This window comes from Condylostylus longicornis, unplaced genomic scaffold, assembly GCF_029603195.1.
Source record: "Condylostylus longicornis isolate FDR11 unplaced genomic scaffold, ASM2960319v2 ptg000013l, whole genome shotgun sequence".
Lineage (NCBI taxonomy): Eukaryota > Metazoa > Arthropoda > Insecta > Diptera > Dolichopodidae > Condylostylus > Condylostylus longicornis.
The window spans coordinates 791,912-900,079 of record NW_026577982.1 but is presented as its reverse complement, the minus strand read 5'-3'; the positions used below and the strand labels follow the sequence as shown (position 1 = coordinate 900,079).

The 108,168-nt window shown below is 23.3% G+C and overlaps 8 protein-coding genes across 12 annotated transcripts; 5 read left to right on the top strand and 3 right to left on the bottom strand.

Moving 5' to 3' along the window:
• Positions 1–50,708: 50,708 nt before the first annotated feature.
• Positions 50,709–52,367, bottom strand: LOC129605243 (putative nuclease HARBI1). The gene is made up of 5 exons (XM_055514878.1): positions 52,174–52,367; positions 51,901–52,120; positions 51,528–51,752; positions 51,327–51,471; positions 50,709–51,246 (listed from the first exon to the last, which is right to left on the bottom strand). Exons 1-5 carry the CDS (start codon positions 52,284–52,286, stop codon positions 50,837–50,839), a joined length of 1,113 nt encoding a protein of 370 aa, XP_055370853.1. The 5' UTR covers positions 52,287–52,367; the 3' UTR covers positions 50,709–50,836.
• Positions 52,368–52,916: 549 nt separating this feature from the next.
• LOC129605245 (NADH dehydrogenase [ubiquinone] iron-sulfur protein 3, mitochondrial) lies at positions 52,917–53,814 on the top strand. The gene has a single exon (XM_055514881.1). It carries the CDS (start codon positions 52,996–52,998, stop codon positions 53,743–53,745), a length of 750 nt encoding a protein of 249 aa, XP_055370856.1. The 5' UTR covers positions 52,917–52,995; the 3' UTR covers positions 53,746–53,814.
• Positions 53,755–54,625, bottom strand: LOC129605246 (uncharacterized). The gene has a single exon (XM_055514882.1). The coding sequence runs from the start codon at positions 54,505–54,507 to the stop codon at positions 53,860–53,862; it is 648 nt and encodes a 215-aa protein (XP_055370857.1). The 5' UTR covers positions 54,508–54,625; the 3' UTR covers positions 53,755–53,859.
• A 538-nt stretch (positions 54,626–55,163) lies between these two features.
• LOC129605244 (membrane-associated progesterone receptor component 1-like) lies at positions 55,164–73,093 on the top strand. The gene is made up of 3 exons (XM_055514880.1): positions 55,164–56,112; positions 72,296–72,448; positions 72,773–73,093. Exons 1-3 carry the CDS (start codon positions 55,749–55,751, stop codon positions 73,003–73,005), a joined length of 750 nt encoding a protein of 249 aa, XP_055370855.1. The 5' UTR covers positions 55,164–55,748; the 3' UTR covers positions 73,006–73,093.
• Positions 73,094–77,853: 4,760 nt separating this feature from the next.
• LOC129605348 (ATP synthase subunit gamma, mitochondrial) lies at positions 77,854–79,249 on the top strand. Its single transcript, XM_055515041.1, has 2 exons — positions 77,854–77,989; positions 78,115–79,249. The coding sequence occupies exon 2, from the start codon at positions 78,142–78,144 to the stop codon at positions 79,057–79,059; it is 918 nt and encodes a 305-aa protein (XP_055371016.1). The 5' UTR covers positions 77,854–77,989; positions 78,115–78,141; the 3' UTR covers positions 79,060–79,249.
• A 215-nt stretch (positions 79,250–79,464) lies between these two features.
• On the bottom strand, positions 79,465–80,444 carry LOC129605498 (NADH-quinone oxidoreductase subunit B 2-like). The gene is made up of 2 exons (XM_055515286.1): positions 80,325–80,444; positions 79,465–80,269 (listed from the first exon to the last, which is right to left on the bottom strand). The coding sequence occupies exon 2, from the start codon at positions 80,266–80,268 to the stop codon at positions 79,600–79,602; it is 669 nt and encodes a 222-aa protein (XP_055371261.1). The 5' UTR covers position 80,269; positions 80,325–80,444; the 3' UTR covers positions 79,465–79,599.
• Positions 80,445–80,789: 345 nt separating this feature from the next.
• On the top strand, positions 80,790–84,316 carry LOC129605375 (uncharacterized protein DDB_G0284459). Of its 2 annotated transcripts, XM_055515091.1 has the most exons (6): positions 80,790–80,961; positions 81,193–81,683; positions 81,748–82,041; positions 82,288–82,438; positions 82,503–83,264; positions 83,405–84,316. In XM_055515091.1, exons 1-6 carry the CDS (start codon positions 80,931–80,933, stop codon positions 83,461–83,463), a joined length of 1,788 nt encoding a protein of 595 aa, XP_055371066.1. In that variant the 5' UTR covers positions 80,790–80,930; the 3' UTR covers positions 83,464–84,316. The 2 variants fall into 2 exon arrangements, with proteins under 2 accessions (XP_055371066.1, XP_055371065.1); XM_055515090.1 differs by having other exon boundaries at positions 81,748–82,438.
• Positions 84,317–87,479: 3,163 nt separating this feature from the next.
• Positions 87,480–98,035, top strand: LOC129605386 (brain tumor protein). Of its 4 annotated transcripts, XM_055515116.1 has the most exons (10): positions 87,480–87,618; positions 92,201–92,598; positions 92,719–93,887; positions 93,957–94,101; positions 94,168–95,415; positions 95,480–95,939; positions 96,072–96,603; positions 96,662–96,825; positions 96,881–97,113; positions 97,605–98,035. In XM_055515116.1, exons 3-10 carry the CDS (start codon positions 92,983–92,985, stop codon positions 97,707–97,709), a joined length of 3,792 nt encoding a protein of 1,263 aa, XP_055371091.1. In that variant the 5' UTR covers positions 87,480–87,618; positions 92,201–92,598; positions 92,719–92,982; the 3' UTR covers positions 97,710–98,035. The 4 variants fall into 4 exon arrangements, with proteins under 4 accessions (XP_055371091.1, XP_055371090.1, XP_055371094.1 ...); XM_055515115.1 differs by having other exon boundaries at positions 92,201–93,887; XM_055515119.1 differs by having other exon boundaries at positions 92,201–93,887; positions 96,090–96,603; positions 97,605–98,034.
• Positions 98,036–108,168: the final 10,133 nt, after the last annotated feature.

Here is a 108,168-nt window from a genome sequence, read left to right as displayed (position 1 = left end):
CTTAAACTTAAAATCAGAAAGTTTATTGTGTACGAGTATTTTTCTCAACTCACAATGATTTTCTTCGTTGTGTGTGCATAAGTAAAATAGAAAATTAATGCAAATATACATATATAGGCAAATATACATATATATAGTTTACAGATATACTGCCGCACATCCACTCAATGAATAATTAAAACTCGTTATAAAAGAAAGAACATATTTTCTACACCCTTGCAGTTTTATTTGTTCGTGCTCAAAAACAATTTTTTTAAGAGAAAACCGAAAAACAAAACATTTATTATTTTTTTTACAATCATAACATAACGTTACTAAATTTACAATAGTAATAAATACTTGCATGCTAATAACGCTACGGTTTTTTTTTTAAACCGTATGTACATTAGCATCAATATACAGCAATTGTGTTTTATATGAAAAACCATAGAGTTTTTTAAGTCTATAGTTTTGGTTTATATAGTTATCGCCTTGTAATGGATATGACATTTGAATCAAAACACTAAAATTGAAAAAAAAAAAATATCTAAGGATAAATAAACAAACAATGGATAGCTTGCGGTAAAATATTCACATATTATGTAGTGTACATGTACCGCAATTATTCCCGGGATTATAAATTATTTTAAGATGAAATTATCATATTCACAATAAAGTTTATAATACCAATTGAAGCAAAATAAAATTTTATTTGCTGGCAAGTAAATTTTTATTAGAAAAAGTTCGGCTTCGATTGCAACTCTATTTTAAATTTTCAAAAATTCCCCGTATTCCGAATCCAACAATTGAAATATCCTAAGCAGTATTTTCTTTCAGATTATCGATACTGGCATTTGAACCTTGGTTCTATATGAGTTAATGGAGTGCAATTCATTTCTAATGCAATAGGCTGATTTCAGCCTAAAACTATACAATTTTCGAAATTAATAATTTTTAAATAAAAGTAAAATTGTAATTAGTTTAATAATATTTTATATTCTATGAAATTTTTTTAACCTTTCAATCAAAATATTATAAAAATACCTTTTGTACGGATGTACTTACGTATATGGTATGTACCTAAAAATTAGGTTTCATCTTCAATGTGATATCCTATAGCTCTTATTAATATATTAAAAATTTTAATGTTGAATTTTTGTTATTATTATGCTATTCTTATTTTGAACATTATATGCACGATATCGAATAACAACACCTTCAGCATTATAGGTTCATATACATATATGTGTTTTGTTTACAAATGAAAATTGTATTGTTTAAATATTTTCTATCTCTTTTCCTTCCTCAACATCCGTATTATGATATTTTAATTGAAAAATAGTTTTACATAAAAGCCTTGAAGCCTTATATATTTTCAACTTATATAATTATTCTCATTTCCAATTTTCTTTTTCAATTCTGTTTTAGCACATTCTCTACTTCTATACTTCTACTACTTACGTGTAAAATAAAAAGCACCCCATTTCAACAAAAAAGAAAAAATTCTTTCTTTGTTAATCCAATTAATTTTTATTCCCAAGCTATTAATTTCGGCGCTTAAAGAGAACACAGGCGCATTCAAACAAATTATTCTTCATAACATTGTGAAAATTGTGAATATTGTTGGAAATTTTTTTTTAAATTTGAAACCACATAATTTTTTTCTTTAGATTTAACAGGTTTCTTTTCTCTTCTGTTTGTTTTTTGTATTATATTATTACTGAAAATGCATTGTTATCGCACATAAAAGATATTTGGTTAAAAAAAAAAAACATAACTGAAAAATGGAATGAAAAAAAAATTGGCAAATTTGTAAACTCTCCAAGGGTCATTTTCATAAGATATGAACGGTGAACGACGTAACAGTGATCTTAAAATTTTTATTGATTGTTTAGCACGTTTCTAACAATATTTTAAAATATACGCTTATTTGTTTTAATACATCCGCCAGTTTAATGTTACTATTCATACTTTAAGATTGAAAGCTGCAATTTCAAGTTCAGAACTGTAAAAAAGCCATTTTTCCAACATGACAACTGAAAGGTATAAAAGAAAGTGATGAAATTCTTCTGTTGTGAAATATCATAAAAAATGCATTTTCCTTTGCAACGATAGTTTTTAGAAATCCCAAATTCTAAATGTCTATATGGGAGTAATAAATACATACTCGTAAGTAGTTTATTTTTCCATCAATTTTCAAGAAATTACCACTTCGAGACTGTAACCTGTCTTCTAAAATCGAAAATTTGACAGTAAATACCTTTCAGTTGAACAATATTACTGTTTATCTTGTCTAGAAAACAAGTACTAGTCTAAATCGACCCCTAGATGCATTGACATCTTTTAATTCTCGTCCTCATCCTAACAGTATGTAATCAGAGCTACATGTACTTATACACCTTAAAAGAAGAGTGTAAATAAAACATACTAGTTACACTACAGAAAAAAACAAGTGCAATTACACTACACTAAACTTGTTCCTTTAGTAAAAAACAAAACGGTTTCGCTAATTTTAATTCCGAAGGAAATGTGATATTTTACAAACCATTAATTTGATCCGAATTTATTTTTTCACTTACACATTTCATTCAATTCTTTCTTTTTGTTTTTTTGCAAACAAGTGAAACTTATGCTTTATAAAGCGGAAAATTTTTGTAACTTTTTTATTTTCTCTATTTGACATATTGATATTTGAAAACAAATTTTAAAATTGACATTATCTTTTGTACTGTACATGCGAGGCCAAATAGTTTTTAAAAAATGTTTTTAATGTTTATTTTTATTTGATAGCCTTTTTTATAATAAAACACATATAAGAGGCACATAATATACGCTGCTATGTCCAATTCATTCAAGGATAATGATAGCAACAATATGCTTTCAACAAATATTTTTTTTGATATAAAATTAGAGATTGTTAGTTAAAGGAAAATTCACTTGAACTTGGTAAACATTTACTTAAAATATGTCTTTAAAGATTGCATATACGATTAATACACATACATATGGGTAGGGTATCAGTAAAAATATTTGAATAAATTTGTAAATTTCAAAAGTTTAAAGCATTTAATTTAACATTTATGCAAAATATATGCAAATTTGTTTAAAGTTTCCACCATGGGTATGTTGAATATATGGGATATGTGCATATTATGACGCCTACTTAATATTCATTATGATTTTATTAAATTTTAAATTGATTTGTGGAAGTAATGAATTTAAAAGATATTTGATATAATAATAATTTAAAACTTTAATATTAAATTTAAAGGTATTTAGAGTGGAACTATAATTGATTTAAAATATATTCCTTAAGAATTCGGTTAATATCTCACAAATACCAAAAATATAAGGTAAAATGTAAAAAACTGCGATGTTTTCAAAAATTAAAACCCACATTCTGCAGTATCTAGCTTTTTAGTCACTACTAAGCGGTTTCTTTTCGCTGTGACTAAATTTCCATACTTAATATTCTGCGAAATTTCGGTATAGTAGTCCAAAAAGTCCTTAAGGGTAAAAATAAAATTGCATTCATTCGGACTCTTATGATCTTTTAATAAATAGCCCTTTTTGGATATTTTGAAATAATAGTCATATTACCATTACTTTTCTGTGAGGAAATTCATTATAGCCGTAGGTTCTGTGGTTTCCGTATTAAAAAGAATCGATTGCATTCAAATTAACAATTCCATCAAGTTCCTAAACTTCTTTAACCCTCATAACTTACCAATTCGAAAAGAAAAAATTTTAAAAGTAAAATTTTTTATTTTTAGCAAATTTTTTTATTACTCAAATAAAGTTTTATTGCAATTAAATTATAAAATAAAAAAAAATGTTTACATTCTCTTGACTTGCATAAAAACAAAAAAATATTTTCGCAATTTCTAATTACATAACGTGTTTCCACATTGTGCCAACATGCTCTCTAACTAAATAATTTTTAAGTTATATACTTTTTTTTTATTACTATTTAATTATAATCTTTTAAAAAGTTGTTAAAATCATAGAGTATTTTAATGCTTACTATACTTATAGGTCATGTATAATTCATTATGATACGTAAAGTATTTATGAAATAATAAAACCGCACATTTTTTAAAGACCACATAATAATTATGCACTTTTGATTGTTTATATACGTATATGTACGTAAGGTGTGAGATAAAAAAATAAAACAATTTTCTTGTGGCTGTAAAAATACTTAAGAGTTTAACGTTTTAGCCTATAATTATTTAAAATATTCAAATTACATAATATAAAGATAACCATTTTTTTTTTTTAAAATGCATTCACTATAATTTATCTACTTATATTATGACATCTTTAATTCATTAAAGTTAAGATTTCTGTCATACCATAAAATAACGTGAATATATTGGTCAGTCATCAGTGGAATATTTGAACGTGATAGAGCATTCTATAAATATAAATGTGCAAGCAATTTGCTGTTTGTTGTATTTATTAAAACTTTTCAAAATACATATTGTATAATGTGAGCGCAATAATGTTAGATGGCGTTTAATTTTTTTTTAATTTCTCAAAATAAGAAATGACATTTAAATGACAGCCAAATATGTAAATTACATAATATTTGGAATGAATCTTTTTTTTTACAATTTTTTATTTATGTTTTTAAGCTGAGATTTTCTATTTTAATATGCTGAGAATAATTACAAAACTTTTATGATTTTTATTTTTTTTTAATTCACAAATATTATAAATAATTTGCGTAATTTTGTTTTATAATTGCATATTAAATGAAATGAAATTTATATTTAATGCTTTCAAAATTTATAATGTCATTTACGAAAAAATGACATTTACTCGTATGCATTTTATGTACTTGGATTTAAATACAAAATTATTAAATTTAACTATAAAATTTATTTGAGGATTATGAGAGATTTAATAAAAAGCGAATTTAATATTTGAATTAATTATTACATATTTTCTCATTATTTAATGCAATAAAACATAAAATAATTCACATGCAAAAAAAAATGTAATCTGAACAGCATCTAATCGACAGTACTCATAAAATGATCCTACTCTCATTTGTTTTAAGAGAAAGTTATAATTACAAGTAGGTTTCTGCTATAAATCATAAAAAAAATATAATTGTCGATATTTAAGTAACTATCAAAACTTTAAATCGCACACATACCAGTAGCAATCTACCAATTTTACCTCAAGATTTAGATTTAGAAGAGTGTGGTAAGCTCTTTTTTTTATTAATAGATACTCGTAATCTAAAATAAATAGTGTCTTATAAACTTTTTTGTGTCAAATCTGTATGTACTCAAATGTGGATTTTTAAAAAAACTGCTATTATTCCCCGTATGCAAACTTAACATTTTTAACTAAAATTTTCCAAAAAGTAAGATTGATAAATTTTTATATCACCTAATCGTGAACAGTTTTATTTCAATTAATTTTTCACAATAAATATTCTTTTAAATTAAAATATTTATATTTTATGACATAAACATGCTGTTTAATTGTCATTAATAATATTTCTTGTAACTTAATAATTTTTCTCTTTATAATTACGTTTCTTGTTTTATTTTTCTTCGTTTAATACTTAACACATACCATTTTTTTCATATTTTCGTACATGCGTACAAATTGAGTAAAAATTTTTGACATAATATCAACATGTCAAACCGGAATTAAAGATAACATATTATATACATTAAAATGTAAATAAAAATAAAATAAACCCTATAGGCGTTTGTTCACAATTAAATACAAATAATATTTAAAGAAATATTTTTCAATATTATATGCTATAAGTACAATAAAACTGGAAAAACATATTATTTAATTGAATTCGCGCCTCAAGATTGTATTCATATTTATCTTTTTATCATAGTTTGTTTCGAGATTTTTTGTATTTCGTTTTACACAATTTTGTGTCAATTGTTTTTAAAATATAATAAAATAAATAAATAAATTGAGTAATAATAATTATGTCATAACTTTTTGCAAGTTCTTATTTACATTCAAAATATAATACATCTCGATACATATATAATTTATCGTCAGCCGATTGCTTCAGCAATGTATTAAAGGGTAGATATAGAATATCATCTAATCACAAATGACAAATTCAGTTACTCCAAGGCCTATCCCTAAATGCGTGCCGCAAACTATATAGTCTAAAAACAGTTTAGTAGAACATCCAATAATATTATGATTGTATAATTATGTGTTTTAAATACATATTTTTTCAAAATTGCGTCTGAATTTACTACATTTCTAAAGTAAATAAATATTTAAAAAAAATTTTAACTCTAGAGTACCAAAAATTAATAGCAATATCGGACTCCACAAACATGGCTTCGAACTGAATTCCTACAAATTTTTTATTATTTTAGGTAAATAAATTTTTGTGTAAACTTTCAATTAAAACTGTTCACCCAAGCATTTTTGAACAAACCAAAATCTTATTCATTTACAAAACCAGTTTGCTTTCCAGTAAAAGAAATCATTTATTTCAAATTCCAATTCTCTAACAAACATCTTCAATTTAAATGAGAGGTTAAGCAACAGACGGTCAGTAATCAGAGTTTTGCCCTACATTGCTCTAAAATTTTAAACTAGACGTGTATAATTGTATGTGTACTTTATGAAGTTATAAGTATATGTCCTTTTTTCGTATGTATTTAGGCCTTTTTTACAAATTTAGTATAAATTATATTAATTATCGAATCAAGAAATCGAGTATAAAAAAAAAGTATTAGTACTCCAGGGTTAAAACCTTAAGAATTTATGTATACAACATTAAAAATTTTAATTACACTAAATTTTATCTTTAAATTGCAGTTGTTGTCTCTTAATTCTTTTTGACTGCTCTCATATTAATCCAATATATATCAACACTATTGTATTAAGTACAATTTCTATAATGATTTCGTATTTGTAGGGTTAATCTAATGATAGTTACACACATCTATGTCTACAATAATAATTTCCTATGTTAATCCTATACACATATTTAATTTTTCTTTGCAGAAAAATTAAAATTTATTGCACTGATTCTACTTGTTTTTTTTATTATTTTCTTTAAAAAACATATGACTTCGGAAATTTCCGGAAAATGAAGCTGTAAATGAATTTTTTACCGCTTCAAGGATTTTTTCTTTTTTAATATTTTTTTTGACCAACAACTTTGGTTTTTAATGATTTTTTTCACAAAATTTTTTAGGAATTTTATTTTTTTTTAATTATTGTTATGGACACTAATTTGAATTTAAAATTTAATTTACAATTTATTTAATAAACTTTGACGATTTTTACATTTTATTTCGATTTAATAAAATTGATTTATTTCTAAAACTTGTTTTTAATATTTTAACTTAATTTTTTATGAAAAAATTTCACACCTTCATAATCGCCATTGCAATTTATGCTCAGTGTCAAATGGGAGTGATAAAAAAAATTCGAAATTTTCCACTTTAATTTTAAAATTTCAATGTTAAAATTATTTTTAATTAAAATTTAATTATTTTTTTTCTTTTAGTTAATATTTTTCTTAAAATTAATATTAAATTTTTTAATTTATTTAAAAATATTTTCTTTTGAGAGAAAATTAAATTTTAAAATAATTTCCTTTTGTTTCTTGTCTCTCACTTTGTACCGTAGTGCTAGTAACTGCTGCCGACAAATATGTACTAAATTGGCAATAAAAACAAAAAAATCGAGAGAATATAGAAAATATCAACAAAAAAAAATTTTTTTTTTTGACAGAAAAAGGGTGGCTTTTAAAGGGAAGAATTCACCACATACAAAATCATTCACATACAATTATACAAACTCCTTTGAATACAACTACATATAGATTCGCACATGAACTTTCAGTACACGCAAATTAAATAATTTAGTTAGAACATAAAATTAAGGGACGATGACATAATAAACCTGTGTTAAAGATTCACAATATTTACAGTTATTTAGTATACAAGTGTTTTATTCTAGTCTGATTCTCTCACAACATAACAGTAATATTTTATGTATTTACTGGTATTTTATATTGGCCATAAACACAAATTTATATACGCATATGTATATGTGCATGTATTTTATTGACATTTTAGCACAATAACAATTTTTTGCGCATGTCATGCGCTTTTAATAATTTTCAATAATATTTTTTTGTTTAGTGTTTATGTGTATGTATGCACGTTTGCATAAATTTAAATTGCAAGGGAATATAATTTACCCTTTGTTACAATTCTACAATACTTTTATAAAAATTTTTTTTGTGTATTTGTAGGGAAAAAAAATCAGAAAATGCACTTATAAAAACCCAATATTTTAGGGTGACCATATTCAGTTATTAGTTATGGTACTAAAATTCTAGGTTTTAAATTAATTTTGTTTTCTTGTTAAAAGTTTTAATTGATTTTGAGTAAAATGGCATTTACTATAATGTCATTTTTCATTATTGAAAAAATTAAAGTTTTACACACAGTAATTGTTTTAGTAATTGTTTTACACACAATTCGAGCCACACAGTTTCGGAATTAAAACATATGCGTATATATTCAAATTTTTTCCAGAATTTTCTTAAAGCAATGTTAACCCGAGAAGATATCGAATAACGGGAACTTTTTATTGATTTTTTTTAATGATAAAGAAATTCTATACTCATTCAGATATACGCACACTATTAAAAATATTATAATAAATATTTTTAAAAGTGTGTACAAAAATATCTTTTTCAGGTAATTGCGATTTGCAATTTCATTCAAGAACTGCAAATGGATTTGTTTCTTTTTAGAATGTGTTGGTAAGTTGTTTTGAAACTGTAATTAATATGCCTTTTTTTTTAAAGTATTCAACTCCATCATGTGTTTGGTAGTGTGACCTCTATATACGTTAATCTGCATGTGTATGCTGTTGAATTTATAATCAGCTGCTTTCATAAATAAAAGTGATTTTGTTTTTTTTTTTTTCTTCTTCTTTTTAATAAAAGAATCCTTATTATAAATTGTTTGCTTGTAATAAAATGTTTATTGTAAAAACCCATATTTTTTTATAAATTTTAATGTATAATTTGTGTATGGAATAATTCTAAACCAAAATAGCAATATAACTCACATACGTGAGGGTATGGCGATAATCAGATCAAAATAAAATTTTATGAACATAAGAAAAATGTTGGAAATATTTAGAAGAAATATAGTTGATAGTCGTCTAGATAAGACAATGCCTTGAGGGTAAACATATAACTACGTTGAAACTGGTTTTCAATACAACATGTCGCAGTTTTCGGAAGATACATATAAAAGAATTTAAATTTCACTATTTCTGCGAATGTTCATAGCTCTATATGAAGTTAGAATGCTTCTTTTAGATGGGGTGAACGTGTTGAAACTAGTCCGAATTACAAATTAATTTGGGGAATATGTTAGGAGCGCCCAGTTTTGGCAAAAGTTTAGTTTAGACGAATGCCTTCTTTGTTTGTTGATTGTTGACAGTTTTGTTTTGCTGAATTATTTGTTTTCAAAACTGTGTGAGCTATTTTTCTCAACCAACCAATTAATTTCACGAAAAAAGTTCTTCAATTTAAAAACTCAAAACTTAACTGAATTTAAAATAAAATGAAGGTCATTTCCCATAAAATTTTTTTCCATTCTCATAAAATTTTTCTCACATATTTTTTTCATATAGAAGAGATACACTCGCGCTAAATTTTATAATCTCAAACGACCATATATGGTACGTGTACCTTTTGAACCAAATAATACAAAAACTGGAAACAGGTGTCGCTTAACTTACATTTGCGATTTATTTTATCGATTATTTTTTAAAATGGTATGTAATAAAAATCAATTTAATGAAAATAACAATTTTTATTTTATTTATTTTTAAATTTAACAACTTTTGATTTCATTTTCCGAATTTTCACTTTCAATTCTAAAGGAAAACGACAAGTTAAAAAAAAAAAACAATAACAAAAGTAGTAAAAAATAAAAGAGAGAGAAAAAAAAATTTATAACAAAATTTTTTTTTTAAAAAAATCACAGAATAAAAATCTGTAAGACCAAAAACAAAAAAAACAACAAATCCTAATTCCTATGTACATTAAAATTCCAATTAATTGCAAATTAAAAAAAGAGCCGAACCCGAAAACGTGCAATTCCACCCCAAAAAGTAAATGAAAATGAGAAAAATGTTTTTCTTTTTATTCCACCTTTGGGCAAAATCGATTTCCCACAATAAAAAAAAATTTTTAGCCTGTTTTTCTTTTTCTATATTTTTTTATCCCGTGTTGTTTTTGGATTCATTTTTTTTTTTTTTTTTGAGATCTAAATCTTCTTCAATTTTTTCTAGTGTTTTTTTTCTTAATTCTTGTTTTCTTGAATTTTCTGCTTTACGTTTATTTCATAAAAGTGATAGGATTGTAAAAATTTGAAAATATTTTGGTATTGAAAAGTTTAAATAACTCAACTCCTATTAAACGGAACTAATCCCTTATATAATTTTGTGAAAAGGAGAGAGATAAAGAGATAGAAAGACACATTAGAGTTCGTGTTAATCTGGTTAGCGGTTCACTGAATGAACACAAATATTATTGCTAATTCTTAAACAGTGGCAACGTATAGCATCGCAATGCACTGCAGAAAAAATAGTAGAGGGGTCAGTCAGCAGGAGTTGTAGTAAGCAGCTCAAACATTTAAATAGCTCCCTTCATTAGGAAAAGAAAATTTAATATGATGCGATAGATTTGGTTTTTTTTTTGGCAGAAAATCAGTTTTTGGACATGTTTCTAAAAGTAAATTTGCCTTAGACCTCTGCATGGAGTATAATACTCTTATGTGAGAGGAGAGGAGGTAATGACAGCAATGAAAGTTTTAAGCTTAGAGACGGTACACATAGAGACGGGGTCCCAAATAAAAGCTGTATGGACATATTCGGCTATTATAGTGATAACTATGATTTAGATTACTGCAATGCGTTTGACTAAAGGAGGCTCAGTCATGTGTGACTGCGAATTTGCCCATTCATTAATAACTAAAGTACAATACGGATGCAAGAAATACAATATCTTTTCTTTAAAAGAAAATGTTTAGAACAACTGCATCTTATTTCTTTTCTAATTTATATTTTTCTTTGGTTCCAATATTTTTCTGTTTCCATTAATTCAATAGATTAAATCGGTTGTTTTCAGTTGGACAAAACAACCGCAACACTAATAATAATAAGGAATCGGTTTTACTCGTATATACTAAACAATTAAGATTTTTTTCTTTTTCAAAATACCTTAAAGCATTTTTTAAAATTATAAAAACCTTTGAACAAAATCAAATAAATAAATAAAAATTTAAGAGAAAACCATAATTTTTCATATAACATTTTATAGCCTAAAGGCGCTTGTGTGTGTCTTCAATCAATATGAACTTGTCACGCATAAGATGATTCGGTGTAACAAAATACTTAGCAGTGCAATGTACACATGTCATATATCAATGGATAACCATAAGGATTTATCACTTATTGTAAACATGCAATTACCGAAATAGTTTAAAACAATGCATAAATAAAAAAATCTTTGAATGAATTGTGATTGAATGAAAATGATATTTTTTTGTTTCTAAATGTTATTGCGAATAGAGGACACTTCTTGTAATCTGCAAAATAAATAAAACATGTATATATGGCAGTATGGCAGTAAAATTTATGTAATAATTGATGGCGTAATGGATATGCTGACATGATTAACGCATTTTAAAGTGGTTAATTTTTGCAAAGTGTGCTTATTACCTGATTCACTTCTATACATAATTAACAAAAAAAATGAAGACATCATGATATTGCTATAAATGTCAATCATTTGACAGTGCTGTTCATAAATTACTCGCAATTTAAAAAAATAGAATGAAGATTTCATAAAGAGAAAGACAAAAAATAAAACTACAATTTGGTTTTTAATTTCTTTTCAATGTTTTCTGTGATTTGCATTTTAAAGTAAAATTCATAATTTAAGTAAATATTGCATAATTTAAGGCAATTACGTATTACTTTAAGTTTGCAAATTTCTTTCCATATTTTTTAACTAAAATTGTTAGAATTGAAATTCTAATAGTGTTTGTGTTTACATATCGTCGGTATTATGGATAAGTCACGAAACTGCTCTTTTGGTATTTCGAGAAAAACGTATTTGAAAATATACACACTAATGTTAATTTGCAAATATGTGTAAAATTTACAACGTTATTTTTTCGAAAATACTAACGTTAGAAAATTCTGAATTTTTCTGTATATAAATAAAACTCTTAACTCTAAAAACTCTCCAAAAAGCAGTCTCGTGACTTATCCATAATGCCAACGGCATGGAATGTTTACTTATATTCAACTGGTTCACCTACCGACAACTAATAAACGCGATAAATAGAAGCGAATAGTGCGAAAAAAACCACTAGCAAAATCCCCTAAACTCATATTTTACCGTTGGTGATTTTCTTTTTGATATCATCTGTTTTTATATGTGTGTGACATTATTTGAACTTCAGAACAGTTAATTTTGCCGTTGCTGTTTACCGTGTTGGCTCTGTTTTTATAATTAAATGGAATGAACATTTTCAATTGTCCAAGAGCAAATTTCAATTATGATTGAAAATTATGTTAGACTACCAGTTAATGTACTAAGGTACCAGTTAATTAAATAAAATAAATTTTTTAAAATATGCAATATTATTAAGCATACAGGTTACAGTTAACAGTTTGGTGGTCGGATTACTAAACTTAAAATTTGAACCTTATAGACTTATGATTCTTAAGATATGAGGAAATAAACTTCTAAACTGTTTTAATCAAGTCCAAATTAAATAATGTGGTAGAAACTACTCTAAAAATTACTGAAAATAGTAAAAATTTTGAAACATAATTTTGTTATTCCAATAATAGGCAGCGACATCTACACCATACTGTCGTCAACCATCGTCAATTAATACAAACAAGTAAAGACTTGGGGCTAATTATACCCAAATCTAAATTTAGTAAACAATTTCTGTGATGTTATTTAAAAAGTATAAATAAGGAAATTAAAACTTCTCTATTGAATTTAATTTTTTTCTATATTTTCATTTATTTTTGATTCTCTATTATAAATTATTAATCTAATTTTGTTTAAAATATTAATTGGAATTTTGAATTGCTCAATAGAGTGTAGGTTTTTGAAAGGCACATTTTTTCGCTCTTTTTTTTATGTTTTATTGTCCGTCAAAATTTTGTTTATTCTTCGCAATAAGTTCATTAACTTTTAAAAATAATTTAAAAATAAAATAGAAATGAAAAAGGAACATGTAACTTCTATTTAACCCTATGAACCCTTGCTAATTTGAGCTTTTTGATTATTTTTTTTACTACAAATTTAATAGAAAACAAAAATAATAATAATAAATTAAATGAAAAATAATAAACCATTTTTATTTTGTTTCTTTGTATTTGTATGCTGGTTGATATTTTATTATTGTAGTTGCTTTTATTGTTGTTTCTTATACTTTCACCTTTCAATTTCTTCTAATGAAGGTCTTTAAAAAAAATCTCATCTCTCCTTTCTTCCCTTCTGTTTCTATATCAAGTGATAAATATTATATTATATTTTTTTTTCTTATTTTTGTCTCTTTCTTTTTCTCTGTGGGATCAATTTTCACCTTCACTTTGAATATTGTGATTTTAGATTATTGAATCAAAAAATCAACTTATTTAGGTACGTACATCTACTAAAATATTAATTTTTTTTTGGATATTAGAAATGTACCAAAAACAAAATTAAAATGTATTTGAAAATTGCACCCTCTAATACTCGTATTAATGACTATAAGCTAATAAATTAAAAAAGCGCCAACAGATCACAGCGCCAGTGTATATTCTTACGTGTAATACAAGAAACATAAAATACATAATCTTATGGAGAGAAAATGTCAGCATAATGAAAAAAAAAAAGAGACAAGTTCGCGCGAAAAATTGCACAAAAAAAAATCTAACATAGATGAATTGTGTATTTTAAATATGTGGGCGGAAAATTATGTATAAAGTTTTCAAAAAAAAAAAATTTCTATTAAATTTTTCGTGTTTTTTTTTTGTTTTGTTGGTCATTTTGTACGTAGGTACAATTTAATGGTGGTTAATTTTTCTTTCAATAATTTTTCTTTTAATGAAATCTTATACATATAAATTTACTTTGCTTGCAATTTCTCTCTTCTATCCATTCGATAATTGCATATAAAATGGTTGACTGATATTTAGTCTATTAGACATTATTTGAGCAGGATTTCTTTCCTAATGTCAGTAAAAGTTCTGTTTATTTCGAACGTTTGTAAGCAAAGGTAGTCTGTGGCCGCTCTGAATTAGTTTTTGTATAAGATATAAAGATTCCGCGACATTAGTTTTTGGCTATAAAGTAGTGATTATTTTATAGACTGTGATAGTCGACGAATGATGAATTTTATAAACGAAGACATTTTGATATCATTCCACGCCCTAGAAAGTTTATGAAATTTAATATTAATAAATCAATTTAACATTAGATGAATTTAGCAGACACTCTCTATCTTTAAAAAACCTTTAAATTTTATTAAAAAAGTAAGTTATTTAAATTTTAATTTAAATGGTTGTCATATTGCATTGTATACGTGACATTTATGCTAATATGACACATTTTAACTAGAACGTCATATTTTACCCAATATCCTTCGGAATACGAGTTAAATATTTTACTATGAGTTTTCAAGACAAGCATAACATTCGAATTCAAATTCAACTTGTCAACGAACTGCTTAATTGAACGGAAACATGTAGTAAAACTAAAATTTTGATATAAGAAGTAGATACTTACAATTTGGATGTCGGTGATGTTATACAATCTTATAATTGGTTATTTACACATTTCATTATCTACCATTGTCCCCCGAAATTTTTTCTTTTATAAAAATATAAAAATGAAAAAATTTGTTGAACTTGGTTTTGAAACCACCAAACCAGATGGCGCGCCCGTATTGTGTCAACATTTTATTATTTTCTTTTTTTTATATATATAAGATTAACATATTAAATGGATGAGATAATTTTACGTTTTAAACTCTTTTATAATTTAAGTGTACGTATAATAAATATAAAGAAAACGAAATTTAAAAATTTGCAAATTTTTTAAAACTTTTTATAATTTTTTAGCCGGAAAGAATAGTGACATGCCTTACTGTGATATACTCGTATCTAAAGGTGTACAGGTATAATAGAAAAATGTATGCTATAATAGAAAATAATAATTGTGAGCCGAATATATCAGTTTAAAAAGTTTTCGCAGTAAACTGCAGGTACACTAAAATTATACAGGTGAAATGATTAATTGTTTATAAATTTTAGAATAAATTTTTTTTTTAGTTATCATCGATAATCATTGTTAAAAGTAAAAGAGCACAAAAATAAAAAGCGAGAGTAAAAAATTTTTAATTTTTAATTTTTTTTCCATAAATATTTTTAGATCATCATGATTTGATAGTTTTGTTTTTTTTTTTGATGATTTTTTTTTTATCAAGGTTTTTCAAAAGAAATTCAATTCATTTCTTTATGAAATAAGAAGAAAATGAATTCCAACTGAGTGAATAATTAGATTTCTATTTCTTTTTCTAATATTTTTGATTTTATTGTAAAATGTTATATAATTTTATGTCATACTACATTATAACATAAAATATGAAAATCAACTTTTTGAATTCCAGAAAAAAATTTTGCAATAGTTCTCCAAATTAGTAATTTTACTCTCTACAAACGTGTTAATTAAAGAAAATTTCTGTTAAAAAATCTTTAAAAATTCTAAAAACTTTTTCTGTCCCCCATAATAATAGTCATTTATTTCTAAAATTATGACTTATGAATAATGGTCATATATTATTTTAATATCTCACTCTAGATGTCACTTAAAATATTAAGAGAACAAGCCGAAAAGGAAAATAAATCTAATATGGGCAGGGCTGACGAAAATTTCAAAAAATATTTTTATTACTCTTGTAGTCAAAAATAATAAGGTAGAAATTCCTATCGAATATGAAATTAAAAAGAAAAAGACAGATAAGCGTAACCGGCACAATGAAATTTCGCTTAAAAAAGCTGCTTTCGCCAAATTTGATAATATGATTTGATTATCTGGAATGTTTAAAATTAAATTTGACATGTTTAAAATTGAATTTCCTTGAAATTGTGAAAAAAAAAATTTAAAACCAACATATCTTTAGAAAATCTATAAGAATATTCGTTACATTCTGATCACACTCAAATATAAGTAAGAAAAAGTAAAAAACTAAAAGAGATATTTTATTTAAAAGATATTTTTGTAAATACTAAATGTATAAATATTTTTGAAAGATCCAAAATTTTCTTCCACCGCTCTTCCCCCATAAAATTTACAAAATGTCAGTTTTCGTCATCTATTAGCTTATATTCGAAATTTGGAATAGCCTTTAATTGAAAAAAATATTTATTTATCTCTAACACACTTATCTAGTCGTCGAATTTGAAAATTATTTTAGCGACTGTTTAAATTAACATTATTGCCCTAAAAGTATGCAATAAATATTTAATTACACTATATATTTTGGTGAAAATTTTATTTTAAGTAGAAAAAAATTTTTACTAACTTAATTTAATTTTTTTACAAAAAGTAGTTTTATTTCTTCTTAGAAACGTGGTACAGTACATACTATGTTGGTTTGTTCCGAATTAACTTATGGACTTTTAGGTTATTACTTTACGATACGAAAGCATCTTTACACTTGTTATACGAGTTTTTGTTTTAGGATTATAGAAATTATATTACATTAAAATTTTTTTTCCTCTAAATATTAAAAGGTTGCTAAGTAGAAATTTAATAAATATTTCTGACATCACAATAATACACTTTTGACATCAAAATATTTTATATACATGAAGAAGTTCGTTATATAGGTGGTTCGTTTTGTTGAAGTCTTACTGTATAATCAAAGGTAATAATTTTTAAATTTTAATAATTTGCCAATTCACATTTCTTATATAATTTAATTTCTAAATAATATGACACAAAATGCTTTTAAATCCCATACCATAAATACAAACTACAAACAGACATTAACTAAACTTTTAAAATATTTATTGTAATTTCATTTTATTTTAATCAATTATAACTTAATTTCACTTAATATTTCTTCTTCCAAAAAAATTTAATACTCTTTATTTTGTAAAAAAAAAAAAGCTGTATAATAATCATGTATGCATACATAATTAATCTTAAAAACTTGTAACATAAATTTCCTAGACGCTTAAAACAAGTAACTAAGTAGTCGATAGCTAGTTAAAATAATTTTTTTCTGAATTTTTCTTTTTTTTTATATATAAATTAACCCACCCTATAATTTATGAAAGTATTAAATCCATATAATCATAAATGAAAGTTAGTAATTTACAAAGTTAATTTAATATGTACATATTATACGAGTATTAAAGTCATTAGTTTAAAAAATAAAAACTAAATGTATATATATACAATCTTATTAGAAAAAATGATTCCAACTTAAATTACAACAGAAATTTGAAATGAATTAAGAAAAGTTACAATTTGCATTATTCCAAAATGCCTGACTTTAAAATTACAGTGAAATTGCATTGGTTTGAAATTTGCAACCCATAAGCTGAATTGGTTATTAAATTACAGCAATTTTGAAGTTAGTTTTTATTTAGAATGATTTTCGCAGCGTGAAAATTTTGACAAATGGAAAATTCTAGCACAATATTGAAAAAAATATTTTATTCCCAAAAATTCCGGCTTTTGTTTTTAAACATAATATTTTTTACAATTTTTTCATGTTTTAAAGATTCAATTTTAAAAAGTTGTAGTTTTAAAATTATATTTGGTAATTTTGAATTTTGATTTTATATTATTAGGTCTTTTTTCTCCTAGACTACTTTAAAATGTATACGAAAAATTCGTGAGATATCTTTTTACATTTTGTTTCCTTTTTTTAAATCGGGATCCAGAAACATTATTATATTAGACAGTTTTGACATCTTTCAGGTCACATTAAGTCATTGCAAATATTTTAAACAAAATATTTAATTTTATTACCTCGAGATAAAATTTTATGATCAAAAAAATTAACTTCAAAATTTGAAATAATTTAAAAGTATCTATTGAAATGGCAAGATGTAGTTTCAATTTTTTTTTTTAATAAAAATTAAATAAAGAATGTTTTAATAATTGTTTCTGATTCGCCATAAAATTTAAATATTTCTAATGTTTAATTCTGGAAGGCTTCTAATCAAAAAAAAATTTGCAATTTTGTTTTTCTGTTATAGATTGTAAATGAAGACTTTGTCATGTCAGTGACAATACCTTTTTAAGTTAATTTTCAAAAAATTAGGTTTTATTATAAATAAACGGGAGCGTTCTAACAAATTAGTGTAAACGCGTAAATTAATTGTAACTGCACTTAACGCGGTCAAATATAATTATACTTTAACAAATTGACAGCTATCACTTTGATTTTAATTTGAATTTAATTTTCTGAATTTTGTGCCTATTAAATAATTGCGAATCAAAAAAAAAATTCCCATATGTTGATCATCAGTTACATAATATTGTTTTTTATCTATAACAAAATTTAAAACAAAACTGCAAAACTATTCAACGGAAGGAAACTTTGCATGAAACGCACAATTAATCCATTGATAAACTAGTTTTAGAAAATTAATTTTTTTTTTTGTTTTTATGTTATGAACTTATGCACAAAATATCAACAAATTAATTTTTATTATTTAATTTATTACAATTCATTTCCTTTTCAATAAGTTCAAAATCTCATTTTCTTATAAACTAACGATTTCTGCTTTAAACGAAATAAAAAATTAAGTTTCTTGAAAATAGAAAAGCAAATGGAAAAAATGGACGGAAATTGTGTTCCCATGACTTAATTTGAAGAAGATGAAAAAGAAATAAAAAAAAAAAATACAAAAATAAAATTAAAACAATTGAGTTAATAAATCGATTATTATGCCATAATCGATCCATTTTTTATTTGACATAATTAAAATCAATTCAAAATGAAAAAAAGAAAATTTGATGAAAATTATGTTAAAAATGCGCGCGTGCGACATTTTTAATCGTAACACAGAGAAAAGAAAAAAAACGGCAACATAAACACAACGTGACGTGATGTGGTATTTCAAATATTTTTCTCGCTCATTCTTTAGTAGTTTCTTGCTTGATGCGATAATGTTGTAAAACAAATGCACGAACTCGTTCAATTACGCTTTCAAAATGCAATTTATTATGATCTTTTTTTTTTTTTTTGCTATTACTTTTTGTGCTTTTATTATTGTTTTCTTTACTAATATTGTGTAGACTTTTATCTATTATCCAACTTATTTTTTGATTGTGTTGTTCTGATTTGAAATAAAAAAAAACAGAAGAGGAAATATTATGACATGACATTTAAACGATTTTTAGGAGCGGTTTTTTTTATTCAATATGAAAAAAAGCATAAAAATAAGATTAAAAAAAAAATAGGAAAAAAAATAAAAATTAAATTTCCTTTTTTTTTTTCTTGTTGAATTTTTTTCTTTTTTAAATCGAAAATGAAAACAGTAAACTTTCGATTTCAATGTAAATGTTTTTGATAAATCTTATGCTGCGCACGAAAATATTTTTCTTCTTGTTCTATGTCTTCTATTTTTTTTTTTTGCCTTCCATTTATTATAAAGCCTAGTTTCCGTTTCGAATGTGAAGAGATGAAAAAATTTTATTTTAACTATACATAATATATTAAAATTAATTTGAGATGTCAAATTATTGAAATTTTAATTCGGGGAAGTTCGTGTAAATAAACGGGAAATTCATCTAAAAACCCAAGTCTACATGAACGATTAAATTTAGTCCATAATAAATAGTATATAAACAATATGAAACAATAACAGACAAAAAAATTGTTAATTTAAAAAATTTCGTTTGATATTTTGACAATTAAATATTATCTAAAAAATATCATTTTCTTAATTTCAGACCTCAATATCAAAAATGTCAAAATTTTTTCATAAACAATATTAGAAAAACGATATTAACGCAGGTTTTAGAATATGTAAATCATTTTAACCTGCAAAATTGAAGACATTTATATTTCATGTAAGAATGTGAAGCCATCTTAAAAAGAAGAAATAAAGGTAAATATACTCTTTCGAATGGTCTGTTGTAGTAAGCAATATTATACGTTTCAAATGTCATACATCTGAAATGTTATATTTGGAGTACTAAATTCTTTAAAAAGTAAGTTTTGAATTACAACTTTAAATGCTAGAAAATTGTGTTTACAGTCAAATTAAGAACATTTTTTTTTATTAATAAGAAATATTTTTACTGTTAAAATTTCCTCTATACACAAAATTTTAAATGAAAATTTCTATTTCACATGACATAAAAATAATGACCTTTTTTTTTTTGCATTACAAAACTAAAAATTTAAAATTCAACGAAAGACGAATTGCAAATCGAAAAAAAATATTAAAATTGTCGATTACTTAAATAAACGATTTTCAATTTACTGCAACGAAATAATAGAAAAAAAAAACAAAAATCGATTTTATGAAAGTGATATTTTAAATATTTTTCATTATGGGAAATTATTAATCCTATCAATACTTATAAATCTTTGCAATAAGACGAAAGACAAAAAACATTGAAAGGAGAAAAAATGTTGGTAAACAATAAGAAATCAATTTAAAAATCAAAAAGTTTTTAAATCGGAAATCAAAAAATTTTTTATTTATTACATTTTCCTATAAAAAGGTAAAAGGTAATTAATAATTCACCTATTGGTCATCGACATTTTAAAATTTAGTGTTAGTATTTATTAAATTTTGTTATGCAATTGATTTGGTCACCTTTTTTTTTTACAATTCCTTGAAATTTTTAAAGTGATTTTTACAGTATTATCAAAGATGAATGTATGATTAAAAAAAAATTAAATATGAAGGAATAAGAGGTCTATAGCGTTTATCGTAGAAATATGAATTTAATTTCAATTTTCGTCCGAACACAACATTGAACACATGAAAGTCACAAGTGAACGAAGCACACAAAAGTATAGCAATCTACTTAACCATCCTATGAGAAATGAGCAAAATATTTATAAACTACGTTGACTTTTACTATACAAGAACCTAAGTATCCCTAATTATTTTTTACGTTTATTCTGGGCTAATTAAAATTTAAGATATTACGAATATCGGTTTTATTTAATCCAAAATTTTGTTAGGAAACTACTTAACATTAATTTTCTTTTGTCACCATTTGTCAAATAACCTTAAAAAAAATTTTAATGCCAACTCAATTGGATTTGCAAATATTTTCACACAATTGCATCTACATGAAATTTTGTCGAAATTATAAGCCTTTTTTCTAATGTCAATTACAAGTACATCCGTTATATGACATATGACATAATGACATAATCATAAACTAATTGATTTCGAAATATAATGAAAGACTATAATATAATAGAATTGGTGCAAATAGTTTACAAACGCGGATTTGTAATGAAATTTTGTTACATATGACAAAAAACCAATACTTTACCAAAGGACGCGAACAATAACATAGTGTTAGTGTTTTTTTGAAGGGTATTCAAAAGGGTATCCAAAAAAATTGATATAGACTTCCAAAAAAATCGGTCAATCGGACCTAATTTCAACAGGTGACTCTCTATAGTAGTTTGTATTCAAAGGAATACATGCAATATTATTATTGTGTCTTTACTAAAATAAGTATATACACATGTATATAAGATTATGATTTTTTAAGATTAATACTCAAATAATTAAACATAAACTGCTATATAATTATAATATTGAACAAATATCCATTAAAATATTTAAAAAGATTAATTGAAAATATTCGTTTATTAAAGAAAATTTTAAAATATTTTTAATAAAGTTAATAAATTTTAATAATTTATTAAGTTAAACATACATGTATTTTTGAATTATAAATCATTATTATTTATTTATATTTTTCCTATTAACAAATACATAAGTGTAATGACAGCACACCACGTATTCATTGTATCTATAATTTTGCACTCAATAAATCATAATCGTTATTTTTATTGAAATCCGTTTACAAATAAACGATGTACGAATGTTTGTTCACATGTTTTTTAATTTAATATACCCACATACTTACAATATTAATAATAAATTTTAAAAAATGAAATTTTTATATTTTTTCCCAGTTTTGAACAAGAATCCATTTGCTAGAGATTAAAGTTTTTCTATAACCGATAATAAGAAAAATCATAATTTCCTTATTTTAATATTAAATGCAAAAAAAAAAAAATTATTGATTCAGGGTTTTCACCCATTTGTTTCTCTTGTAACACTATAAATAATAACGCAGGGTTTTTAATTTTGTTTACTTAATTATGAAAGTGATAATAGGGTTAACTAAAAACAGTATTTGCTAATTTATTAGCTCACAATAGAATAGGTTTGGTGCAAAAAACAAGTTCTTAAAAGCAATAAGTCCATTACTCAATGCAAAAGATGCCAGATAATTGGACATACACAAATATTTTGTTAAAGGGGGGTAAATATAGGCATAAAACATGCCGATAATCGTGCAGAGGTAGAGTAATGAAAAGTAGAATTTTCGAGCCAAATGTATAACTTTCAATAAGACATACAATGCTAGTGTTAGAATAATAATATTATAATGTGTAAAACGTGTCTTTCTTAGTTAAAACAATTATTTTTTTTACATTGTTGGGATATTAACTATGTATACGAGTATGTTATATATGTAGATATTTTACTATTATATTGACCAGCAGTTCGTCTAACAGCATTTTTACCGTTGAGCAAATAAAAGTATTATTAAATATCTACAAAATATTATAATACAAGATTTATTGGTTATGTGATTGCAAATATTTTCTTACATATGCATATGTATATATGTAGAATATATATACATACAAAATATATTGGAACAAAATTAAAATTCATGCTAAAACTACAAATTTACTTTTCTTTTCTTTATTTATTTGCTCGCACAAATTCCTTTATTTTATTTTATTTAATCGAAGAAAAATTGGAAAGAAAAATTGAATAAAAGAATAGTTTAAATCATATTTTTTAAAATTTAAAAACAAAATAAAGTAAAAATAATTGTAAATATAAAAATTAAGTAATAATTGAAAGATGTCATTATAAAATGTTGTCCATAAAAATCAATAAAATACTTGCTCGTAATACAATAATTCTAAAAACAACTTGTTGAATTTTGTAATTTCTAGTTATGAGCAAAGGTATTGGAGCTATGACAAACAGAAATAAATGACCAATTTTATGATTATTTGAGAAAAAAATCTGATGTAGTCAGCACATAACTGCAATGTTTATTGTCTCGTTAAATGAAAGTGTTATAGAAGATTATGAAAATGCTTTTTAAAGGCTTCTTTCCAATTTTTAGGTCGTTAGTAAGCTTTTAGTTAACATACCTAGAAAAATGTAAATTTTGATCTTAGTAGAGTTTCACTTTGTGGCATCCGAATTACCTAAAAAGCTCGATAGTTAGTTTCGGTAACAACCAGAGCTCAAATATCAAATTTCAACAAAGTCCAATAATTTGTTCCATAGATATGGCAAAAAATGTAAAATCGGCCCCCAGTTTAGTTTCCGAACTCCGATCATTCTAAAAAATTTATATGTTTTAACATTCCAATTATAAATATTAAATTTCAAGGAAATTGGTTGATTATTTCTCTTTATATCGGCTAAATTGTAAAATTGGTCCGCAAAAAAGTCCAGTTCTCGAGGCCTGATATATTCCAAAAGTAAATCAATCCGTGATATAGCGAAAACAAATCTACATATAAAATTTCATGAAAATCCCTTCAGTCGAACTTGAGATACACTCGTGCACTCACAGGCAAACAGACAGACAGATCGACAACTCTCTAAAAATAGTTTATTTACGCTTCCCTACTATAAAGAAGTACGTTCCCACTGAAAACTCGATATGTAAAATTTTTTGCCATCCCATAAGCTCCATTATTGTATGCAATGCGGTCGGTAATAATGAATATATGAAAATTTTTCATTTTCATCAGTTATGATGACATAAAAAATTGTGAAGTTTACTTACGAGTATTATTGTTAATCATTTAATATAAAATTAAAAATAAAAATGAAAAGAATCACAACCAGAAAATTCATTTTTTGCAAATTTTGTTAGTCATCTTAATAAAAATCTATTGCGATTGAGAAAAAGTTTTGTAACTCAAAGCTTTTCTATTTGAATACAAAACAAATTAAGGTAATTTGGGTGGTGTGATTAGTATAAGTGAATTGGTACATAAGTCATACAGCTTCTTCAAAAATACTCCGACTTACTTATGGTATGACATTAGACTCGGATTTTTTAATTTTAAAATAATTAAAGTTTTCTTTAATAATTGACCAGTCAGAACTCTTTCACTCAGTTTTTATAACCTTCAACTTTATCTTTAAGTTCAATAGCTGTATTTGCAATAATCCCATTAATGTAACTTTTTTCTCGCAAGATGTCACCGCAAATTTACGAAGACCTGACTCTTTTTCTCGCAGTAAATTCAAATTTTTGACAGATTTAATGACATCGAATGGTAAATATTTTTAAATTTTTTGTTCTTTTATTGTTACATTGAATATTTTTTATAATAACTCGAAAGAAATTTGAAGCCGATTTTAATAGGTTAGGAAATTTGTTAAACGTGGTTTATTTTATCAATGATTGGGCCATCACTAGTGATGATTACAAATTGAAAAAAAAGTAACCAAACAAAAGTTTCCATTAAAAATAAATTATTAAGAATTGCAATGTCATAATAATAAAATTGAATTGCACTCGTCCAAATATAGTGAAATTTATAAAATTTTACAAAAAAAAAAAAGTAAAATTTTTGTAAAAAAAAAAAAGGTAAAAAACAGACTGAACGTTCAACTAAGGGACAGGCGGAATTAAAATTTTTAAAACAGCTTATACACTTTTCACTAAAGAAAAAGGAAATTATCTGATAAGAACAAAAACTGTTTTTTTTTATAGTTCCTGAATTTTACAAGGTGCATGTTATTATTTTAAATAAAATAATTGTGTAATAATAATTTTCCTCAACATCCGTATTGAGTAATCTTCTATCGAAAAAATTTAATTGTTTGAGGACCTTATAAACATTCAAAGTTGTACACTTGCATAATTTTAAAGTCTACTAGGTCAAAATAAGGTTAAAAGCAGTATTTTTTTTTTTTTGTAATTTATTTTTATATTTTGCGTTGTGACGTAAAAAACCGTTTACTTGAAAATATTTTAAGGAAATTCACACTTAACACATATTTTATTTATTGCAAATTTAAGGAATACACAGTTGGTTATTTTTTTTCTTTGTTTTGCAATTTTGCAATCACGTTGCAAATTTTCGTTGAAAAAAAAAAGAAGAAAATCTTCTGCCAAATGTCATAACATTAAATGTATTTAAAATCAGAAAAAAAAAGAAAACATTAAATTTTGAGAGTGTCATAAATTAATTTTTAATTTTTGTAAATTTGTCTTAATAGTTTTGACATTTTATAAAATGTCATCATTTATCATAATATTCCTTTAAGTTAATTATGACATTTGTAAGTATTTAGATAAATTGCAGTAAAAAATTGTAATGTATGTGCATCGTATTCAAGTTTAAAGAAAAAAATATGGGCTATAATTTCATTCTGTCCATTCGTCCGTCAATGCGTCACAATTTTTTGTATATGTATGTAGTGGGTCCAGCGTTTCTTTGCGTCGAAACAATAACTTGTGTAACAATGACTTGTACAACTACTAGAATGCAATTCCATCGACTTTATTTTCGACCTGTTTATACGGCATTATGTAATTCTCATTAGAACAACTCGAGCCGTGTTTTGTGCTTTATGGTATATCTTGTTTGTTTTATGTACATATTTATGTGTTTATCTATACAATTTCTAGATACATCATTTATCAAATAATAATTATTTGATAAATTGCTTAATGTTTTAAATTTTAAATAATTATACGGAAATAAATTACATTTTGGATAAACTCTTACAATTTTATCATATTAAACAAACAAATATGTGTAAGCACTTACAAACCTCCCCAGACACATGAACAAAAGTTCGATTTGATAACAAAAATGTTTCTAATCTTTTTAATCAGGAATAAATTTCAAATTATTAAATTAACAAAAAGAAACCCAAAAAGTTTACATACGTAATTTATAATGAATTTTTCACTCACTTTTATATAAAAAATTTCAAGAAGAAGGGAAAAGAAGGGAACCTTTTAACAACAGCAATAGCCAAACTATTTTGCAGTCATTAACCGCCCAAAATCATCCACAATACTTTTCCTTTTTTATTGTTATATAGAAATTGAAAGTTGTTTTTTCTTGTTTTTTTGTTTAACTAAAGATCGTTTTCAACAAAATTATGATTTTATCAAATTTTTATAATCTAAACAACTGAATTTAAAATGTTTTAGTAATTAAAATTAAATAAAAATCAGTTAAATAATCGTTAAATTATATTATATACATATGTATAAAGATTATTAAATAGAAAGTTTTCTAATTGGATTCAGAAGAAGAAAAAATAACAATCAAGTAGAAAATTAAAAAAATTATGCCTTAAGGAAAACCATATATGAAAGTAAATAAAATTAAAATAATTATTAAAATGTTGACATGACCAAACTACGGGTTACACGTTATTTAAAATTCAGAATTGTTGCCGTAAGTTAGAAAAAAAATATATCAATTATTTTTAATACGTACCTGTAGTTGTGTAGATGTCAAATCTTAATTTAAAATTATTAACAATAAAATTATTAGTATTGTATTTAAATTGGATAAAAATTTACGTGCAATTATTTATGCAAGCGATCGAAACTCCAATTGATTGTGATCATTTCCAAATTAAGTCATGGGAAAAGCACAAATTGGGTAGATTTTGCAAGGCCTTTTTCTCTGAAATTTTTTTTACTTCTCTTTGCATCTTTCACCATGTCATTTCTCTTGTGTCTGTAAGTATAGATTGCAGTTTTGTGAATATTTTCATTAATTACGAAATATTCTATCGTATCCTAAAAGCATCAATTTTAATTTCAATTAGTTGACATTGTGTTTATACTTCTTGCAAGTAAGTTCGTATTTTTGACAAATATGAGCCCTTTTAACAAATTTAAAAGCAATGTGTCTAATATTGACTAAAAAAACCCATATTTTTATATACATATGCATGAGTTTTTTTTAAAAAAAATTAAACTATTTTTTTATTTCCATAAAAATAATAACTTATTAAATTAAAGTTCATCGATTATTTGACATCAAATGGCAAATGGCATACCATTCGACCGCTACATTATTTAAAAAAAATTAATTAGCAAAAAAATTTTTTTCTTCTTCTTGCTCAAAACTTATGAAATTTAAATTAATAATTTTTATTTTGTGGCGGCATTGAATCTATTTAACAAAAACAATAAAATAACAAACAAAAAATAATTTTATTTGCATTTATATTGACATTTGAAGCAGAAAAAATATTTAAACCCATCGATCATCTCACGTGAATTGGTTTTTTTTTATTTTACTTTATTATAGCGCAAATTTTAATTTGAATGGCTCGAATAATCGTCACAACAGTTTCTAGTGTCATTTCTTTTATGTCATATGTCACATCTTTTTCTCAAATGTTTCATCCATTCTCGCTTTAATGTAAGCATGACATTGAATTTAAATAATTCAGTGCACAAACATTTAATATTAATTTTGCAAATTGTTTTCAATTAAAAATTCCATTAAAGATGAGAAATAAAATAATAAAATTTCAAACTGATTTAAAATTTTAATGATTACAGTTATAAAAATGAAAAGCTTTAGACAACGAATTACAAATAAGAAAAGAAGATAAGTGGTTCTGTAGTTGTCTGACATGCAGTTAATAACATTTGAAGACAGTTACAAGCAGCTAATAAGATTTGAAGACAAGAGCGATTTTCCGTGGCGAACTATCAAAATTCATATAGAATACACATATTTAAATATGGGATTGCCCAGAATCAAGCGAAATTACCGCCGGCAGTAAAATAGCCTAACTTCCTATTTTACAGCTTTTTTTTTTTTTTGACATCATCTATTTCCATGTGTGTGTGGTACTATATGCAAAACAAAGGAAATCGTCGGACTTTGCCGTTCACCGCTTTGATTCTGTTTTTGCAATTAAACTTCAGAAGAGGTCTGCAATCGGTCGAAACTTGTACTTAGGAAGAAAATGGTATTTTTGATTATCACTTCTTCTTAGTCACAGAGTTTTGGTCTTTGTCCGATGAATTGCAGTAGGAATAAAAAATCTTTCTCAGTATAATTTAAGGAGGAGGGAAAATTGTTAGAGTAAAAGCCTCTCATTATAATGTAGATATCTAAAGGTTGTTAACACCACAAAAAATATATTTAACATGAGAAAGCGTATGATGGGGCATAATATTTTAATGAATAACTGCATTTACGCCTTGTTCGTTATTCTATCAGTGATGACTTATATAAATTTTAAAAATATTTTAAAATTGTATGTATATTAAATTGAAATTTTTATAAAACAAAAAAAAAAACAATGTAAAGTTTTTTTTTTTGCACTTCTCTCTTTTAAAACCATTAAACATAAAAAAAAGTGACGACATGATGTAGGTGTTCTGTTTTTTTTTTACGTGCAATATAAAATAAAAACAAACACAAACTTAAATACACAAAAAAAAAAATTGGAATGTCATAGCGTGGGAGCGATTGCAATGGTAGTAAATGTTTCGTTTTCAAAAATCAATACCAAAGTGTTGTTGTCCAAGCAATTATTATTGTTATTTTTTTGATTTTACTGCTACTATCGATTCTCTTTTACTATATAATAACAATAACAATAAAAATTATATATTATAACCTGTTACTAGAGTGATCAAGGTGATCTCAATTGTTAAGGTATTTGAATATATATGAAAGAAGAAAGAAAAAAAAGAGAGAGAAAAAATTAAACGCAAAGTTAAATAAAATTTTTTACCGCAATTACAATAACCGTAATTTAAATATTTAAAATATAATAACAAGATCAGAGATCTAAATGGTGATTGGTAAAAGGTAAGTAAGGGAAATAAATTAGAATTACATACAAGTTTGTATCAAGTATTCAAGGTTATGTTTTAAATAAATAGAAATTTTTAAATAAAATTCCATAACAATATTTTATAAAATATTATTTACCATTCGTAGAAAATTAAATTGCGACTACAATATTATTAAAATTAGCTAGACTTATTGTTGATATCGGCTAGTAGGCTTTTTTTTGCCAACAGCTAGCGGGTATAAAAATTTTTTTTGTTAACACATTTACACGTGTTATTCATGTGTAGATCTTACTTATGCATATTGGGAAAATCTCAGATTTCATGTCCTTTAAAAGTATAACAGTTGACAAATTTCGGTTCAATATCATGTAAAATTAATAAACATTTTATTTATTTAATTAAAATATAATAGTTGCACAAATCTCTTATTTTTTTTGTTATACACAAATAGGCCTAATAATTTAATAAAAATCATACTTACTTACATATCTAGTAAAAAATAGTAGAAAAATTATCAAAATTGTTGTGTTTCTGTATTCAACTTCATTAAATTAACATTATTTATCAATTGTAAAATCAAATTTAAAAAAAAAAAACTTCATCCACCCCTCGTCTATTTTTTTTATGTTCTGAAATTTATGAAATTTGAAATAAAATTTTTTTTGTTCTACACAATATGTTGGCATTGAATCAGTAAAATACGAAGTAAATTAGTACTTGTCCAATCTGAATTTTACGGTAAAACTGTATTTTAAGACGAAAATGTGGTCTGTCCGTGATTTTCTTAGATTTAGTTACATTATCATAATAGAAAAGAACTAACAACGAAGGCTTCCTTTTGCATCTCCTATTGTATATTCACCCAATGAGAAGTAAATATTTATGCCCAAAATATACTTATAAGCCAATAAGCTTACTATACAATTTTGCATACTTTTAGGAGAAATTCTAAAATAATAAAATTTCAAAAAAGAATTAGATTTTCATTTAATAGTTAACATTCTCAGAAGAAGACGATTTCTGTTACTTGTGTGCTTTTATAAATGTTTTTTTTATTATGTTAAAAAAGTTGAGAACCAAGGGTTAATACCTGTAATGTTGTAAAATAAATAACCCAAAGTTCTCAACATATACAGATCTGTGCAAAACATTGGATTTTATTATCACCACAATTGGAGAACTATGTATGCAGCAAATTGTTTTACAAACTATCTGAACAGACACATTATAAAATAACAATTATTTTTTTAAAAATTAAAACAACTTAATAGCCACTTAACTAACTATGTAATAACGTGATACATTTATCGATACCGTTTCAAATTCAAACACACAACTTAATAATGAATTCATCCTTAAGGGCTTTTTTTTAAATAATTTAAATAAATAAAAATATTTTTAATCTTAAAAAATGGGCTCTACATAAAACGTTTTGTGGTTCATCTCATTGATATAGATGATACAGAAGAAAAAGAAATTAACAAAAAAAAAAAAAAATGAATTCGTGACCAAAATGATGATAGCCAAAGCCATTCAATTTTAATTTTTTGTTGTTGAATAAATGATTCAAAGTATTATGAAAATAAAGAGATAAAAATTATTTATGAAGTTTTTTGTTTTTTTAATTTTAATCAAGCACAAAATGAGAAACGTTTATTCGTATATATAATAACGGTATAAAACTGTTGTGGTGTAAATGTAATTTGGTAAGGTAAAGAAATTTCATCTACTTTTATTCAATTTTTTTTTTTTTGTAAAAAATAAAAAGCGAAAGCCTCCTTTAAGCGTTTTGAAAAAAAAAAAAAAGTTTTATTACATTGTTAAAATACCTGAATATCACCTTACTCGTAAATATTAAACCATCAACAGCACCTTTTTTATGGATTTTATTTTTATGAAATCATTAAATTTATGGTTCACAATTTTGCCTCCTGCTCTCTTTTCTCTCAATATTTAATGATTGGCATACTAAATTGTTGAAATAGTAAAGTACCGTAGCAATCTCGTCTAATGCTAAAAAATATTTAATTTAAATAAACATCTTATTTATTCTAATCTAAACCCTTTCTAGACCCCTTATGTAGATTAAGATATATTTTTAATTATTTTAATTTTACATTGCTTGTTTCCTATTTTCAGGATGAGAAAACTAAAGCAATGAAGTTATAACAATTAAAATTAATTTTGGGAATCCTTTTAAGCTCTTGTGCGGCAGGAGATTTTTGGAAATTTACTGTGTAAAAAGATTTACTAAAAATTTACTGGAAGCCTAAGGCCCCGAAAGAAAGATTCGGAAAAACAACATGGTAATTATATTTCTATAAACATAGTATATTTAAATTTTTTGTAACTGATACTTAATTGATTTTAGTAAGTTTAAGAAGAAATTCATCTAGAGGCCATTAACAATTACGGAGAGGTAGTAACGTCTCAGGAAATCTAAAATACAAGAACAAAATTTTGGTATAATCATGTGTGGTATCAAGAAGAAAACCGTAACACAATGGTGCAACACATATCAAGAATTTTTAAGAAATCAATAATAAATTGAATTCGCATAAAATTCAAAACATTCTTGAAATTTTTGATATTGAAATTTCATTTCAATTAAAAAGTATGAATGTATCTCAATGTTTAAATAACATACATACATATACATGCATGTGTAAACAATATAATGATGGATTATTTTATTATTGTGAATAATATAATGAATTCAAAGTAATTTAAAAAGAATTAAAAATTACGAGATCTCATGCAGATTTTGTTTAAAGCCAATAAGTTAAATCGTATATTTTAAATAAAAAATTTTCTAACAAAATAATTTTTATAAAAATTTGAATAACAAATTAATGAGATTATAATCATATTGATTATACAAGAATCAAAACTTTTAAAATTAAATTAAAAATATACAAAAAAAAAAAACGAAAATCAAATTTTATAAATTTAAAGAATTTCAATTGAAATATCAAGGAAAATATGAAGATTTTTTCTATACGATAAGAAAATTAAATGCTATCAATTTAAAAAAAAAATATTAGAAAAAAAAATTATAATAGTAATAATTGTTTAATTAAAATTGTTATATTGTATTACAGTTTTGTTGTTTTAAATATAAGAGAATTTCCTTGAAATGTTGATATTTTAACTTAGATAAAAATACAACATTTTTTTTTCTTATTACAAGAAAAAAACATGCCCTTGTTGTTTTTTCTATGTTAAGGTTAATTATGATATACACCATATTATAATTGGATCACTAATTTGCATGTAGGACTTTTATTATTATAATTAAAATTTATTATGCGTACATTTGTGCAGTTTCATGATATTTAAATATTTTAGTATACAATAACACTATCACGACTTTATAGCTCATTGTTATGTGGAATGTTACTTTAATTGCAACAATATAGGCTGTTTGTGCAAATTCCTTTAAAATTAAATTAAAATTGTTGAAATTTCTTTAAATTTCTATTTTTGGCCAAGACACAAAAATCTGAGAAACAATATTTTCATATTATTCTTCAATTTTTCACAAAAATTCTTCATAATTTTGAGATTAAAGTATTATTATAATTGAGTATTGATTATTATAATGAAAGTATTGATAATTAAGGCGCTCAGAACATTACTGGCCTACTTGCAAAAATGTCTGTGATTGAAATATTTAAATATTTAATTTTTAAGAATATATAGAACGGCGCTGAGGGCCTCAATTTAAAGTTGATATTTTAATTTCAAATTTTTTTTTTTTTTACTATAAAAAACGATATAAGAGTTGATTCTGTTCTTAAATGGTACAGAAGCTGAATCCTTATTAATTCGTATTAAATGGTGAGAAACAACTTTTAACATGATTTTTTTGAAGCAAATAAGTGTACTGTTTTGCGGTACAAGCAATTATTACATCTAAAATACCTTCCAAATCACACATATCTGGAACTTAAAGCAGAGTCGCCTTATTCATTTTGTTATTATTGAATATAGCTTCCCTATTCTTTTATCCTTTAATAGTAATAGTACTTTTGTGAAATTTATAGTCGGCTATACGGCTATAAGGGCCTTTATACCGCGGTGCATCATCGCCTCATTCTACAATTTACAATCTATAAGGGTGTTAATTTTATACATGCTTATTCAAGCTATGATCTTTCATATACTTTTCCAAAAATTTCAACTTTGTTAAATTTTTCTATAACCTTTATATTAAATAAAGAGTTTTTCAATTTATACAATTTTGATAAACTCGAATAGTTTTTGAATAATGAAAATTTTTTTTTATTATCAATTCAATAATGATGGAATTATCAATTCAATCAATTTAATATTAAATTACTGTAGCTCACGAAAACGCACATTAAATACATTTTTTGTTTTATTGAAATTTTAATTTGTGTAAAATTTCATCGAATTTAATATGTTCAACAATTTCACTATACCTTAATACATATTAATATAATATGTTCATAATGTAATGCAATTCAAGAGGAGGGTGCACATACATGATTTATAAAAGCAATAGCAATTTAATAGAATCTTTTAACATTTTTTTTACAAGAAATAAGCAAGTGATATTAGTTTATGTTTTTTTTTTCTAAATACAAAAAGTGCATGTCTTTGAATTCACGCAGTCTATAAATTTTATTTTGTTTTAAAATTTAAAACACAAAATTAAAATCAAATGATTTTTTCTTTTCTATTTGTTTTTAGATGAAAAAACAAGACAAAATACTGCAGCGAAAATTCACTAAAATAAAATTATTGTGTCGTGTTATACGCTAACTTTTATGTTATAAGGTGAATTTTTTAAGTATAGAAGAACAAAAAAACATCAGAAGAAAAATCATACGAATTTTTTTTTTTTTGGATAATATTTGCGCTGTTTAAACGCATAATGGTAATAAATAAGAAGAAAATTTTGGGTGATCTATATAAGAAAGATGGAACAATGTGAAAAAAGTGGACAATTGTGGAGGAAAACGGAAATTAAAATTTAGATTGAAATCAAAATTGTGCGGTGCCGGTGTAAAGGTTATACAACTGAAGTGCTTGGAATATATCACCATTGGTATTTAAACTTTATAGGTTCTTCTGAAAACGCATTTTTAACTTAGTACTGGATTGCAGTGTATATGTTTAATAAGAACTGCTTATACTACAAAGCAGTGCTTTTATTATAAGTACTTTTTACAGCTGATTTTTTGAAAACAGCAAACTGCAAGTAAAACATTTCAGAAATTTAACAATAATTTTTTAAAAAATCTACAATTTTTAAAAAAATCTTAAACAATTTTTCAAATGAAATTAATTTTTAAACAAGTTAGTTACCTTTTTATATTTTCTTTGAAGACGACCCGTTATACCCCTTTAACCCCTACAATCTTTAGTGATATTCATTTTAAACTACATAACACGGAAAACATATTATTCCAATAATCATCTTAAATTTTGTTAATTCATTATATTTTTTGAGTGAAATTTTTTGATTGAAAAATATTCTTAAAAAGTTTCTCACTTAAATCTTTTATTTCATTTCCTTTCTTAAAAATAAAGTCTAATGAACAATATTATCAGTCTGCCATATTTTACTCAACACCCTATGTTCTTGTATTGTTGGCGATAGATTATTGACAAAGAAAATTTGAATTGATTTTTCAATATTTTCAATTTTATTAATCTTATAATTCACAATCCTTATATACTAATTTCAACTTGAAAACAAATAAATTTTAAGGATTGCCCAAAATTTTATGCACATATGTAGTAATAGTAAAATTTAGTTGCCATTTTTTTTTGTTTAGTGTTGTTAAAAAAATTTTTTACAGATGAAAAATGTTTACATACACTTCTTTTTATTACTTTCTTTTTTAATTTTATTTATTTACATTTTCCTTTTTAATACATGTAGGACTCTTTTCTCATAGTTCATTGTCTTTGACATTGAATTTTTATATATATATATATATCAGTTGGACTAGCGCTTGTAATTTACATACATAGTGGTACTTTATAAATATTTGAAAAAGATTGCCAAAATCTGTGAATTTAATACTAAAACAATAATTTTTTCCTCCTTTTTATAAATATGCTATAAATAGCCCTATAATATTAGAAACAAATCCATTTTTTTTTATTAATTTCAATTAAACAACAACGTTACTAAAATATTTTTATTAATTTTCCATTTTTATTTTAGTCATTCAACATAAAAAGATGCAAACTAAATTCATTTAGAAAAAGTGGTATTTAAATATGAAAACTCAAATTTTTTAGTAGAAAAACCCGAACAATTCAGTGGAATCTTAACCTTATGCAACAAATAATACAAGCTGAAAGACACGATGAAAAATCTGTTTACTTATAATTAAACATACATTGTGTTGCTGAATTTTTATCGATGTTTATTTATATTTTATTAGTAAGATTATATTTTAATTTTAAGTAACAGTCAATAATTGTTTGCAAAAAGTTCATTTAATTTAAAAATTATGTTGATAAATTTTAACAAATTAATTTAGAGTTAAATTACAAAAATAATTAATTGGCCTTTTTGAAAGTGGAAAATTTCGTAGCTTTGGTAATCCTAATTAGTTATCATTTTACTATAAAAGCAAGTAGAAATATTTTTTTACATTAATTTTGTAAATTGAAAGTGAAACAAAAACGTAAACATTTCTATAAGACATAAATTTGTGTCATGCGATAACTGATTATTTCACTTTGACTATATTTTCTAGTATTCAATTTCATTTTCATTTTATTTCAATTTTTTAGTTTTTTTTTTAACATGATACCTACAATAAAAAAAAATAAATATATTTTCTTTTCGAATTTCTACCGAATTTTCGACATTTAAGGCACGATTTTGTCTCTCTTTAAAACAAAAATAAAATATTTTTATTCTTTACTTTAAAAATTGTTTTTTGATTAAATTTGCGAATGATATATAAGATTCAATTACTTTTAAAATGTGAAATTATTTAATGCAAAAATAAAATAAAATAAAAAAAAGAAAACAGAGTGAATCAAAGAACATAAATTCCAACATTTTTTTCATTTAATTATGTTTTTTTACATGTATTTGATTTGATGCGGGCGTGCATTTTATTTTGAACAGTGTTTTCAAATGGACAACAATAATTATATTTAGTTTAATTCCAATTATATATGCATATTATATTTTTAATACAATAATTGCAATTAAAAAACTATGTAAAATATCCGGCTTGAAATCATCTAATGATAATGATGCTTAAAATATTCAAATATATTACTAATAAAGGAAAATTATAGAAATGTGATAAAAATAAGTGACAGAAATGATTGTCTGTTGTGTTTCTCGAATCATTTTAAAATTTGAAATTTTCCATACCAAAATCTGTTCGTTTTGTAACAAATTTTACAAAATCTCAATTTTATGTTCTAAAATTATAGATTCTCATTTACTAATAATATTAATATGCTTATCACATTAAGGCGTATACATGGTTTTACAATTGCAATTAGAAGACAGTGTAAAATATTATGCATTTATGTTAAAGAAAAAAAGTATTAGAAATGAAGTTAAAAGAATAAGGTTAGATAATTAAACTATTTTATGAAAAATAATTTATGGAAATCTCATCTTGATTTGAATATTAATGTTTAATTGTATAAAAATAATTTGTTAAAATTCAAGTCTATAATAAATTTAATAATTTCAGATTGGTTCTATAAATTATACCAGTATTTTCATTTGTAACTAATAGCTATATAGAAAAATTGCATTGAAACAAAATTAATTATATCCAGCTATTATATAAATATATTAAAATATTTTAAAATAATTATAATTTTAAAATTATCCTACTATTGCAAATGAAAAAATATCGAAAAATTCAAATAACATTTTAAATTTTTATTTGAATTTTATTGAAAATTTACCAATACTACTTAATACATATATAATTTATATAGATGTAGAAACTTTGCGATACAAAGGTCAAATAAATTTTTGCCATCGTTATTAAAGTCTTTATTTTTTTTTTACTCATATAGAGGTGTCATTAGATTTTTGTAAAGTTTTTTTTTCTCTTATAATATAATCTAATTTAGTTTTTAAGTACTATTATTAATATTGGTCTTTTAACTTTGAATTTTTGTTATACAATATAAAAGTAATATGAAAAATATTTCTACAATAAAATTTTAATATTTATATTTTAATGTTAATATTTTTAATATGATGTATTATTTATAAATGTTATAAAAAATTTTAATATTTATTCATAATATCAAATAATATAATTTATATAAGATTTAAAATACAAAAAAAAAATGCAGGTTAAAGAAAAAATCTCAGAGAACTTTTAAAAATTTAATATTTTTTAAAAATTTCAAATAAATTTTAAGTGTGTTTAGAAAAACGTATTAAAAAATAGTTAAAAATTTATTACAATGAAAATTATTTAAATTTGATTAAAATGTAGTAATTAAATACTTTGGACATTTGAGTATGTTAGATGCTATGAGTGTAAAAAATAGTTTCCGAATAGTAAATTAATCTGCTTTTCAAAATAACTTCAGTTCTACGATTTCACTTTTCATAGTATAAATGTACATAAAATTCATACAAAATTAATCTGTTTAAAATAATTAATATTACCTTATAATTAACAGGTGCATAGTATATTTTTAAAAAAACCAACATTTCTAAAAAAAAATTTTAGTTTATTCAAATGTTCACACGATGCACGATATTTGAATTTGAATTGAATTCTAAAGTTCAAATCTTTAATTTTCACATCAAAAAATTAATAACAATAGCAATTTTTGAATGTTTTGCATTTTATTGCTATTATTTTTTTCTGATTTTTTTAAAATCAGGTTCTCTCATTGTTTTTGCATTATATTTTTATTTTTTTTTCTTCTTATCACAAAGCCATTGATCTCTGACAATAACAGAAATAAATATGAATGCGTGACTTTACCGTTACTAGATTAAATTGAACATATTTTTTTTTGAAATTTCGAATAATAAATTAAAAGAACGTAAAAAAACCAATAATAAAAAAAAATCTAATTTTGTTTTCCAAAAATTATCATATTGGCAGATTTATTTAATAAATTACCGTATAGATACAAAGAGGAACAACATTTGACCATGACCAGTTTATAATAAAAACAAGCTAAAAAAAATTAAAAACAATATTAAAATGCATTCAAGTTTTAAATTTTTATTTTCTAAATTCTTTTTATATTTTTTAAATTATTTTGTTTTTTTTTTTTTTATTTTATTTTCTGAATCATTTTTATGAGCAATCTCTAAATGAACTTCTACTAGCAGAAGAATTATCTTCAAGCAAATTTAGTTATGATCTGACCATTGGTGCATGGCACCGGTCCTTTAACCGAAGGGTCTCGGGTTCAAACCCCGGCCAGGTCACTATAAAAATTATATTCAATATTATTATAACTTAATATACAATACTAATAAATATTATACAAGTAATTTTCAAATATTCGTAATATTCCATATTAAAAAAAACTAAGAAAAATAAACAGTAAATATTAATAACCTCAAATAAGTAATTAATATAAATAAAACTACGGCAGGTTATTCACCTACTTAGTTAAAACTCTATGACGCTTATGAAACTTATGATTTCTCATGCACTAGCCCTATGCTCCTTCTAGGAGTGAATAAGGAAAAAAAAAAAAAATTTACTTATGTATTTTTCAGTTTCTAAACATTTTTAAATTCATAGCTTTTTTTGAAATTTTGCTGTATATATTTTATTTTGGTAAGAGCTCGGGGAGACTTAGAAAAAACATAGCTGTAGGCATTCAAGTTGACCAAAAATGTTGACAATTTAGCAAAAAAAGCATTTATTTTAGCCAATTCCAAGCACAATATAAACAGTCATATGGTTTACGAGATTTCATTTAAAGTGTTTGGATGTTAGATTTTGTAGTTTCCATAAAGATTATGGATGATACATTTTTAATTTTCTGTTATTAATTTAAGAGTTTTTTTTTTGCAAAAATTTTTAAACATATACTGTACCTTAAACTTCTTTATTTTATTAAAATATTAATTTATTAAGTTTCATCATATTTTCATCATATTTCTTTGCTCTATTAAAGTATAAACTACACAATCATTTAAGATTTATTATAAAAGATTTATGTAAAGTTTTTGAAATTCAAAAATAATTCCATTTAATAAATTTAAAATCGATTTTTCGAATTCAAAATCTTCAGTTCAGACATTTCAATTGCGATAAATTTATTATAGATTTTCCCTATTTAATTAAATATTGAAAAGAATTGGCAAAATTTATTACTTATAAAGGTGTTAAAAAAATATTTTATGTGGATATTTAAGTATTTTTCTTGATATCAAATTGAATTTTCAAACTTTAAAATTTCTAGATTGCCTTACACACGTTATAAATGTTTAACCAAATATAAAATATGCAATTTTGTATATTTAACGAAATTATATACTTACTTTTTTTAAGTAATGTTTTCAAATATAATGACGAAAGATTGCCTTCTTAATTTCATTTACAATTCATTTTACGATTAAAACAACTTTACTTCTTTATATTAAAATTTAACTAATTTTAAACAAAAAATCTAAAATTTTATTTTTTTTTTTTAAAAACAAAATAATAATTTTTTTTTTCTTATTTTCATTTAAAATACATACATACAAGTATTTTATTATTACAGCGAACTTGAAAAAATTTTATATATTTTGTAGTTTATTTAAGCCTTATATAATAGAAGTGATTTACATAGTTTATGGAGATTTATTGGCTTTAATTACTTAGAAGGTGTACAAAGCAAAGTATTTTATTCTAAGAAGAATGAATTCATACATAGTTTAGTTTATTTGAGTGTACAAATTCTACATAATATTTTCAAAACTGACAGTAAAAACTAACAAAAGTATTTTAATTATGTTAAGAAACCGAGAAAAATTAATTTTCTTTACTTCCTGTGAAATATAATAAACGTATACTTATAAGTCGAAATTACCATATTAAAAATAAAAGTTTTTGTAAATGGTATTTAAACATTGTCACCTTTCTTGATTTATTTAAAGTAAAAATTTTTGTAAATTATTTAAAAAAGAAGTGAATAAAAATTAATCACCGGCTTTTTTTAAATGCTTTTTTGATTTAGTCATAAATTATTTTTGAAAATAGTTAAAATGAATTTTCTTCTTCTTATTATTAATTTTTTGCTATGAGTAGTCTTAAAATTAACTCTGTATTATTATTGTGATCGCGCGCTCAGACTGAAGAAGAAATCAAACATTTTAAATAAAAAAACTATTTCCATATAAGCCGCTCATTTGTTTATTTTAATTCGGAAATTATTAGTAAATTAACAAAATGAACTAAGATATTTTTGATATTTTTTCTTTTTAATTTTGAATTTACACTTACTCTCCACTTAAAATAATATAAGATATTAGTACATATTTAACAAATTTAAGTATAAATTAATTCAATTGAAAAGAAAAAACTGAAAAGCATTAAAATAATGGTGTTGCCGAAAGTTGTGATACCACACATAATAAGTAAGTAGGTTTTCTTGTTGAACTATATAAGATTATTTAATGAGAGCAAGTCGCACGGCTTGCTATACACTGCTAAACACTAAGTCCTTTGGCAAACTCAATTGCAGCTTTCAAGTGGTGTACAGGGTGAATACTAATGTAATGATTTCATAAATTCGACAAACTAATGTATATAGATGTATATAATTATACCATATAGATGCTATATAAAAGCTATAAAAGCCAAAATAGGTCAAAATCATGCAAATTCATCAAATACAATTTAAGATTTTTTAGATATGTATGTACTTAAAATGCCTTATTATAAAAATTTATTAATATTTCTTTTTGATTCGTAAAATTTTTAAAAATTATCGTAGTATGGCAATACACTTAAAATATATTACCATTATATTTTTTTTTTACCTTTTGTTATTCAATTATTAAACATTTGCGCATGAACCAGTCTATATTGATTTAAAATTTATAAAATAAACAAAAACGAAAAAAAAATATCAAAAAGTTGACATTAATAAAAAAGTAAATAAAGATTTCATCAGGAAGACTTGTTTTTGACTATTTAAGTTATTCATTCATTTATTAAAAAAAGCTGTCATAAAATTAAATATAATGTGTGTTTACAATTGAAAATCATTAGACAATGCCGTATTTGATTACAATTTACAAAAATATTACAAAAAAAAAAAAACAAAAAGATGACAGTCATTTTGTTATGACAACAAGTTTTTACTTTTTTAAGCGATTTTATTATTTGAATATCAAACAAGTTAAATATCTAATCGATTGAATCGATCAATTAATAGATATTGTATGTACTAACAAAATACATAAATATAATTGCATCACTAGATCACTGTATGTATTTGGATTTTAAATAGTTTTACTATAGTTTTGATTGAAAGCACTGAATATTTTATTATGTACATACATATTTAATTTTATCGATACAGTTATTTTAGATTTTATACAATAATTCACAATTTTCTATATAGAAAGGATCTTGAATATAGGAATAGACCTTGAGCCAGGACTTTAATCGCAAACGTATGGAAATATCCTTAAAAAAGAAAGAATTTTGCAGGCTTACCTTAACAATAGCATTTAAGAAGAAATATTCTGTTAAACATTTAACCCTAACGCCCAATAGTTTACTATGCACATGTAATCCCCAATTGAGAAAGGCTACTGAATTAAGTAGAGTATGGTATTGATAATTTCTTCTATATTTTTAAATTTTTTCCAAATTAATGTAGTCGATTTAGACAAGCGTTAATCTAGTCGATATTCGTAATACTCAAAAGTAACTTTTTTTTAGTAATTAAAATAACATAATATTGGCTTTCAATTCCAAAAACTCTGTTTCAAACAAATTCAACTCGAAACAACTATTTCATTGAATAAATTGAATAAAGAGTAACAAATAATTTGAAAAACATTTTATGTATTTCTTTAATAAAACGTGTAAATTTAATTTCCGTTAAATTTCACACGATTTTATTTAAGTGTAATGTTATCAAAAACGAAAAATAAAAAAAAAAAATTTGAATTTAAATATATATAGTTAAAATTTTTTATGGTGATGAATTTGAAGGTTATAAAACTGGGTTAATCATAACCAAAAATGACTTTTTAAATACTTGATATGCTAGTCATATACTTAAACTTAAATAAATATGTACATAAGTATATATGTATAGTAAAGTGTTTGCAAAAATTTCAATTATATGCGTTACAAATTTATCTATTATATAATTTTTAATAACAAAATTCGATTACAATTAATGAGATTTAATTTTTTTTAAATTAATTTTTATATAAGTTTACATATACCTTAACAATGCTAATTTTAAAATTATATTTTTAAATATAAATGTAGGTGGTTTCAAGTAGTTTATAAAAACAGGTCTACTGTATATTATTAAGAATAATATTATTACATAAAAGAGGAATTTACCAATTATAGATTGGTATGAATTATATATTAAATATGAATGTACTTGGATAAATATTTTGTATATTCATTTTAAATATATGCAAAATAATTTATAGTATTTATCAAATTATTATTTACATACATGTTATTAAAATTTGTACTTACTGTCTTTTAGTTGATACGTATACCTAAATGTAATATGAAGAGTAAAAGCGTCAATGTCAAATATAAATAAACCGAATTTTTAAATAAATATGTGTGACGTAATGAGGAATATCTTGGTTTTTCTCAGTAGAGGTTAAAAAATTCAGATATAAATAGCAAAATTCTGTTACAGTTGTTTGATTACATTCATTAAAACTTCGTTAACTCTAATTTTGTTTATTTAATTATTTAATTGTTGTATATTCTCAAAAATGTTATAATTTAAATGTTATAATTTCAATTAAGTTGTTTCAAACAAGCAGGTTCGTCATCTACATATTTCTTCTTAAATCTTTCCATTTTTTTTCATAAATATTACCATATTTGAAAATTAGGAAAGAAAATATAATTTCACTTGATTTTTACATAAAAATTAACAAGAAATTTAATAAACAAAACAAAAAATTACTATTAATGCATTATTGAATTAAAAAACAAAAAATAAATTTAAAAAAGAAAACCTTTACATTTTTTTTTGTTGCTAATTTTTACTTTCAATTACACATGCATAAATATATTTATTTGGACAGCATGGTGCAACCTGAATTGGTTATTTATTTGTAAACACCTTTCACAGATTTAGAATTAATTAAAACCCAATTCGAAATCATAAAACAAATAAAATAAAAGTAATAATAACAAAGAAAATTTGTTATGTTTTAAGAAATAAGTCTGGAATTGGATAACAAACTACAATATTTTGACTTGTAATTTGTATTATTGTTATACAAAAAAAAAACATGATGTGGTCAACAGATTATTGACCGGATTGTTTATTTTGTAAATATACGTAATATAAATTCTAATAAAGCTTTTTCTTTGTTTAACAATACTTACTCTAAATACTTATTGCAAATTTTGGAAAAATTAATAACTTTTTTGTTAATATTCCCGAAAAATGCGAACTTGATTCTAGTCGAAATTAATTTTCTTGCAGCGGGTTAAGCTAAAAAATTTGCAGTTTTGGTGACAATTAGAATTCAAATAATAGATTTCAAGAAATTTTATCTAAAATTTGTCTAAAATTGACAATTCCAGGCCGTAATAAGCCGACACATAGAAATTTTTCCAAAAATATAGTTTACTTGCGCTTTTATTATTAAGATTTTTGTTTAGTTTTGTTGAAAATTTAACGAGTGAAATTTGGTAATATCACAATACCTCTCTTAGTATATTACGATCGGTAAATGTTAAAAAAAAACTATTATACAATATTTTTTTAAAGAAAATATGAGAAAATGTTACTGTATATGCGCATAAATTAGTGTTGACAATTAGAAAATTGTTTAAAACCAGATTTTCAAATTTTAATATATCTAAGTATGTACAAACTTACATACATACTTATACATAACATACTTAGGATACGTACTACGATTTTTTTTTTACATATAATCACGAACTAAATTTTGAAAATTTAATATGAAATATTGTTAACATAACATTGTACAAATTATTGTATAATTTGTGTATAAAAATTGTATAAGTAAATAAAAGTTGTACTCACTTTTACAATAAAAGAAAGTGAAAATTTACAAGCCAAACAGAATTTTTATATTTATACATAGATATACATAATATATGTACAATATTAATGCACATAAATTTGAAATTTATTATTACAAATTACGTATAACATGTACATAAGTTGCCTACTTGATATTATGTAACCAATAGCTGCAGTATACAAAAGGTGTTGTTATACAAGAAAATTTACATTATGTAAATAAAAAAAAAACAGATTTTGTAATTTAGAAACAATCAGGAAATTGCTTTTTTTCGCTTTAAATATAAATAAAATTAATATACTATGTGGTACAATAAAAACTATACCACTTTTTAAAATATTAAAAATTGAACTCAAAAGCTTAAACCAAAACCTTTGAGGATTCGGTTTAGTTAAGGACCTATGCCTATTTTGATAATAAATTGTCAGTTAATCGCTACAAAGTAAATTGTATATATGCTTTAGGATTTATGAAATGATTGCAATTATGAATTTAATAGTCTGTACATTTCGCGTTTAATAATTTGTAAAATCGTTTTGGTTCATTCTAATCCTGAAAAAGTTTCACTATAGTATAATTTAATACCATATTACAATTTTTTATTTTAAAATTTGCGCTCATCTTGTTAAAGGAAAGTTTCTATTATTTTTCTATCTCTTACGAGAATTTTCTACCAATCAATTAAATTACCTAAATTAAGCAATTAGTCATAATCTTCCAAATTTCAAATTTTTTAAGTAGTAGGTACACTAATATTACATTACTTCTTATGTATTTTGATCTTCAAAGACACTTTATAATACACGTTATAAAATATTTTATGACTGCAATACAAAATTTGTGCACAAAGGAGTTCAACAACTTTACCTCAGTTCAAATAAAAATTAAATAAGGTCAAATAACTGAATATCTATATTAGCTTATAATCTCTTACATTATCAAATCCCTATATATTTCAATATTACGTTCTAGTTACTAAAAAATTCAGATTTTAATTCATCTCTTACGTACACACATGGGTATACCTATACATATTTTCTATAATTAAAACCTAGAAAACACGAAATGCTCGTAAAGTTTCTGCTTTTCTTTTTTTATTTTGCCTATAAAAAAAATTCCAATAATAAATTGTAAGAATAAATCAATTGAATGAGATTTAATTAATTTAATCAATCGCGATATTTTTTCTCAATTTATAAAGAATGTGTGTTTCAAGTGCATCATGCGCAAAAAAAAATATCATAATTTAAATTAAATATATTTAAATATTTGAGTAAACTGAGGCGAATTTTTAGTAAAAATTTGTAGTTCGGTTTTAAAATGTTTTAAAACGGATGCTTTTTTTTGACCTAAATTTACTATAAATATAAAATATGTAGCTATATATAAGTAGTACTAACAAATTGAATATTAAACTAGTTACAACTTTGATATAAACTTTATAAGTTAGCCATTTATGACATTTATTCTAGGAATATAAAAATAAATATTTAATAATCATAATAATCTATAAACATAAATCAATTAACATACACCTACTCCAAGTAATAAATTTATGCGGCTTTAAGAAAAATTATAAAAGAATTCAAAATAAAACTACGAGTATAATGAAAAATAATATTCAAATTTAACTTTTAATTTAATTCAATTGCCTTTCATATATCCGTAAGTTATATTGACTTAAAATTTTAAACTGCTCTTTGCCTTGTGTTATACGTTTCTCATTATAATACACGTTTTAATAAAATTTTCAGGGTTTATAGCACCAACTACCCTTACTTTTCCTTTTGATATAAGTTCCTTAATATGTTTTGATTGTTCTTGCAATAGAAACAATGCAAATTTTTTGGTTAATTGATTAAAAATAAGTAAAAAGTTATTGGATCCCAAATAATTGAAATGAGATCGTAAGTTTAATTGTAGACTTATATTACGTATTGCAATATATCAAATTAAATATAGAATTTCAAGCCTGAACTCTGCAAAACAATATCATAACATTTTTTTACTTCACCTAATGTTTAAGTGAAAACATGTAGTAGTTCCCAAGCCATTATATGTCAACTCCTTCGAAATAACTAGTCGATTTGTTTATTTAATCTTACACGCCTAATATTATTGTAGGTAAAAGAAAAGTTCGAATAGTTTAATAAATAAAAAATACTTCTGTTTTTGAAATTCTTATACATATTTAAGTAGAGTAACAAATTTTATATTGTTATATAATATAAAACCATGTGTAATAATTATAACCTTTAATTAAAATTAATGAATTTTTTAAAATATAAAACCATATTTATAAAACTGGTATTAAAATTAACTTAATTTTTATTTAAATTATTATAAAAATATTCTTAAAAATTCCATTTCAGATTGTGTCGGCATATTGCTATAATTCTTATACATAGGCACATATTTATAATAAAAATTTTAAAACAATATGCTAAACAGGTGAGGTAGTATATAATAAATACCTACTTACTTATATGTATGTAAGTAGAAGGCGTTATAGAAAAAACATTTTTGTTTTTAACTATATATGCTATAGGTATTAGCTGTGCAACATACAACACAATTGTGTTCATTTTTAGATTTTATTAAAAAATTATATTAAATGGAAATAAAATAAATTTAAAAAAAGAAAATTTCCAAAAATTTCTTAAAAATTTGTTATATTGTACTTATATGCTTAGTATAAATATATTTTAATTAACTTTTATATTTCGATTGCTATAAGTAAATAATAAAATATTAACAATATGCAAAATTTGTGAATTTTGACCAAATTTATTAATAAAGATAAGAATTCTAATTCTATTATATACATATACATATAATAAAAATTAGATACCGTTATACATATTATTAGTAATAAGTTTCTATTTTAAATTTAATCTTATGATTTTTCAATCTTATTTATGTATGTAAATGATAACCTAAATAACTAAATCAAGATACTTAATTTGAAGAAAGAATAAAATATACATTAAATATTCAAATAAAAATTCATTAATTTTTTAGCCTTTAGACTAGAATGACTAATTTAAATAGTGTTATAATTTTAAATTTGCACTAAGAAAGTATTATTAAATTAATATTTCATTTGTAATGTGTGAAAGAAAAAAATATTATTAACAACGTTATTATTATTGAACGTACTTACAGAAAATTAGGGACTAGCGGAGTAGTCCAATCATTCCTGATAAATGACATGCTGCCTATAATAAGACATTACTTGTTACGTGTCATGATTGAATGGACCATATTCCGTAATGTGGGAAAGAAATGGGCGAAAAATCTTTAGAAGCAATTAATTGCAATCCTATCAAATGCAATTAATCTATATAGGAAACTGTACTGATTGGTACTCATTTAAAAATTAAATTTTGAAATATTAAGTTGGTTCAAATTCATATTCGCTTTCTAAATAAATATTATATAACAAATATCATTATATAATATACTTTTTGAAACAATATAAATTTTAATAATAAATACAATTAAGTAAATTGTTTTGTAAATGTTTCTAAATATGCTAAAAGAATTTAAAAACAGGAATGGAATTTTAAAAATCCAATCAAGTTTTCATCCACAATCATATCATTATTATGTGTGCAAATCTACAATTACTTGCTCAAAATTACAAGAAATACCTATTTATGTGTATTGAAAATTTAAAAAATTTATTCAATTTTTACTAAATAAAATTTATTCAGTTTTTCATAAAGAAAAAGAATAAAAATAGCAAAATTTTAGACTGGTCTATATAAAAGCCAACAAAAATCAGTTTCGGGAACAATGAAAAAATCGAAACCTTAAAAATATTGTTTTTTTCACAATTTACATATATGAGGCAGCAAAATTATTTGAAATTTATTTTTTAATTTTTATTATTATTTAAAATAAATAATCCTGTACATATGTACATTAAATACATACATGCAATGAAAAACGAACTCTGTAAAATTTGTGTAATTTTTTATTTTATTGCAAATTTAATTTCGAATATAAAAATACAAATTAAAATTTAGAAATCAACATTCTTATTCATATATTTGCACAAATTAGTTTCAGGCTATAAAAATTAAAAAAAAAAACCAAATATTTCGAAATTTCTTTTGCGACATTTCATTTTTAATTCAAAATTAAAAATATTGTTTATAAAAAAATAAAATTACCTCGTGTCGTCCAATTATCTGGTAAACCAAGTGATTTCCAATCAATAACCAATTCCTTATTTGTGGCCATTATTATTAATTTTTAAATATTAAAAATTTACAGTTACTCAATTTTATATTATATACGTACATATGTATGTATACACTTTGTAATATTAATTATTTTAAATTAAAATTTAATTTTCATGCACATACATATTTCATTCATACATTTATATTACACATTTTTACATTATATACAAAAATTTTAACAAAAAACAACAAATTTTTATATATATTATATTATATTTTATATTTTTAATATTTTATATTTAACACTACATTTAATTGATTAAATACCAAATTATTAACAGAAAAAAAAAAATATATTAAAAATTCTAATTTTAATATTATTTAAGTTGGTCTACAAAATAAAAGTACATTACAAACAATTTCGAAATATGTATATTCGAAAAAGGATTTCGAAAAAAAAAAAATTTAGATTAAAACTTTAAACATTCAAAATTTAATTTCCATTTTTTTTTTTTACTTTTTGTTTTGTAACTCTTAATCACACACGAATAAATTATTGAATATTGAATTTTAAAATATAAAATTTTATTATTATACTTGAATTTTTTATTATAATTATTTTTATTTTTATTACTAATGTTGTTTACATACTACACATGTGTATACAATCATAAATAATCACCGAAAATAAGTAATAATGAAATTGAAATTACGTCAACCATAATGAAGAAAAAAAACAATAAAATGTTTTTTTTTTTATTCGAAATTCGACAAGTTTCGATTAGTAATTAATAACAATGTACGTATGTATGTAAGTAGGATTTTTAAATTTTAAAATCGAAATAATGCATCGTTGTATCTCAACTTTTGTAAATGGGCATAATTAATTTAAAATTAAAACAACAAAAAGAAAAAAATAAAAATAAAACTAAGAAATAAAATAAAGAAGAGAACAACGCACACACGAAGATAATTTACAAAAACAAAAAAATTAATTTGTGTTCTTTTTTTTCGAAATCTGTCCACAATGATGACTGCCCGTTTGACAACTAATCTCTTAAAAAGTTTTTTACTTTTATTATTTTGCTAATATTTTTATTTATTTTATATTTTACTATTTTTGTTTTATTTATTTTTTTTTCGTTCTGGTTTTTATTTTTATATATATGTACATACATACATTTCTTTTCTTTTTATTTATACTTATCTTTACGATTAACGATTAGCATAACTAAGTAGTTATATTCGAATTTTAACAAGCATATTTAAAAAGGTAATCAAGAATTTTTAGTAATTTTATTAAGCGCTTTATTTTAGATTTTAATTTGTCGTAAATTTTTATTTATACAATGCAACTTATAAGTTTGTACCAATTATTGTAAAATTGAATCTGTTTTTTTAATTATTTTTTAATTATTTAATTTTAACAAAAGACGAATAATTGATTATGAAGAGGTTATAAATTATTTTTCGAAAAAAAAAAAATAGCAAATAAAAACAAAATTTCTTAATTTTATATAAAATTTATTATATGTACAAAATTATGACTGCACAGACTAACAGACAACACAATAATATAAGCTTATAAATTTAATTTATAATTCATGCTTCTTATTATTTGTGGTGTATACATACATACGTACTTATTCATTTGTATACTTATCATCTTATAAGTATATAATGAATTCAGCTATTCATATATTTATATTTTTACAAGTTACTGAAATTCTTGTAGAATTATTAATTATTAAATTCTTATAGAATTTGAGAAACATGTAGGAATATAAAACAAACCCGGCTTTTTTTTTCAAAATTATTTGCTGAATATTCACATGAGTAGCTACTTGAATAAAATAACAAAGCATACATATGTAGATACATTATAATATATACGAAAACTTGTGACTTTATTTGTTAAAATAACTCTTAAATTTAATAAAATTCATTCACATTCTTGCGACTAGATTTATCAGTTTCTTCACAATTTTACAAAGGAAAAAAATCAAACAGGTGACCCTTCAAATCATTAATTTTTTTCATACTTTGAAATAGCATTATTTTCATAAATTTTATTCTCATATAGACCTTCATAAAAATAAATTTTTAAAAAATACTTTTATAGTTTAAAATGCATTTTATAAAATATAAGAGAATAAAACTTAACAATATTATAGACTTTACCCAATCTAAAAAAATAAAAAAATTTTTTGTGTTTTGTGTGTTATATTGAGATTCTGTTGCCACAAGGGCTTATGATTTTTTAAAAAGATCTAATATTGAATCTCTCACTAACTTTCCACCATTATATAATTCATTTGATGACGTTTTGATAATTTCATCTTCTCCATATTTAGCATCGATCGAATTATCATCATTTTGATTATTTTCTTTTTGAATATCAGGCATTTCAACTTTATATTTTAAGCAAATGTTATGTAGTGCAGCACATATATTAGTTATTTGCGTTGCCTTTTCTGGACTATAATGCAACTCTTTTGTTGACAGTAAACATCTGAACCTACTTTTCAATATTACAAACATTTTTTCAATAACTTCTTGTGCAAGTTTATGTTTATTGTTAAATTTTTCTTGCAATGATCCTTTTTCTACATTGTTATAGGGTATTAAAAGATATGGAGTAAGGGGATACTTATCATCTCCTAAATTTGAAAAAATGTAGATTTAGTATTACTTATAGTTACATATTTAAAAAACAAAAATTAAGAAATAGCGTTACTACCCAAAAGCACACCAGTTTTGCGGTTATTACAATAATCTTCATGAAGTTTTCGCTTTAAACTTGACTTATTCCAAACATCGGCATCGCATGTTGCTCCAGGATTTCTTGCATCAATATATCGTATGTGCATTAAGTCATCACATACCTTATGCGAAAGATGAATTATATATAACATTTTTGAAAACAATACTTCTTACTCACAACTAAAATATTTAAACTAAAAAAGCCTTTTCGGTTTGCATACAAATGTCGAAGATCTTTCTTTGGCATTATAATTTTGAGGTGTGTATTGTCGAGGCAACCTATAACATTTGGAATACCATATTTTTCGTAAAAATGGTCTTTTACTCTGCGTAGTTCATCCGGTTTATATTCAAAATTTATATACTTTGAACAAATATTACTTTCCAGTGCATCAAATACTTCCTGTAATTAAAGTTGACACATATAATATAGATGAAGTATACTTAAAAATAGGCTGGTTAAAAACCGAGATAGATATCTCATTACTTAAATTTCAATATTCACATTAAGTATAAGTTGGTAGGTACGTTCTTTTTTATTATTTTATTACCTTAAATATATATGATAGTGTAGACTGTGCGAGGCCCATATCGAGATCATTTTCGAAGAAAGATGTCTGGTAATCACCATATGCGAAAAACTTTAAGGCAGCCGCTAATTTAATAATGTTTGGTACAGCTTGTTGTCTTATGTTTAATTGCAGTTTATCTTCAATACTATTATACACATGAAGAAATGCAGGCTTTGATAAACGAAAGTTTCTTATGAATCTAAAATGAATTAAAAATGCTATAATAACTAAATAGCCAATTATTTCACTTACACGTCGTTGTCTAACTCCATCGGATTAAAACTGTCCCTTAAACTTCTCCTTATTCTTTTCACTTCCAAAATTTCTTCTTCTTCATCGGAAAAATATAATTCTACCGATGTCATTATAGCTTTTTTTAACCAAATCTAATTTAAAATATATTTTGAAAACACTTTAATGCTTTTTAAAAACAACTCGCTGTTAACTGTTTTTCTTTTAACAGCTGATCATGGTTTTTATTTACCAAGATGTTATTAAAAACTAAGAGTCAAAATATCCTCGAATTTGACACATAATCTTTTAAAAAAATCATTGAAAAATGCTAAATTAAATCATAACCTAGGATTAACATAATTCTAGATTACAGCTTAATTAATGTTGAAAATAGTTTTCAACAATATTAAAAATAGCTTTCCTCAAGGAAGCTATTTTTATTTAAATGCAAGCAGTAAAGTCAATAGACAGGAAATTAGTTATATTATGGCTCAATCAACTTGACAAGCAAAATTTAAAAGATTTTCTCTTTATTTACTTAAGTTTATTATTAAATTTCAATTCTACATAAAAAAAAGCCAAGCGCGAATGTAAATAGCCCATAAATGATTTATAAAAAGCAAAAATGTCTATTTTTGTCATTATTTTTATGAGCTCATCGAAATATTAAATTCAGAGCAATTTTGCAAACTGAACACAGTACTTTGAAAATTCACAAATAGTGTCAAAATCGAGGATGTTTCAAATTTAGTTGTCAAATTGAAACGTCAACTTTCCAGATTGTTATGCAAAAATAGTGGAAATCTCTTCGTACAAGTAAAATTTCTAAAGAATTGCAAAATGAACAAATTAGTTGGTGCGGCAATTCAAAATTTGTGTCGAAATGGCAGAGCATTACAAATAGGCTACAAATCAGCCATTCCATATTCATCGACAGCAGCAGCTGAAGTAAAGTCCAAAGAAGTTGAAGAAGTACGTTCCCAATTAACAGGCTTCGGGAAATATGTATTAGAATGTTTACCAAAATATGTGCAACGAGTACAATTAACAAGTGGCAATGAATTGGAAGTATTGGTAGTACCAGAAGGTATTACACAAGTTCTTCAGTTTTTGAAAGACCACCAGAACTCACAGTTCACAAATTTAGTTGATATTGCTGGTATGGATGTACCTTGTCGTCAATATCGTTTTGAAATCATTTATAATATTCTATCATTGCGTTATAACTCAAGAATTCGTGTAAAAACATATACTGATGAATTAACTCCAGTTGATTCGGCTTGTGACGTACATAAAGCAGCAAATTGGTATGAAAGAGAAGTCTGGGATATGTACGGTGTATTTTTTGCTAACCATCCTGATCTAAGAAGAATTTTAACAGATTACGGATTTGAAGGACACCCACAAAGACGTGATTTTCCACTATCCGGCTATGTTGAGCTTAGATACGATGACGAAAAGAAACGAGTCGTATGTGAACCTTTAGAATTAGCTCAAGAATTTAGAAAGTTCGATTTGAATGCACCATGGGAACAGTTTCCTAATTTCCGAGGCACTGAAGTTGCTGAAATTTCAAAAAAGGATAAATAAAATACAAAATTTGTGTAGTAAAATCATAAAGGAGTCGAAAATAAATTGTTAAATTTATTATGAAAATTATTTCGGTATAATTTTTTAAATTTTCTAATTGCAGCTTGAAAACGATTACTTGATCCCTAATTTTTCTTTTATAATGAAAGCTGGCAAGCGCCTGCCTTTCCAAAATCGTGGGATGGGAACTTCATTTGCTTGTTTAAGCTTCTGTTCTACATACTGTTCCGCACTAAATCTTTCAGCTTCCTTAATTTGATTAATGAGAACCGCTTGAAATGCTTTTTCTTTGCGCATTTCTCTTCTTTGACGAACTTTTGCCCATTCAAATTTCATTTTTTTTCTTAACTTTTTAAGTTTATGCTTTTTCATTTTCCTTCTTCTAATAACTATTAATCGAGCCGCTTGTATTACATCTTCTACTTTATTTTGTGGCGGCATTTCTATTGTTGCATTAGGATTTTCTATATAAACTTGCCTGTAATTTTTAATATATCCGAACACATTACTATGATCATATAATACCGAATTGACCACTTCGCTATTGGTATTATTCCGATTATTAAAATACGTTGACTTTGGACATACCAAATCCTGATTAATTTTCAAAGCTAAGCTATTTAGTCCAATAAAATTGGCATTTAAACTTTTGTTGTTGGTCTGATTTTCTACATTGCATATACTTCTGTAGCAAAATTTATTCTTTGTGGGTGCTAAATATTGGTTGACATTTCTTGGCAATATTTTTAGAAATCGAAACATATTGCTTTATGAATTTATTTAATATTACAAAGAACCAACTTTTATTTCAATTTACAAATACCCTTTAGTTATACAATTTTAACCATGTTGGAAAAATCTGCAAAAAAGCATATGTTTGTTTACCTAGACTTTTGACACTGACATTTTAATTTTCTGATATTAACTGGCTGTGTTTATATTTCCAATATTATTTGGCTCACACCAGCAATTTTATCAAGTTCAGTATTCAACTGCAACAATACTAATAGTATGAATTATTTTAAAATTGAAAGACCATGTCCGAACTTAGAGATTGGATTAAAAAACATATGAGATTTAGTTGAAATTAAGCCATTTGATATTTTGCTTTGCTGTAAGGAAGATTTTCATCTAATTTCTATTATGAACTAATCAAATTTTTAGTTATTAAATAAGTATGTAAATTTAATAAAATGTGTTTATACGTAAAGTTGGCTTTGTTTATTAACGTTCAAGAACAGTTCCTTTTAAGTTCCTTAAAAGTTTTTATTCTATTCACCAGAGGTCATAATTGTTGTAAAAATATTTAATTTTGACAATATTAAATGAATTTTCAATTTTGACAGTATCGGAATATGTGGAAATAGAACTATTTGAAGCTGTTCTATTTTGAAATTGTCATTTTCAGTGCAGTAAGTTCCTTGTTTTCATTTGGTGTTTGAAAAAGTTTATCGAAAGCAAATATTTTAATTAATAAAAAAAAAAAACTAAAAAGAATAAGTTAAATTTTTTTTTAATTTTGTGCTTAAAATTTGCTTAATTATTAAATATTTTTCGTGAACAAAAATTTATTCAACTTTGGCTTTAAATGTTTGTATAATTTTACAAACACGATTTTTATTTACACGATTGACGCGTCATAACTATTAAAAAATCCTTTAAGAAGCAAATTTAGTATTTTATTTACAAAGTGCGCCAGAACTCAATAATTTTTACTGAAAAGGTTTTGTGTGTTTTTTTTTTTGCATAGAAGTAAAACCAGTTCTAATTTAATTCCGTCGTAAAAAACTGTCGTGAAGATTTCAAACGACACAAATTTTGTTTTCATATTTTAAATTTTCTAATTTGAAATTTTTAATCAAAAAAGAAAATAAGAGAAAAAAACCAAAAAACTTCTAAAAAGAAAAAAAAAAATTTTTTTTTTTTGGATTAATTGTTCATTGATTTATTTTTCATTCTAATTTTATTGGACAAAATATTGAAGAAAAATAATTTAAAAGAAAATGGAAGGTTCCGGTAATATAAATACAGCTGGAGCTACAACTGAAACAGATCAAAAACCTATTGTTGATGAACAAACAGAGAGTTTATTAGCTAGTATATTAAGTGAAATTTTTTATAGCCCATTGAATTTATTATTAGTGGTTATAATAGCAATTTTAATATATAAAATTATTAGAGGCCGATTCGATGAACCACATACTAATCAGAGTCCAAAAGAGGAAAAATTACCAAAAATGAAAAAACGTGATTTCACTGTTAAAGAACTAAAAGAATATGATGGTAAACAACCAGATGGTAGAATATTAATGGCTGTTAATGGTAATGTTTATGATGTCACCGCTGGAAAAAGATTTTATGGACCAGGTTAGTTTTATAAATAATTATTATATACTTAAATATTTGTAAGTTTAATATGTTCTAATTTTTTTAGGCACATTTTATTGAATCTAAATTTTTTTTCAATAGTTTTTTTATATGTGTACCCATGCCTACGCAATAATTAAATGTAGACGTAAGAAGTTTTTTTTTTTTGTATTACTTTCATCTATTCAATTGCAATGTAATTTTTATGCTAGGTTCCTTTATACTATATATTTATCTAGGAGGTATACTCTTGAATAAGATATGTAGGTACCCACCTACCTACATACATGTCTTTCGTTTTATAAATTATAATAATAAGAACAACAGTATAACATACATGCATATAAAATGATGTACATTGGTTTTCTGTTCTGTTCTGTTTTCCACATTTTTATTTTGACTACGTCATCTTTTTTTGGTTGGTATTCGACAAAAAATATTTAAGCTTAATCTGGAAATAGCTAGATATTAATATATGAAATCGTAAATTTTTCATAAATATTTCATTTTGTAATTGAAATCATACAATTCATTAAATTTTTACTAAATAATCAATTTTTTCCTTGCAAAATAAAATTAAAAATAAAGCACATAAATTTTACTTTATAGTGTTATTGTAGTTTTGTTACCTATCTTGAATTGCACTACTCTACTTAAGTATCGATATTTATAACAAAAATTAATGAAATCACTTAACCTTATTTATATTTTCCTTCTTAATACAAACCTACCTACCTCCATACGTTATATATTATATAAAAAACAGAAAAATTATACAAAAAAAAATAAGTATCTAGAATCTAGATGAATAAATGTTTACATATTATACATATATGTATATATATTACAAATCATTTCGAATTGTAACTTTAAAGGACTTTGAACTTTTGGTAGGAAATGAGTATGTATGTATGTATATAAAAAGTAGATAATCAGAACATTATTCGTGTTATATACTTGCATATAAAATATGTATATAACTGTGTATTTATTTCTACTATATAATGACTACTCATTTTAATATTTCTAATATTTTTATGTGTAGTTTGTAGTATCTTTAATATTTTTACACTTTAAGAAATATAATTTGGTCCGGTTTCAAAACAAAATTTGTGTATTCGTATCTTGCCTAGGCAAAATTGAAAATAATTTCATTTAGGTTTTTAGATTTTAATTTATCAATCTTATATTATAATAAAAACTTTAACTAGTTACTAAATAATAACTAGTTACTTAATAAAAAATGGATTTATGTTTTTATGTAAAGTGTGCTCTAAAAATTATTAAATCACTCTATTAACTTATTAAATACATACCTACATACATACATATCAACTATCCAATATTCTTATTAATATGAAAAGTTCATTTTTTTCTTTAACCTACAAAATATTTGAACTTTGAAACAAATCTTGTGATTGTTAAATAAATAATAAATATATATTCAAATATGTATATATACATAAGTATTTGTATAAAATAAATAAACATTTCATTATTTATGTTTACTACTTATTTGATTTATTTTTTTCTATATTTATTTTAAATATTAATGAGTTTATAGTATATCTAGGTGTATACAATTTAAATATATAATAAATAGGCGACTTTAATTTTTATGATTTTAACTAGGTTTTCATAATTTAAAAAAAAAAATCAAATAAAATTAGGCACCTATATACACCTAAATAATATAAGTAATTAAAAAATTTAATTTAAACAATTTTGCAGGGTGGTTAGAGTAAGTTCATTGTACTTGTAAGACTATGACAGACTGAAGACAATATTTTATGGGGGACTTTTGTATCTCATTATAGCATATCGGAAAAACAATAGCATTTAATTACAAAAACTTCCGAGTTCTCGAAAACTAAAAGTGAAATGTAATTGATTGTATGAATAAAATTATCTTTAAAACTGTCTAACAAAATTATGTCTTTAAAAGTGTCTAATGATTACTTTACGCTGCACAACTCCGAAATTATTTGCATTTATTTATGTATATGAAATCTGGGACTAAGTTTTTTCAACATACTGTAACTCGGAAACGAGTATATTCGAAACTTATTCGAAACGCCCTATACATCTATTTTATATTTAAAAAAAAAATAATGTCTAAGTACTACAAAAAATTCCTTTGTCTAAATAGTGAAACAAAGATTTTTATTCACTAATATTAATAATTAAAATAAACAATTTTAACTTAAAGTAAAATTGTTTATTTTAAATGTAAATTAATTATACAAGTGTGTATATATTACGATTACATTATTTTAATATATTGCAAAAATATTTAAATATAAAAGTAATAAAAATCACAAAAGCACTAGGTTTTTTTCATTAGTTTAAAGTTATTTAGCATTTCAGATTAAATTCAAATTAAAAAAATTTCCAATTTTCAAAAAACAACATTCTTATTTATTACTAAATTTCTAAATTTCTAAATTAATGTATACTTATTTATTGAGCTAATTGAAATATTCAGCATGTACAGAACACGTTATTTATTGCCTTAATTTTTTAAATTATTAGAAACAAAAATATCTACAATAAATATTTTTTTTTTTTTTATTAATTTTCTTCAAATTTCTTCAAAATTCTTTCAAAAACATGCTATTTTTGTTGATTTTCCAAAAATTATAATTAAATATGTATGTACGTATATTTATTAATATATGTATGCATGAATTTAGATAAAAGAATCAGAAATCATAAAAATTTGATTATATTAAGCATATCCTATGACGAGATCCGATGGGTCATTAAATATTATTAGAAATTTAACGCGCATGTACTCGTATATTTAAAAAATAAAAATCTATAATTTTTGCAATTTTTAAATAATATTTTAAATAGAATTAACATTCGAGCCGAAAATCTGAAATTAGTTGGAAAACAAGGTTTAAAGTAATAATTATTGTTCTCTTTTCTGAAATGTTTGCAAGTAAATTGTGTATGTAAATGCAAAAAATGGCAACTAATATTAAGTACAGTAGAAAAATTTAAATAATATTGTAAAAAAATTAAGGTCAAATAAGACAATTTTAATAATATTAATAATAGATAGATAATTATGATAATAAAAAGGTCATAATAACATTTAAGTTAATTGAATTTTTTTCTTTGTTACTTACCTAGTTAAACAAACTATACGTGGGTATTTACTTAATGCAGTCATTAACTCTAATATGAGTAGGTAATTAAATAAAATTTCAATTAATTATGATTTAGAGAAATAGTCAAAAATTAATAATTTCTTTTCAGATACCTTAACCTAAAGACAAATTAATTATAAATTGGGAATTAGTTAAAATAAACGTAAATAATTATTATATTTGTATTAGTAAAACAACACAATAGTAATAATATCGTCTCTTTGGATCAGCACTATGCTAAGTCGCAATTTGAAATTTTTTCGGGAGAGCTTTTAAAAATGTTTTTGAATTTAATTTTTCTCTTATAATTTTGAGATTAGATGAAACTTAATTAGTAAAATGTTATTAATTTTAGAAATTCAAATATTTTCGTTTTAAAGACCGAGTTCCAAAAACCGGCTATCATGCGGATCATAATGTTTTGTATCAAAAATTTCTGAAATTTGCGCGTTGTACTTATCAATTTTATAAAGCAAAAAAATAAGCTTAGAGTCTCCGAGGACTCAGGCAGACAAGAAATTTTTAGTTTTGCAACTGTTTTAACGTTCATTTGTATTCTATAGGTTTATATTCAAGTGCGCATTTATGGCAACTGTATGATCCGCATGCTAATATCCAATCAAACAGTTTGTAATTTTTTACAAACCGATTGTAATTTTTAATTAACGCTATAGATTTTAAATTGACGCAAAGTTTAGATGTGCGCGCAACGACTTTACAATCAACAAGTAATTGCAAAATTAAAAATTGTATGTCTGCTTGAGCCATAACTATATGTTTCCGTTGTATTAGAATCAAATATACTAAAATCTAGTAAAAAAAAACTAATCTTACTTTAAAGTGGGCTTAAGATAATTCTGATCTGAAGCGATAATATATATATTTGAATAAATTTATAATCAGTAATCACTTAAATCGGTAATATGAACTCCTACTACAATAGTTTTCACTACACATCTTATATATACAAATATATAATATATATACACATACATAAATTTGTGCCGGCGTTTAAATTGTTGACATATTTTTTATATAATTATGTATACATAAAAGTATATTATTATTTTTTGATTTTTCTCCTTCTGTGTTTTTGTTTACAAAAAAGAATTTATGAATGTTTCTTGTATAGGTAACATTATAATGATGATAAAGTGACGTATGTACACATTGTATGCTTGAATGTTATTATTAATAATTTATATATTTGTATATAAGTATGTACAGAAAATTTATTAATTATATATATTTAAGTTTATTTTTTAGTTACGAATTTTAATCAACACAAATACAATTAAATAGTTATTAACTATTTTAATATTACATTTATGTTTGTATGTTTTCAATTTATTTATTTAATCTAAATATATATGTATGTAACTATATATACATATATATTATGACAAAATCAATATAGACTATAATTAACTTAATCAAATACCAAAATAAAAATAAAAATAAAAAATTAGAGAATATTTTTCGTTTTCTTAAATTTAAATGATTCAAAAAAAAAATATTTAAAAATAGATTTATTTAAAAAATAAAAAAAAATAAACAATATGAAAAAATGTAAAAAAACATCAGATTCCGAGAGGATTTCGAAGTGGTAACAGAAAAAAACTTGAGAATAAATAAAAATACATACATGCATAAGTATGTTTTTCATGATTTTCTAAATTACTACAGTCATTTTTGGTAAATTATTTTTAAATTAATTGTTTTAGTTCATGAAAATTACACTTTCAAAATTAATTAAAAGATACTATAAATGTGTATATTTGCTCCTTTTACAATTAATATATAAAATTAAGGTGTCACATAATGGTTATTTTGCTTATTGAATATTTGTTATTAATTTTGTAATTGAACAATTTTAAATGGTACGTACTGTATATATTATGTACCGTATAATACTTGACATTTCAAACAATTTAAATCAAACATATTGAAATCACATTTTGTTTATTTATGTTTATTTTATTAAAACTATAAATAAGAATTACATTCGAATTAGTACTGATGACATGATATTGTACATGGTTTTAATTAGTATTTGTATATTATGATAATTTTATAATAAAATCTTAAAGGTAACGTTAAGAAATAACGGTTTTAGATATAAACTCAAGTATATGTTTTTGATCAGCGTCAAATTCTGAATTGATATAGCTTTTTTTGTCCGTCCCAACGATAACTCTAATTGAGCTAAGTTCAACAAATTTTCACAAATAATTTATTTTAGTAAGTGCCAGAACCCTATTTAAATTGGACAAGATCAGGTTACCGGTTCGGGTAGTTGCCACACAACTTCAAAATTTTTTTGGCTATATCTCAGAAACTATAAAAGCTGTGGCATTGAAATTTCACACAAACGAATATATTAATAAGGCCCATGTACTTGATAAAATTCGTTGAAATTTCTTGAACCTTTCTGGTGGCTGCCATATTTTGAAAAACACATTGTACTGAAATTTTGCATAAATTAATATGGTAATACGGCAACTTACAGTCATAGTCTGTCCCATAGTCAGTTATGGCATATTTATTTTTATAGGATAACAAATTCGTACGGGTATCACAGAGTTGATAAGGTCAACTCTATTTTTTCTCATTTTATATAGAGTTTAATAATTCATATTTTTCAGTTATGCTTAAGCATTGTTTAATTGATTATTTTATATTTTTTATTTCATTGTCATAATAATTAATTCATTTTTACTATATTAGAACTACATAAAATTTTAATATGACGTTAACACAAAATAAATTACAGTATTATGTGTTAGAACATTATAAGAGTTAGGACATTTTTATAGTAATATTCATTTGTATGTTAGATTTTAACATAAAACATGTTCGATGTAACTGTGCTACAAAGAAAGAAGGCAACACGTTCGAATGTTGTACTCGTAGCATGCCTAAGCGTAACTCTAACATATGTATTGTTAAAGTTTTGTTTTTTAATCTTGCAAATATATTTTAAGGAATTGCTGGAATGTTGAAGGTGTTTGAAAACAAAAATCTAAAAATTCGTTTTTAATTAATTTTTTTGTTTTTTTCAATTTCCAAATGCATTTCGACTTTTAAGAGGTGATTTTAAGGTGGTGCCATTTATATTTACAATAAAATCTAACATATCTTAGATATTACAAATCTAGAAAAGTAAGCTATTCACTTCATGTAAATATTAAGATGGAAATAATCTTTTCGTTCCAAAAATTCCAAATTGTTTTACTTAAAATTAATTTAAATTTTTTTTTAGGCTATTGGCAATACTAAATTTAACCCTTTGCACTCGTATGTCTCCGTGTGTATTGGACATTGTATCTCTAGCCTTTTTATTGCTCTTCGGCACAAGTATCTTATCTTTTGTAGATATAAATATGTCAGAAAGTGGATAAATTAGAGGCGGATATTTTATTTTGGTTAATATTAGCAAAATATTATCGTCGCTTGGGTTTATATAAAATAAAAAAATTCAAGAAAATGAATGTGTATGTGTTTACATTATATTGTATTAAGTACATTGTATTACATTGTATGCATTTTTCCAAATATCTTGAGTCGTTCTTTTTTGCGTTAAAAATTTAGTTTAGTACCACACCGAATACCACGTTAGTATTATACAGAAGATTATAGTATTATCATTTTATAAGTTATTTTTTACGTTTACAATGCCTAAGCGATATTTACGAGGCAATATTGAAAATGAGTTTGAGAGTAGAGATAGATTTATCCTAATCGATTATGAAAAAAAATTTCGAATTGGTAGGTACTCTTCTCCGACAAAAATACGAGTGCAAAGGGTTAAAAATTAATTCGATATTATTTAAAAGTGTACATTGAACATTTTTGCTTTTATATAAACATTGAATTTTATTAATTCCATTGAATTCTATTAATTGAAAATGAATTTTTTTAATAAATTCTTTTTTTAAATTCGTAATCAAAAACTTGCTATTAAATTCCTTTAAACACACTCTTATATAATTATTATTAACATTATAATTTTTATATGTGTACTTGCATACAATTATACAAAATGATTCAACATGTTTTTGAGTGTACAAGAACAAAAAAAAAATAACAACACACTACTAATTAATTAAAAGTATTAGATAGAGGCAAATTGCTTATGAAAAAAACAAATAATTCAAGAGACCTAAGAGTAAATACTAAGTAAAATAATGAAGAAATTCAAAATTTGCGTCACGAAATCATAGTTATTATCCAAACTGAAACTACGCTCGAAAATAAAACTCTATCTTCTTTTCTTTTGTTGTTGTTCTATATTTATTTTTTTATTCTAAATATAAAATCATAGTGACAATTTAAGAAATAAGTAATCATGGTAATATTTTGTATTTAAAAACACCTTTAAATTTATTTTACGTTTTATTCATGATAGTTAAATTGTCATAATTGGAGTTTTTTTTTTTTGTTTTATTATCGTATGTTAGTTAATATAATTATAATAAGTATATAAGATATCTCGTTTAAATGGTATGATAATCATTGTGTGATATATTTGCGAATGTATGTGCATATATGTGTGAACGTGACAAAAATTTAAGTTAAATAATTTCTGTGTACAAGATGTTTAAGTGCATTCTTAAATTGTTAAACAAATAAGAGATTTTAAACTTTTCGAAGATTAATATTGAACTATTATTATTAAAATTTTAAGGTTTTTGGTTGGGTTAGGTCGGATTTTATCCTTTTCCGTCCCTCATCTGAACCAGTCCGAAATACTCAAAATGTGAGACACAAGAAATCTCCTCCTAAAGCTCGTCAACACCGAACAAGAGCACAGAAGGTGGATCACTGTTTCCTTCTCCTCTTCATAACAGCAACATCTACAGAGATCATATGCGGGACGGCTCATTCTCCATTTATGTTTGCCAATCAGACAATGGCCGATTGAAACCCCTATTACAGGACCAATATCGCCCCATCGAAGAGATATCAGATCCTTTGTCCAGTTTTGACAACAATTTCCTTGTGGTGTTGCACGTTATTCCATTTTTGTAAGATAGCCCAAAATAAGATTTTATATAAAAGTTAGCCATATTTTATAATTTTGAAATCGTTAAGAAACTAAAAAGTTTACAAAAATCACTCAGTAATTTTTTACTAAGTGTAATATGCACGATAAATTTAGTTTTTTTTTCTGATATTCCTGCTTAACTTCACTTTAAATAATGTAATTTAGTAATTAAATGGAACACTCAGTATGTATTTTAAAACAAAATATATTTATATTTTGTATACGTATACATATATAATAAGACAGTGTGTGTATTTTCATTAAAAAGAATATCAAAAAAATTTTTTTTTCATGATTTCCTAAAATCATGACACATCAAAAATAAAATCCTTAACACGACATTCATTTTACGCTCCCATTTTTTGGTCAGACCTTGTTTTGTATTTTTCATGCCATTATTTTGTTATAGGTTGTTTTCATTTTTATAATATTATTAAAGTGCAATTTGATAATTATTTTCAGTGTGTGTTCATCTGGTCATAATCCAAAAATTTTTTAATCACGTATACATACTAATTTCATCTGTTTCTCTTTAGAAGAAAAATTTTATTTTATATTTGATAAACCCTGAGAAAGATGCGACTTGTTTGATTTTTGCTGAAAGATGGCATCAACTAATATTAGTTTGACAAAATGACCTTTGAAATTAACCGTTAATTGTTCAGCTGGAGCTTATTTGTTTTTCTTCAAAAATATTGTAATTTTTGCGTTTTTCTAAATTTCGGGAAGTTGTTTAGTTTTAATATTCTGAGTTTTACTGTGCGAATTTCGTGATATTTTTTAAAAGTCATATAGTTTTTATAGTAAGTTTCATACGTTATCTATGTACATATGAATGTATTTAAATTCATGAATAAATGTTTAAATTTGTTGTTTTTTTCTGTATTTATTACGCAAATATTTATCACAGTTTTGATTAAGATAATGATTATATTAAGTATATTCATTTTTATTATGTTTTCCAATAAAATAAAATTTTATAAAAATTAAACTGAATTTGTATGCTCCTACAATTGTTTTTAGATTTAGAGGATTCTGTGTTCTACATACTAATTATAACATTATTAACAAAAACAAAAAATTCTGACTCAAGCAGTAGGCGTGTCAGTTTCGTGTTTTCCCTTTTCTCAAAATCTTAAAAAACAACGAAATTGCAAATTTGTTAGATTAATAACAATAAACAATAGTAGTTTTAAACTAAAGTTGTCATTTTAATTTTAGACAACAATTTAGTTAGGACTTATTTTGAGACAAGAATCGAAGAACCAACTTAGATGGCAGCAAAAAGCAACAACAACAAGAATATAAAATGAACATTAACAAATTATTTTTAAATTTTTTGAAAATTAAAATTTTATTTGCAGAAATATGAAAAAGAAAATCGCATTGTCACTCTGATGACAATACGATTTTCTGACAATTAGAGAAATTTTATCAACAAAAGAAAGCTAGCATAATTTATGAAATACGTTGTTGTTAACCCAGCATTTACACGTACAAGTTACTTGCAAGAAAGTTGCAATACATACAAAAATTTTACTAACACATTGAAATATTTCTACTTGCTTGTTTACTTGCAGTTCAACTTGCAAGAAAATTTTGCTGCCAGTAATTTGAGCAAGTAATTTGACATATTGAGAAATTCACAAAAAAAATTTGTTGTTTTGATTTTTTTTTTTTTTTAATTTAAAATTTTTGAATTTTGTTTTGAAAAAATTAAACTTAGCAAACTTATGGTTTCTAAAATTTATAAACAATTATATATTGCTAGTTGTTTTCTTCTCAAAGACATTTTCAAAAATTAACTTGCTAAACGCCTACGTCATAATAGCAAGTAATTTGACATTTCGAAAAACTAATTGACAATTAATATTATACAAACTTGCATGCAAATGTGTAAATGCTGGGTAATTTACATGTTTTGTAAATTTAATGTGAGCTTCTAGGGAATTTAATGGAATTTAATGCAACCATTGCTACTTTTTTTTTGAAAATAAGTAGTTATAAGTGCCAAATATAAAATTATTAATTTATTAGCAAATATTCCTCGTTACCAAAATTTAATTTTTATCAACATTAATTTACGATATCATTTAATTGAACGTAAAATCTTACTTAAATTCATGTTTTTTTCATATAAAAATGAGATTAAATGCAAAAAAATTGAATAATTTTTAATGCAGAAAAAAAAAATTTACAATTTAATAAATAATTTTTAATAAAAACAAAAACAAAATGAATTTTCTTTAACAACATTTTTTTTTCTGCTTTGACACAAATTCATAGTTTCTCATGATTTTCAACTATATTTCTTATAGTTTTATTTTTTACTATTTTATTTTTTGGTTCACTAAACTTTCACGAAAATGAACTCAAAATTTTTACAACTTTTTATTCAACTTTTCACAATTAAAACTTTTAATATTTTAAGAAGACCTTTAAAATGGATAAAAATTAAATAATTATTGTTTTTTTTTTTTTTTTATTTGCTGCATTAACTTGAAAAAATTTCTTTTTTTTACATTCATTCCCCAATTTATTCGATTTATATGGAAAGCTGTGATTTTTTGTCAGCTATTATGTCAGAAAACGCTGTAACAATAACTGTTTCTGTAATTAAAGTTGTGAAGTTGTTTGGGAATTATTAAGAAATTGTTTAATCTTATTATTAAAAAATTGTAGAAAATCGAAATTTGAAATTTATATATGTATGTGATTTTTTTTTTTCTGAATGACAAAAGTCAATTTGAAATTGTAAATTCTGAAAAAATTGCACTCAAAAATATGAACATTTTAATTTTCCGCTCAATTTCTAGTTTCTCTAGCTTACAGATTTTAGAATTTTGGAATACATTTTCATGCGATTTCGAATATTTCGCAATTATAAATAATTTGGCATTGAATTTTACAAGTTGAAAATTTTTTGATTGTACTGCAATTTAAATTTACATTTCATAAAAACATGAATTTTCATAAAAACTCTCAGAATGCTTTAATTAAATCTAGAAATAATTTTGGATCTTTGACTTTGTCTCACTGCAACAGATGCGTGATAGCAAATCATTATCTACATATGGTGGCAATTTGAAATTTAATATTTTTTTTTTAAATATTAAATTTAAATACTTAAAACCTAACCTTAAATTATAATATAATTTGTGCATTATTTTGTGCACCAACATAAGTGCTTTGATTTGAACAAAAACTGTAAAAAAATAATTAAGTTTCAAAAAATAATATTAGGTGAGGTCAAAATAGTTTTAAATAATCAGTGATCCATTTTTATGCCCTTTGCTTATTTATTTTTTTTTATTTTTTTGTAATTTTTAAAAATATTTTTGAAATTATGAGACCATTATGCAAAATAATATTCAAGTGTAACAATTGAATTGCTTTCGTTTATTGTGTTTCTTTTCACAATTTTTATAAAAAAGAATTCCAATTTTCTGAATTATTGAAGTGCATCGTTAGTTTTACTTAAAGTAAAGGAAACATTATAATATACATACACGCATATAATTTTATATTTCTTCTTTAAGTATGTGTAATAAAAATATTCTTGAAAATTTCTATAATTGTTCATTGAATTCTATAGTTTTTGTTTTTTTTTTTTATTTCTTCATTTATAAATGAAATATATAAAAAATAAATAATTGTTATCAATATAATTTTAATCAAAAAAAGAAAATTTTTTTTTTTTAACAAAATTAAATTTTCAATGATTTCATATTCGATTCTACCTACATATATAAATTATACGGTATTGTTTTATGATATTTTTATACGATATGGGTACAAAATGACATCATCCATTATCAAATTCATAATAATATTGGTTTTTTAACTTTTTCTTTTAATATTCAAAAAATTAAAAGCAAAAAATAAATGTGGAAAAATTAATTTTATTAATAGTATGGCAAATTTTAAAATGAAGTTGATAATTTTTTTATAAATATATTAAAATTTATAAGTTTTAATAAAAAAATAAAATAGTGAACACCTTCATTTAGATTTAAAGGTAAGAAATTAACATGAATTTGTTTTTTTTTCTGGGGACGTGCTTTTATATTACACACACATTAAACACACTAATTATAATGGTGGGATTTTCATGTCATTTTGTTTTATTAACATGATAATATGAAAATATTTTGATATAAACTTTCCTTATTATATTTTTAGTGGTGTCTTGGTCATCGAAAATTCGTAGTTAATCTTAACTAAGGAGGTTATAATTTTATACAATCCTCCGCTTTTCGTCTTGTAATTACTTCCATATATTGCTCTCTCACACTTTTATGTTCTCTTTGTACTTTCATATTATTTTATGCTGTCTTATCCCAGGGTTAATTTTGTTATCGTACGTGAAACATTTACAGAGAAATTGGGAGAGTTGAAAAAAATTACTATTACCTGTCATCCGTCGATTGTTAAAAAATTTCAACTTGTTAGTTAAAGGCTATATACATATATAAATGTGCATATAAAGGTATTTCTAAAAAATTACAGTGTTTACACTTTGAAAATTCATGAGCCTTACTCATTGAAATATAAATTTTTTTTACTTAAAATTTGATAATAATACCAAAACCAATTAAATTTTAGTTCGAAAAATCAATTAATATTTTTATATTTATTATTTATATTTATTATTTTATTTTTAATAAAATTAGGAGGAGACAAGAAAACGAATACTATAATACTTTTATTTCGATATTGATTTTAATTCCGCAAAAAAATTGAATATCTTCAACTTTTCTAATTTCGGTCGGACAGTATTGTCCTTTAAGATAAATTATTATACAAAATCATAAACATGCATATAGTAACGTAAAGTCTTTAAAGTTAAATTTTTATCAAACAACAAAAGCACAATGGAACTAAGTACTCTCTTGTTTCTTCAAATTGAAATTCAACACTTCGAATGGATCATATTAGATGGAGTAAGAGTAAGCGCATATATGGTCAATATTTAAATAAAATTTTATTTCAAAATCAAATATTAAAAATTCAATTTTAAATTAAATATCAATAATTGAATTTATTGATTTAAATCAAAATTACATACGTATACATGTAAATGTGCAATTTTCCGGTGTTTTTCTTTTATAAAATACTTAACAAATCACCTTAGATTTACCCTTTTACCTTTATGATTTTTATTATGAGGCCAAAACAAAATCAAATATTTGTATCTTAAAAATTTATTATTCTTTTTATAAGAAAATTATGCAAAAAAAAAGAAACAAGAAATTAAAAATTCAAAAATAAAATTTTGAAAGTCTAATTTTTTTTAGCTTAATTATTTATACAGCGATCACTGGTGTCAAAAAATATTCAACGCAACTAACGCCAATATTCAAAACGAAGTGAAGTTAATTTTCAAATTGAATTTTTTTTTTTTTGTTTTAATTCCAACATTTTTATAAAACCTTATGTATTAGACAATTCAAATTTTGTTTAATGGAAGTTTTAAATTTTGTTTGAACTAAATACATATATTTTTATTCAATGTTCTTACCTACGAATTGTGACAACTTACACTGAAATTTAAATAAGATACAGAAACGTCATAATATTTTTAACTATAGCATGGTTCGAACTATTTAACGCCTATGCTAAATTTGATTAACATTCAATTATTCGTTATGTATATGTGCTACGTATATGCGTTACGTATACGTGTACTATACATTAATTAACGAAATCGATGTTTCAAATGTGTACTTTTTAATTTACTTAAATGATTTTTAATTATTGTATTAAGCATTATTAATAATTATGCCTTTAAAGGATAATTAGTTATTCGTTTTGCGTAATGATTAAGAAACGTAATTCATCTGTCATAATGGCAACACATTTTGCCCTCGCGTTTTTTTTTTATTTGTTTAATATTCGAAATTCAAATTTAATAAACAAATTAAATCAAACCTTTTTTACTTTTTAAAATTCCTTTTTATTTTTTTTATTTTTAAATTGTATAAATAAAGAAAATATAAAACTTATTTTTTTTTTTTTTTGAATTGAATTCAGATATTAATTGATAAGTTCACGTGCACTAAACAAATCGGCGAATATAAAAAGTATGTATAAAGATTTAAAATCAGTTCTGAAATTAAAAATTGAAATTAAGGTGGAAAAAGTAAAAAAAAAAAAAAAATAAATTTAAAATACAAAAGACGAAAATTTACACGAGACAGAAAATTTTTTTATTTTTAGAAAACTCATTTTAAAATAAAATTTTTATAGGAATTTTTATGGAAACTGGAATATGGTCGATTTTTCAGAATGCATAAGTAATATAATAAATTCGTTTCATCTATTAAAACCATACACAATTTTTAAATTATTATAGAAAATTAAAAATCATAAATTGTTCTCATATAAGTCTAGTCTTCTGTTTTGAAAACCTTATTTTGTGAATATTTTACAAGGTTAAATTGGAATTCCAAACGGATTTCCGCCGGAATTTATTTTGGTTGAATATTTATTTTTTTTCTATCTACTTGTAATAATATTTTTAACTTGATGTTAATATTAAATTGAATAAAATTTTGTTCTGAAATTAAATTTTATATTTCATAGAGTTTTATTAAGAATTATTATGTATTATTTTTGAAATATCTCAATTTTCAAATTGATCAACTAGTTAAGCTTACCAATAGTTTTAATTTGATTATAAATTGCGATAAAATTGTTTGGTGACCATAGACGCATAATCATTAGATAATGAAAAAATAAAATAAAATAAATTTTCTCAGAAAATTAAAAATTTTTTTATTAATATTTTTATTGAATAATTTTTGAAATGAAAACTTATTGCCTTGCAAAATTTTTATCTTTTATCTTTTAATGATAAGATAAATCATTTTGATAATTCATTTTTTTTTTTTTTTTTTTGCAATATGAACTTGAATGTTTTCTATAATATTTATATAAAAACTAACTCTTGACAGAAATGGAAAAACAAATTGTTATCTGTTTTAAGTCTAGTCATACATTCCACTTTTTAAAACAAAAATGTGATTGCAGTAAAAACGAAAACCAGAATCAGGTGTATATGGTCTACACTATATATAGTAACTAAAATACACAAGCATACATGCATTGTATATTTAAAAAAATCAATTGCAATTTTAATTAAAAAATAATTGTTGAAAAGGTGAATAGTTTTAATACTTGTTCACCTTAAAAGTTCTTATAAATTTGTAAAATGTTTTAATTTTGAAATTCAAATACTTGATAAATTTATTGTTATAGTATACAGAAAGAAGAAATGTTTTTTGTTTTTTTAAATTAGTCAAATCAACATTAAAATTAATATTGGGAAATTGTAACAACCATTTTTTTACTTATTTTGAAATTAAATTCAATTATAGAGAATTGAGAGAAATATATTATATATATATGTATATACTTAAAGAACCTGTTTTTCATATGTAATTAAGTAATTTGTAAGTTTATGAAATCATCAATGTAATTTACTCATTCGAATTCATTTTAAATTAATAGTAGATTATTAAATAACTTTTCTACTCTTATTGGATTTATATTTAATACACTGAAATATAAAATGTATTGTTACTGAGAAAGTAATGACTCCATTCTAATTTTGTATTTCTAAACTTGTATTTAATATATTTACAGTTTTTATAATGATATAAGACTATATTTCTGTTTGTATTTGTAAAGTTTTTTCGTTTTTAATTGGATATGAAGTTTTTGAATATTAATAGAATTTTGAACAAATTTTGTAATCACACAATAAATTTATCAATGAGCCACGCTACTTTCTTCGTCAAAATCGATTGTTTCGATTTAAAATATTAAAAGACACCTTTTTTTTACTAAAAACATAAACTTATATAAATTTAACTAGAAACTTAGAAATTGAATATTAATGAATATTGTAAAGAAAAATTTTTATATTTATGTTTAATTTGTTAAATTTTTCATTTAATAATTCAAATAATTTTTTAAGGTGGTCCATATGCTGTATTCGCTGGACGTGATGCATCTAGAGGTTTAGCGACATTTAATGTTACTGCCAATGACAGTGAAGAATATGATGATTTAAGTGATTTAAATTCTTCTGAAATGAGTAGTGTTAAAGAATGGGAAATGCAACTAAAAGGTAACAAATATATAATAATAATCTGTTCTATTTTTCTTCCTTACAATTTTTAAATAAAGGTTTGTATATTATATTTAGAAAATTAGAACTAATTTTTAAATCTAAATGAGAGACTGTCTTTTATACCTCTATATTTGAAAATTTTTTACATAAATTCTATTCTATTTTATTATATTAAAAGTGGTATTTAACTGTTATACTGTTATACTTATTTGTTATTCGAAATTTTCATTATAAATTATCTTTTACCAAAAAAATATTTTTTTTTTACTTTATATTTTAAAAGTTTTAATTTGTTGTTTTTGTTTTTTTTTTTGTTTTTAGAGCGATATGAATTTGTTGGAAAATTATTAAGGCCAGGTGAAAAACCAACAAATTATTCTGATGAAGATGAAGATGTACCAACATCAAAATCAAATGAAGATGAAAAAATTGATGAAATTGGTTCAAAACCGGCAACAACTACTGCAAATGTATCAACCGCACAATCATCTTCTGCATCAGCAGCGAATGAAGATAGTGAAGTTAGAAAGAGAATTACAACATTAGAAGACTAATTTTGTTTTTTTATTTATTTATATAAAAAACATAAAATCACAGAGAAAAAAAAAAATATAAAAAACAAAAACCAACATTCAATGTAAATTTTGTTTATTTTTTTTTTACTTTTTTTGTTTTGATTTTAATTGATGTACTATAAATGAATCGAAAATTCGCGAAGAGCTTATAAAATTAATAAGAGTATAAAAAAAATATTGAAAAAAGTTGTGTAAATCAAATGAAAATGAATTAATTAATTAAAGAAGAACAAAAAAGAAAAAAACAAAAAAAAAAATTTGGTTTCAAAAAGTGTGCTTTTGGCCTTCACAAACCATACTGTCACTATATTTCTTTTTTTTTTTTTTGCTTGTTTTTCTTTCTTTTTTACAAGAATATTTAAAATAAATATATAAAACTTTTTTTTTTTAAATATACTCGTTGAACATATTTTGTATACTTAAATCAAAAGCTTAATAAAATTTTTATTATAATTCTTTGAAAAAGAAAACACAGAACATAATATGATCTATGCTTATTCAAACTAAGAATATAAATAAGACTAAATAAAGATTCTATAAAAAAAATATATTGATTGATCCAATATTGTAATATTAAATTTTAAAAAATTTCATATTTTCAAATTTACTATTTTTGATTAATTTTTATTATCACACTTAAATTAACCTACATGAGGGGATTTTCGAAAATTCAGTTCTAACTTAAATCTTAATGTAAAGCATGTTCAATAAATTAAAACTACAATCTTTACTATAAAAGAAGCACATTCCAAAATAATAACGTGTGTTCTTTTAAATTTGGAATAATGAAAGAAACATGTAAGATATTAAAAATCTGAAAAAATTAACTAGTTAGTTCTTGTAGATTTTTAGTTTAGCAAGCAAAAATTTTTAAGATTTAAGTTAGATTTTTTAATGTATATCTTAAATTTTCCAAAAATCCTCGTAACACTCAACATATGTACATATTTCCAATCAGAACTGATTTTAGCTTCTATATATATGGTTTTAACACAAATGGAAATATAAAACAAAACAAAATAAATATAAAATTGTATGGTTATTGGTATTTACATGCATATATTAACTCTAATTAAAATTCATAATGTTCATTGTAAGTGTGGGCTTTTTCTAACTAACTTTATCAAAATAAAAATAAGAAAAATGTACTCATTTATTTAGATAATACACAATATATAAATAACACTTTATTTATTATATTTGTTTAAATAAAGTTTAAAAAACGCTGTGACTACATACATATTAACAAAATTATAATTTTTCTTTTTTGAAAAATTATAAAAATTAAAACAAATAAGAGTTGGAATTGTTTTACAAAAATTTTTACAATCTCAATTAACTACTACATAATATATTCAAATTAAAACTTTTTTTATTGAATTCATTTAAAATTTAATATAATCTATACAAAAAAAAAATATCAGGGATTATAATTCAATATTTTTTTTTTTAATAAATAAAAGTAGATCCTAGATTTCACTACACATTCTTGTCATAATTCTTGTCTTAAATCTTAACTGTAGTCATTATAACCATTTGAATAGTTTAATTATAAATAAAATTTATAATAAAAAAGGAATATTGTAATAATTATAAAGCTTTACAAAATAATAATTGTCTATACAACATAATAAAGAACATTTATTGAACATAATTTTCTAAAAAAAAAAAAAAAAACTCTTTAATTATGTTTCTATTACGTAAATAATATTATTTTCAAATTAAACAAATGATTAAAAAAAAACAATTACAAAAATGATTTTTTTACGTCGTTCAAAATTGAAAAAAAAAAAAACGCGAAAACTTTTAATAATTTGAGTAACTTTAAAATAAAAAGAATCAAAATTTAAAAATATATTAAAATATTTATTAAATAACTTTTGCTAATAAATTTAATACATAGAGAATTTTCGAAAAAAAAAAAAAATCAGTCGTTATTTATATCATTGCATAAAGCCGATTCGGTTAATTAAAATTGCAAGATCTTCAAATTTGGCATGTTCGGCTAAGGGAGAACTTCAAGTATATATCTGAATTATTGAAAATCTCCTTAGATTACTAAGTATAATTTAAATATAATAAAGCAAGGTTATGTATGTAATAATTAAAATATAGAAAATTAATGAAAATATTTCATGAAAATTTAAATAATTGCAATTGTAAATGTTAAAAATATTAAACGTATTAAGTTTCGCCGAATGCAACACAATTATAAATTCATTAATTAGATTATTGACATTCACTATTATTTTGATTATCTTTCAAAAAACTTAAACTTGTTAAATTTATAAATTTTATTATAAATTCATTACACATTTGGTGTCTTTTCGCTAATTTATGTCATAGACATAAATGCATTATTATAAAAAAATAATAAATTTAAATATTTTATTTCATTACTTTGTGCGGCCGTGGTAATTAAGTATTTTTTTTTTTCTATTTTTGAATTAGTAGTCTGAAATGAATCTTGAAAAATGTTATGATTACTATTTAATTAAAAATGAATCTTGAAAAATGTTATGATTACTATTTAATTAAAAAATTTATTATTTTTTATGCATAATCCGATAAATTATATATGCAAAAAAATTTATAGCTTACGCTTAGTGAATTTTCGTTGATTTTCAAATTACAAAAATAAAGGAAAAAAAATATATTTTTAAAAAATCTAATTCTGCCTAATAATTAAAAAGAAATTATTATTATGCTCAGCTCAGCTATTATCGTTATGTTTTAAAGCCTTGCAAAATATAATTAGTTTTTAAATTATTTTATTAGCAAGATCATGAAAAAAAAAAAACATAAATTAAAAATTAATTATGCTCAGTTGAAAATTTTAAAATATTAAAATGTTTTAATCTATTATATGAAAAATAAATTTTTAATAATGTAAATAAAATAAGATTGTAAAATAAAGGATTAATTTATGAAAAAAAAAGGAAATTATATAAAGTAATAAAATGAGAACTTCCATGTATGTGCATATGTATGTATGTACTTTAAATATGTATTTTATTTTTTATTTTCATTTTAATATCTAATTATTCTTAGTGAACAAAATTTATTATTAATATTACTAATAAATTCAAAATTATTTCTATTCTATGTTAGATAAAACACTTAAAAATACAAAATTAAATTTTATTTTTGTATAAAAAATAAAAGCAACAATAAAAAAAACAATATTATTTCGATTCAGTACTTTAAAAAGCAAAATTTCATTTAAATAAATTCAAAATATCAAACAACAAAACAGAATTACAAATATTATAAAATTATTAATTTAATTTTTTAAATAAATAACAATAAATAAATATAAAAATATGGTCCCCTATTATAATATTTCTTATATTTTTTATCTTAGTAATTTAAGCGCCTGTTGACTTACTTTAAAATAATAATTTTTACTTTTAATTAATTATCTACAATATAAAAAAAATTATAGATTAGGGTCCTAATGCACCAAGTATTTTTACTTTTACTTTTGTTACCACTTTTGTATTTTTTAAATGAAAAAAAAAAACTTTTATTGCTATAATTCATTAGCGTTTTGACTTAGAGGTGCAACAGAAACTTTTGCAAATTTTTGATTATTTGATTAAACAAAAATGGTAAAAAGTGGTTGGTGCATTAGGACCCTAAAAGTTTTTTAAGTTGAAAAATAATGTTAAAGATGAGGCAACAACAATTTCATAATTTGAATTGAAACTAGTAAGTATAGACCACAAAAACAAAAAAAAATATTATTGGCAAAGATAAAAATATAATTAATTATGATTAAAATATGGTATGGAAAATTTAAAAAAAAAAAAAAAAAAGAAATTAAATATAAAAACCAATAGATAGATTAAACTTATAAGCAAAAGTTAAAATAAAAATCTATAAAATATTAACAAAAATAATAAAAAATTTTTTATTTTATATTTATGTATGTAAATGTATATGTTACTTGAAATGTGGTTCAGGATATAAGATGAAAATAAATTATTAACTATTATAATACACAATATACATAATATTATATACAAAATATTGTAATTGTAAAAGAAAAATATGGGAGATGAAAATTATTATTTCCCAAAAAATTAGATTTTAAATACATATGATTTTTGAATAAAAACAATTTTTCTTTGTTTGTTAATGCATGCGACAGACTATTTTCTAATCAGACATGGAATGAGTTAGAAGATTAAGTTGTACAAACAATAATTTTGTTAAATACTAAACTTAAACAACTACATTTTCAGAAAAATCCTTAGTTTCTCTTAAACATTAAAATTTGATGAATAAAAATATAAAAGTTGGATCTTTGCATCTTAAGACTTGTAAAACGGTATTAATATATAATACAGGTTATGTGTCATAATTGCTGAATTTTTTTCCGAATATTATGGACACAACAAGATGTGTATATCACTTATAAAATAAATGTGATATAAACGTATCACCAAGTATTTTTAATTATTCACGAAATTAAAATAAACTTATTCCAAAATCTTATAAAATTTTTTTTGCATAACTTCTCTGTTTCTTCATTTAGACATCCAAAAAAAAAAGAATTATAAAACTCAAATACATAATTGTTTTTAAAATAACATTAAAGAAACGCATACCTATGTTCTTGTACACAATAAAATGTTAACATTGACTCCATTATATGTGGGTAATCTTTTAAAATTTTAAAATTTTTAAATTACAAATAAGTGCATGGAACAGTTTCAAATTGAATTCATTCCATTCCAAGTTTATTTCATGTGAATTTACAAAAACTGAAACGATTAGAATATTGTCAAATTTGAAACGTCAAATTTTTATGATATCCACGAATGTCATTTGTTACCTGTTTGGTGTGGTGTACTGCGAGTGGATTCGATTTATCCAAATCAAAAGAATTTATGTATTTGAAATACATAAATTAGAAAAATATAATTCAAGCGAATAGTAATTTTGTTTTTTAATTTAAGTAAGTAAAAAAATAAGTTTTCTTTTCTTTCTGGAAAAATTGGTTTTCTGCTTAAACGAATTTCATATTACATAATATTTTACGGTTTCGCTTGTCATAACCAATTAATTTGCTGTAATTTTTAGGAATCAACAAAACCATTCGAAATAAACATGCAAAGAGCTGTCACTAAATCTACTGGTATTTTAATGCCAATAGTTCAAAATGTTGTCCAAAACCAACAGCAACAACAACGTGGTATGGCGACTTTAAAAGCTATTTCAATTCGTTTGAAGTCAGTCAAAAACATCCAAAAAATTACGCAATCCATGAAGATGGTGTCAGCTGCCAAATATGCCAGAGCAGAACGTGATTTAAAACAAGCCAGACCATATGGTGTTGGAGCCCAGCAATTTTTTGAAAAAGCTGAAGTTCAACCAGACGAAAAAGCTGAGCCAAAAAGATTGTTAATCGCAATGACATCAGACAGAGGTTTGTGTGGTGCTGTACATACAGGTGTTGCACGTACAATTCGTAATGACTTAGCTGGTGGTAACGAAGGCAATACAAAAGTTATTTGCGTTGGAGATAAATCTCGTGGTATCTTGCAACGTCTCTATGGAAAAAATATCATATTGGTGGCAAATGAAATTGGTAGACTGCCACCCACATTTTTGGACGCTTCAAAAATTGCACACGAAATTTTAAAAAGTGGCTATGAGTTTACTGAAGCGAAAATCATTTATAATAAATTTAAATCAGTTGTTTCATATAATTTGTCATCAATGCCATTTTACAGCACTCAAGTTGTTGAATCAGCTGGGAAATTGTCAGTTTACGATTCATTGGATTCTGATGTGATTCAAAATTATTTAGAATTTTCATTAGCTTCGTTAATTTTTTATGCTTTGAAAGAAGGCGCTTGCTCCGAACAATCATCACGTATGACTGCTATGGACAATGCATCCAAAAATGCAGGTGAAATGATTGATAAACTTACTCTCACCTTTAACCGCACCAGACAGGCTGTCATTACTAGAGAATTGATTGAAATTATTTCTGGTGCTTCAGCTTTGGAAACTGATGACTAAGTTAACTAGCTTCTGCCATTTATAACATGGTTTTCGGGTTTAAATTTTTATTATTTGGAAAGTTTAAACCAAAAACTTTAGTAAAGTTTAAAAACCATATTGTTATAATTAAATTGATTCCAACAAATTTAAATTGTATTAAATTTTAAAGAAATAAAGATCATGGATGAAACCATATTAAAGAAAAGAATATTTTTATTTATTCAAAATAGTAAGAATATTCAAAGGAACTTTTGGTTTTTAAAAATATTTCATTTTAGAAACTGAAAATTGGTACCTATATCTTTTATATTTGCAAATGGAAGTGGTTGCAATCATACAAGTCATATATGTATTCTTCCCATATTAAAAAGATTAAAGCAATTTTTTTGACATGGGATCCTAAATTTAATAGAAATCAAAAAATTATATTTGATAAGGTACATATTTATTATAAGAGAAAACTTAATATGATTAAATAAACATGTTCGGTTTTCGTATCACCCAATAATTGGGAAAAGAAAGTCAACATTTTCGATTTATATATTTGATTCAACTAATTTATTTCCTATACCACATTTGTAAGGTTCTCATTCTTTTAACTTTTTTCTGCAATTGCAATACTCCATACATTAACGCTTCAGCTGTTGGTGGACAACCGGGGACATAAATGTCAACAGGAATTATACGATCACAACCTCTTACTACAGAATATGAATAATGATAATAACCTCCACCATTAGCGCAACTTCCCATTGAGATAACCCATCTTGGTTCCGGCATTTGATCATACACTTTTCGTAGGGCTGGTGCCATTTTATTTGTTAATGTTCCGGCAACAATTATAACATCAGCTTGACGTGGGGAAGCTCTGAATACAACACCATATCGATCCATATCATATCTTGGAGCAGCTATATGCATCATTTCTACAGCACAGCAAGCCAATCCGAATGTTAATGGCCATATTGAACCTTTTCTGCCCCAATTTAGTAAATCATCTAAACGAGCTAGTGCCCACTCTGCACTACTTTTTTGTTGCGTTCCAAACGGTGAATACCCCTTTTTAGGTAACGGATTGTCTGGATTTACAACCGGCATAGTTTGGTTTCTCTTTGCCAAAGCAACATTTAATGCAGGTCCCATTGAACCTTTCAACAATGAGTTAATATCATTCGTTGCTAATAATTTGGGGGCATTGTTTAAACGACAAACTGCAGAACGCAACATGCTGAAAAAGAACTACGTTATATAATACCGTTAAACTATATCTTAAAAATATTTACGTTAAATATACGTCTTAATTTTTTGGTATATTTTTACCAAAATATGAAAATTTAAGTATATTTCAAAACTTATTTATGTAACTTCAATATTTTGCAAAAAAACGTCATAGTAGTTGCTGCTTTAAATTTATTATTCTTCATATGTCATTGTGTCATATGTTTTGACACATGATAGTGCCATATGCCAATTTTTATTTTAACACACTTAAACGATATCAGTAGTTTGCACAAGAGTTTTTCACTACCAAATTAATTTTAAAACAATTAGTTATTTTCTTATCAATATAGGAATAAATAATTTTGTATTTCAACTATATGGTCAATAATTTGCTAGATTACAGAAGTATTAATTTCACATCTCCAATTGAGAATAACGCTATGGAAATGACACTATGGTAAATGGGAACTGCTTGTGTTTCAAATCCAATTTTTCTTATGTCAAAACTTTTCTGTAATTCTGTACGTTCAGTGTGTCATTTTCCTTAACAAAAATATAAAATAAATTTTCACTTTTTATTCAGAGAATTCTTTAATATATAAACACTATATTTTTTAATTAAAATGAAATAAAATTGCAACAAATCAAAAGTATTTGATTTTTGTTAAATGCTGTACATCATGAAACGCGAATTGTTTGGTAAGAGAGGCTGCCTACGTATGTACATAGTTGATCTATTTTTTATCTTGCCGATTTTGGATAGTTTTTTTTCCCTATATTTCGTATTGGGTATTGCACTTTCTAAAAGAAATTCCTACAAAATATATATAACAAATTACATATTCATATACAAGACATTTATAAGATCCCCATTTATGTTTTAAAGCGAAAAACTTTTAACTTATCCTTTATATTTAATTTTCAATACAGCTCGAGCAGGTAGAAGTCGCTTTCTGATTGGGATTGGCATTTTTATAATTACTATTGGATTCTTGGTAATTTTCAATAACTCACAACAACAGTTGGATGAAAGCCGTATTCTAAGATTAAGGTGCGAGCAGCAACATGATGCTTTAAATGCTCGTTTACAAGCAATAATTGATCACAAATTTAGCCTAGAAAAAAACTTAGAAAAAGAACGAAAAGAGCACTTAGAAACTAAAAAATTTTTAGAATTGAAAGTTAAAGCTGCAAAAGAAAATTCCGTAAAACAGACGCAAGACTCGAGTGCGCGGTTCGACTCATTGCAACAACATTATAAATTGTTACAAAGCGAGCATAATGACTTAGTTGAAGATTGTGCCAAAACTAAAAAAAATCAACTTGAGCAAATTAATATGCTAGAGCGCAAAGTAAAATCATTGCAAAACCAAAATCAATTAACGAAAACTAATAAAGAAAAAGAAATTGAAGAATGGAAGGTGTGTTATTACTCTTCGTAAAGTGTAATTATAATTAAATGTATGTATGTCCTTTTGATTTCAGCTTAAATATCAAACATTACAACATGAAAAAGAACGGCTGGATATACTTTTGAAAACAACGCGTTCATCTGAAAGTTGTCAAAAACAAAATGAACATTTTCAAACCATCATCAAGGATTATAAAGCTAATTGCGATTATCAGCCTATTGAAAAGTTAGGGCCGTCGGTGCCAGCTGTTTTACCGATCCCGGCAGCGATATCTTCTCACCAGCATAACCATTTTATAGCATCAAATGAAAAATTTGACAAAGACACAATTAATAAGGTTGAAAAATCTTTTAAGGAACAACAGATTGTGAGCGAAAATCTTTATAAAATTCCGATAATCATTACTAACAAAACTTATGCCACTACTACTAGTACCACTATAGCTCCGCTTATATTAAATACACCCTTAAATACTAATAAATTAGAAAATTTGGCTGAGGACAGTTATAAAAAAACGCTTGATAGTCCTATTAGTTATATTTTAAATAGTTTTAAATATAAAGGTAAAGTAGGAGTGGATTCAGCTATAATTAACTCTGTTGAAAATTTTCAGATAGCACCAAAACCTTTAATTGAATCTTCCGCTGATAATGATGCGAAAAATAATAAAAATAGTCCCAATAACGCTGGTTTTCAACAACCTCCACCTCTGAATATGCCTGTTGGATCTTCATCTACGTCTACACAATCCGGCATTAAGAATGGTAAATTTATTACGACCATCTTGTAAATAATATTCTAAAGATGCTATTTTTATTTCTTTTTTAGAAAAACGTGCTTTATCTGTGGCAAGTTTGTCTAGTCAAAAGGGTCTTCTGGGTGGGAGTACTTCAAGTAGTACAACAACTGCAAGTAATCGGCTTAAAGAACCTGGCGTTCATCCCATAAAAGTAAAGCAATTACCAAAAGGTGTAGCACCAGTTCCTGAAAATTTTGATGTTCTTTTAAAGAACAATCAAGATGAAAGTGACCCATTGAAGGATAAAACGAAGAAAGTAAGTGATGAAGAAACAAATGGAGATGATAATGCGGGTGGAGAAACGAAAGATACTGGTGATTTAAATGGGGCAAATAATCGATACGCAAATGTCGTTGACGATTTTCCAAATGCTGGTGTTGGACCAGAACCTGACTCAAATAAAAAAGATGAAGAAGATAATGCTGCTCATGAAATGAAAGACACGGATTTTGGTGAAGAGGGAAAGGATCATTTACAACAGGCTTTAGATAATGTAAATAATGCCGCTGAAGATGACAATCAAAATAACTTTTATGATACAAAAGTTGGTCACCAAAACAAAAAACATGATGGTTTAGATTTGATTGACAATATGGTAGATGGCGAAAGTGATATAATTGGTCATTTACATCAAAGTCGGAACAAACATGATCATGGTGTTGGTAATAAAGATGAGGGAATTTTAAATGCGAATGATAAATTAATTAATGAAGTTGTTGGGGATCAAGGAAAAGAGCAAGCTTTTCCAGACGGAATGCATTTAGAAGAACAAAATGAAGAAGACGAAGATGGTAAGTAATTTACAGAACTGATATTTTTATTAACAAATTATTGTTTTTACAAGAATAATTTATTAATAATAATGAGATCAATAACAAAAGCTTTTGAAATGAAATATACATATATATACCAACGTAAACTTATTTTGCAGAAGATGATTATTCTATGTTAGCAGCAAGAAAGCTTGTTGGAGCGGCAATACGAAATTAAAAAAAAAAATAGTTGTTAAAATCTCCATGAATTTAACTGTAAGAATTTGTTTAACAAATTTTAATTCGGTAATGAAAATTAATATTTTGTAAATATTTTCTATATAAGATAGAATCCTTATAATTATTTTTTAAAATATAAAAGATAATGGTAGAAAAGAAAAGTAAATTGAAAGAAATCAATATTTTATATGATTCATGAGCAATTTAGGAAATTTTAAATTGAAAAATAATTTTTTTTATGGTCTCTTCAAATTGGTATTATTTTCATTTAACAATTTTCATCTAACTTTCTATATGTGAGAGATTTCGGTTTTCTGTGATATTATTATTTATTTTACATATGTTTTAAAATAATGTAAAAAAGAATTTGTAACATGGTTTGTCCTTTTGTATACATGTGCTTTTAAATTAATTTTATTTACCATTTTATTTTAATTTATTAAATTCACATTTTTTTTTAATCGCACTTTTCTGAAAGTATAAAAATAAAAAGAGGAACAAAAAAACGTATAAACTAAAAATTGTTTTTAGGACTTAAATTTCGGTAATAGCTATTTGTTGTAATAAAGATAGACTTTTGAGGAAATCGTTAGATACGCACAAATATACAAATTTTAAAATCTATTCTAATATTGTTTCACTTTATTTATTTCTCCAAATATTCTTCAAAATTAATGATTTCATCTTGTATTATAGGCTAAATAATTTTTTTTTCTTAATTTTTCTTAATTTAAAAGGTAAGTCTAAGAAGTATCTAATTTTCAAATTGTGTTTGTTTTTGATACTATATTCTCTTAACTATTACAGAATCAAAAATTAAATATTTATATATATATTTGGTGTATTACAATTTTTATCATCTTCACAAAAAGTCCAACTAATTTGAGATTCTAGGACAACTAATTTGAGATTCATTTCTAATAGGGCACATTTCTTATTGATGCACAACTTATATAATTTTGCACATTTTTATAGATGTCTCTATCATAATTTTGTGATATTTGTTTATCATATTTATAAAAATAGAATCTTATACGATAGACTAATCAAAGAATATTTTGGAATTTTAAAAAAATTAAGCGCAAAATTATTTTCCTAAGCAGGATTTTTATTCTTCTAAGAAACACTTGTAATAAATTCAATTTAACTACACATGTAACTATTTTTAAAATTACAATAAGTAATTTATTATGTGTTTAAAATTAATAATTTAACAACATTACAATCATGAAAATCATTAGTAATATTCAGAAATCATAAACCACTCTATATTTTCTGGTACGTATAGGATAAAAAATAAAATACAAAATAATTTCTGTGCCAACCAAAAGAATTTCATGTTTCGAAGGCTTAAATATTTTTACAAATTTATGTTACTTTTTTAAAAAATTCAAATGATTTACTTAAGATTATACATTTTTACTTATCTTAAGTAATTCATATGATTTACTTAAGATGTGTAAAAGTGTATAATAAAAATATTATACACTTTTACTTACACGGGAAGATTTTGTAATTTAATTTGTCACATGCATATGTACCAGGAGATATGTATAATTTAATTTATATCAAGAAATAGAAAGAGCTTTATGGTTAATAATATTAAAAAAAACGTGAAGAATATGAGAAATATATAATTAATTATAAAATGTGTGCCGAAATTTTAAAACAAAAACTACATACCTAAAGTTTAATTTGTTACATTATTTTAAAATTCATAAAATTATTAATATTACAATAATTCTATTCGAATTTGTATTCCTTTTTATTACATAAGTTATGAACTAAAAGTTATATTTATTTAGGTTATATTATTTTTGAATATAATACAAAAGATAATTCTCTACTTGTTTTAGTTATTGTAATTTTATTATATGTAAGTCTTAGATGATAAGCCCGTGTTCTTTTTCAATCTAAAATAAAAAACAAAAATTATGTATCATGAATTATTTTTATAGTTCTTGTGCTTAAATTCATTCACTCATAAGTAGGTAAATATTCTGAAAAAAAAAGAAATTAATTCAATATATTTTTGAGCTCAAAATAGATATTGTGAATAATTATAAAATTGTAAGAAATATAATAACTACATGAAAAATTTACATATAAAATGTAAAATATTTCAAAAAGAAATTTTTTGAAATATGAAGGGAAAAATTACAAAAACACAGAGCTCAAACCATTATTAACATTCATACAAAATAATGTAATAATAAAAATGTAAATGTATTCATTTATGCAATATAAAATAATTACTATTTAAGTTTTAATTAAAATTTTCATTGGTTTTTTTTTCCTAAATACATACATATTTACATAAGTTTTTAGTAAAAATATAAAAAAGAATTTTTTTTCTAGTTTTTGCTTATTTGGAAATAAAAGTTATTTAAAATTTATAGTTTAATATTTCGTTGGCCATAAACCTAAGTTTGATAAGGTTTATAGTCTCAAATAAATAAACGATATTTCTTAAAATTTGGAAAGAAATAAAATTTTAACTTCAAAATTGATACTTACAGTACTTTGATATGGTATTTATACAATTAGAATATGGAAATGTGTAGCAACAAACATTTTATTCAAATTCGAATTCATGGAAAGACTTAAATCTTCAAAATTCCAAAACTCAAAACCCCAAAATATTGTTCAATTTAACGGTTAAGTGTGATAGTCACTTAATTTAAAGAAAAAGATGTCTGATTAAGCGTTTTTGTATAACATAAAATTTGAGTATTTAAAGTGTTTAGATTCAATGTGTATGAAATGCATATAAACACCTAAATAGTTCAAAAAATGAGCTCAGTATACTTTTTTTTTCTTTTTTTTCCCATGAAAATTGTATAATTTTTTAAGAAGCCGTATTGATTTTGACGTTGTCAAAATATAACTTTTTTAATCAAGTAAAACTAGCACCAACTACGTTTGTCATTTATTAAAATATAATTGACTTATTCTTTAATTTTTGCTTCGAGGAGATAATAGAACAAAAATATGCTACAGTAATAGTAATTAAGACATACATGAATACCTATAAATCCTAATTCTAACGTTTTGGAAACTTCCTTTGCCTTAAGAAAACGCTATTGCAAAAACAATAGCTTTATTTTGAGATCCCGATTTTTGCTCAAAAGTTCAACTCAACAGTAATGAAACAAGTAATAATGTTCCACCATAACTTTCGTCTCAAAATTTACAAGTTAGCCTATATTATTCTTGAAAAAAAACTAAAAACGTAAATGTAGTACTCAATCTTCTTAATGAAAGTTTAAAAAGAAACAAGAATTTTGTGTGAACACCATATCATCATCATAATCTTCCTTTTTATATTTGTGGTGCACTAATATTTCAAAATATTATACATATGAAAGTGCTAACAACATAGTGAAAAAAAAGTGGAAAAAAGAACTTATATTTGCAGATTCAGTTTATTGTTTGATGCAGAATGTCAAAATGAAGTATTGATTATATTCTGACACTGGAGCTAGAATTGGTACTATAACGTATATTCGTGCATAATACTTTATTTATCTAGTCTTTAACAAATATTATGAAACGCCAACTAAAGGCCAACCAGAATCACATAAAAGTGCATAATGTGTAAACGTCAAATGGCACATAATATGCATAGTTTCTTTTTTATGAATTAAAATATATTTTCAGCAGTGTAACTGACAGATTAAACAGGATGAACACTGTTCAAAACATTTACATAAAATTAATGTTTTTTTGTAAATATTTTGAACAATATGCGGCCGATTTTTATCTTGATTATAATTACCATAGAAAATAGTTAAAATTTGACGTAAAATCTGAATTCCATCCGATTATTTCAATTTGAAATGTATTCAGTTTTTATACTTTATCATAGATTTTATCTTAGTTTTTCTCATATATGTATGTAGACAATTTAGTAATTTGACAATAATTTATTTTCTTGTTTGAAATAATAATGAATGCATACATAATTTCTGAACAGTTCCAAAAAGAACGTTATTATGTAAACACTAATGTTACCGGCGCAAAAGCAATCGAAATCGAATGTGTGAGTGAAATAAAAATACGCAATTTGAAAGAAAAAAAAAACATTTACACAGATTGACTTTTCAGTCTACGCCATATTTTGTTAAAAAAAAAGTATCTTATGATGGCAAAGGTGAGCAAAATTAAAATTTTTTCCATAAAATTTTAAATTAAATTTTGTGAAAACATTAAAATATAAAAATTGAATAATACAATAGTATAAGTGCATTAAAGTTGATCAAAAGAATACTTTAAATTACAATGAAAATAATTTTTTTTCCTATTAAGAAAAAAAAAAAGTTCTAAAGAGTCAAGGAAGCGCATAAATTTTTGTGTAGAATTTTGCAGGGTTCTAATTAGTTCTCATGTATTGGAAAATTTTTAAAATCGTCTTTTTTTTTTTAAATACCCGAGCAGTAATAAAGAAATTTAATTAAGTATTTAAATAGTATTTTAAGTTCAAAGTTTTTTTTTTTTTTAGTTACATGCTTAAAAAAAGGAAGATATGTATTAAAAAATTTTTTTTCAAGGACACGAGGTGGAACCAGACACGAGTATATGTATTTAACTAATGTGTATATATATATGTATATATATTTCTACCTATATTTTAATATGTATAGCCTATTACGAGATTTACAAAGGGAAGAATTAAAATAGTATGTGGGTTTGTAAATACATAACTACACATTCTATATTTATATATGAATAAATATGTATGTATAAAGTAGGTACCATATTTATAAATATTAATATAGAAATATAAATTGGGTATATTAAAGATAACTAGTGTAATAAGAAGGAATAAATTGTGTTAGACGGTATCTGCATTGCGCATTTTTGTCGTGTAAAAAAAAAAATTGTAAATGGAAAAAATTTCGTTCATTTCTTTTTTTCTTACTTTATTAATATTATTTTGAAAAATGTTATTTTAATTCATCATAAATTTTTTATAAAAAAAAAATTTGATGTTCATCTATGTAATTTGGAAAATTTAGTAGAACATTTTTTCACTTACACAAAAATTTAAATAGCGTTTATTTTTTTTTATGCGCATTTAGTGGCAGACACCATGACGTGCAATAAATAAAATAAAAAAAATTAATAAAAAGTGAATAGATATATTTAAAGGAGTAAATGAAGAAAAAAAAATAAATATTAAAAAAAATCGGAATGCTCTATTCCATAATTATGTACGTATGAAGGTACATGTGTACCTTTGTATCTAAAAAAAATATAAAATTTTTTGTTTATATTTAAATATATGTATCCAAAATATAACACATGCTAGACAGAACCTCTTCCTATCTATTTAAAAATCCAGTTTAGAAGAAAATGAAAATATTCTAGCTTTATTTATTTATAGGTAGGTAGGTTGGGTAGGTAGGTACCTATATAAAATATTCTCAAAAATTTTAAGTGCTTTAATTTTTGAAAATAATTGAACTACATACCAAATATCTAATTTTCTTGAAATCCGAAAATAAAAATTTCCAATAGTTGAACCAGCTATTGAGAAAAATCTTTATTTTGAACAGAAAAAAGAAAAACAAAAAAAAAACTGCACATAGTTGGTACTAATATCAAAATAATAAAAAAAGCATAGGAGAAAAACCAAAACATCTCGTGAAAAAATTTAGCTTTTTTTTTTGATTTTTCTTTTATATCCATACATTGTATATATATATATATATATATTTTTAATATAATATACAAATATATAATAATATACATTTTTATATAGGATTAGTATCGAACTATACAAACATTAACAATAGTTTAGCTGATATTTCTTGATTGACTATATCGCACATAATGTTAATATGTATATAAGTATGTTGTTACAACGTGTCAATTTTAAGGCGGGAAATCAATTTGTATGTATGTAGATTGAAGTTTCAATAATATCACATGGTATACACAGAATTATAAGCAAGATATTAAATATTATTCTAAAGTATAAATTTTATTTTAAATTATTAGAAATAATGTCCGTACATCCATAGAAGGTTTATAATTTTAAATATTAAGTTAAAATGTAAAACCAATATATATGTACGCATACCATGTATAATATACTTACCTAGTACAATGGGGTAGACATTATTTAAATCGCCAATTGTTACAAAAAGTTATGAACTAATTATGTATGTATTTTGTAATTTTATTTTATATATACATATATGTACTTATGTAAATGTTATCTTTGCGAAATATTAAATTTTCATTAATATTTTTTTAAGTAAATCGAAAATAATATATGTATACATACCTATATGTATGCTTAATTGAATTGAACCTACAAAAAACTACCGAACTAAATTTGTAGTATGTCAAAATGATGTAGGAGCTCATCCTTTTAATATGCGCAATTTTAATGCTCTTGGTTTTTTTAACTGTTAATATTTTTACATTTTGTATTTTGGTTTTTTTTTAAATTGTCAATTCCTATAAAGTGAGAGACATTATATAAAATAACTAAATAGGTATAACTTCTATCTGCATAATATAAGTACAATTAAAGATTTATTTTTTTAAGATGTTTTAATAAAATGTTTTTTACATTGTAATATTTTTTCTCTACTTTTTTCATACTTTTAAAATAAATTTTTAATATTTAATTTTTTATATACAAATTTTAATTTGCTAAATTCATAATATAGATAGGTAGGTCTATTTACCTTCGTATTTTTTTTATCCAGGTAAATAGATCTGGGAATATGGTCAATTAAATTGAATAATATATTTTACGGAATTTCATAATAAAAAAAAATACGTGTATATTTTTTTTTAATATTAGATTTTTAAGTTAAGTTGTGTATTTTTTTTTTGTGTTAAATAAATGTTTAGCCTAAACTTTAGAGTAAAATTTAGCAATCTTATCTGTTAAAATACATTCTATTAAAGATAAGATTTCGTTAATACGAAAAAATTGTTTAGAAGTTCTTATCTAAAATAAAAAGCTTTAAAAAATATTGACTGATTCATTTGATACATTATGTATGTGCATATATGTAAATATATTTAAGGGGATGTAGATTACTTTTGTTATACGTTATTGCAACTTGGAATGTTAAATATGTGTGTTCTAAATAAATTAGATACAACATGCTAGTATTAATTTATAGTTATTTAGAAACTAATTATTTGAATTTATACCATGAATCTAATGGCGATTCACTACTCTGGTTAGAATAAATTCACCGCATTAATAACTTTCTACGGACTATTGAAATTATTTTTTAGTTAAATTAAAATTTTTCAATAAGTATCTACCCAGGTCTTTTTTGTTCCTGTTTTTTTTTTTTTTTTCTTATTTTTATATATTACGGGAAAAAACCAGCTCAATTTAGTATATTATTAGGGAAATGCACATTTAAAGGCATAATTGCTTTTTTTTAAGTTCTAACCCTAGATCTGTATTTATAGATCTTCAATAATTGAAAATTTAATTTTGGCAGATTTGTAATGTCTTAAAATCAACTTTTTGTTATTATTGGTTATGTAGGTAGCTTGAATTATATTCGTTAATTGAAGGTATAAATGTAACCAATAGCAACAAGTTATTATTTCTATGTTATAATTTTTTTCAAACTTGAAATAATTATTTTTTTTTAACAATTTTTTTAAAATTTAAAGAATGCCACGATTTTCGAAAATTAATGAACATGTTTTATATTAGTTTTTAAGTTAGCACTGAATTATTGAAAATTTCCATTATTTTCTTCATATAGTTGATATTATTATATTATTTTGATATCTTTTTGTAATTACATTTACTGTTCGTAAATTGTGATTTAAATAAAAAAGAAATCGTAAAAGGAAACTCAATTTTGTAGGCGAATGCCTTATGCTAACCATGGTAGTACCCATATATTTTATACCTATTAAGTCATCAAACTTAAATAGTTTTTCCAAATTTTTCGAAGTAACGAAGTTTACAAAAAAATGTTTTGTATTTGGAAATGTTCCGATTGAAATATTCTTGTTCAATTTTTGAGAATTCTTATTTTATTTAGGATGTTTTTAAATGCCATTAAAAATAATTAAAAAAAAAGAATTCATTAGATGAATCCACGCGTTATTAACTAGAGTAGTTCAATGGGTTATTAGTAAGATCTCCGACACACGCTACATATGCGACATACTTATGTATGATATGCTCACTTCAACAAATACTGGCTTTCTATCCATATATGCACATACACAATATGTACATTCATATGTAATTTATTTTAATTTTAAAACGTAACTAAATTTTGTTCTAAACAAAAACTTCTAACACTAATTTTTCTGTATGTATATACATACCTACTTACTTAAGATTTCAAATCATTTATAACATTCCCTGACATCCAAAATGCACTATGTAGTACTATATTTTGTATCTGTGATCCAAATTATACAGTTATTTTTAAAGTTCATGGCTTATGTACCTCTGGCATCGCAAGTAATAATACCGTATCGATACACGATAGGCATTTATAAGTTGATTATAAACGGTGTTGTTGCAATTCCGATCTTAGAGCACATTTGCATGTGTTGGCTATTTGAAATTTAAAATTTTTGTATTGTATTTTAATAATTTCAAGTTATTTGCATTTGAGAAAAAAACTCAGTTTGTATAGTTATTATTACCATGACTACAATAATTCTCTAAATAACAATTTTAAATTTAATATTGAATAATTTTAATTCTTTTTTTCAAATTCCAGACTTTGGGTGAGACTGTTCACTAGGGCCTAGAAGAAATTTAAATAAATTCAAAAATAAGATATAAATATATAGTTGACACTACTGTTATAAAAGAAAATCTCAGGAAATATAAAAGAAATTAAAATTAAACCAAAAATTTAAAGAAAAAAATTTTAAATTTTAAAAATTTTTTAAGGGAAATCGTGATTTTTATTAAGAAATTATTTATAAAAATAACAAAATACTTGTAATCAAATATTTTTTTAATAAAAATATAATTTACACAAAAATTTAATATTTACAAAAAAAAAAAAAAAAACAAAAATTTTTTTTAAAAATATTTAAAAAATAAATATATATATATATTTATGTATATTTTCCAAAAGTTTTTAAATTTGCAAATACCATAAAAGAAACAGTGAGTGTGTTTTAAGAATAAATTTTTTTAAATATAAAAAAATTAAAAAATTTATTTGAGTGCAAATTTTATTGTTAATTTTCATATTTTATTTTTTTCATGTGAATTTAATTTTTAAAGTAATTTCAAATTTCGAAAGATCTGTATTCAAAGTGTCTTCGCTAATCAAATCTAATAATCAACACGCCGCTTTATTGAACTCTAAGAAAAAGAAATAAAAACGCATCAACTTAATTACAATTTGATTTCGAAAATATAAAAAACATAAAAAATTGCTATTTTTCCTGTTTGTTCAAAGAATTTTCCGTTTATTTGTTTTATTTTATTTTTTTTTGTTTTATATTCCAATAAATTATTAAATAAACAAAAAGTTGTATTCAACTTATGGCATCATTAACTGAAGAAATATCGAATAATTTACAAATTAATATTGAAGAGGATTTAAACTCTTTGAATAATTTAAATAAAACTGACAATAATAAAGCTACTATTACTGCTGATAATAATATAATAACGCCGATAGCCACGTCATCGACGATTACTCCTACAATTGCTATTACTACAACTATAAATACTTCAACTAATAATACACCCTTAAATAATACCAGTATTCCTATATTGTCGGCTGAATCCAGTTTTAATTCAAATAAAAAAGAAGAACAACAAGAAGAATCATCGATTAATTCCTTAACTGTTCCTGATACAAATAATACTACTATAACAACTACTTCGATTATACCTGTTGCAAATTCTATTAACATTTCTACTGCTACTGCTGCTGTTGTTTCTTCAACTATTGCTGTCACCAATAATTTAAATTCCTTTGATAAAAACAATATTAATAGCACTTCTAATAGCAATAGCAATAATATCAACACAGAAACATCTAATATAATTGAAATTGTTGAAACCGATATAAATAATTTGAGTCTTTCTGATACAAAAAATATATCAGACAATCTAGATCTCTTTAATTCACAAACTATATCGATTACTCGATCAGGAATTAATAACATTGATTGCGTTGATAGTTTCAACAGCAACGGCAATACTGATAACAACATTATTAAGACTAGCAACAGCAGCAGCAGTAGCGCTAATAACAGTCGTAAAAACAGCGATCCCCGTGCATCAGAAGTATTATCGGCAATTGAAAACACATTCAGTTCTCACGACAGTATGTTTAGTGAAGTATTTGAGAATAAAAATGGTGAGACAATGAAGGAAGAAACATTGGAGGATTCAAATCCATATTCAGACAGAGCTGATAAGAATTGCAAAATTTGCAAGTAAGAGCTAATAATATAAATTTCTAAACTAAGTGAACTTGTATAACTAATTTTTCTAACTAATTTAAGAGGGATGCTGAATTCTCCAAGGATTTTATCATGTCTTCATGTATTTTGTGAAATGTGCATCGACAAACTCTTAATTGATGGTACTGGCGACTCTTTGAAAAAAGATTGTAATTTCCCATGTCCAACATGTGGTCAAATAACTAAGGTGAGAGCTATTTTTTTGTAAACTTGTATTGAACCCGTTGACATTTTTTTAAAATTTATTCTAAAGGTTGGGCAAAAGGGAGCAGTGTCTTTGACATGTGATTACATATTCACAAACATTTTGGATTTGTCAACAATTGAGCCAAAAATGCTGGCATGTACATCATGTAAAAGTAAAGAAAATGCCATATCACGTTGCAATGATTGCGCTAATTTCCTATGTGCTGGTTGTGATAAAGCTCATAAGTACATGCGTTGTTTTGAAAACCATGAAGTTGTAATATTAGAAGATTTACAAAAATCAGCTGAGAAAGTCACCATTCATAAACCGCTCTTCTGTAACGTTCACACTAGCGAGAATCTCAAATATTATTGTTTCAACTGCCAAATACCAGTTTGTAATGATTGCCTGATTGCTGATCATAAGGGCTCGGAGCATCACTATGATATTATTACCAACGCAGAGAAAAATGTTCGTAATGATGTTGAAAATTTGCTTAAAGAAGCACGGGCCAAAGTTAAATATTGCGACTCAGCAGCATCTGAGTTGACAAGTGCTTTAAACGAATTGCAAACTCAGCACGATACGGCTCGTGAACTTATTGAGGAAGTTTATAGGAATTTTAAAATTGTTGTTGAGCGATGTCGTGAAAATTCGTTAACAGATTTGGAAAAACTACATTCCGAAAGAGAATTAAAAATCATGGACTTGTTACATATCGTCGAAAAACAAATTGAAAAAATTGAAGGCGTGTGCAAATTTACAAATCGTGTTCTAGATCAAGCAAATGCAGCAGAATTTTTAAGCATGAAAAAACTGATACATTCTCAATTCATCAATTTGATCAGTAACACACCAAAATGTGACGTTAACTACTCTTTGGAATTTGATTCCAAATTTGAAAAATTTGAACAACTGGCGCAGGAGACATTTGGTAAATTTAGAACAGAATCTACGCCACCTAGCCCGAAAGAAAGTACACCACCGCCAACTTTACCTGGAATGCCTCCAATGATGATAAATCATCGTAATAATGGCGCCGCAAATATGGTACCGAATAATTCTCCAAATATATTAAATAATGGTTCCTCTGTGACAGCTAGTAGTCCTATTTCTTTGCCAACTTCGATGCAATCTTCTTTTGATGGTGATATTTCGGCCTTGGGTAATAATTACATGTTGCCTAATGTTTTAGCTACACCAGATTCGCCACCTCAGTCACATATGCATCATCATAATCCTCAGCATCCTATCCACCATCAATCTATGCAGAATCAACCACCACCGCAACATAACTCGCATCATTTACAACAAGTAAGATTTAAAATTTTTTTCAAGGAAAATATCTGAACAAAGTATGATTGCTTTTTTCTTGCAGCATAACAATAATAATCATCATCATAATGTGCATCATCATCAACATCCACTATTGGGAAGCGGCGCTGGTCTTACAAATGGTCCAGGATCTGGGATTAGTGGACTTGGAAATAACAGCTTGGTTGGCGGCCCATCTTCAATAGGATCGAATTCATCATTGAACAATGCCGTCAACTCTCTTGTTCCTTCAATGGTTGGCAACAGTGGAGCAACTTCGACATCAACTATTAATGGAATGGGTGGTTTCAATAGTATTGCGGAATATAATTTGCAAAGATTGGCTAGTTTAACCGAAAATACTCCAGATAATTTGCTTCAAGATTCAATTGTGCCAAATTGTCCTGCAAATACCGCAGTTCCACCGCCTAATCCTCACGTTACTTTAGCTGAAATTATTGCTGGTGACCAAAGAGCTTTAAATAATTTCCAAGCTCTGGCTAAACTAGGACTAAACAGCACTGGTAAGTACTATATTATTTTTACTTGTTTTTTTTATGTTTTTTTTTATGATTTTACATTTTTATTCTTTGCTTTTTATTTAATTTTTTCGTTTAACTCTTTTATTACTTCAATTTTTGTTATGTAATAAAAAGTTGACGATTTTACTGCAGATTTAACAGCTAATCATCATAATTTGTTAGCTGGTGCCCGTGGTTCGTCTCCAGGAATGGATTTGTTGAATGATTTTGGGTTAGGGTCTTCAACATCACCAATGCCACAATTAAGTTCACTTGGAGTTGGAGGTGAAGATCTGTCGATGCCTAATTTCCAAAATATTGTTCCTGGACGAACTAAAGCGACACCAATGCAAATTCGTTGCAAATTTGGTTCTCTAGGAACCTCTAAAGGTCAATTTAATTCACCACACGGCTTTTGTTTGGGTGTCGATGAGGAAATAATTGTTGCTGATACAAATAATCATCGCATAGAAGTTTTTGAAAAGAATGGAACATTCAAATTTCAATTTGGTGTGCCAGGAAAAGAAGAAGGTCAACTATGGTATCCGCGGAAGGTTGCTGTTATGTTAACGAATGGAAAATTTGTGGTATGCGATAGGGGAAACGAACGTTCACGAATGCAAATATTTTCTAAAAATGGTCATTTTATGAAGAAAATCGCTATAAGGTAACCAATTTGATTTTTTTATTAGCATTTAAAGACGAACACATTTTAAATAATTTAGGTATATAGACATTGTTGCTGGACTTGCAGTAACATCAAAAGGTCAAATCGTTGCCGTAGATAGCGTTTCGCCAACAGTTTTTATAATATCGGAAGATGGTGACCTAGTTCATTGGTTCGATTGTAGTGATTACATGCGTGAACCATCTGATATCGCAATCCGAGGTAAAAAAATTATTTTCACTGAAAAACTTTGAAAAGCAAAATTTTATTTTTACAGATAATGATTTCTACGTTTGCGACTTTAAAGGACATTGCGTGGCTGTTTTTAAAGATGATGGAGCTTTCCAATATCGAATTGGTAATGAAAAGGTCACTTGTTTTCCAAACGGAATTGATATATCAAATGCTGGTGATATTTTAATTGGCGACTCACATGGTAATCGGTTTCACGTTGCCTGTTATTCCCGTGATGGAATTTTGCAATCAGAGTTCGAATGCCCCCACGTTAAAGTAAGTCAAATAATTTGCTATAAGGAAAATACATATGTGTATTTGGTTAAAAGATGAAAATGCTCTGTCATTATATTGATCTACTGTCATTATATTGATTGTCAAAATTAATCTACTTTTTATGCCAGACTACTATCGCTTAGATTAAGAATTGAGTATATCGCAAAAAGGCGCAAAAAAAAAAACTAGAAACTAGAAAACTATAAACTAGAAAAAGGAAAAAGCTCATGTATCTTAATGTTATTAGTGCAGATTTTATGTATGCACATATAGTAAAAAAGTCTCATAAGAGCAGTGTAACTGATTCAGTGCGAGCATTGTTCAAACTAAAAGCGATTTTTGATTTTTGTAATTAATTTTTGAACGGGCAATATTTTCTTTTACATACCTGTGGGGGTACTGCTTAACAATAAATTTAGTGTAATCTTTTTTTTAAAATAAAAAATAAATTGATATCAAAAGCAAAAATTTATATTTCTTTTTCTTTTTAGGTTTCTCGTTGTTGCGGTTTGAAAATAACATCAGAAGGATATGTTGTAACATTAGCCAAAAATAATCATCATGTCTTAGTGCTCAATACTCTTTATGTTCACTGATCACTGAAAAAATCCTCATGAAAAAAACTTTAATTTTGTATTGTTGAGACCAAAATTATTGAACAAAATTCAAAAATTATTTTTTTTTGTTTATATATATATTAAGTTAATATTATTATTATTTTTTAATAACAAAACAGAAAGAAAAAAATCATACACGTTTCTAAGAGTATGAAAAGATTATCAAAAATATTAAAAAAAACAGTCACATAATATAGATATGAAAAAAAATACTAATTTATTTGTGATTAAAAAAATCTCGTCGAATCTATGCTTACATACAAAAAAAATTCAAGTTATATACAAATAAACTATAAAATACATAATAAAATCATATATAAAAATAGTTTGAGAAACTTTATTGATAAAAAAGTTACAAAATAATAACTAAAAAATTCAAATAACAGAAAACAAAAAAAAAAACAAAAATCATTTCCTCACACATATTATATATATGTATATATGATCATATATGAAATATGTGTATATATACATATATATATAAAAACATATACATATATTTTTTTTTTAAATTTACATTACAAATTAAACTATTATTAAAAATTAAATTTAATTATTAATTATAAAAAAAAAAATCAAAAACATTTTTATTTTTTGATCTCTTAGAAAACTTTTTATTTAAATATTTTTACAAAAAGAAAAAAAACTAAAAATTTATATAAAAGAAATAAATAATTATGATAAGAAAAAAAAAGGAAAACAGCATATTGAAAACGCATATATTAAACATTCATATGTATACCTTCATATTTTGAACAAAAAAAAAAATAAAAAATGTAACAAATAGCAGGAGGACAAACTTACCGAAGATCAACAGAAATCCTGTTATATATACTTAATAATATGTTGAAAAATTTATTCGGCTCCTCTAACTGAAACTAATATTGTTTGTTATTCGAAAAAAATGAAGTTATAATATATGAATGTTTTGTTCGTCCTCAAAAATATGAAAAATAAATAAAAATATTGATTATTTTCGATTAAATTTATGCTCAGTTAATTTTTTTTTTCGAATTGTTATTGAAAAAAAGAATATTTTTTTTTTTGGAATATGTGGAATAATTTCTTATTTATAATTTTATAGTAAAAAAAAAGAAAGGAATATATAAAAAAAATTCATTCAATTATTTCTGGGCCATATATAGAGGCTTATTTTATTGTATTTCTTTTTTTTCCAAATGAATTTTTTTCTTAACTTCTTTTTATTATAATTATTATTAGATTTACTATTTAGAATTTTTACAAAAATATTAACTATAAAAAAATATATATATAAAAAAAATATATATACATTTTTTTATAATTTTGAGCTTTACATTTATGAACTACATATATACAAATATTTTTGTTTTTATTATATTAAAATTATTAATTTTTTTCAAACCTTATTTTCTGAATTTTATTTTAATTCAGTCAAAACCGTTAAAGAAAAGAAAAAAAAATAATAAAAAGAGTTTCGTGATTAATTTTTTAATATTAAAATTTATTATAGCTTTTTTTTTTATTTACTTTATGTGTTTTTTAATGTGTTTCTTTTTCAAGTTTAATGTATACATATATATGTATATATATATATATATATATATGAATTTATATATACATAAATATAGTATATATTTTATGTTATTAAAATATATGAAATAAATTTTGATAGTTACGACCTTTAAGAGAAACAAAATTAAAAAAAAAAAATTATATACATATAAAAAAAAAAAAAACAAAAAAAATATTCCTCTTTCCGTTTTAATAAGGCTGGATATCCAAGACATTATTTACGTTTTACGTTTATATTAAAAAAAAAAAGTAAAGAATTTCTTTTTTTTTTTAATAAAAAATAATAAAAATTAAATTTATAGAAAAATGTATTTTTTTTTTAATTAATCTTATTGTTTTTTTTTTATTAAGTTTATTTTTTATTAATATTTAGTCTGTTTTTTTTTAAATACATAATATTTAATGTAAATGTACAACATTTTTACTTGATTTAATATAATTTTTCCTTGTATTATTAATTAAAAACAAAACACAAAGAAAAAATATTAAAACATATAAATATATAAATTTGTATGTATAAATCCAATAAGGGAGTTTATATAATATATGTATATATATATGCATATGTATATATATTACTATAAAATTTGGGAAACAAAATTGAAAATAGCAAAGTATACATTAATTTTTTTTTATTTGTAAACAATTGTTAATAATATTTCAACAGTTAAATTTTTTTTTTAAAAATATAATGATAACAAAACAAAATAAAAATTATGTTTACAAAATAGCACAACTCTTATTCTGTTAGACGCCTCCTTGAAGTGATTGAAAAATATTTTGATTTTCGTTTAGGAATTTCAAATTTTTAAAATAATTTTATTAAAAAAATTACAAAATTTTTAAAAAACAACCCTTCACGTCAAGTGATGCGCGACTAACAGAATGTAAGTGAATTTTTCAGGTACTAGTAAATAAATAATTTTTCTGGTACTATTAAAATTTTTAAATTTATCCAAAAATTGATACTAAAATTTTTTAACTTTTCAAAATTTTTTAAGGTTTTTCATTATTATATACATACTTAACTATTTATAATACGACGAAATATATTTACTTTACCAATTTTATTTTGACATTTTGTGTGTCAGAAAATATTTACAAATTAGCATTTTTGAAAATTATTGATAATAAATTTAAATCTTTTTTATGTTATTAAAAAAAATATTTTTAATGCATATCCATATCCGTTAGTTTTTTTTGTTTTTGTCTTGTTTTCACTTTTTAAATAACTCATTGAATGCAATAAAACAAATGCTTTTATATTAATTCATAATCAAAAATGTATACTTTGTTAAATTTTTTCAATTTTTTTTTATTTTAAATTCTGATGGAATTTTTTATTTTATTTTTTTTCCTTTAATAAAAAATCTTATAAGTCAACAATTGGATATATACATATATACATGTACATATATATATGTTATATATAAATACCTTTAAGTATAGGTACACCTAATGATTGAACAAATTTTCGTTTCCATACGCCTTACTTTTTCTCTTTTAAAATGTATTTAAAAGCTACTAAATTATTTATTTTCATTTAAAAGGAAAAATAAAACATCGTTATAATATATATGTAAAAAAAATGTATTTATAATTTTTTTATATGAATGTTGCTCAATATCAAAATATTATATACTTTTTATATATTTAAACTACACAAAAAATTAAAAACGTAAAACAAATTAAAAAAGGAAATTTTAAAAGTAAAAAAAAAAAAAGTACAAAAAAAAAGGTTTTGATTTTCTTTCTATAAGTAATATACAAAATAATTTATACATACGTATATCAATATACATATATATACGTATTGTCATTTTTATTCTTTGATACATGCAAATATATATATATCTATATACATAATTCTTTTCTTTCTGGAAAATCATATTCCTCAACTATTATAATCAATGTATTTACAAAAACAAAAAAAGAAAAAAAACCAAAAAAAAAAGGTTATTTTACCAGTGAGTTAGTATAAAAATTGTTTCCTTATATAAAAGTTTTTAATATAATTATAATAATAATTAAATTAAAAATATTCCTTATATTATTTTGTCTATAATATTTTTTCTTTTTAGTAGTAAAAATTGCCTATTTTTTTTTTATTGTAACTCGAAAAAAAAATTAATTTTTTCATAATTTTTTTTTATTTAAAATTAGTTTATAAGATTTTTATATTTATAAAATAATATCATTTTAACGCCATAAATCAAAGACAACAAATTATAAAAAGAGAAAGGAAAAAAGCAAAGAAACAAAAATTTGTTCGATAATTAATTTTTTAATTAGTTAAAAATAAAACTTTAATTATCACAATATAAATAGTAATAAACATTATAATAATAAATTATATAAAAAAAAATTACAATTTAAAACGACTTAGTTGCTAAAAATAATATAAAAAAAAATCAAATAAGAAAGAAAACGAACACTTGCGCGAATTAAAAATAATACATGTGAAATAAGCATATATATATATATATATATATATATATATATATATATATATATATATATATATATAAATACATACTGGACATATATTATATAAATATAAATTAAAACAAATAGTCATTTTTTCTTAATATATAAGTTTTTTTGATATACATACCTAATTATTTTAAATGAAATATTTTAAATGATATTTTTTTTTGTTAACTTTAAAAGAATTTATTATATTATATATTAATATATTATATATAAATATATATATTATATATATATATATATTATATATATAATCAATATATATATAATATACAAATAAAACTATAATTATTAAATTGAAAATTCCGTACGCTTTTATTAACTCTAGTTTTGTTAAACAAAACCAGTTTTAATTAGAACATTTATAATATTATAATAATCATAATTTTTTCCCTTAAAAAAATACAATAATTATGTTAATTACTAATTATATAATTATAATATATATTGCAATATATATATATGAATATGCCGATAATATTTACAAATATCAATTAAAACAAAACTTTCAAATTTATATAATACCATATACACATATACATATATCAAATTGTATTATTATATGATTTATTTTCTTTTTTTATATTCTTGTTTTTAAACTTTTCAAAAATTAAAAAAATGTAAAAAAAAAAAAAAACATAAAAATTTTAATTTTAAAACAATGAAAAAAAAAGTATGTACTAAAAAACGAAATAATTTTGAATAGAAAATTGGTTTACTATTTAAAAAAAAAAAAATGTATAAAAATATTAAAAAGGCAAAAAAAAAAATTTTATAATTATATACGTATACAATTAGATCCTAAATTTGTTCTTTTTTTAATTTTATAAAATTTGTGAAATGTTACAACAATTAAAGTAAATAATAAAGTAGACATCATTATGAAAAATAATTATTTTATACGCATATATCAAATATTTGATAGAAATTTGATTTATTTCTAAGTTAATTTACATAAAAAATTAAAAAAAAAAATTAATCCATCTCTTGAAAAATAGAGATTTCTACTTTTTGTTTTTGTTTCTAAGTATTTTTTGTTACTGCAATTGCAACACTCATAAAATAAATATCGCATATCATTCGAATTCAAATTTGTTTTTAAATGTAAAATTATTTTATTAAAAATTTGTTTCGTCCTTAATTTTTTATTTTTTTTAATTTTAGGAGAATGTGTAATATGATTTAATTCTATTTATATTTTTTCCCCGAAAAAAAAATAAGTATTTACTTTACTGTAGTCGGTAGCCGCTGTTACTTCTTTATACACTTTAATTGGTAACATTAAAAAAAACCATTAAAAAAAACTTTTGTTATTTTAAAACAAAAAAAAAAAATATGAATTTTTTTTTTTGTTTGAATTAAATTTTTTTTTTTTAATAAAACGTATTTTAAGATAATTATTTTAGTTAAGTTTTTATTCGTATTTTTTTTTTTTTGGAAATTGCATTATTATTTTTACATCATTTTTTTCATGTAATTTTTTTGCTGTGTGATGTAATTTAAAAATAATAAAATATAATTAATATTTTTTTGAATATACAAATTAAAAAGTATCTGTATTTTTTTTATTTTGTTTCCATTATTATTTTGAATAAATAAAATATAAAGCCAATTTTTAAAGTTTTATTTATACAAAACATAATATAAAAAACCAAAAAATAAAAAAAAATATAACAAAAAATTTATAAAACAAAAAAAAATAAATAAAAATAAATTAAAGTTTTTGATGAAAAATGAAAATAAAAATGCTAAAAATTTAATTAAAAAAGTAAAAAAAAAAATAGAAATTGAACAAACATTATTAATTTGAGAACAGTAAAGCTACAATTTTACAAATAAACAAGTTTTAAAATAAAAAATTTCTTTAAGTATGACTGTACTAAAATCCTATACTTATATTGTTAATTGTAATTTAAATTATTTTTTTTGTATTTTTCATTACAATAATTTATTTTTTTTTTTTTGTCAAAAAATATAAAAAACAAAATTAATAAACAAAGTGATCTGCAATTGTATCTAGTTTATTTCTTTTTTAATTATTATATATTTTATATTTAATTAACAAAAATTTTATATTTAAATTTTAATAATGGAAAATTATTTAGAAAAAAAAAATGAAAATGAAATTTTTAATTATGTAAAAATTTTCTAATATAAGAGCAATTTTTTTTAAAACATTTGATTTTAAAATTCATAAACCTTTAAAAGGAGGTGAACTAAAATATTTCAATTTATTTAAAAATTAAAAACAAAAAGAAATTAAACAAAAAATCAATTCTCTTATTAAAAATGCATAAATATAACAAAAACAAAATCATGTTTCCAGAATAAAAAATACTTATATAAAAAGAAAATTATACAAAAAAAAAACATTATTATATTCTTTATACACATACTTTGTTTTATTATATTGTTGTCTTTTTATTTTTTTTTTATTTTGGTAAATTAAAATTGCATTTAATGTTATATAAATTACATGAATTTTTTCATTAAAATTAGTTAAATATTACTATACATAATATACGTAGGAAGGATAAGAATGTCAAAGATATATAAAAAAAAAAAAAACAAATTATAATAGAATTAAAAAAAGATTTATTTTCAATAATGTATTTTTTTTTTCATGAAGTTTTTATCTTTTTAATAATTTTATATAAAATCAATGTTAAAAGAATATTGCATACAAATACAATCAGTTAAATCAAAAATTAATGAAAAATAGGGGGGCGTCTACCAAAATGTAGATCTAATATCAAATTGACTTTATTAGTAATTAAAACACTGTATCATTGAATAAGTCAAGTTGACATTAAGATTCTCGTTATTGATAGACGTTCTTATTATTTTGATTTCACTAGGTGAAAATAAATAAAAAAAAAAAATAATGAGAGAAATTTTATTTTATAAAATATTTGAATTATTTTTATTTTTTTTTTTTTTGTTATTTCATTTTTTTTTTATTGGAATATAGTATTATATACTTAATGAAGCTATGAGATATTTGTGTTATTTTAATATGAAACACATATGATATGACTTATATTACATTTTCAATATAAGATTAATACAAACTTTAAAATTATAATATATCGTATTTTCGCAATCAAATATACATATATATATTTTTTTTTTTGTAAAAAACTATTTAAACATTATTTGTTATTGAAATATACATAATCAAATATATATACATGTAATATACTTATTCTTTACATAATATAATTATGATAAATATTTGTAAAATTTTCTTTTCAATGAATTTTTGTACAAAAAAAACAAATGAAACATATTTTTTCTTTTACATATTTTAATAATGAAATTCTTTTATTGTTTTTTAAATTTTGAAATTTAAGTAAATACATAGATACATAGATATATTTACATAGATTTTTGAATTTTTTTAATTTTTCAGTCAACAAAGCATCAGTTTTCACAATAAAATTTTTATTTTTTAATAATAATTCTTTTTTTTTTTTTTTGTAAAAATAAATGAGTATGTTAGTGAAATTATTTTACAAACATAAATACATTTTTTTTGTTTTCAATGGAATTTTTGAGCCAAAATGTGTTTAATTTTAGAATAAAATTTCATCAAACAATTTTGAATAAATTGAATATTCATAAGATCTTTTCATTAATCTTTTCTAAATATAAAATTACATTGATTGAATTATTTTTATCAATTCACAAAATGAATTTTTCAAGTATTAGACAAAATATTGTTATGCATAAGATAAAATATTCTTTTTTTTTCCAACTTCCAACTTAATATCAGTTTTTTTTTGCTTCTGCTTTTTACGATTTCGACAAAAAAAAATAAAACATTTCTAATTTAGATTGACTGAAAAAAAATATTAAGAATCCTCGGTTAAATTTTTTCTTAATGTCTCCATAACTGAATTATTTTTATTCATACTTAAACAAAAAAAGAAATTTATCACTATATTAAATTTAAAGATATTAACAATGTACAAAATATATAATTTTGTGTACATATATTTAATGTCTAATTTTAATTTTTTGATTATTCTTTATTTTAACAAAGAATTAAAAATTATACTATATAATAGTGTATTATATTGAATGAAAAATTGAGCAATGATCCAGCAATAAATCCTAATAATTAAATATTATACATATACTTAAAATAATATTTTATAAAAAATTTTTCCATATTATTTCATTATTTTGTAATGCATTTGAAATTTATTGAAAAGAAAAGCAAAAAATAAACCCCAAAATTAATGTAAACAATTATTTTAACAATAAAAATATTTTAACCCAAATAAATTTTACTGAATTTAAAAACTTTAATATGATGTATAAATTTATTATTACTTAATTACTACAATATTTTTTTATGTATTTATTGATACATACCCTGATTTCAAAATATTTAATAATATTACATTTAAATAAAATTCAGCTTATAATTTGTAATTACTGAATTATGTAGTCAGGCAATACATGTATAACATTACTGCAATTTTGAAATCAAGAATAACTACACGAACATTACATCTCGTTGATTATTTTGATTATTAAATAAATTAAGAAAAAAAAAAAACTGTATAGATTTTCTTTTGTCAAATACATTTTATTTTGTAAACACAATGGGCATCTGCCAAAATTGATTTTTATTTAGCAATACAATTTCAATTGCTGAATAAGTCAAATTGACGTTAGATCTGCATTTTGGTAGTCACCCAATATGTATTTGTAAGAAAAAAAACAGAGAGAAAAACTACAAACTTTTACAATCTTTAATGTAATAAAAATAAACTAATCAATTACAATGTTTAAGTACTTGTAACGAATTAAATTTATACAATTTAAATTAAATACATAGTTGCTTTACCTGTGGTGTATAAGTTCCTTGAAAACAAAAACAAAAAAAAAAAAAGAAATTTTTATAAAAAAAAAAGTAACAAAAACATTTATAACAATTATTATTCTAGTGTGCTCTTATATTGTTCTCTCAACATTTTTTTTTTCTTGGTAAAAAATCATTTACATACATAATTATATTGAAATATGTATTTTTTAATAATTTATGTTTATAATTTTGATTTTATAATTTATACAAAAAATTGTCAAAACAGAATGTTATGTAATATATTTTTTTAAATTCAATATACATATATATTTTTATTTTTAATATATTCGTTATGCATACAATGAAATTATTACTAAATTATCAGAGTATTTAAATTGTAGTGAATCAGGTGGCATTTTTATGCTTTTTTTTGATTTGACTGATGTTGTGATGCAAATTTTAAAATTTAAAGCAAAAATTATAAATTTTTAAATTTAATGCTACTCGTAGAAGATTTCTTTTACTATATAATTTCTGTGATTAATTATATGTCACAAATTTAAATTAGTATCGAAACAATTGAATAATTCAGATTATCAATTCAATATTTCTAGAACTAAACTTCGTTAACTAAAACTACTTGAAGTCTTTGAAAATTTTTTATTGCCTATTGAAGACTTTTTACAATGTTTTCACCAACTATTTGCATCACAATAAAATAATTAACATTTAGAATCGAATATTAGAAAATTTAACAATGCCGATTGTAAAAATAATTTTTTTAAAGTATCAATAAAAATTTCAAAACGATTTACACTAAATTTAATTTAAATTTTATAAAAAAAATCATTATGTATTCATTCACTACAAGAGAATATCTTATGATAAAAGATAAATAAATAATAATTAAATATAAATAACATTATTTAACAATTTTGTGTTCGAAATATTGAATTTATTAAAAAAAAAGTCATTTATTTTATAATATAAAAGAGAAAAAAAACAAAAGTAAAAAATTAGAAATAAATTTTAATTTTGAGAGAGAGAGAGAGAGAGGATGATAAATAGTTAAAAAATTTTCAGTTGTTTTTTTTTTTTTAATTTTTTTGTATTTTTTTGTTTATTATTTTATAAAAATTTTATTTTTTTTTTAAATATAGTAAAAAAACAAATATGAAATATTTTTTGTCTTTTTTTTATTTATTGTTTATTTCAATTTTTTTTTGAAAATCTAAGGAAAGACCTTGTAAAAGAAAATTGCGGCAAAATATATAAAGAAGGGGGACTTTTAAATTAACCATTAAATGTAATATTGATTTATAGCCGAAATAATTTGAAAATATTTTGGCATTTACTAATTTTTGATTGCAAAATGAATTTTATAATTTAAAGATTTTTTTTTCAAGCTCCGTTTTGTGAATTTATTCATACAAGTTGTGTTGAGTTTGAGCTTCTTTCAATCGATAATCATACGTTAACCATAATAAATTAAGTTTTCAGTGGTTTACCTTTATATTTTCGTCTTATTCTCTTTTTTACTAACATTTTCAAAAACAATTATTTTTTTTTTTAATAATT

Coding starts and splice junctions, on each gene's coding strand:
- LOC129605498 (XM_055515286.1), bottom strand. CDS start 80,268: ATGTTGCGTTCTGCAGTTTGTCGTTTAAACAATGCCCCCAAATTATTA.
- LOC129605386 (XM_055515116.1), top strand. CDS start 92,983: ATGGCATCATTAACTGAAGAAATATCGAATAATTTACAAATTAATATT. Junction 95,940..96,071: donor ACTAGGACTAAACAGCACTG/GTAAGTACTATA, acceptor TGTAATAAAAAG/TTGACGATTTTACTGCAGAT. Junction 97,114..97,604: donor TCGAATGCCCCCACGTTAAA/GTAAGTCAAATA, acceptor TTTTCTTTTTAG/GTTTCTCGTTGTTGCGGTTT.
- LOC129605375 (XM_055515090.1), top strand. CDS start 80,931: ATGCTGTACATCATGAAACGCGAATTGTTTG. Junction 80,962..81,192: donor CATGAAACGCGAATTGTTTG/GTAAGAGAGGCT, acceptor TTTTCAATACAG/CTCGAGCAGGTAGAAGTCGC. Junction 82,439..82,502: donor ACAATCCGGCATTAAGAATG/GTAAATTTATTA, acceptor TTTCTTTTTTAG/AAAAACGTGCTTTATCTGTG.
- LOC129605243 (XM_055514878.1), bottom strand. CDS start 52,286: ATGACATCGGTAGAATTATATTTTTCCGATGAAGAAGAAGAAATTTTG. Junction 51,753..51,900: donor CACTATCATATATATTTAAG/GTAATAAAATAA, acceptor CTTTAATTACAG/GAAGTATTTGATGCACTGGA. Junction 51,472..51,527: donor TTAGTTTAAATATTTTAGTT/GTGAGTAAGAAG, acceptor CTTTCGCATAAG/GTATGTGATGACTTAATGCA.
- LOC129605244 (XM_055514880.1), top strand. CDS start 55,749: ATGGAAGGTTCCGGTAATATAAATACAGCTGGAGCTACAACTGAAACA. Junction 56,113..72,295: donor AAAAAGATTTTATGGACCAG/GTTAGTTTTATA, acceptor TAATTTTTTAAG/GTGGTCCATATGCTGTATTC. Junction 72,449..72,772: donor ATGGGAAATGCAACTAAAAG/GTAACAAATATA, acceptor TTTTGTTTTTAG/AGCGATATGAATTTGTTGGA.
- LOC129605245 (XM_055514881.1), top strand. CDS start 52,996: ATGAACAAATTAGTTGGTGCGGCAATTCAAAATTTGTGTCGAAATGGC.
- LOC129605246 (XM_055514882.1), bottom strand. CDS start 54,507: ATGTTTCGATTTCTAAAAATATTGCCAAGAAATGTCAACCAATATTTA.
- LOC129605348 (XM_055515041.1), top strand. CDS start 78,142: ATGCAAAGAGCTGTCACTAAATCTACTGGTATTTTAATGCCAATAGTT.